General features: G+C 42.1%; 8 protein-coding genes and 1 long non-coding RNA gene across 13 annotated transcripts; 4 read left to right on the top strand and 5 right to left on the bottom strand.

Moving 5' to 3' along the window:
* The first annotated feature begins 9,602 nt into the window (after window positions 1-9,602).
* On the top strand, window positions 9,603-14,265 carry LOC121546716 (transmembrane protein 198). 2 transcript variants are annotated; one of them, XM_041857951.2, is made up of 5 exons: window positions 9,603-9,765; window positions 10,896-11,370; window positions 12,475-13,050; window positions 13,204-13,343; window positions 13,540-14,265. In XM_041857951.2, exons 2-5 carry the CDS (start codon window positions 11,181-11,183, stop codon window positions 13,696-13,698), a joined length of 1,065 nt encoding a protein of 354 aa, XP_041713885.1. In that variant the 5' UTR covers window positions 9,603-9,765; window positions 10,896-11,180; the 3' UTR covers window positions 13,699-14,265. The 2 variants fall into 2 exon arrangements, with proteins under 2 accessions (XP_041713885.1, XP_041713886.1); XM_041857952.2 differs by lacking the exon at window positions 10,896-11,370.
* Window positions 14,266-14,742: 477 nt separating this feature from the next.
* LOC121546717 lies at window positions 14,743-15,791 on the bottom strand. Its single transcript, XR_005996405.2, has 3 exons — window positions 15,702-15,791; window positions 15,357-15,484; window positions 14,743-15,236 (listed from the first exon to the last, which is right to left on the bottom strand). It is a non-coding gene; the product is annotated as an uncharacterized LOC121546717 (long non-coding RNA).
* A 272-nt stretch (window positions 15,792-16,063) lies between these two features.
* Window positions 16,064-21,539, bottom strand: LOC121546484 (matrix metalloproteinase-19-like). Its single transcript, XM_041857750.2, has 6 exons — window positions 21,528-21,539; window positions 21,301-21,392; window positions 17,237-17,367; window positions 16,847-17,065; window positions 16,442-16,682; window positions 16,064-16,106 (listed from the first exon to the last, which is right to left on the bottom strand). The coding sequence occupies exons 1-6, from the start codon at window positions 21,537-21,539 to the stop codon at window positions 16,064-16,066; spliced, it is 738 nt and encodes a 245-aa protein (XP_041713684.2).
* A 1,201-nt stretch (window positions 21,540-22,740) lies between these two features.
* LOC121546718 (partner of Y14 and mago B) lies at window positions 22,741-25,773 on the bottom strand. The gene is made up of 3 exons (XM_041857953.2): window positions 25,675-25,773; window positions 23,887-23,980; window positions 22,741-23,754 (listed from the first exon to the last, which is right to left on the bottom strand). The coding sequence occupies exons 1-3, from the start codon at window positions 25,712-25,714 to the stop codon at window positions 23,268-23,270; spliced, it is 621 nt and encodes a 206-aa protein (XP_041713887.1). The 5' UTR covers window positions 25,715-25,773; the 3' UTR covers window positions 22,741-23,267.
* A 3,626-nt stretch (window positions 25,774-29,399) lies between these two features.
* On the top strand, window positions 29,400-67,383 carry LOC121545706 (spermatogenesis-associated serine-rich protein 2). Its single transcript, XM_041856467.2, has 13 exons — window positions 29,400-29,505; window positions 56,196-56,539; window positions 58,133-58,212; window positions 58,401-58,509; window positions 58,911-58,960; window positions 59,429-59,660; window positions 59,811-59,993; window positions 60,089-60,224; window positions 60,900-60,958; window positions 63,650-63,759; window positions 63,932-64,034; window positions 64,236-64,369; window positions 64,500-67,383. The coding sequence occupies exons 2-13, from the start codon at window positions 56,515-56,517 to the stop codon at window positions 64,788-64,790; spliced, it is 1,512 nt and encodes a 503-aa protein (XP_041712401.1). The 5' UTR covers window positions 29,400-29,505; window positions 56,196-56,514; the 3' UTR covers window positions 64,791-67,383.
* Window positions 67,384-74,424: 7,041 nt separating this feature from the next.
* Window positions 74,425-89,380, bottom strand: LOC121545707 (PAN2-PAN3 deadenylation complex catalytic subunit PAN2). Of its 3 annotated transcripts, none has more exons than XM_041856470.1 (26): window positions 89,315-89,380; window positions 86,844-87,144; window positions 84,846-85,015; window positions 84,473-84,593; window positions 84,249-84,326; window positions 83,857-84,127; window positions 83,414-83,759; window positions 82,947-83,043; window positions 82,649-82,771; window positions 82,367-82,486; window positions 82,053-82,181; window positions 80,180-80,379; window positions 79,827-79,975; window positions 79,599-79,705; window positions 79,421-79,519; window positions 79,077-79,168; window positions 78,729-78,870; window positions 78,319-78,456; window positions 77,599-77,658; window positions 77,397-77,487; window positions 76,675-76,832; window positions 76,253-76,396; window positions 75,918-76,097; window positions 75,531-75,624; window positions 75,200-75,402; window positions 74,425-75,058 (listed from the first exon to the last, which is right to left on the bottom strand). In XM_041856470.1, exons 2-25 carry the CDS (start codon window positions 87,129-87,131, stop codon window positions 75,212-75,214), a joined length of 3,588 nt encoding a protein of 1,195 aa, XP_041712404.1. In that variant the 5' UTR covers window positions 87,132-87,144; window positions 89,315-89,380; the 3' UTR covers window positions 74,425-75,058; window positions 75,200-75,211. The 3 variants fall into 3 exon arrangements, with proteins under 3 accessions (XP_041712404.1, XP_041712402.1, XP_041712403.1); XM_041856468.1 differs by lacking the exon at window positions 89,315-89,380 and adding an exon at window positions 87,366-87,886; XM_041856469.1 differs by lacking the exon at window positions 89,315-89,380 and adding an exon at window positions 87,366-87,886 and having other exon boundaries at window positions 86,844-87,139.
* A 40-nt stretch (window positions 89,381-89,420) lies between these two features.
* On the top strand, window positions 89,421-91,439 carry LOC121545711. Its single transcript, XM_041856471.1, has 4 exons — window positions 89,421-89,624; window positions 90,103-90,207; window positions 90,444-90,581; window positions 90,695-91,439. Exons 1-4 carry the CDS (start codon window positions 89,421-89,423, stop codon window positions 90,848-90,850), a joined length of 603 nt encoding a protein of 200 aa, XP_041712405.1. The 3' UTR covers window positions 90,851-91,439.
* An 8,447-nt stretch (window positions 91,440-99,886) lies between these two features.
* Window positions 99,887-104,256, top strand: LOC121545712 (ORM1-like protein 2). The gene is made up of 4 exons (XM_041856472.1): window positions 99,887-100,135; window positions 101,535-101,709; window positions 103,132-103,283; window positions 103,473-104,256. The coding sequence occupies exons 2-4, from the start codon at window positions 101,536-101,538 to the stop codon at window positions 103,606-103,608; spliced, it is 462 nt and encodes a 153-aa protein (XP_041712406.1). The 5' UTR covers window positions 99,887-100,135; window position 101,535; the 3' UTR covers window positions 103,609-104,256.
* Window positions 104,257-108,272: 4,016 nt separating this feature from the next.
* LOC121546719 (nuclear envelope integral membrane protein 1-like) lies at window positions 108,273-114,219 on the bottom strand. Of its 2 annotated transcripts, none has more exons than XM_041857954.1 (9): window positions 114,040-114,216; window positions 113,366-113,487; window positions 110,419-110,638; window positions 110,249-110,321; window positions 109,847-109,940; window positions 109,531-109,645; window positions 109,154-109,379; window positions 108,891-109,067; window positions 108,273-108,694 (listed from the first exon to the last, which is right to left on the bottom strand). In XM_041857954.1, exons 1-9 carry the CDS (start codon window positions 114,131-114,133, stop codon window positions 108,535-108,537), a joined length of 1,281 nt encoding a protein of 426 aa, XP_041713888.1. In that variant the 5' UTR covers window positions 114,134-114,216; the 3' UTR covers window positions 108,273-108,534. The 2 variants fall into 2 exon arrangements, with proteins under 2 accessions (XP_041713888.1, XP_041713889.1); XM_041857955.2 differs by having other exon boundaries at window positions 108,608-108,694; window positions 108,868-109,067; window positions 114,040-114,219.
* Between the last annotated feature and the right edge of the window lie 10,424 nt (window positions 114,220-124,643).

The raw sequence follows: 124,643 nt of genomic DNA, 5'->3' as shown, positions 1-124,643 counted from the left end.
TTTGTTAGCTTTAATCTATGCTTCTAAGTAATTAAATGGTTTTCAGGGTAGAACAAGATAAAAAGCACTTTAACAACAACAGTCTACCGAACAGGCTTATAATATCAATTCAATCAATTCAATCAATTTTATTTTATATAGCCCTTCTTACATCAGCTAATATCTCGAAGTGCTGTACAGAAACCCAGCCTAAAACCCCAAACAGCTAGTAATGCAGGTGTAGAAGCACGGTGGCTAGGAAAAACTCCCTAGAAAGGCGAAAGCCTAGGAAGAAACCTAGAGAGGAACCAGGCTATGAGGGGTGGCCAGTCCTCTTCTGGCTGTGCCGGGTGGAGATTATAACAGAACCATGCCAAGATGTTCAAAAATGTTCATAAGTGACAAGCATGGTCAAATAATAATCAGGAATAAATCTCAGTTGGCTTTTCATAGCCGATCATTAAGAGTTGAAAACAGCAGGTCTGGGACAGGTAGGGGTTCCATAACCGCAGGCAGAACAGTTGAAACTGGAATAGCAGCAAGGCCAGGCGGACTGGGGACAGCAAGGAGTCACCACGGCCGGTAGTCCCGACGTATGGTCCTAGGGCTCAGGTCTCTCAGTTGGCTTTTCATAGCCGATCATTAAAGAGTTGAAAACAGCAGGTCTGGGACAGGTAGGGGTTTCGTAGCCGCAGGCAGAACAGTTGAAACTGGAATAGCAGCAAGGCCAGGCGGACTGGGGACAGCAAGGTGTCATCATGCCCGGTAGTCCTGACGTATGGTCCTAGGGCTCAGGTTCTCAGAGAGAAAGAGAGAACGAGAGAATTAGAGAGAGCATACTTAAATTCACACAGGACACTGGATAAGACAGGAGAAGTACTCCAGGTATAACCAACTAACCCCAGCCCCCGACACATAAACTACTGCAGCATAAATACTGGAGGCTGAGACAGGAGCGGTCCGGAGACACTGTGGCCCCATCCGAAGAAACCCCGGACAGGGCCAAACAGGAAGGATATAACCCCACCCACTCCGCCAAAGCACAGCCCCCGCACCACTAGAGGGATATCCCCAACCACCAACTTACAATCCTGAGACAAGGCCGAGTATAGCCCACAGAGGTCTCCACCACAGCACAAACCAAGGGGGGGCGCCAACCCAGACAGGAAGATCACGTCAGTAACTCAACCCACTCAAGTGACGCACCCCTCCCAGGGACGGCATGAAAGAGCACCAGCAAGCCAGTGACTCAGCCCCTGCAACAGGGTTAGAGGCAGAGAACCCCAGTGGAGAGGGGAACCGGCCCGGCAGAGACAGCAAGGGCTGTTCGTTGCTCCAGCCTTTCCGTTCACCTTCACACTCCTGGGCCAGACTACACTCAATCATATGACCTACTGAAGAGATAAGTCTTCAGTAAAGACTTAAAGGTTGAGACCGAGTCTGCGTCTCTCACATGGGTAGGCAGACTGTTCCATAAAAATGGAGATCTATAGGAGAAAGCCCTGCCTCCCGCTGTTTGCTTAGAAATTCTAGGGACAATTAGGAGGCCTGCGTCTTGTGACCGTAGCGTACGTATTGGTATGTACGGCAGGACCAACTCGGAAAGATAGGTAGGAGCAAGCCCATGTAACGCTTTATAGGTTAACAGTAAAACCTTGAAATCAGCCCTTGCCTTAACAGGAAGCCAGTGTAGGGAAGCTAGCACTGGAGTAATATGATCAAATTTCTTGGTTCTAGTCAGGATTCTAGCAGCCGTATTTAGCACTAACTGAAGTTTATTTAGTGCTTTATCCGGTAGCCGGAAAATAGAGCATTGCAGTAGTCTAACCTAGAAGTAACAAATGCATGGATTAATTTTTCTGCATCATTTTTGGACAGAAAATTTCTGATTTTTGCAATGTTACGTAGATGGAAAAAAGCTGTCCTTGAAACAGTCTTGATATGTTCGTCAAAAGAGAGATCAGGGTCAAGAGTAACACCGAGGTCCTTCACAGTTTTATTTGAGACGACTTTACAACCATCTAGATGAATTGTCAGATTTAACAGAAGATCTCTTTGTTTCTTGGGACCTAGAACAAGCATCTCTGTTTTGTCCGAGTTTAAAAGTAAAAAGTTTTCAGCCATCCACTTCCTTATGTCTGAAACACAGGCTTCTAGCGAGGGCAATTTTGGGGGCTTCACCATGTTTCATTGAAATGTACAGCTGTGTGTCATCCGCATAGCAGTGAAAGTTAACATTATGTTTTCGAATAACATCCCCAAGAGGTAAAATATATAGTGAAAACAATAGTGGTCCTAAAACGGAACCTTGAGGAACACCGAAATGTACAGTTGATTTGTCGGAGGACAGACCATTCACAGAGACAAACTGATATCTTTCCGACAGGTAGGATCTAAACCAGGCCAGAACTTGTCCGTGTAGACCAATTTGGGTTTCCAGTCTCTCCAAAAGAATGTGGTGATCGATGGTGTCAAAGGCAGCACTAAGGTCTAGTAGCACGAGGACAGATGCAGAGCCTCGGTCTGACGCCATTAAAAGGTCATTTACCACCTTCACAAGTGCAGTCTCAGTGCTATATAATATTTAATGTTGCTCAGAGTTCGGAAGGCATATTCAGGATTGTTTACTGTCAGTTCCAGAACTATAACCAGTCAAGCAGCAGTTTAAATGCAGCCTTCCGAGGCACAAACGTCATTAGCTCAGAGAGAGCTGAAGCGTGTATGTGAGTTTCCTGCAGAAACAAACAGTGACTTGCCTAAGTCGATAGATATTGACCAAGTTGGCCAAATAATTCCTTCCATTCCGTATCGAATAACAGAATGGGTTTTCAGACAAGGCTGGCCAACTGACTGGTACAGGTGACCCATTCAAGCCTACCTGCAGACAAACCTGATTAAGACTGACAAATAATTGGATCCTGAATAGGATACATTGAACAATAAATACCCAATGCTTTAAAGAAAAATAAGAAACATTTCAAATTCATAATCTCCAGCACCACCCCAACATCAACATATGTGCTTCCAATGACATCATCAACCAATTAGTAGACAATTAGGAGGCAATGCCTACTCATAATTGGTTAAAATCACACGATGCACACCGATGATGTCATTGGGAACACTTATCTTCCACTATGTTTTACTACAAAACACTAAAACGCACAATTTTCACATATGTTGATGTTGGGGTCGTGCTGAAGATGAATAAGAAGTTGAATTTTGTATTTATTTGTCCTTCAATAAGTGATATTGCCATGCAACAGCAACTGTAGTTATTTTTTTTTAAACAAGCAAGATCAAGTTCAAGATTAAGTTGATTTGAAAATGTAGGTAGACAATATAGTATGCTCTGGGATGATATCATTGCCAATGGTGTGAGTGTAACAAGTTGTGACATTTATCATTAAGCTCTTGAAAAACCATTAACAATGTTTTATTTCTCTAGTGTCTCAAGGTTGACATCTTTCTATTACCAGGACATTTTATTCTCTAGGGTTTATTAGCATCACAATGCTCATTTGATGTGGGAGTAAAAGGAGTGGTTGCTATGAGACGTTCCAAGGTTGAAGAAGTGCTAGGCCTCTGCTTTTATCCTCTGTCACCCAGTAAAGGAACGGCGTGTGTGGCTTGGGTGATCTGTTTACCCTTTCTCCCTAAGCATGTGGCTCACAGGTTGCCTCTTTCTATCAATCACAGAGCAAATTACACACCAGTCCTGGAGGAAACGATGTGTCAGCCATCTTATTAATATTTCAGCCATGTGGTATCATCGTCACCCAGATTTACTGAGCACCAGTCACATTCTGTCACTGCCAGTGTCGGGATGGTAGTTTGACCATATTAATCTGGACCACAAGTTTCAGTCTGTGCTCAGCCTCTTGGGAGATGAAAGGATTTCAGAAGCGTAACACAATTCAAGTAGTAGGCTACAGTGAACAGCAGAACACATATTTTCATCCAATGCCAGTAGGAAGAACATTTCACTGTGAAGACGGCTATACTGTCCTTATTGTATTTTAATCTGTATCAATTTCTCTCCCACAAAAAAAGATCCCTTGCGATGTTCTGTGGTAAAATAGCAATGCCCACCCATTATGGAGTCAACTTCAAGTGTCTTATAGACCAGCAGCACCTCAGGAATATTGCATTGTAGTGAAGTGCTGCTGAACTACATATCATACCACAGCTGTGAGCCACAATATCATCCTGGGAATGGAGCCTGAAAGAAAGTCTCCTGTAAAAACCATAGTTCCGGTGGACTTCTATTTTTCTATGACTGCCTTGTATGCTACAGTACACATACTAGACTTTGTGAAATTGCCTTTTGCTGCACAGTAATTGTTTTAAGCAGATGCCTCAGCCATATTGGAATATATAAAGTGTCATGTGTCCTCTCTGCTCAGTTTAGCATATGCTTTATTTCCTTTCTTTGTGACTGAGGGGATGGTTTGTTCAGATAAGACCGATGAGACATCTGTCAGAGGAAGCAAAAACAAAAAAAACGTATCATATTGGGGATAACACAAGTGTTGATTTGTTAATCAATCAGCTGATCTTTATGATTGGTAGATGGATAACTATGTTTTTCCCAGTCAGCATTCACATTACGTAAACCCAAGTTAGGACAATTATAGACACTGTCAGTCACCATGTGGAGATGGGATAAAAACATTAATCTTTTCATATGTCCATTCATTTGCAGAAGAGCAAATGCCATAATAGCTGTCTGATGCTTTCAAGTGAAAGTCATAAACCTAGAGCAAACATTTAAGATTCAATTTGTGGCCATCACACTGTTCCCTGACCTTTCCATAGAGGGTTATATGTTTGGTTTTGATGTTAGTGAACATCAGGGCTTTTTCAAATACGTAGATGTTCTATCTATTTCTATTATTCATTTCCTAAAATAATTTATCCTTTTATGTCTCTTTCACAAACTAAAATTGTCATCCCATCAGTTCTGTGGATTTCAAACAATTTCCAGACTGAACTTTCTACCTCTTGGAATCGAACACTACTCAGAGGTTCTGAAGCCTTGTCACCCAAGGCTTACAAAAATAGCTTAGAAGTTGTACTGTATGACTGGAATCTGCACTTTGTTTGACAAAACCCAGGAGAACTTGAAATCCCCAGGGATACAAGAAAATGTAGTCTGTGATATCTTTCTAAGACATCTGAGGTGACTGAATCTCTAGATTGAACATTGTCCCATTGTCTTGTCTCAGCCAAAACTCCCAGTAAACAATGAAAATGATTTGTTAGTGATCAACCACAGTGATATGCATGAGTGATATAAGAGTAATTATGAATCTGTTATGACAAAAGGTCTTAAATACAAGGCTACATTATGTGGTCAAATCTATTGTTGTGTCTTCCGGAGAGGGCCATACTGACTGCTGTCTGCATGTGGACAGAAAGGGATGAATCTTACTTACACTTATTACGGGCAAAGAAGAGCTTCCAGGCAAAGGAATGTGTTAGTGGGTCTACGAAAGTCATTTTTAATACAGCTAAATCAGTCATGCCCACTTTTCCCTTCCTGATTAGAAACCTGACCAGCCATAGCTGCTACACGATTAAAGACATCTTTACCTGGGAGAAAGATCGTCTGCCTGGTGATTTACATTTTGTGATTCTATCCACATTCCAGTCTTATCAAATTAATGCTCTGCATGTATGGGTAAACACTTTGAGATCTCATGAATACAAATATATTCATCTTTCCTGGATACTTAGCGGAGAGTTTTACTGGCTTATGACTACTAAATATTAAAGACATTAGAAGCAAAAGAGTGGAACCAATTCAATTCATAGGCAGTGTTTACACAGGCAGCCCAATTCTGATATGTTATTCACTAATTGAAAAAGATCTGATGTGAAAACACTAATTAGTGGAAAACATTATTGAGCTGTAAACTCAGCCATAGTAACACTGTCCAAACGACACATGGAATAGGAATCAACAAGGTGTCCCGCCAAAATATTTTTAAAAAGTGCAGACTTTGTAGAATTTGTGAAATTGCAATCCATCAAATTCATTTTAGACTTTGAAAAAGGCTTTCAAAGGATGACAGAGGATGTCCTGAAATGGACACTGTAAATCTGAGGCCGCAAAGGCTGTACAGATAAGAAATACACCAAAACACTTCCATTTTACTAGTAATTTCTGTGGCCATTTTCTCAACACAAACCTTTGTTAGATCTTCCCCTGAGAGGGAAAATAAAAAGTATATTCTCTATAACTAAGCCTTGCCTATCGACAGAAAGGCCCACAAGTGTCTTAACAACAGCTTATTAACATGGCGAATTGTTATTTTTAATACAAATGGAGCTTACCGAGAACCCAAGGGTATTGTTGGGTTGGGTTGCTGCTGCATGACAAACAATAGACATCTCAAACTTCTCTAAACTGTTCAGCTATATCATAAATATTTTGGTTCACATGCAGGAATCTTATGGCAGTAGCATGGTGTAGGCCTAGTATATGTTATGGAAAACAATTTGATATATATTGTCACAAAATGGGCCTTGAATTGAACTTTCTACCATCCTCTACAATTCATTCTCATGAAAAACACAATGCCACGATTGAAAAGCTCCTATTGTTTATTTTGGCATTATTGAAACTGCAGTTAAACATGAGTGTCTAGTATATTCTCCAAGTGATGCAACAAGTGGAACTCAACGGATTTTCTCATGGATTTCCCAAGGGTAGAATAAAGAGAAGTGGTTTCTCCAGTGCTCAATATTGGAATGAATGGGAATAAGTGGGAATAAATTACACATTTCAGTGTATATCATAAATACCCAACAAGTTATGATATTCTCTTTGACATACAGTACATTCACAAGAAAACACAAAAATAAAATCTAAATAACATACTGTATCATACGGACACTGTTCACTCCATCTCAGATCTTCCTCATTTTTTCAATTTTTCTTCTTTTTTTATTTTTACTTATCTATCTTTTACTTAACACTTATTTTTCTTAAAACTACATTGTTGGTTAAGGGCTTGTAAGTAAGCATTTCACTGTAAGGTCTACACCTGTTGTATTCGGCGTATGTGACAGATAAACATTTATTTAATTTGAACATGTAAAGTGTTGGTCCCATGTTTCATGAGCTGAAATAAAGATCCCATACATTTTCCATATGCACAAAAGCTTATTTCTCTCACCGTGATGACTAAGGCGTCACTACAGACCTGGGTTCAATCCCAGGCTGTATCACAGCCGGTCGTGACCGGGAAACCCATGAGGCGGCTCACAATTGGCCCAGCGTCATCCGGGCTAGGGGAGGGTTTGGTCGCCGTGATTTCCTTGTCCCATCGAGCTCTAGCGACTCCTTCTGGCGGGCCTGGCGCCTGCAAGCTGACTTCGGTCGCCAGCTGGACGGTGTTTCCTCCGACGCATTGGTGCGGCTGGCTTCTGGGATAAGTGAGCAGTGTGTCAAGAAGCAGTGCGACTTGGCAGGGTCGTGTTTCGGAGGACGCATGGCTCTCGACCTTTGCCTCTCCTGAGTCCATAGGGGAGTTGCAGCGATGGGGCAACACTGTAACTACCAATTGGATAAAAATATATATATATATCCCGTGACGAAGTCCTGAGGCCCATTGTGAGGCCCATTTTTTAAAACATATCTGTGACCAACAGATTCATATCTGTATTCTTAGTCGTGAAATCAATAGATTAGGGCCTAATGAATTTCTTTCAATTGACTGATTCCCTCATATGAACTGTAACTCAGTAAAATCTTAGAAATTGTTGCATGTTGCGTTTATATTTTTGTTCAGTATACTATGCTATACATTGAACATCTATTTATGTTTAGCTGCTTGAAGAGGCCAAGAGTGTGATGGTAACTCTCTACTGAGTTTATGACACCCCTGCACTGTGGTGGGTCTGGTGGCGCTAAATTAAACTACATTCAGTTATAGAACCTTTTTGGAGATTTGAGATGAGCTTAAAAAATAAATAAATAAATAAATACAACAGACAAATAGACCTCGTCAGCACATAGATTCCGGCGTCAGCATAATCTCAAAACCATAGCTTTCTGTATACCCCATAACCCTCACATAACTCCATGATGGGGTTTCACTATATGTGATTTATGATGAGTAGTGAAATATAGGTGGTGCAACAAGGACCGTCAGTGATTCTCCCTTTGCCAGCAGGTTAGAGTTATTCAGTCAGATTAATCTCCACAGTGTCGGTATCAACTCTCTGAGGAGAATTCCCTTTGTTGTCTTTTAAACCCAATATCCTTATGCTGTGCATTCCTTTTGGGGGAAATATATGAGTCTTATATTATACATTTCCTGGTAGCCTTAAACAGTTCTCTTTAAGGAGCATCAAGATTCCTTCTTTTAAAGATTTGTCTAGAATCATAACTTTAGCTTTTTATAACTTTCAAATGGGAGGGGTTGGCTCTATGTTTATTCTGTTACAAATCTTGAACGTATAACTCCCAAAGCTCCTTTGTCCGACTTTTTAAATATTATGTTGTTTATTCAATCTCGCTAGATCTGTTTATTAAATCTGGTCACTAAGAATAATGGTTCAGTGAACAGTGCATCAACATATTGCATAAATGACTCTGTAAAATAAAAACGTCAACATGATTCATCATGCAACATTTTTGAGGACATCCTATTTTGTTTGAGGTGTGGGACAATTGTCTCCATTGATTTACTGCAAACACAGCAAACACATATACTCAGTACACGACTGATGGACAGTTTGTGTAGCAAAAGGATAGCATCTTTATTTGCCTCTCACCAGAAGCGCTTAATGCTGCATGACAGCTCTATTTTACTGCTGATTTCAACATCATTGCAGCTCAGTGCTCCGGCAGTATGAATAAACGCATTGTAATTTTGTATCTGCTCTTTTTACATGATGTTTGGCTTAATAGTGTTCGTGCCAATGCAGTGTTACTGTGAAATCTTGACTGTGATCTTTTGCTGGATATATGTGTAAATGGAAAAATTGGGTATAGACTGAGGCATACCTTCTCATCATCATCCAAACTCAATCCAGTGGCTACTGTAAACTGTGTGTCTGTAAATCTACCTCTGTACATTCTGTGAGAGTTTAGTTTAATAAATAATCTGTAAGTCTTATAAATAAAATGTATAGGTGTACAATCTAAAAATAAACATCAGCGGTTGATAATGTCATCATGAAACACCATTTCATCTATCAAGCTTGTGAGTTAATTTTTCTCTGTTCTGACAAACCATTTATTTGTAATTTGCATATACACTGAGACACAAGACTACATGAGAGCATTTCATTATTCTGTAGTATGGGTGAGCAGTTTACCCATAGCATCCAGAATATCACCTCTTTCCTGGAACACTCACTTTTTCTAGAATGTAAACTTCCATATTCCATCCCTGACGTTCCATCATGCCTGACTCATGATGGAACCTGTCTGGCAACGGATTTAACCAATCTTTCCTCTGTTGTAAATTGTAAATCTGTATGACTGGAGAGACATCATGTGGACAACAATAATATTGCTTCACCTCTGATCTACAGAACAAGCTTGGCACAGATGGTCACTCTCTTTCACTGATGTCAGACACTGTCAGAGGTCCAGTGGCCACAGATGAGAGGGACGCACGCATGAGTAGGTTGTCCTCAACGCAGCAAAGACAGAACAAACTAATGTAACTCCTCCACCTAGAATACCATAGAAATGGTCAAATGAGTAGCAGTCCTATTCCTTCTCATCACAGTTTGTAATTCTGACAAGGATATGCTGCATGTCAGGTAAGATTACTTATTTTCAGACTCTTAAAATGATTCATGAGAACAGTATTTGTAAACTCATGACCTCAAATACTCTCTGGTCTGCATATGTCTGCTAATGTCAGATCCAAATATGTGATCCTATCTATTAATGATCAAACAAGTGGAATTTGCTATACCACTCATGTAATGCCTGTTGAATATGACTATTTTGTAATAAACTGATAATGAGGTGCTCATGTGTCTGACTGTATAAATAAATATTTTTCTTTTTGGCAGATGGCTCAGTTTTAATTCATTATCAAAAATGAAGAGTTTATCATCCTGATATCTAAGTTATATTATAATAGCAAAAGTCACTTGATTGGTGCAATAGAAAGTGATAGTGTTTTCTTTGTGACTTACAAGCAGGTAGCAGGATAGCAGGACATGAGCCTCACTAGACTCTGCTAATAGGCCTCTAATTCAATTATCTGGGGATCTACCTGGAAAGCTTATAAGGTCATTCAACGTAGAGCATACTCTGTTACTAGTCAGACTAAGGCAACACAATTTATCCTTGGGTGCAGAGTTAAGTATGTGATCAACAAGGTGCATGTGGTTTGGATGCTGAGGATATAGCTTTTTTCAACTTTTTGCAGATTATTCTTTTTTTTTAATTGTGTTACATAGTTTCCCCCAAAATGAATCCAGCTTTTGAGGCCACCTGCGACGTCAATGTGTATAAAAAAATACACAATTCCTTTATGGGGTTTTGGAACGGTATGTCCTACTGTTGGGGTGTTTGTTTGCTTAGCATTGTTCTGTGATTGGAGCACTTTACCATATGTTCAAAACAAAGAGGCTCAATGACTCAGTCAGCATCAAGCCACCCCTCGTTTCCTCATCTGCATCCTGCATTTTAACAAAGGGTCAAGAAAAAGATGCGTGACCCAGAGAGGATCTCAGTTTCCTTTTCTGGTTCCTGGGGAGAGGGTTGTGTAGTACAGAGGTTACCGTCTCTATGCAGATTATTTAGACAACACCTTAGATGTATATGTGGAGACTAGATATATAGAGTAATGTCCAGTTTGATTATTTATAGTCTGCCTATTAAAGAGGTCATATCATTTTCTCTGGCTGTATTTGACTCTCCTGTCCTCTTGTTGCAGGTGCAGGACAGGAAAGGGTCTGATTCACACACTTCTCACAGGAGCTTCCTGTTTCCTCAGCTCTTACATTCTACCAACATGAAGCATTCGTCACATTCTTTCATTAAATGAATGTAGCAAAGTCCTGTCCCAATGGAATACTGACAATATCACGGCTTGGCGTTGACTGTTGACATATGCTCCCAAATGAGATTAAGACAGGAAAACATCACAGTTACACAGAGGGCCTAAGTTGCAAAACAAAAGCACAGTCTTTATCCTAACCTGTTGAACGACTGCCCCAAGATGGCAAACCCCAGCTCACTCTTGGTCACTGATGGGGCAGTGCTGAGCCAGGTTGAAGTGGATCAATATATCCTCTCTGGCATGGCTGAAGTGGATACGTGTGAGTTGGGGTTCACTAGGAAGTATGACCTCATCCCATCCATCGTCTGCTCAGTATGCTTTCTGTTTGGCCTCATCTACTGCTTTTTTGGTATGTTCCTGACCTGTAATAGAGGACAGTTGTAACTTTCACATGTGTACTCTCAAGACATACACATTACAAATATGATAGGCATATCTGCAATCTGCTCCAATATAGATACATAATTATTTAATTCCCAGTTGACCTTTAACCTCATCATATTAAGTGAAACTATTTCATCAGCTCACTTTGAGTCGATGGGCTTACCCTACCTATATTGTAATCTTACAGTATACACAAGAGGGCCAGGTGCCTGGGCTGGGCCAGCCCGGGGTATAAAGTGGATAATCTCTAGGGTAGGCTTGGAAAGAGAGACAGATGGGCCACCTGGTTCTGCTGCATTCCTCTGATAGAGAGTTGGAGAATAGCCACCTGGGATGATTCAGGTAGCCTCCTGGCCTGGTCCAAATCCATTAAACCCAACAGATGCACTCGCCGTGAATGTTGTCTGATAATAGACACGTTTAGATTGTCTTAAACAGACTATGCTTCATGTGAAGTCAACTATGTCTCAAATATTCTGTAAACTGTACAGTATACCAAAGACAAACTCTAGTCTAAAAATGACTTTTTCATTAATAAATCCCAACTCTGTCAAACCTATTACACTTAAAGGACAATTCCGCCACTGTTCAACCTCATATTCATCATCTCCAGCACCATACCAGTGTCTACATATGTGAAAATGCCTCGTTTCTATGATCTGTGGTTAAAAAGATAAGAAGAAAGATCCTAAAAAAAAATGCTTCTCTCTGACATCACAGGGTAGGATTCAAAGTTTTTTTTAAACAGTGATTTTCAAAACCTGCAACAAGTTTCTAGCCAGAGGGGGATATTCTCTTGCTCTACATCACCGTGAATCTCATAGAGTTTGAAAATCACTGTTTTTTAAATGTTTTAACTTTCGATGACATCATAGTGTAGAACTTTTTTACTTACTTTTCTTTCCTACAAAACATAGAAATGCACCGTTTTCACATATGTAGACACTGGTATTGTGCTGGAGATAATGAAAATGAGGTTGAAAAGTGGTGGAGTTGCCCTTTAAGTACACTTTTGCTTCCTTCTTAATCTTGTTACTTAACATCCCCCCAATTGTTTCTCTTTCTTTAGGATACCGCTGCTTTAAGATGGTCATGTTCCTGTCAGGCTTCATGTTTGGGTCTGCACTAGTCTGCCTGTTGTACCATAAGGAGCCTGTGCTGGATACTCAGTTGACTATGGAGACCAAAGCAGGCATCCTCCTGGGAGTGGCTGTGCTCTGTGGCCTGGTGACTATGCTAGTACAGACTGTGGGGCTCATCATTACTGGCCTACATCTGGGTAGTCTGCTCACCCTTGCCAACTTGCTGGTTGTCGGACAGTTTTACAGCCTTACCCCACTATGGGCGCCTCTCGGTGCCCTCCTGGCCACGAGCACCTTTTGTGCCATTCTCACACTGCAGTGGCAGAAACTATTCACTGTGCTCTCCACGGCTGCAGTCGGCGCCGCTGTGGTGATGGCGTGCGTGGACTTCTTTGTGGAGACGTCGCTGCTGGCTGGCCATGCGTACGACATCCTGTCTCAGGTTCCCCCTCGCCCCCTCTGCTGGTACAGCTGGGTTATAACAGGCGTATGTCCTCTATTCAGTCTGATGGGGGTAGTGGTGCAATGGATGCTCACTGCCAAAGGAGTGTCCCACACAGAAGGTGAGTGACACAGTTTCATAAAAACATGGAATGCTTACTTCCTCGGTCATCACTACTTCAGTTGAAACTTAGGTTAAACTTAACATGTAAACTGGTTACAACATAATTCTCTCTTTTTCTGTCCCATGCTAAATTACATTGAATGCCCCCAAGTACCTGTCAGTGGCCGACAAAGACAGGTCCAACTGATGCGAATCAGACAGAGAGATGCCCAGAGACGACCCCAGCAGGGCACTTACCGCCATCGCAAGCCTCCAATCCTGAAGCGCTATGCTGGAGACGTCCTGGCCCCAGTGAGTTACTTCACCACTAATGGGCATGAATGAGCTTGATTAAAACACTTATTTCAAAACGTTTATGCACTTAGCTAATATACATCGTTGTGGTTCATGTCTTAAAAAATACAAATAATTGACCAATGTAAATTATTTTCAATCATCCTAGACCTAGAGAATCAATGTAATGTTTTCCTTACCACTTGCCTTCCAGAGTTACATCCAAAGCACTCGTGACCGCCAGATGGGTTCAGGCTCCTCTACCAGCAGCATCATCAGCAACAGCACAGTCAACCACACCATGATAGACTTTGACTTTGAGACAGGCTCCATGGTGCCCCTGACTGCCTCCTCCCTAGTCTATAGGGTCTGAGGGAAGACCACCAAATACTAGGCATCACCTTCCAGTTCCACTGAGGTGCCCAACACTTGTCTCCAGCAGACCATTCATAGACTGTTTTTTGAGACGACAGACTGATTCTAGAGAAGATTCAACAGACTAAATCACCTTGTTTTGTTTATTATTGACAGTCTTAAGGTATCAGACAGTCAATCGTAATATAACACATTGATCCTACTTCCAATAAATAAAATTGCTTTATTTTAGTCAGTTTGCTAATATACATTTTTGTGAAGACATCCATTGTTACAGTTTTATGCACAGTGTACAAGAGGGGGGAATTCTACGTTTAGGGATTTATATACATTTTACATGCCTTGCACAAGAGATACAGTACATAAAACATCTGTGTAACTCTTGTGTTGTCAAAATAAATAAACATACTTAAATGTTACTATATTTCACCTCAGAGGGTTAGGTGATACATTGGCTAGGCTATGCGGTATGAAAGTCCTGTCTACTTCCGATACGTTTTATCTATAATTTCTCTTCATTATTTATCTTCATATGACAAGCATTAAAAAGGATTTGCCAGTAGATTGTTGACTTGATTCATGATGATGACTGCTAGCTAAGATTTTGAAAGTATGATGTTGACATGATCAGTCCAATCAAAGCTACTGTAGATTTGACGTCATTTTATCTGTGGCTAATGACCTTGAGCCTTCTTGGATGGGCACTTCTAATGTAACTCTATGGCAGCACCCAAGGGGCTTGAATTTTCTAGCTCTACCTTTAGATTTGGCAGTGACATAGCGTCCCCATGAGTGACAGAACACTGAGCAAATCACGGCGCATCTAGAGAACATTACCAACCCCTACGCTCCATATTTTCCGCTGGCTGCCCCACCACCACAAAAAGCACTCAGCTAGGCTGAAACACCTGCATTTTGGAGCTGCCTTACTCAAGAAAGCAAAAAAGAGACCATGTTGGTATGGAGGCTTTATTAACTCAATGATTAATATATTTTTTTTTACATTGTTTGCAAACTGATATGTGACACATATTAATGCCTAAATAACATGCAAAACAGACAACCAAAAACAAACGTGTGCCCCACCTGCCCTGAATGACGGGTCGCCACTGCTCCAGAGTTTTATGTTTACTGTTCCGATATTGTATATTCTGTCTATGTGGACTTGTCTGTATTCTGTTTGTATATTATCTATTGCTGGCAGCACCTTCTCACTAAGGCAAATAATTATATGTATGTGTAAATGTACTTGGTGAATAAAGGTGATTCTGAAATAAAACATCACTGACCTCCAATGGCCTAATTATCACATTGCATCCATTTTTCACTTGTTATGAGAGGGTAGCCCTTATCCACAACTTGTTTATTGTTGATGCGCCAGTACTGGTTCCCTTTAAAAATGTATATATGGCCGTTTGTCCATGTGAAGGCTGCATCTGGGCTGTAGGGTACCCCAGAGAAGAGATGTGATATCGGTTTGGGATACGTGCTGGAGTCCGTTGCCCCAGCTTCATCCCACTGCCAATACTGAGAACCCTTTGGGATAGAATAAAGTGTAACTATTATCTGGTCATCACTCATTCTGAAATGGTCTAGACTAGAGGGTATGTTACATGTTCACACATTAGCCAAAACCATTGTTTGTTTGTTCCTTACCTTGAAGAAGATCACTTTGTTGTTCCGGTTGAAGTACAAGGCTGAATCGACATTAGAGGGAATGCTGGCCAAGTGTTTCGGAAAGCCAATGTCGAGTTTGAATCTGGTATACCTCCACACTTTGTCTCCTGAATTAAGAATATGACAGTGACACATGAAAACTACAATACTGACAGAAATTCCAGAACTGAAACAGGGACAGTGTAGCCTGGTCCAAGATCTGTGTGTGATGTCTTGCCGACTCCTATGGTAGGTTTGGTAAATAATGACAATGAAGTTGGCAAGACAGCACAAACTGATATGGGACCAGGCTAGGGACAGTGTGATGCAGGGCAAAAGGTTTACCTTTCAGGAAGTAGGACTTGTTGGTCCTCTGAGAGTACACAGCTGCATTGAGGCTCCCTGGCAGATCCTTCCACAGCACAGAGATCAGGATGGGTGTGTTGTAGCCAGTAGTGTCAGACACTGTCCACACATACTGACCGCTGAAGACATATGTCTTGCGAAAAGGACCTGGGTGGTCGATAAATATCAGACAAACACTTGTAGATACTGTATATATGAATGAAAGTGCTTTTCTAATTTGCAGTAATTACATAGTTTTTTGTAGGGCAAAAATTGGGATTAAATCTTTACAATACCTACCTAACATAATTGCATCTATGATACTCTTGCAAAGATGTGGTGGACCTGCCTCTAGGGATGAATCATTTGGCTTTCTGGATACTGTTGGACGATTGCCTGGCTTCCCTAAAGGCGAACAGAAAAGACAAATGTTTCAAACACATTTTCACATTTCACATTTTAGTCATTTAGCAGACACTCTTATCCAGAGTGACTTACATTAGTGAGGGCATACATTTTTGTACTGGTCCCCTGTGGGAATCAAACCCCCAACCCTGGCATTGCAAGCACCATGCTCTACCAACTGAGCTACACGGGACATAACGGCTTGAAACTGTATTTATCCTCTGCATACAACATCCACAGGAAATCAAAGTCTGACTATGGAATAATTATATGGCTTATCAGATATTGTCTGTCTTAACTCAATAAAATAAATCATAATCCAGCCCCCACCATACAGAGCTTGGATTCCACGGATATCATCAGGATGCAGTTTGAAGTTGGCATGGTAACCAAAGTAGACAGGTCCCATCAGAGCCTTGTGGTGCTGAGAGTGACCCAGGCCAAGCACGTGACCAATCTCATGGGCTGCTACAATCCTCAGGTTACGGCCAGAGGTCGTCCCCTCTGTCCACTGCTCGTCTTCGTCAAAATGCACAATGCCTGATTCAGGGTTATCTGCGTGGGCTAACACTCCCCCTAATGACAGAGGATGTTTTCAGACAGGTAAACATATAGATGCTATCACATTCAGAGGCATATAGATCATCCAGATCAGACTCATGTCACTTCAGCTGAGATCAGAAAAGCCTTCTTTCACACATTCAAACTGCAGTGTGACTATGGAGTACTCTGACTCTCACCTGGTCCATCGAAGGGCACCGGACATGATCTATCCTTCTTATGAAACGAGATCTTGATGTCTGCTCTTCCCGGAAACAGCACCTCCCGGAAACTCAGGGATGACACCTCACTCCAGTACCTAAACGCAGCCTGGATGGCCGCACGTGCTTTTGCCAGGCCCAAATCTGGGGTGTAATTATAGAGGCGGTAGGTCAACATTTTCTTACGCCAAGTAGAACCTGTGGAAATAGGCATTAGTTAAATATACTAGTCGAAAATAGTTGTATAGCTAAAACATTTATGGCAATGTTTTGTTTTTACCCATAGTTGATTGTGTGGCCATATGTTTGACTCATCAAGTCAAGATCATATAACAATGAAGTCAGAGGAGAATAAATCAAATGACCCACCCATGACTCGATATTTGAGGGATTTGTCATTGAAGGAGTCCTCAATACCACACCGAGGTCGTTTCATCATTGCCAATGTGGCCTCGTTGAGTGTCCCTGAGACGGCCAAGTTAGTTGCCTTCTGGAAGGTTCTAAAGTTATAATGGGTAAGATAAATGTTAATGAGACACATACAGTACCAGTCAAAAGTTTGGACACACCTACTTATTCAAGGATTTTTCTTTATTTGTACTATTTTCTACATAGTAGAATAATAGTGATGGCATCAAAACTATGAAATAACACATTTTATTTATTTTATTTTTGATTTCACCTTTATTTAACCAGGTAAGCCAGTTGAGAACAAGTACTCATTTACAACTGCGACCTGGCCAAGATAATGCAAAGCAGTGCGATAAAAACAACAACAACACAGAGTTACACATGGGATAAACAAAACGTACAGTCAAAAACACAATAGAAAATCTATATACAGTGTGTGCAAATGTAGTAAGTTATGGAGGTAAGGCAATAAATAGGCCATAGTGCAAAATAATTAAAATGTTGTATTAACACTGGAGTGATAGATGTGCAAAAGATTATGTGCAAATAGAGATACTGGGGTGCAAATGAGCAAAATAAATAACAATATGGGGATGAGGTAGTTGGGTGGGCTAATTACAGATGGGCTGTGTACAGGTGCAGTGATCGGTATGCTGCTCTGACAACTGATGCTTAAAGTTAGTGAGGGAGAAAAGAGTCTCCAGCTTCAGAGATTTTTGCAGTTCGTTCCAGTCATTGGCAGCAGAGAACTGGAAGGAATGGCGGCCAAAGGAGGTGTTGGCTTTGGGGATGACCAGTGAGATATACCTGCTGGAGTGCATACTATGGGTGGGTGTTGCTATGGTGACCAATGAGCTAAGATAAGGCGGGGATTTGCCTAGCAGTGATTTATAGATGACCTGGAGCCAGTGGGTTTGGCGACGAATATGTAGTGAGGGCCAGCCAACGAGAGCGTACAGGTCACAATGGTGGGTAGTATATGGGGCTTTGGTGACAAAACAGATGGCACTGTGATAGACTACATCCAATTTGCTGAGTAGAGTGTTGGAGGCTATTTTGTAAATGACATCGCCAAAGTCAAGGATCGGTAGGATAGTCAGTTTTACGAGGGCATGTTTGGCAGCATGAGTGAAGGAGGCTTTGTTGCGAAATAGGAAGCCGATTCTAGATTTAACTTTGAATTGGAGATGCTTAATGTGAGTCTGGAAGGAGAGTTTACGGTCTAACCAGACACCTAGGTATTTGTAGTTGTCCACATATTCTAAGTCAGACCCGCCGAGAGTAGTGATTCTAGTCGGGCGGGCGAGTGCAAGCAGCGTTCAAATTGAAGAGCATGCATTTAGTTTTACTAGTGTTTAAGAGCAGTTGGAGGCTACAGAAGGAGTGTTGTATGGCGTTGAAGCTCGTTTGGAGGTTTGTTAACACAGTGTCCAATGAAGGGCCAGATGTATACAAAATGGTGTCGTCCGCATAGAGGTGGAGCGACATCCTTGATATACACAGAGAATAGAGTCGGCCCGAGAATTGAACCCTGTGGCACCCCCATAGAGACTGCCAGAGGTCCAGACAACAGGCCCTCCGATTTGACACATTGAACTCTATCTGAGAAGTAGTTGGTGAACCAGGCGAGGCAGTCATTTGAGAAACCAAGGCTATTTAGTCTGCCAATAAGAATGCGGTGATTGACAGAGTCGAAAGCCTTGGCCAGGTCGATGAAGATGGCTGCACAGTACTGTCTTTTATCGATCGCGGTTATAATATCGTTTAGGACCTTGAGCGTGGCTGAGGTGCACCCATGACCAGCTCGGAAACCAGATTGCATAGCGGAGAAGGTATGGTGGGATTCGAAATGGTCGGTGATCTGTTTGTTAACTTGGCTTTTAAATACTTTCGAAAGGCAGGGCAGGATGGATATAGGTCTGTAACAGTTTGGATTTAGATTGTCACCCCCTTTGAAGAGGGGGATGACCGCGGCAGCTTTCCAATCTCTGGGGATCTCAGACGATACGAGAGGTTGAACAGGCTAGTAATAGGGTTTGCGACAATTTTGGCGGCTAATTTTAGAAAGAAAGGGTCCAGATTGTGGAATCATGTAGTAACCAAAAAGGTGTTAAACAAATCAAAATATATTTCATATTTGAGATTCTTCAAAGTAGCCAACCTTTGCCTTGATGACAGCTTTGCACACTCTTGGCATACTCTCAACCAGCTTCATGAGGTAGTCACCTGGAATGCATTTCAATTAAAAGGTGTGCCTTGTTAAAAGTTAATTTGTGGAATTTCTTTCCTTCTTAATGCATTTGAGCCAATCAGTTGTGTTGTGACAAGGTAGGAGTGGTATACAGAAGATAGCCCTATTTGTTAAAAGAGCAAGTCCATATTATGGCAAGAACAGCTCAAATAAGCAAAGAGAAACGACAGTCCATCATTACTTTAAGACATGAAGGTCAGTCAACACGGAACATTTCAAGAACTTTGAAAGTTTCTTCAAGGTCAGTCACAAAAACCATCAAGCGCTATGATGAAACTGGCTCTCATGAGGACCGCCACAGGAAAGGAAGACCCAGAGTTACCTCTGCTGCAGAGGATAGGTTCATTAGAGTTACCAGCCTCAGAAATTGCAGCCCATATAAATGCTTCACAGAGTTCAAGTAACAGACACATCTCAACATCAACTGTTCAGAGGAGACTGTGTGAATCAGGCCTTCATAGTCGAATTGCTGCAAAGAAACCACTACTAAGGGACACCAATAAGAAGAAGAGACTTGCTTGGGCCAAGAAACATGAGCAATGGACATTAGACCGGTGGAAATCTGTCCTTCGGTCTGATGAGTCCAAATGTGAGTTTTTTTGGTTCCAACCTCCGTGTCTTTGTGAGACGCAGAGTAGGTGAACGGATGATCTCTGCATGTGTGGTTCCCACCGTGAAGCATGGAGGAGGGGGTGTGATGGTGCTTTGCTGGTGACACTGTCTGTGATTTATTTAGAATTCAAGGCACACTTAACCTCTTAAGGATCGGACCCTTTTTTTCCAATTTTCGCCTAAAATGACATACCCAAATCTAACTGCCTGTAGCTCAGGACCTGAAGCAAGGATATGCATATTCTTGATACCATTTGAAAGGAAACACTTTGAAGTTTGTAGAAATGTGAAATTAATGTAGGAGAATATAACACATTAGATATGGTAAAAGATAATACAAACAAAAAAACATGCGTTTTCTAATTATTATTTTTTCCATCATCTTTGAAATGTAAGAGAAAGGCCACAATATAATATTGCAGTTTAGGCGCAATTTAGATTTTGGCCACTAGATGGAAGCAGTGTGTGTGCAAAGTTTCAGATTGATCCAGTGAACCGTCCCATAGAGGTTTTAACCAGCATGGCTACCACAGCATTCTGCAGCGATACGCCATCCCATCTGGTTTGCGCTTAGAGGGACTATCATTTGTTTTTCAACAGGACAATGACCCAACACACTATTTTACCAAGAAGGAGAGTGATGGAGTGCTGCATCAGATGACCTGGCCTCCACAATCACCCGACCTCAACCCAATTGAGATGGTTTGGGATGAGTTGGACCGCAGAGTGAAGGAAAAGCAGCCAACAAGTAAGTGCTCAGCATATGTGGCAACTCCTTCAAGACTGTTGGAAAAGCATTCCTCATGAAGCTGGTTGAGAGAATGCCAAGAGTGTGCAAAGCTGTCATCAAGGCAAAGAGTGGCTACTTTGAAGAATCTAAAATATAACATATATTTTGATTTGTTTAACACTTCTTTGGTTACTACATGATTCCATATGTGTTATTTCATAGTTTTGATGTCTTCACTATTATTCTACAATGTAGAAAATAGTAAAAAATTAAGAAAAACCCTTGAATGAGTAGGTGTGTCCAAACTTTTGACTGGTACTGTATGTAGTCATACAGTAAGTATCGAGTATGAGTAAGCTAGTTGAAAGGCAGCCAAAAGCAGAAGAAAAAAGAGAGAACATACTACGAAGTGTGATGTTTAGTGGTTACCTTAGTGCCTCTGTGATTTCTTCAGTCTGATAAACCTGGCTCTTACTACTGTCCAGTGGGATGTGTAGGTAGCCATAGTTCCTTAAATAGGCCTAAGATGTGACAGTATTAGTACGTACATGTTTGGTATGAAAACAAACAGTTGGCTAAAGCACAAACCAGGCTGTTTAGTAAATAACGAATTGCAGCAGTTCTCATTGGTAATCTACTATACAGTATATTCTTACCATTGCTTCCATGATTTCCTCCCTGTTCAAGGCAATGGACGACACAGTTGTCAGCAAGACAAGAAACAGCATGTACTCCATTTGAAAATCCGTTCTATGATAGTTTAAGTACTATATCTCATTTTCTCTTCAGTAAGCTAGTGTGATGAAAATAGCAAAAAACGTATTTACTATTTCAGGTCTCTATCCAAGAAAATATGATGCAATATTTGAGGTAAAGTTGAACCATTTAGATTATTATTCTAAGCTTAGTCCTTCATTTCCATTCTGTTGGTCCCTGTCTTATAATGTTCCCTGGAAGTCTGTAGTTTATGGTTTAATACCCAGTTTTTATACCATCGTCTGCCCACTAGGACCCGTTTCCAACCACACAATAAACCATTAGAGGAATGCAGTCTGGGATTACTTTAGAGCAAATAAATACTCCAGACACTGACAGCAACTCTTGAAGTACACTGCCCACTTTCACACCAACTATCCAAAAAGCTATCCCCTTTCAACTGATTAAATTGCCTCTAAATACACACTCTTGCGTCAGAGGAACACAAAATCATTAAGTCAATAAAACTACCAATAACTTTTAAAGGTCTATTTTTGGTCCGTTTTAAGGACAACTGAGACAAGGTTACAATACAGATGGTGTCTTCAATACATCTAATATTGCAAAGTTAATGAACAATGAAACATTGTAGTGATTCACTACCAGGGAAAGACCATGTGTGTGAAAGATTTACAAAATGTATCACTTAAGTCTCTCCATAAATACCATGTAGTCTGTGAGACAAAAACCTCTTCCTCCAGTAATGTAAATCATGATTTTTAAAACTGTCCTATGTGAGAAAAACAACTAACCACATTTCCATTCCGAGACAACCGTTAATTCGTATGTTTATATATAAAGATCCATTAACACATCAATGTTACATGTAAGCTTCTCGATGTCACCACAACAATACTCCCTATGCCCTGTCATCAGGGGAGATACAGTTTTAGTCATTTCCACTGAGCCCAGCTTTGCCTGATTTCCCCTGTAGAGGGAGCTATCTATTTAATCTCACAGCAGCATTAAAATAACCTTTCATATGAGTGATGTTTATAATGTTGTAAACCATGAATCGCTTCATTATGTACACAAATTCAAACTATTTCAAGTCATCCAATCATTGGTAAAATGTGTATCACTTCAGTGCACAGATGGGTCAACAAAACGGCATTCTCTTGAATAGGGGATTTCTGTATCTTTAATGCAATAAATAATATTCTATGCTATTCTCTTGACAGATACAGGTAAAAAAAAAAAAAAAAGTTAAGAAACTCACAGTAAAAAGACTGAGCACTAAAATAAATGCTATTACAACTATGAATGGCCAATAAGTTAATAGCCAATACAAGCGTTGGGGATCAGTTCAATTGTTTTAAAAGTACATTTCAAATTAAGAGAAAAACATGGCTGTCTCATTGTCGTTCGTTAATTGGTTTTTGGAGAAAGTGTGGGAAAAGCATGATCAGTTCTTGTCAACAACATAACTTGAGGTGTTGGGTTTATGTACACTTGGTATTCCAAAGCCAAAGTTAATGTTGATTGGCTGTTTGATAACACCAAATCCCCGAAAAATGTTCGCAAGGGAAGCTCATCAATGCAGATGTAAATGTCTATTTCTTTTAGAACTTGGTGTTTGTATTTTCCAACAGTCTAACTTCCACAACTGGTCTACTGCCCTTTTGACAACCTTTTTAATCTCATGAATCCTCTTCAAGCTGCAGCAACTCGTCCTGTATGGCCTTGGCCCTCCCAAGCTTATCCAGCTGCTCTTTTGTAGCTTGCGCAATCTCCCCAGAGTCCAGTTTCTGCTGCAGCTCCTCAACCTGCCTCAGCTTCTTTTTCAGGTTCTTGATCTTCTTGGCCTTTTCTGCTGCTGCTCCTGAAGGGTCATTAGTAGCTTCAGCTGGGTTAGATGCAGCCATCTCACTGTCACCGCCCTCTGCAATCGCCACATTCGCAACAGCATTTATAAGTGCTTCCACATTGCTATCCGGGCCTTGCAGCTTGCGCTTTTCCTTGCGTTTCATGTTTCGCTTGGCTGTCTTGGAAAGCCCAGCTGTCTCACTCTCTGCAATGCCAGGGATCCCCTGCTGCTGCTGCCTTGCCTGGGCCGCATCCCCGGGGCTCATACCTGGTGGCAGGTCGGGCTTGCCCTTGAAGAACTTCACAAATTTATTCTCGTAGCTGAAAACAAAGAGATTCGCAGAGAGGAAATTAGGAAACAACCATTTTATAGCAGAGGCTTCTAACAAAATGAATACAACATTAGTATAAAGGTTGACTTGACAGAGGTCACTTTTAGGTAGCATTACTTACACAGGGACTTCTTCCTGAGGGGTATAACCATCCTTCACTTTCCGAGGCTTTCTCCAGGTTCCATCAGGTCGCTGTGTAGCAGCAATGTATTTCCCTATAACAGGAGGCGCAAACAAATATTACAAATTCACTGAAAACCATGCATTTACATTTGAACCAATTAATGTGTTTTGCTCAGTTGGTAGACTAAGGCTTGCTAAAACATTGATATGTGTGTGTGTTACAACAATATACAGCTGTACTACAGTGCATTAGCTAGCCACATTTGCATCGGCACTAGCAAGAACAGGACCCAGAACAATCCAACATAATTTAAAGTTTTATAGCCGCTAGCTAGCCAAATTGACACTGGATTACTGGCTAGCTAGTTAACGTTACTGTTGTGACTACAGGTAACTTAGAAAGATTTAGCTAGCTAATGCATTTCAAATGAGCCACTTGCTGCTGCTACTATAGCCCATTCGTAGACGGTAATGCTAAACATATACTGTCTAGGAATGTGCAAGTTTCCCTTTCAAGACGATTCGATACATAACCTAGATACATTGGCGCCGATACATTTCAGTTTGATTAGAAGAACGAGTCGATGCGATGCACTAACAGTTGTTGCATAAACAATTATTTTCCATTCCAAATTAAAATCTGCTGCTGATGGAGCTCATGATCTGGACCTTTGAGCCGGATATGTCTGAGCCGACTGTGTGTGTGTGTGAATGATGTATATGTCTATGGTGTATGTACGCGCCTGAGCTGAGCCAGAAGGGAAACTGAGCATCTTCCACCTCACTATTAGTTAGTAATGTTTGATTTTTGTCTCAGCCAGTTCCACTCTCTTTTTTCATTGTTCCCTTCTGATTAGGGACTGATTTAGACCCGGGACACCAGGTGTGTGCAATTAATTATCAGGAAGAAACAGAAAACCATCAGGCTCCGGACCTCGTAGGCTAAGAGTTGAGTACCCCTGGTTTAGACCATTTGGAAGTTGATAATCGGAGTGAGCTCTTCTCCTGTTTCAACCATGCAGTGCTAGTAGCAAAAGTGATTGCTGTCCTCATTATGAAATTATTAACTTTACCCTGCATATCAAAAAACGTGACACGCAGATGTGCCAGATCAGGAATAGGCCTACTTCTCGCTGGTCAGCGCGCAAAACTGCGCACAGCACGCACTTTGACTAAGCCAGGGGTTTTAAAACTTCTCCTCTGGGACTCTTAGCCGTTCCATGTATTATAACTATTGCACAGCTAGCATACCTGATTCAACTTCTCAACTAATATCAATTCCTTTACTATGAATTGTGAAAGGCCTGGAGGTCCTCGAGGAGAGGTTTGAAAACCGCTGGACTACACTCCTTAACAGTAAATTAGTGGGCTACTGTAGTCTGATGAATCAGGCTGTAGTACACAATTAATTGGTATATACAGCCTGAAACATTTGTGCAAAAAGGCTAGCCAACATAATCTAGTTTCCCATATAGCTAACGTAAGATAGTTAAGACATAGCTATTAACTATAAATATTATCTAGTAGTAACGTTGGCTACGCTAGCTATCTGTTAGCTTGAGTTTAGTCAGCTAGCTAACTACGTTAACTGGTGTGTTTGTTAGCTAGCTAACTGGTTAGCCAGCAGCAGCACACTTGGACAATGTGTTCGCGCCACAACGCGAGCGTTGCTGGGTTACTGTTCTGGGGAAGCGATCTAAAGACAAACGGGTTAGTCATTCTAAATTGTATTTATTCTCAAACTCCAACAATATTTAATCAGCGTTCTGACTTAAATCAGCCTTACCAGAGTCATCTTCAACATAGGGAGTTGCCATTTGAGCCATTTTGCTCAGTTAACTATTTCCGTTGGCTGGTAGAAATGACAGGAAGTGATGTCCTCCTTGCTGCCCAGAAAAGATACTAGAAACAATTTAGTCCAATCAATGTAAGCTCAATATGATGTGGCTGTCAATGGTTCTGATTTGTGTATGTGTGTTCCTGCAAGTAGAAAAAACATGTTGACTCACCCTATTTGTAGAGAAATGCCATCCTCCTCTCTTTCATGTTGAAACGGTCTATCACTCTGTCATACAGTACAGCTTTATGTGTTGTTGTCCTAGGCTACCTGGCTAAAATGCTTCCTCTCCAGCCTAACTTCCTGTCATGGGCAACGCCAGCTAGTTAACATTAGCCTTCTACATATTGAACTTCCATCCTCTCTGGGCAGGGGCACAATGTATGAATTAGTGGTTGGATCAGAATCGCCTTTATAATCATTGGCAATATGGAGAATTAAGTAAAACCACAAGTCCAAATCCCTATCTCCATCCATGGCTAATTTAGGAAAGGGCCAATTTTAGCTAGCTAGCCACTGGAGGACACCAACACAACGAGATTCAACAATGAAAGTTGTTTCTGTCAATGAAGTATGCTCTCAATGCAATTTGATAGGAAAGATGCCAAATCCAAATTGGCTTCCTTTGACACTTTTTTGGGTGCTCCAGGACCATTCACAGTTGAGCTCACTCAGTTTAGCTCAAAGCTGATTGGCCATTATGTTATACTTTTAATCAAGGGAGGCCAAATGCTCGCTGGCTTTCAAGTTTCAAGTTTTAATGTCACATGCACAAGCACAGTGGAATGCCTTTCTTGCAAACTCAAAACCAAACAATGCAATAATCAATAACAATGTATTACTAGGAAAAAGCACACGAGAAATAAGAATAAGAAATGAAATTCACAAAGTAAGTAAGCAAACATACTATATACAGGAAATAATAATTTTAAAAAGTCAGTTCCAGTACCATATTTGCATGATACTGGAATCACTACTCTCGGCGGGTCTGACCTAGAGTATGTGGACAACTACAAATGCCTAGGTGTCTGGTTAGACTGTAAACTCTCCTTCCAGACTCACATTAAGCATCTCCAATCAAAAGTTAGATCTAGAATTGGCTTCTTATTTCGCAACAAAGCCTCCTTCACTCATGCTGCCAAACATGCCCTCGTAAAACTGACTATCCTACTGATCCTTGACTTCGGCGATGTCATTTACAAAATAGCCTCCAACACTCTACTCAGCACATCTATCATTCCAGTGGTAATACGAAATTGTAACTATTTTGCACTATGGCCTATTTATTGCCTTACCTCCATAACTTACTACATTCGCACACACTGTATATATATTTTCTGTTTGTATTTTTGACTTTATGTTTTGTTTACCCCATATGTAACTCTGTGTTGTTGTTTTTATCGCACTGCTTTGCTTTATCTTGGCCAGGTCGCAGTTGTAAATGAGAACTTGTTCTCAACTGGATTACCTGGTTAAATAAAGGTGAAAAAATTAATAATAATAACAATGTGCAGGGATACTGGAGTGATAGAGGTAGATATGTATAGGGGTAAGGTGACTAGGCAACAGGATATAAGATAAACAGAGTAGCAGCAGCTTGCATGTGAGTGGGTGTGCGGATGTGTAGAGCTAGTATAAATGTATGTGCATATTATATGTGAGTGAGCTAATGATAGAGTGAGTGTTTGTGTGTGTGTTGGAGTGACAGAGTGTAGTGCCCTGTGAGTGTGCATAGAGTCAGTGCAAATACTGAAATAAAGGGTCAATAAATATACAAGGTAAACTCAGTCTGTGTAGCTTCCCTTGCTTCCATTGTTTTTTTGTTGTTGTTTTTAGTCAAAGAAGGCCAAGAAGATCATCAAGGACCTCAGCCACCCGAGCCACGGCCTCTTCACCCCGCTACCATCTAGAAGGCGGAGAAGGTACAGGTGCACCAAAGCTGGGACAGAGAGACTGAAAAACAGCTTCTATCTACAGACCATCAGACTGTTAAATAGTCACCACTATCCTGCCTCCGCCCAGTACCCTGCCCTGAACTTAGTTACTGTTACTAACCGGCTACCACCCGGTACTCTACCCTGCACCTTAGAAACTGCTATCCTATGTACATAGTCATTGAACACTGGTCACTTTAATAGTGTTTACATACTGTTTTACCCACTTCATATGTATATACTGTATTCTAGTAAAGGCTCATCCTATATAACTACTGCTGTACACACCTTTTCTATTCATATACTGTCCATACACCCCATCATATACATATATATTCATATTCCGAACTCTGACATTGCTCATTCTGATATTTCTTAATTCCTTTCTTTTAATTTTTTTGATTAGTGTGTGAATCTCACTGGAGAAATCATCAGAGGGAGGGAAACACCGCCCCCCTGTCTCAGTATGTGTAGCCCATGTATCTGATGCTGTCTGGACAAAAAGAGTATGGCATGTTGCCGCCGTGGCATTTGATTGATTGATGGCCTCCCTTGATAATTATTTTTTATAAAATAATTAGCCAATCAGCTTTGAGCTGAGCTCAACTGTAGGTAGTCCTGGCGCAGCAAAACCACCCCCGAAGGGAGGCCAGGGCTGCGTTCAGTATGTTGTTACGTTCTGGAATGTTCAATTGAACGGAAATGGTACTGGGGGGTTGGGTTGTGGGTTGGGGAACGCTTTCAGCAAGGCCACTGCCCTTTAATTATGTCACTCATTGCTTCAAGCCACACCTCACCACACCCACCAAACGGGATCAAATGTACCTCAAAGTCTCTTCAAGAACGTACAAGAACGTTTTGGGGAAATGTGTCGTTCATTACACACCGTTCCGCAACGTAGCAAATGTTCAAGCGAACTGAACGCACCTCAGCTTGAAGAGGTTGGAGCAGGAGGCTGGATGGCCCGGTTTGGGGGCCATGGGGTCCAGCAAGAAGGTCGCAGGGAGGGCTGAGGTTTGATGCAGTGAGCGCATCCTGAAGGCGATCAGGGACATCTTTCTGAATGTGGCAGTGGCAGCTTGGACACAGGGAGGTGGAATTACTCTACAGGAGTGCAACAGATGATGGGGTTCAGATGAGTGAGAGTGTGTAGTTTGTGGGTGTGTTTGCCTGTGCCCCTGGTGAGCAGGGTTTGCACATTTGAGAACATTCCATTGGTCCTAAAGGGAAACTCCACCAACCCAGGGCATCGGGCAATGCATAATGAGTGTGCACTTTTATTGTTGTTAATAGAAAAAGTGTGCCCAGTATTTGGGTATGTTCCAGATAGAGTCTCTGCAGATTATCAGATCTTTACAATGCCTGGAGAAAATCAGGCACCTCATCAACGTCAAGATCCCGTAACACTGTGTATTTTAGTGTTAGACTTTTGTGGTCCAGGTCAATGGTCATTAGGCACCCACCGTGCCAATAGACATGACATACCACTGCAGCCAGGTCTGAGCCCCCATAACTAGCTCTCCCTTTGCCTACATATTTTTTACAATCCTATAATTTGCACAGCGCTCCATAGTCACTGTTCAGAATATCAATGGCTCAGAAAAGTTATAATACAGTCAAGAATACCCCTTAAAATGATCAAGAGTATGTGTTGATCATTCTAATTTACATAAATGCACGCCTCTGAACTAATTCGCGTTGTCCAAAGGTTATTTTGGCATGCGTGGCGAGCATTACCGATTTCAGTCTGTTCGGAAGTGACGACGTGGATAGATGAGTGACTGAACCTGAGGGAAAATATTGGAGAGCATAGACGACTGGTAACGTCGCCGAGAAAGACACCCAGGTAAGCGCTGAAGCACTAAAAAATACAGGTTATATAGCTAGTTAACGACATGGCTAGCAATCTTAGTAAGTTAGTAAACAGACCCAGTTAGCTAGCTTGCTCGACGCTTGCTGTGTCACAAACTGGAGAGACAAGTGCGTTAGCTAGCTAACGTTAGCTAGCATTGTCAATTGAACTAGCAGCTAATTAGCTGACGTTAGTAATTTAACTAGCTGATTTGACGAAGAATACAGTGATAAACTACACTGCAGTCTCAGGTGGTTGTGAAAATGTTTACGTGAGTTAGGTAACGTTAATAACGCACTAGCTAACTACCTTCCTTGCGAACCGTTCATTGTGGATTTGGCACGTTATTTTAACAAAGCGAGAAGAGTAACTAGCTAGTTAGTTAACGCGTTGGGTGGTCTCTACCACTAGCTAGCTACATTCCGTAGATTATGATGGTACCCGGCCAGCTAACGGTAGTTAGCTAACTAAATAAATGCACATAAGCCAATGTGCATAGCTAGCAACTAACTAGATATAAAACGAGACATGCAAATTGGGCAAGTTAGGCTAGCCAGGAAAGGCGTTGCTAAGATACAGTCACACACAGATAACAAAAAATGAGTTCTAGCTTGGAACTTCGCTAGCTAATTGGCCAGAAATGTTTGCTTTTTTTAAATAACTAGAAGCAGGTAGCGAGCTAGCTGCTGGTGGTCTTTTCCAGAAGCTCGCACAGACGAACATATTAGGTTGCAAAGTATTTTAAAGGGCTAGTATACCCAAATAATGTTGCCTTACCTTGACTGAGTGGTAACGTTATATTGCGCACAGGAGACAGACAACTAATAGATCAGATTTGTTTACTAGCGAAGTTAAAGCTGCCATGCTGTGGAAGCACACAGCGTAATTAAATTGTTGCCAGCAGCACGGTTACAGTCACCAACGATCTGGATAACATGAAAACAGACTCTACTAGGGTGAATAAAATGGTCAGAGTGAGGTGTTCTCTCATTTGTGTCTGTAAGTAGCTAGCGTGGAACCCCGTATTATCGGCATATTCAACAGCTTTTAAGAAATATATTACCTTCAACAGTGATCAAGCCATCAAAGTTTTGTGATTATTGGTGTCGTAAAAATTTTAGCTAACGGGTTAGCAATTAGCAAGTTTGACATTTCAGTGGAAATGATACTATTATCAGCTTTTTGATAAGTGGTTTAGCAAAAAAAATACGTCCCATATACGTCCTGTATTTTTTCTTTTATTTATTTCACCTTTATTTAACCAGGTAAGCCAGTTGAGAACAAGTTCTCATTTACAACTGCGACCTGGCCAAGATAAAGCAAAGCAGTGCGATTAAAAACAACAACACAGAGTTACATATGGGGTAAAACAAAACATAAAGTCAAAAATACCACAGAAAATATATATCCAGTGTGTGCAAATGTAGAAAGTTATGGAGGTAAGGCAATAAATAGGCCATAGTGCAAAATAATTACAATTAGTATTAACACTGGAATGATAATGTGCAAGAGATGATGTGCAAGTAGAGATACTGGGGTGCAAATGAGGAAAATAAATAACAATATGGGGATGAGGAAGTTGAGTGGGCTAATTTCAGAAGGGCTGTGTACAGGTGCAGTGATCGGTAAGGTGCTCTGACAACTGATGCTTAAAGTTAGTGAAGGAGAAAAGAGTCTCCAGCTTCAGAGATTTTTGCAGTTCGTTCCAGTCATTGGCAGCAGAGAACTGGAAGGAATGGCGGCCAAAGGAGGTGTTGGCTTTGGGGATGACCAGTGAGATATACCTGCTGGAGCGCATACTACAGGTGGGTGTTGCTACAATGAGCTAGGATAAGTCAGAGATTTGCCTAGCAGTGATTTATAGATGGCCTGGAGCCAGTGGGTTTGGCGACAAATACGTAGTGAGTACCAGCCAACAAGAGCGTATAGGTCACAATGGTGGGTAGTATATGGGGCTTTGGAGACAAAACGGATGGCACTGTGATAGACTACATCCAATTTGCTGAGTAGTGTGTTGGAGGCTATTTTGTAAATGACATCGCCGAAGTCAAGGATCGGTAGGATAGTCAGTTTTACGAGGGCATGTTTGGCAGCATGAGTGAAGGAGGCTTTGTTGCGAAATAGGAAGCCGATTCTAGATTTAACTTTGGATTGGAGATGCTTAATGTGAGTCTGGAAGGAGAGTTTACAGTCTAACCAGACACCTAGGTATTTGTAGTTGTCCACATACTCTAGGTCAGACCCGTCGAGAGTAGTGATTCTAGTCGGGTGGGCGGGTGCCAGCAGCGTTCGATTGAAGAGCATGCATTTAGTTTTACTAGTGTTTAAGAGCAGTTGGAGGCTACGGAAGGGTGCATGGGCAAGTTGCAGTGGAGGGTGCAGAGCTGGTGGCCGGGGTAGTGGTAGCCAGGTGGAAAGCATGGCCAGCCGTAGCAAAATGCTTGTTGAAATTCTTGATTATTGTAGATTTATCGGTGGTGATAGTGTTTCCTAGCCTCAGCGCAGTGGGCAGCTGGGAGGAGGTGCTCTTATTCTCCATGGACTTTACAGTGTCCCAAAACTTTTTGGAGTTAGTGCTACAGGATGCAAATTTCTGTTTGAAAAAGCTAGCCTTTGCTTTCCTAACTGCTTGTGTATATTGGTTCCTAACTTCCCTGAAAAGTTTCATATCGCGGGGGCTATTTCATGCTAATGCAGTACGCCACAGGATGTTTTTGTGCTGGTCAAGGGCAGTCAAGTCTGAGGAGAACCAGGGGCTATATCTGTTCTTAGTTCTGAATTTTTTGAATGGGGCATGTTTATTTAAGATTGAGAGGAAAGCACTTTTAAAGAACAACTAGGCATCCTCTACTGACGGAATGAGATCGATATCCATCCAGGATACCAGGGCCAGGTCAATTAGGAAGGCCTGCTCGCTAAAGTGTTTTAGGGAGCGTTTGACAGTGATGAGGGGTGGTCGTTTGACCACGGACCTGTTACGGACGCAGGCAATAAGGCAGTGATCGCTGAGATCCTGGTTGAAGACAGCGGAGGTGTATTTAGAGGTTAAGTTAGTCAGGATGATATCGGCATACGGCCCCCAGTTATTGGTCACCTTACTATTTTGTTCAATTACAAGATATATCTGTTTAATTTTGTTAAAAAAAAGAGACACCAACCATGTACCCGAAGTGTTTACTAGATAGTTGACTAGTTGGCTAGGCTTCCGGAAAAAATAATGACTTGCCTGTCAACTTTTCATCGCGTAGCCTGGTGCGCCCTCCTGTGGAGTCTTAAAAAATGGTTCTTCACCAATGTATTCAATGTTGTAACCAAATAATGTCTCATCATTTGTTTTACAGATTAATCTTATGTTTTGAGAAAGTAGATAACAGTTGAATACTAAAATATGAGTATTAATAATTTACATCAAATAAAACTTTAATTTCAGTTATGTGCATTGACATAAACAGTGAAAACACTGTTGGAGTTTGTGTTGCAGAGGTGCACTTGGAAAGTAAAGGAAGAAATACACAAGATGGGTTCAATAAATATATATATATTATATTTTAGACATTTATTTTTTTGTAAAAATAAATAATTTCATATGAACACAAACAAAACAAACAATTAAATCTCGACCTCCATCTCTATATTGTCACAAAAATCACAATAAAAATACAGCTCCACCGCTACCTCTTGATCCCACTGCACACACCTGCAGTGGAACCAGTGCTGGCAGAAGTCACAGCACACCCATGGCACCTCGGATCTACACTCCTGAGAGGAGCTTGCAGGCGGATCATGCTCCCCGCAGCAAGCACAGCAGGTGGTGTCTTTTATAAAAAATTTAATAATAATAAAAATTGATTAATATGGTTTTGCAAAATGTAGAAGTTCTTCAACAACTATGGTAATTGATACAACTGAGAGAGAGAGAGAAACAGATGATGAAGTACCTGAGAGTGGTGCCATGAATGGCGTGACAGATGTGACCGGTGGAGCTTTTCTCTTCCTTTTCTGTGCTGCAGTTTGAGAAAAAGTAGTGTTAGACAGAGCATGTTTCATGAAAACCCCTTTCAACTTTTTTACATCAATACCTCTGGAGGAAGCTGCAGAGGTTTTGGAGGAGGTGGAGATGACTTGAGGGCTGGTGCTATGTACTGTAAATATGTAAAGAGAGATTTTTTTTTTTACATTGCTGTTTTATAAAACAGATAACAAACAGTAATTTGTTCGTAATTTAACATGTGTTTACCTGTGGAGGAGGCGGTATTCAAATTGCAGGGGGCAGGGACACCAGACGAGGCTGCTATGGTGGTGTGACCAGGGGAGGAGGAGGAGGCAGTTGGTCCAGAGGAGGCCGTGTTGGTGGTGACAGACGGGAGGGGTGTGGTGTGCATTGTGGTGGACAAAACCGCCGACGATGGCTTGGAGGAGCTGGTGTTTGTAATGGTGGGGTTGAGGGGCCGACGATGGTGTGGCCGGGAGAGTAGGCACGTGGCCTTCTTCTACAGCTGGGGACTCCGGCGGCTCCTACAGGTGTTGCACACTGGGAGGCACTGGCAGTGGTGATGCAGCTGTCAGGAGTGGTTCCAGCAGGGGGTCCTGCAGAGGCGACGGCGTCAATGGTCTCATCCATGGCAGCCCTCTCCTGTGCCCTCTGTGTTCTGAGGGCTGCCCGACGCTCTTTCTCCTCTGCCTCTGCCCTCTTTCTCACCCCTCTCCTGCCACTGGCACGTGTATTCCTCCCCGGTGAGGCATGTGGCGACCACAGGGAGTCTTCTGTATCGGTCCAGCCGATACTTCAGGACAGTAAGGATGTGCCCCAGGTCCTTCGCTATCAGCCCCCCTATTAGGGGGTGCTCTTCTAGAGCTAGGCCTGGGACTGGAGCAGGGGCTGAGGGTCCTCCTGTGGTCGCTGGGGAGGAGGTGCTGATGGACGGCACAGTGCTGCTTGTCCCAGGAGAGGTGGTGGTGGGACCCGGTAGGGACTGAGACGGCATTAAACATGACCCTTCAATGGCTGAAGGGTCAAAAGGGAAGAGGCCACACTTCTTAAACCCTTCCACCACATAGCGCATGTCCTTGCATCGCTGGTACGGGTAGCGGAATACTCTGGCAAATTCTGATTTGTTTACCATGTAGGAGTGGTCGAAATGGCTAAGGTCTCCAGCTACCTTGGAGAACTCGGCCTTTAAAGGGCCAAAGGACATGGGTGCAGTGTGGTGGAAGACAAAGAAGTATAACCCCTTCCCTTAGTGCCGCTGCGAGCACGTCCGGGTCCATGTGGTTCTTGTGTCCATCGAAGAGGAGACGGCGCTCTTTCACTGCATGCTTAATGAAGTGCTGAAACCACTTCCTGAACAGGTCCCCATCAATGTAGCAACTGCTTGACCGTTCATACAAGGCTTGGGTGGGGCCTTCCAGTGTGTAGTGGCCACCGGGGAAACACTTGGGGTAGATAATAAACGGGGGGATGTCCTCCCCAGCTGCGTTGAAGCAGGCCAGCACTGTGATGTGCTCCTTGGTCCCCGGAGCCTGCTGGTACACGTGTTTTGCGCCCCGGGGAGCCAGCACTTTGTGCCTGCTCTGGTCGCTATGAAACCCAGACTCATCGCAGTTATAGATTTGTCTGGGTTTCTCCCTCAACCCACTCTCCTCCAAGTGCTTCTCATAAGAAGTGAAGGTGGTGTCCATCGTCGGACGTGTGGCACACTCCGCTCTCCCCCTGTCCAGGGTGTCCGGTCTCCTCATGCTCAGGTTCTTGTGCCTCCTCCTGAACATTTCCCACTACCTCTTCCCCAGTGATGGGATTGTTTCCCCTGGGTGCCGAAACCTACAATAGAATATAATATATAATTGTCCATCCAGGATGAAAATGTTTTTGGCATCACCATACATATCCACATTTACATCACACACATTGAGAACAGTCAGTCCACCAATCTACATGCATAAATACAGAGAACACCAAATACCTGCATATTTTGCCGGCGTATTTCATCAGCCTCTGTCTGGTGAAGGGGAACAGATACAGTACTGCACCAGAGAATTTTCATCCTCTGGTGCAAGCAATGTGGGTGGTCCACTGCGACAACCATGGGTCACCCGGCCGCCCAGCCTGTCCGCCAGGGTCTGCCGAGGTATACCATGCACCTTGGTAGATAAGAAAATAAAACTGTTACTAGCAGATAAAATTCACATACACATGGTAATCTCCTAAAAACAAAAGATTGCTAACCTTGGCAGCCTGGCGGATAGCCATCCCTGCCCCGCAGTCCTCCAAGGCATGGAACATGTCCACCTCACTCCACTGCTTCCTCTTGACTTTCTCCATGCTGTGGTGTTAATACATGTAGCTAAATAATTTGGCATACTATACACATTTTAGAAAGATAACTAAATCTGAATATGTATAAACATTTACAAGGTGATTAAAGTTTTCACAATAGCTGAAAGTGTACCCACGTTTTTTGTTTGATGTTATCTGTAATGAAAATTAGTGTCCCAATTAGTTTAATATTGATGCATACATTGTCAAATTTGACTAAATACTGCCTCTATGTAGCTGTTGTAAGATGAAACATAGCCAACAGTGATAGGTGTCAAAAAGTTAATGGTTCAAAGTTCCAAATACATTTTTGCAGATTGTGCAAAACGTCTCCGTCAGAGGACTCCAATTTTGATACGTTAAAGCTTGACAACATTCAGCTATTTTCGTGACATGTATTATCTAACGCTTACAATTTATTTCCTTTTTGCTGTCTTAGCAGTTCTATCAACATTTAGCAACTAAGCTAGCAACATTAGAAAATCCGTTAGCTATATTTCAGAGGTAAAAAGTTGGATATTAAATGATGTGTGGTCTGTCGCGCAGTCGAATTTTACAATATGCATCGTGTTCCACAAAATGTGTACATATAGGTTTTGAGCGTTTTCAAAAAAGTTAACTTAACTTAACATAAATTGCACTGAAAATCGGTGGTCAGCTAGCTAGAAGGCTGTCGTTAGTTGCAAAACCTACTGTTATTTTCCAGTCCATTTTAAATGTTGAGCTCAAGGTGATTTAGTCCTCCAACCACTAGAGAGTGTCCGAAGTTAGGGGGTGTCCGATGTTGGGGGAAAATTAGCTAGCAGTGTGCGCTCTGAAAGCTCCGACAGCCGAAACGCTCGGAATTTACCAACGGACAATCTGACATGACAATGCTCTGAATTTACGAACCCGCACTCTGAGCACACTCTGGCACTCCAGATTTAATTTATGAACAAACCCTAAGTTTATTGGTCTCGTACACAAATGTGCAGGTGCAGCGAAATGCTTGTTTCTAGCTCCAACAATGCAGTAATACCTAGAAATACAAAACAATATACACATAATCCCAAAAGTTAAAAATTCAGAAATATCAGAATGAGAACGAATAATGTCAGAGTCCGGAATATACACTGCTCAAAAAAATAAAGGGAACACTTAAACAACACAATGTAACTCCAAGTCAATCACACTTCTGTGAAATCAAACTGTCCACTTAGGAAGCAACACTGATTGACAATACATTTCACATGCTGTTGTGCAAATGGAATAGACAACAGGTGTAAATTATAGGCAATTAGCAAGACACCCCCAATAAAGGACTGGTTTTGCAGGTGGTGACCACAGACCACTTCTCAGTTCCTATGCTTCCTGGCTGATGTTTTGGTCACTTTTGAATGCTGGCGGTGCTTTCACTCTAGTGGTAGCATGAGACGGAGTCTACAACCCACACAAGTGGCTCAGGTAGTGCAGCTCATCCAGGATGGCACATCAATGCGAGCTGTGGCAAGAAGGTTTGCTGTGTCTGTCAGCGTAGTGTCCAGAGCATGGAGGCGCTACCAGGAGACAGGCCAGTACATCAGGAGACGTGGAGGAGGCCGTAGGAGGGCAACAACCCAGCAGCAGGACTGCTACCTCCGCCTTTGTGCAAGGAGGAGCAGGAGGAGCACTGCCAGAGCCCTGCAAAATGACCTCCAGCAGGCCACAAATGTGCATGTGTCTGCTCAAACGGTCAGAAACAGACTCCATGAGGGTGGTATGAGGGCCCGACGTCCACAGGTGGGGGTTGTGCTTACAGCCCAACACCGTGCAGGACGTTTGGCATTTGCCAGAGAACACCAAGATTGGCAAATTCGCCACTGGCGCCCTGTGCGCTTCACAGATGAAAGCAGGTTCACACTGAGCACATGTGACAGACGTGACAGAGTCTGGAGACACCGTAGAGAACGTTCTGCTGCCTGCAACATCCTCCAGCATGACCGGTTTGGCGGTGGGTCAGTCATGGTGTGGGGTGGCATTTCTTTGGGGGGGCCGCACAGCCCTCCATGTGCTCGCCAGAGGTAGCCTGACTGCCATTAGGTACCGAGATGAGATCCTCAGACCCCTTGTGAGACCATATGCTGGTGCGGTTGGCCCTGGGTTCCTCCTAATGCAAGACAATGCTAGACCTCATGTGGCTGGAGTGTGTCAGCAGTTCCTGCAAGAGGAAGGCATTGATGCTATGGACTGGCCCGCCCATTCCCCAGACCTGAATCCAATTGAGCACATCTGGGACATCATGTCTCGCTCCATCCACCAACGCCACGTTGCACCACAGACTGTCCAGGAGTTGGCGGATGCTTTAGTCCAGGTCTGGGAGGAGACCTTCCGCCACCTCATCAGGAGCATGCCCAGGCGTTGTAGGGAGGTCATACAGGCACGTGGAGGCCACACACACTACTGAGCCTCATTTTGACTTGTTTTAAGGACATTACATCAAAGTTGGATCAGCCTTTAGTGTGGTTTTCCACTTTAATTTTGAGGGTGACTCCAAATCCAGACCTCCATGGGTTGATAAATTTGATTTCCATTGATCATTTTTGTGTGATTTTGTTGTCAGCACATTCAACTATGTAAAGAAAAAAGATAAGATTAATTAATAAGATTATTTCATTCATTCAGATCTAGGATGTGTTATTTTAGTGTTCCCTTTATTTTTTTGAGCAGGGTATATACTCGCGCACACACACAGTACCAGTCAAAAGTTTGGACACACCTACTCATTCCAGGGTTTTCTTTATTTTTAGTATTTTCTACATTGTGGAATGATAGTGAAGACATCACAGCAATGAAATAACACATATGGAATCATGTAGTACCCCAAAAAGTGTTAAACAAATCAAAATATATTTTATATTTGAGATTCTTCAAACTAGCCACCCTTTGCCTTGATGACAGCTTTGCACACTGTTGGCATTCTCTCAACCATCTTCATGAGGTAGTCACCTGGAATGCATTTCAATTAACAGGTGTGCCTTGTTAAAAGTTAATTTGTGGAATTTCTTACCATAATGTGTTTGAGCCAATCAGTTGTGTTGTTTCAAAGTAGAGGTGGTATATAGAAGATAGCCCTATTTGGTAAAATATAAGGTCCATTTTATGGCAAGAACAGCTCAAATAAGCAAAGAGAAACGACAGTCCATCATTACTTTAAGACATAAAGGTCAGTCAATCTGGAAAATGTCAAGAACTTTGAAAGTTTCTTCAAGTGCAGTTGCAAAAACCATCAAGCGCTATGATGAAACTGGCTCTCATGAGGACCGCCACAGGAAAGGAAGACCCAGAGTTACCTCTGCTGCAGAGGATAAGTTTATTAGCATTAACTGCACCTCAGATTGCAGCCCAAATAAATGTTTTACAGAGTTCAAGTAACAGACACATCTCAACAAGACTGTGTGATCAGGCCTTCATGGTCGAATTGCTGCAAAGAAACTACTACTAAAGGACACCAATAAGAAGAGACTTGCTTGGGCCAAGAAACACGAGCAATGGACATTAGACCGGTGGAAATCTGTCCTTTTGGTCTGATGAGTCCAAATTTGAGATTTGTTGTCTTTGTGAGACGCAGAGTAGGTGAACGGATGATCTCTGCATGTGTGGTTACCACCGTGAAGCATGGAGGAGGTGGTGTGGGGGTGCTTTGCTGGTGACACTGTTGGTGATTTATTTAGAATTCAAGGCACACTTAACCAGCATGGCTACCACAGCATTCTGCTGCGATACACTGATACACTGATACACTGTCCCATCTGGTTTGGGCTTAGTGGGACTATTACTTGTTTTTCAACAGGACAATGACCCAACACACCTCCAGGCTGTGTAAGGGCTATTTGACCAAGAAGGAGAGTGATGGAGTGCTGCATCAGATGACCTGGCCTCCACAATCCCCTGACCTCAACCCAGTTGAGATGGTTTGGGTTGAGTTGGACCGCAGATTGAAGGAAAAGCAGCCAACGTGCTCAGCATACAGTGTGGGAAAAAGTATTTGATCCCCTGCTGATTTTGTACGTTTGCCCACTGACAAAGACATGATCAGTCTATAATTTTAATGGTAGGTTTATTTGTACAGTGAGAGACAGAATAACAACAAAATAATCCAAAAAAAACGCATGTCAAAAATGTTATAAATTGATTTGCATTTTAATGAGGGAAATAAGTATTTGACCCCTCTGCAAAACATGACTTAGTACTTGGTGGCAAAACCCTTGTTGGCAATCACAGAGGTCAGACGTTTCTTGTAGTTGGCCACCAGGTTTGCACACATCTCAGGAGGGATTTTGTCCCACTCCTCTTTGCAGATCTTCTCCAAGTCATTAAGGTTTCGAGGCTGACGTTTGGCAACTCGAACCTTCAGCTCCCTCCACAGATTTTCTATGGGATTAAGGTCTGGAGACTGGCTAGGCCACTCCAGGACCTTAATGTGCTTCTTCTTGAGCCACTCCTTTGTTGCCTTGGCCGTGTGTTTTGGGTCATTGTCATGCTGGAATACCCATCCACAACCCATTTTCAATGCCCTGGCTGAGGGAAGGAGGTTCTCACCCAAGATTTGACGGTACATGGCCCCATCCATCGTCCCTTTGATGCAGTGAAGTTGTCCTGTCCCCTTAGCAGAAAAACACCCCCAAGGCATAATGTTTCCACCTCCATGTTTGACGGTGGGGATGGTGTTCTTGGGGTCTTAGGCAGCATTCCTCCTCCTCCAAACACGGCGAGTTGAGTTGATGCCAAAGAGCTCGATTTTGGTCTCATCTGACCACAACACTTTCCCCCAGCTCTCCTCTGAATCATTCAGATGTTCATTGGCAAACTTCAGACGGCCCTGTATATGTGCTTTCTTGAGCAGGGGGACCTTGCGGGCGCTGCAGGATTTCAGTCCTTCACGGCGTAGTGTGTTACCAATTGTTTTCTTGGTGACTATGGTCCCAGCTGCCTTGATCATTGACAAGATCTTCCCGTGTAGTTCTGGGCTGATTCCTCACCGTTCTCATGATCATTGCAAATCCACGAGGTGAGATCTTGCATGGAGGTAGATTGACAGTTATTTTGTGCTTCTTCCATTTGCGAATAATCACACCAACTGTTGTCACCTTCTCACCAAGCTGCTTGGCGATGGTGTTGTAGCTCATTCCAGCCTTGTGTAGGTCTACAATCTTGTCCCTGACATCCTTGGAGAGCTCTTTGGTCTTGGCCATGGTGGAGAGTTTGGAATCTGATTGATTGATTGCTTCTGTGGACAGGTGTCTTTTATACAGGTAACAAACTGAGATTAGGAGCACTCCCTTTAAGAGTGTGCTCCTAATCTCAGCTCGTTACCTGTATAAAAGACACCTGGGAGCCAGAAATCTTTCTGATTGAGAGGGGGTCAAATACTTATTTCCCTCATTAAAATGCAAATCAATTTATAACATTTTTGTCATGCATTATTCTGGATTTTTTAGTTGTTATTCTGTCTCTCACTGTTCAAATAAACCTACCATTAAAATTATAGACTGATCATTACTTTGTCAGTGGGCAAACGTACAAAATCAGCAGGGGATCAAATACTTTTTTCCCCCTCACTGTAAATTCCACAAATGAATTTTTAAGAAGGCACACCTGTTAATTGAAATGCATTCCAGGTGACTACCTCATGAAGCTGGTTGAGAGAATTCCAAGAGTGTGCAAAGGGTGGCTATTTGATTTGTTTAACACTTTTTTGGTTACTACATGATTCCATGTGTTATTTCATAGTTTTGATGTCTTCTCTATTATTCTACAATGTAGAAAATTGTAAAAATAAAGAAAAACCCTTGAATGAGTAGGTGTGTCCAAACTTTTGACAGGTAGTGTATATGAAAGTGCCAATATTGTACGGTCACCAAGTATGATCATAGTATTCTTATAACTGTAAAATAAATAAGTAGTTTATAATTTGACTGTTAGGGCTGTGACGATCTTGGAATTTCAGGTGTTGGTGATTGGCGTGACATTTATACGAGTCATCGGGAGGGGCCGACGGGGTGCATTCCATGCGTCATCACATTTGCAGAGTTACGTAAGACAGCTGACTATTCCTAATGTGATTAGTAAACTGGATAGTAATCATTTAAACTAATATAACTCAATCACTGTTAGCAAGAAATACTTAAATGCAGCGTGTGGTGGAGTAGGCCTAGGCTAGATCAGATATTCCTCTTTCTTTGCACGGGAAAAATGTGCCCTTTTTATATCATGCAATTCTTTTACACTTGATGACTAGAGAGATTAGCACAATCTTTTTCAATACGAGTTTCAAGGTGGCACTGACCCAATGATAAAAACTGAATATGCTCCGCTAGTGCAAATAATACTGTTCGCCAGCCCAGCACCTCCAGGTGAACGGATGATCTCTGCATGTGTGGTTACCACCGTGAAGCATGGAGGAGGTGGTGTGTGGGTGCTTTGCTGGTGACACTGTTGGTGATTTATTTAGAATTCAAGGCACACTTAACCAGCATGGCTACCACAGCATTCTGCTGCGATACACTGATACATTGTCCCATCTGGTTTGGGCTTGTTGTTATTCTGTCTCTCACTGTTCAAATAAACCTACCATTAAAATGATAGACTGATAATTTCATTGTCAGTGGGCAGACTTACAAAATCAGTAGGGGATCAAATACTTGTTTCCCTCACTGTATGTGGGAACTCCTTCAAGACTGTTGGAAAAGCATTCCAGGTGAAGCTGATTGAGAGAATACCAAGTGTGCGAAAAGATGTGGCGAAGGGTGGCTACTTTGAAAAATCTAAAATATATTTTGATTTGTTTAACACTTTTTTGGTTACTACATGATTCCATATGTGTTATTTCATAGTTTTGTTATCTTCACTACTATTCTACAATGTAGAAAATAGTAAAAATAAAGACAAACCCTTGAATGAGTAGGTGTCCAGTTACAGCTCATATATGGAAATCAGTCAATTGAAATAAATGCATTAGGCCCTAATCTATGGATTTCACATGACTGTGCAGGGGCGCAGCCATCCACTTGGGAGCAAGGCCCAGCCAATCAGAATGACTTTTCCCCCACATAAGGGCTATATTACAGACAGAAATGCTTCTCAATTTCATCAGCTGTCCTGGTGGCTGGTCTCAGACGATCCCGGAAGTGAAGAAGCCAGATGTGGAGGTGCTGGGCTGGCGAACAGTATTATTTGCACTAGCGGAGCATATTCAGTTTTTATCATTGGGTCAGTGCCACCTTGAAACTCGTATTGAAAAAGATTGTGCTAATCTCTCTAGTCATCAAGTGTAAAAGAATTGCATGATATAAAAAGGGCACATTTTTCCCGTGCAAAGAAAGAGGAATATCTGATCTAGCCTAGGCCTACTCTACCACACGCTGCATTTAAGTATTTCTTGCTAACAGTGATTTGAGTTATATTAGTTTAAATGATTACTATCCAGTTTACTAATCACATTAGGAATAGTCAGCTGTCTTACGTAACTCTGCAAATGTGATGACGCATGGAATGCACCCCGTCGGCCCCTCCCGATGACTCGTATAAATGTCACGCCAATCACCAACACCTGAAATTCCAAGATCGTCACAGCCCTAACAGTCAAATTATAAACTACTTATTTATTTTACAGTTATAAGAATACTATGATCATACTTGGTGACCGTACAATATTGGCACTTTCATATACACTACCTGTCAAAAGTTTGGACACACCTACTCATTCAAGGGTTTTTCTTTATTTTTACAATTTTCTACATTGTAGAATAATAGAGAAGACATCAAAACTATGAAATAACACATGGAATCATGTAGTAACCAAAAAAGTGTTAAACAAATCAAATAGCCACCCTTTGCACACTCTTGGAATTCTCTCAACCAGCTTCATGAGGTAGTCACCTGGAATGCATTTCAATTAACAGGTGTGCCTTCTTAAAAGTTCATTTGTGGAATTTACAGTGAGGGGGAAAAAAGTATTTGATCCCCTGCTGATTTTGTACGTTTGCCCACTGACAAAGTAATGATCAGTCTATAATTTTAATGGTAGGTTTATTTGATCAGTGAGAGACACAATAAGAACAAAAAAATCCAGAAAAACGCATATCAAAAATGTTATAAATTGATTTGCATTTTAATGAGGGAAATAAGTATTTGACCGCCTCTCAATCAGAAAGATTTCTGGCTCCCAGGTGTCTTTTTTATACAGGTAATGAGCTGAGATTAGGAGCACACTCTTAAAGGGAGTGCTCCTAATCTCAGTTTGTTACCTGTTTAAAAGACACCTGTCCACAGAAGCAATCAATCAATCAGATTCCAAACTCTCCACAATGGCCAAGACCAAAGAGCTCTCCAAGGATGTCAGGGACAAGATTGTAGACCTACACAAGGCTGGAATGGGCTACAAGACCATCGCCAAGCAGCTTGGTGAGAAGGTGACAACAGTTGGTGCGATTATTCGCAAATGGAAGAAACACAAAATAACTGTCAATCTCCCTCGGCCTGGGGCTCCATGCAAGATCTCACCTCGTGGAGTTGCAATGATCATGAGAAGGGTGAGCAATCAGCCCAGAACTACACAGGATGATCTTGTCAATGATCTCAAGGCAGCTGGGACCATAGTCACCAAGAAAACAATTGGTAACACACTACGCCGTGAAGGACTGAAATCCTGCAGCGCCCGCAAGGTCCCCCTGCTCAAGAAAGCACAAATACAGGCCCGTCTGAAGTTTGCCAATGAACATCTGAATGATTCAGAGGAGAACAGGGTGAAAGTGTTGTGGTCAGATGAGACCAAAATGGAGCTCTTTGGCATCAACTTGACTCGCCGTGTTTGGAGGAGGAGGAATGCTGCCTATGACCCCAAGAACACCATCCCCACCGTCAAACATGGAGGTGGAAACATTAGGGGGACAGAACAACTTCACCGCATCAAAGGGACGATGGACGGCGCCATGTACCGTCAAATCTTGGGTGAGAACCTCCTTCCCTCAGCCAGGGCATTGAAAATGGGTTGTGGATGAGTATTCCAGCATGACAATGACCCAAAACACACGGCCAAGGCAACAAAGGAGTGGCTCAAGAAGAAGCACATTAAGGTCCTGGAGTGGCCTAGCCAGTCTCCAGACCTTAATCCCATAGAAAATCTGTGAAGGGAGCTGAAGGTTCGAGTTGCCAAACGTCAGGCTCGAAACCTTAATGACTTGGAGAAGATCTGCAAAGAGGAGTGGGACAAAATCCCTCCTGAGATGTGTGCAAACCTGGTGGCCAACTACAAAAAACCTCTGACCTCTGTGATTGGCAACAAGGGTTTTTTCACCAAGTTCTAAATCATGTTTTGCAGAGGGGTCAAATACTTATTTCCCTCATTAAAATGCAAATCAATTTATAACATTTTTTACATGTGTTTTTCTGGATTTTTTTGTTGTTATTCTGTCTCTCACTGTTCAAATAAACCTACCATTAAAATTATAGACTGTTCATGTCTTTGTCAGTGGGCAAACGTACAAAATCAGCAGGGGATCAAATACTTTTTTGTATTTCCTTAATGCGTTTCAGCCAATCAGTTGTGTTGTGACAAGGTAGGAGTGGTATACAGAAGATAGCCATATTTGGTAAAAGACCAAGTCGACATTATGGCAAGAACAGCTCAAATATGCAAAGAGAAATGACAGTCCATCATTACTTTAAGACATGAAGGTCAGTCAATATGGAAAATGTCAAGAGCTTTGAAAGTTTCTTCAAGTGCAGTTGCAAAAAGTCTGCCAATAAGAATGCGGTGATTGACAGAGTCGAAAGCCTTGGCCAGGTCGATGAAGATGGCTGCACAGTACTGTCTTTTATCGATCGCGGTTATAATATCGTTTAGGACCTTGAGCGTGGCTGAGGTGCACCCATGACCAGCTCGGAAACCAGATTGCATAGCGGAGAAGGTATGGTGGGATTCTAAATGGTCGGTGATCTGTTTGTTAACTTGGCTTTCAAATACTTTCGAAAGGCAGGGCAGGATGGATATAGGTCTGTAACAGTTTGGATTTAGAGTGTCACCCCCTTTGAAGAGGGGGATGACCGCGGCAGCTTTCCAATCTCTGGGGATCTCAGACGATACGAGAGGTTGAACAGGCTAGTAATAGGGGTTGCGACAATTTTGGCAGCTAATTTTTAGAAAAAAGGGGTCCAGATTGTGGAATCATGTAGTAACCAAAAAGGTGTTAAACAAATCAAAATATATTTGAGATTCTTCAAAGTAGCCAACCTTTGCCTTGATGACAGCTTTGCACACCCTTGGCATACTCTCAACCAGCTTCATGAGGTAGTCACCTGGAATGCATTTCAATTAAAAGGTGTGCCTTGTTAAAAGTTAATTTGTGGAATTTATTTCCTTAATGCATTTGAGCCAATCAGTTGTGTTGTGACAAGGTAGGAGTGGTATACAGAAGATAGCCCTATTTGTTAAAAGAGCAAGTCCATATTATGGCAAGAACAGCTCAAATAAGCAAAGAGAAACGACAGTCCATCATTACTTTAAGACATGAAGGTCAGTCAACACGGAACATTTCAAGAACTTTGAAAGTTTCTTCAAGGGCAGTCACAAAAACCATCAAGCGCTATGATGAAACTGGCTCTCATGAGGACCGCCACAGGAATGGAAGACCCAGAGTTACCTTTGCTGCAGAGGATAGGTTCATTAGAGTTACCAGCCTCATAAATTGCAGCCCAAACAAATGCTTCACAGAGTTCAAGTAATAGACACATCTCAACATCAACTGTTTAGAGGGGACTGTGAATCAGGCCTTCATGGTCGAATTGCTGCAAAGAAACCACTACTAAAGGACACCAAAAAGAAGAGACCTGCTTGGTCCAAGAAACATTAACAATGGACGTTAGACCGGTGGAAATGTGTCCTTTGGTATGGAGTCCAAATTTGAGATTGTTGGTTCAAACTGCCGTGTCTTTGAGACGTGGTGTGGGTGAACAAATTATCTCCATGTGTAGTTCCCACCGTGAAGCATGGAGGAGGAGGTGTTCTGGTGTGGGGGTGCTTTGCTGGTGACACTGTCTGTGATTTATTTTGAATTCAAGGAACACTTAACCATAATGGCTACCACAGCATTCTGCAGCGATACGCCATCCCATCTGGTTTGGGCTTAGTGGGACTATCATTTGTTTTTCATCAGGACAATGACCCAACACACCTCCCAGGCTGTGAAAGGGCTATTTTACCAAGAAGGAGAGGGATGGAGTGCTGCATCAGATGACCTGGCCTCCACAAACCCCGACCTCAACCCAATTGAGATGGTTTGGAATGAGTCGGAAGGCAGGGTGAAGGAAAAGCAGCCAACAAGTGCTCAGCATATGTGGGAACTCCTTCAAGACAGTTGGAAAAACATTCCAGGTGAAGCTGGTTGAGAGAATGCCAAGAGTGTGCGAAGCTGTCATCAAGGCAAAGGGTGGCTACTTTGACGACTATAAAATCTATAATATATTTTGATTTGTTTAACACTTTTTTTGGTTACTACATGATTCCATATGTGTTATTTCATAGTTTTGATGTCTTCACTATTATTCTACAATGTAAAAATAAAGAAAAACCCTTGAATGAGTAGGTGTCCAAACTTTTGACTGGTTGTGTAACTGCCGACAATTATCTCCAAAATGTCAGCTGAGCGGCGCACAGATGCCATTCAAATATGTGTAGACTTCTTACAACTTTAGTTTTTAAGCACAGTTATTTATTCCGTCTGTAACCAAGAAAAAGTGGTATTGTTTCAATTCTATGAAAATATTTCTTATTTTTTCATGAATTGTGGGGTGTGAAACTGGACATTTAAATTCGGCTCCGATAAGAGAGTGAAAGGGAAGAGAACACAGTCAGAACCGCTCAAAGTCCCCCATATGGGAGACATTATATTAACGGTTTTGGTGGCTAACCATAGGATGGATTGCAGTCTGTCCTTGTCTATAATAAACCAAAATGTAAATATGTATTTAATTTAGGTGAACTATCACTTTAAAATAGGACCATAGAAAATCCAGCCTAGAGGTACAGGTAACTGCCAAAATAAAGGAAATGCCAGCAGTGTCTTAATAGGGCGTTTGGCCATCATGAGCCACCAGAACAGGCATAGATTCTACAAGTGTCTGGAACTCTATTGGAGTGATGCGACACCATTCTTCTACGAGAAATTCCATCAGTTGATGTTTTGTTGATGGTGGTGGAAAACACTGTCTCAGGGCCACTCCAGAATCTCCAGTAAGTGTTCAATTGGGTTGAAATTTGGTTACTGAGACACACACACACACACACACACCCTTTTAAGCTCCTTTGAGACCCCTCTTTCAAAGTCACAGATCTCTTCTAACCATGTTAGCCAAAATAATGGGCAACTGGGCATTTTTATAATTGACTCTAAGCATGATGATGTTAATTGCTTAATTAACTCAGGAACCACACCTGTGTGGAAGCGCCTGCTTCCAATATACTTTATCCCTCATTTACTCAAGTGTTTCCATTTTATTTTGGCAGTTCGCTGTTGCTCTCCAAGAGGGTTGGCCGCCCACCCCTGGTCTGTGTTTCCTAAATACTGAGGGTTTGTAAATGGTTGTGACATTTTGATTTCTACAGAATTAGCCCACATTCAAGAAAATATTGATATTCAATTTCAGGTGGTTGAGGCTGATTTTACAAAAACCTTGCCGTCTACGTAGGCAAGCTCTTTTGCATTTATGCCTACCGTTTCTACCTAGAAGCTAAAATGTCAAATCAGGATATTGGAGGCAAGGGGCATTTCAATATAGCCTATTCTCATTTTATGACTTAGCCTATATTCTGTCCATAAATGCTTACAAAAATGCATAGCCCTTTAACTTTTTTTTTTTTTAAGTACATGTATTTTCAGTGACAAATTGGCATATCAGATTTCAAATAGCCTAATTACACCCTCAAAATTGCTAAGAAGTTAAATAGTCAAAGTAGTGGGAATAATGGTAGTGTTATTGCTGAGATAAGCACACTAATTAGTCTATATTTTAGCCCATTGTAGGGGACGGGAACTGTTCTATTGACTTAGGCTTACATAAGCTATTGTGAAAGACCAAATAAATTAAACTGATAAAATCTCCTGAAGACTATATAGCTTAAATCTGCCCCTACACCCAACCCAAATTATCTTTCAATGTATTGTCCACCCAGTAGAATAAGTTACACATTTGGGTTCACAATCTGTTTGGACAAATCAGGTCACTCTACCTAAATTCATTCTGGATGCTGCTTTTTTGTTAAAGCCTAAAGAACCTAGAGCTAAATTGCCAATTACCAAACGAGTCGATTTTAACGTAGCCTATGGATCTGGGCAAATTCAATTGGTGGATATATGCCACATTCACATGCTATAAGAGTTATCAGAAGCTCCTAGTTCCCAGCGGGAAATTTCACTTGAACGGCCCTCCAAGTGGGAAACTGCGAATGTTGCAGTTGCAATGCTCTTGATGTAGAATTGCAGGCAAATATGCTCCAATTTCCAGGCACAGTTGAAAAGTTAAACGCACTGAATATATACACAGGAATAATTAGAAAATAAAAGCAGTACTTTTTTCAATGTGTGAGAAATAAAAGGTGTGGCTTGTAAGCGTGTGAAGAGGGTTAAATGCGTGTCTCATGCCCAATGCGTGGTTTGTTTGGTTGTATCGGTGTGTCATGTCCTGTGATTACACAACAAACTACAAAGTTGTCCAGAAAATGTATTTATCCATTACGAAACACACAGCCTGGTGTTGTTTAGTCTTTCAGGTGGTATAATCTGTCATCTCTGAAGTCCTAACAACTTTGATCAACACGGCTACACTTTTTTTATCTGAGGTCAAAGTTGCAGATTGCGCCTTTATCTGTGAGTTTTCTGAATCTAGGCCCTGCAGGACACATTGTCTGTAAGAGTGACTGATTGAACTAACAATGCTGTTCACATCACAAGACAGTGGGTTGCCAACATCTTGAGTTATGATGACCCTTGTCAATTCGCTTCAAGTGGACATCTTATTTCAGTTTCCTCAATTTGCTACTCTCAAATTCAGTTTTTAGAATGTAGGCCAATTTATATATTTTATATTGCCTGATCCTCTTCAGTGTTTTGCCTAAATCAACACATGATGTGTAACCTTCTTGGGGAATCAAGCACCATCCCTCTTGATAAACACAATGTGTCAATGTCTTGGCTTACTTGAAACATGGTTGTGCGCACACTGGCGTCACTTGTTGAAAGTGTGCATGTTTGTCGTTCAGAGGTGTGGTGTACTGTGGTGGCATGCCATGCAGTAAGTGTGAGTGAAGGGATAATGAAAAGGGTGTGGGTTTGCACAGTACGTTTCCAGGACTGCTGGGTCAGAAAGTGAAACCTTAAGTGGGAAACAGCTGGCCCATAAATGACTCCACAGTTTACTGAGGGTGGTGTTCAAGGTTCTCAAGGATCAAATACCATTTTATGTCACATGTGTCGTAAACAGGTGTAGACTAATAGTGAAATGCTTACTAATGGACCCTTCACAACAATGCAAAGAAAAGAAAACGGTAAAACATTTTAAGTACGGTGCATTCGGGGAAGTGTTCAGACCCCTTCACTTTCTCCGCATTTTGTTATGTTACAGCCTTATTCTAAAATGGATTAAATTGTTTTTTTCCCCTCATCAATCTACACATAATACTCCATAATGACAAAGCAAAAACTGTTTTTTTTAGAAAAATGTGGAAATATATCACATTCACACAAGTATTCAAACCCTTTACTCAGTACTTTGTTGAAGTGCCTTTGGCAGCGATTACAGCCTTAAGTCTTCTTGGGTATGATGCTATAAGCTTGGCACACCTGTATTTGGGGAGTTTTTCCCCATTGTTCTATGCAGATCCTCAAGCTCTGTCAGGTTGGATAGGGAGCGTCGCTGCACAACTATTTTCAGGTCTCCAGAGATGTTAGATTGAATTCAAGTCCGTGCTCTGGCTGGGCCACTCAAGGACATTCAGAGACTTCTCCCGAAGCCACTCCTGGTTTGTCTTTGCTGTTTAGGTCAGGTTTAATTCACCCAGAGGAACTAGGCCTAAACTAAATCATGATTCAAAGGTTTCTTCTCCATGCATTTGAACCAAACCGAAAATATGCTGCTGCCAATTACAATATTGAATGCAGATTGTCTAGAATGTTGTGCCAGACAGTGATTTATTGAAATCTGTTTTTCATGACGTTTTATGACTTATGCGCAAAGGAAATTGGTTTTTTGTGGATGTGCATGACTATTTTCAAAATTCGCGACAATGCACATTAATAGCAGTCTACATTTCTATAAGTTTTCCCTAGAATAGCCTAGTTATAGGCTTGACGTCAAGGCATTTCCATCTAAAAGGATCCATGAGCACCAACGTGAAGTTTATAGGAGCATATCAGATTGGCTGTCAAATGAAAGCTAAGAAGCTATATTTTTGAGAAATTAAGGCATGCATATATATATATATATATATATATATATACACACACACACACACACAGTGGGGAGAACAAGTATTTGATACACTGCTGATTTCGCAGGTTTTCTTACTTACAAAGCATGTAGAGGTCTGTCATTTTTACCATAGGTACACTTAAACTGCGAGAGACGGAATCTAAAACAAAAATCCAGAAAATCACATTGTATGATTTTTAAGTAATTAATTTGCATTTTATTGCATGACATAAGTATTTGATACATCAGAAAAGCAGAACTTAATATTTGTTACAGAAACCTTTGTTTGCAATTACAGAGATCATACGTTTCCTGTAGGTCTTGACCAGGTTTGCACACACTGCAGCAGGGATTTTGGCCCATTCCTCCATACAGACCTTCTCCAGATCCTTCAGGTTTCGGGGCTGTCGCTGGGCAATACGGACTTTCAGCTCCCTCCAAAGATTTTCTATTGGGTTCAGGTCTGGAGACTGGCTAGGCCACTCCAGGACCTTGAGATGCTTCTTATGGAGCCACTCCTTAGTTGCCCTGGCTGTGTGTTTCGGGTCGTTGTCATGCTGGAAGACCCAGCCACGACCCATCTTCAATGCTCTTACTGAGGGAAGGAGGTTGTTGGCCAAGATCTCGCGATACATGGCCCCATCCATCCTCCCCTCAATACGGTGCAGTCGTCCTGTCCCCTTTGCAGAAAAGCATCCCCAAAGAATGATGTTTCCACCTCCATGCTTCACGGTTGGGATGGTGTTCTTGGGGTTGTACTCGTCCTTCTTCTTCCTCCAAACACGGCGAGTGGAGTTTAGACCAAAAAGCTATATTTTTATCTCATCAGACCACATGACCTTCTCCCATTCCTCCTCTGGATCATCCAGATGGTCATTGGCAAACTTCATTCGGGCCTGGACATGCGCTGGCTTGAGCAGGGGGACCTTGCGTGCGCTGCAGGATTTACATCTATGACGGCGTAGTGTGTTACTAATGGTTTTCTTTAAGACTGTGGTCCCAGCTCTCTTCAGGTCATTGACCACGAGGTGAGATCTTGCATGGAGCCCCAGACCGAGGGTGATTGACCGTCATCTTGAACTTCTTCCATTTTCTAATAATTGTGCCAACAGTTGTTGCCTTCTCACCAAGCTGCTTGCCTATTGTCCTGTAGCCCATCCCAGCCTTGTGCAGGTCTACAATTTTATCCCTGATGTCCTTACACAGCTCTCTGGTCTTGGCCATTGTGGAGAGGTTGGAGTCTGTTTGAGTGTGTGGACAGGTGTCTTTTATACAGGTAACAAGTTCAAACAGTTGCAGTTAATACAGGTAATGAGTGGAGAACAGGAGGGCTTCTTAAAGAAAAACTAAGAGGTCTGTGAGAGCCGGAATTCTTACTGGTTGGTAGGTGATCAAATACTTATGTCATGCAATAAAATGCAAATGAATTACTTAAAAATCATACAATGTGATTTTCTGGATTTTTGTTTTAGATTCCGTCTCTCACAGTTGAAGTGTACCTATGATAAAAATGTCAGACCTCTACATGCTTTGTAAGTAGGAAAACCTGCAAAATCGGCAGTGTATCAAATACTTGTTCTCCCCACTGTATATACAGTGGGCTCCAAAATGACTGCCACTCCTGACTGGCAATGCACTAACAATACTTAAAAAAATATAAACAATATAATTATAGAGAAACTCAAAATACCAACATGTGAGAAATACTGTACTATATTAATGTTCCAATGGAACCCACCAAAATTTATTGATTTAATTAAAAATCTATGTACACCAAATCAAGGTCTCACAATTAATGGCACCCTTAAAGATTATTGTAAATAACATCTACCAAAATTAAACCAGGAATTAAATTCCACGTATTTTAAGTTTATCTAAGTCTTAAGGAACTATATTGAGCCATTACATCACTTCCTGTTTCACTAGGGTATAAAAATGAGGTAACATGCATGCAATATCCCTTTGTCATCCAAACACCTTGAAGAAAACAAAAGATCTGGCAGTTCAAAAGAGACAGATTGTCGTAGACCTTCATAAATCTGGTAATGGCTACAAGATCCACAAACAATTGAATATACCACTGAGCACTGTCAGGGCAATTTATAAAAAACAAAAAAAATATATGGAACAGTTTAAATCCTCATGGGTAGAGGATGCAAATGCATTTTGCCCCCCAGGATCGGGAGGAGGATGGTGAGAGAAGCAACAAAATCCCCAAGAATTGTAGGCCTTGGGGTCACCAGGTTTCAAAAAGCACCATCAGATGCCAACTCCACAACCACAGGCTTTTTGGAAGGGTTGCCAGAAGAAAGCTCTTTCTGATCCCAAGACTCAGACGCAAGCGCTTGGAGTTTGCCAAACGTCATTTCAATTATGACTGCAAGAAGGTGCTCTGGTCAGATGAGACCAAAATTTGGTCAGATACAGCATCAGCATGTTTGGCGTCGAAACAGAGATGCGTACAAGGAGAGGCACCTCATACCCATGGTGAAGTACTAAATGAGGAGTGCCAATAATTATGAAACTTTGATTTTGGCGACGTTTATTTTGTATGAAAAAATTGTATGATTTTGGTTGGTTCCATTGAAACATTAATAAAGTGCAGTATTTCTCACGTTGCTATTTTGAGTTTCTCTATAATTATATTGTTTATATTTTTTTAAGTATTGTTTGTGCATTGCCAGTCAGGGGTGCCAATAATGTTGGAGCCCACTGTGTGTGTGTGTGTGTGTGTGTGTGTGTGTGTGTGTGACACACACACACACACACAGTACCAGTCAAAAGTTTGGACACCTACTCATTCTTGAAGGAGTTCCCACATATGCTGAGCACTTGTTGGCTGCTTTTCCTTCACTCTGCGGTCCGACTCATCCCAAACCATCTCAATTGGGTTGAGGTCGGGGGATTGTGGAGGCCAGGTCATCTGATGCAGCACTCAATCACACTCCTTCTTGGTAAAATAGCCCTTACACAGCCTGGAGGTGTGTTGGGTCATTGTCCTGTTGAAAAACAAATGATAGTCCCACTAAGCCCAAACCAGATGGGATGGTGTATCGCTGCAGAATGCTGTGGTAGCCATGCTGGTTAAGTGTGCCTTGAATTCTAAATAAATCAGACAGTGTCACCAGCAAAGGACCCCCACACCATAACACCACCTCCTCCATACTTTATGGTGGGAAATACACATGCGGAGATCATCCATTCACCCACACCGCATCTCACAAAGCCACAGCGGTTGGAACTAAAAATCTCCAGTTTGGACTCCAGACCAAAGGACACATTTCCACCGGTCTAATGTCTATTGCTCGTGTTTCTTGGCCTAAGCAAGTCTCTTCTTATTATTGGTATCCTTTAGTAATGGTTTCTTTGCAGCAATTCGACCATGAAGGCCTGATTCACACAGTCTCCTCTGAACAGTTGATGTTGAGATGTGTCTGTTACTTGAACTCTGTGAAGCATTTATTTGGGCTGCAATTTCTGAGGCTGGTAACTCTAATGAACTTATCCTCTGCAGCAGAGGTAACTCTGGGTTTTTCATTCCTGTTGCGGTCCTCTTGAGAGCCAGTTTCATCATAGCGCTTGATGGTTTTTGCGACTGCACTTGAAGATTGACTGACCTTCATGTCTTAAAGTAATGATGGACTGTCATTTCTCTTTGCTTATTTGAGCTGTTCTTGCCATAATATGGACTTGGTCTTTTACCAAATAGGGCTATCTTCTGTATACCCCCCCTTACCTTGTCACAGCATAACTGATTGGCTCAAATGCATTAAGACGGAAATAAATTCCACAAATTAACTTTTAAGAAGGCACACCTGTTAATTGAAATGCATTCCAGGTGACTACCTCATGAAGCTATTTGAGAGAATGCCAAGAGTTTGCAAAGCTGTCAAGGCAAAGGGTGGCTATTTGAAGAATCTCAAATATAAAATATATTTTTATTTGTTTAACACTTTTTTTTGGTTACTACATGATTCCATATGTGTTATTTCATAGTTTTGATCTCTTCACTATTATTCTACAATGTAGAAAATTGTAAAAATAAAGAAACCCTTGAATGAGAAGGTGAGTCCAAACTTTTGACTGGTAGTGTATGTATTTCAACCATTTCCCATCCTAACATTTGGAATAAGCATAGGCTTAGATTTCTGGTCAAATGGATGGAAATGGTTCTTAGAAAGCATCTGCTAGAAAAAGTCTTACGGTATTCCATATGTCTACCTTTGTGTACCTATTCAGGATGCATCACCTTGAAGAGAATGATATTCATATCCATAATTAGCCTGTACATTTCTGTATAGTACAGATCAGGGACCCATGATGTAAATTCACTTCACTTACTGTGGTTCAATATCCAAAATGTATTTTTAAACTCAAGATATCCTGTCATAGGTGACACCCCATTCTTTCTGCAAACATCTTTGAATCTTAATTCGGAGCAGATATTTATGTTTTTGGAAAATGTGGTTGCATAAATAACTGAGGAAGATCTGACCATAATTCTGTAACCAAATTTAGCATCTGCACAGTTCTTCCAGTAAACGTGTTTTTGTGAATTGTTGTGTACATTTTTCAAAGTAGTCCTTGTGCATAGTTGTATTTTGGTTTTAGTTTGGCATTCGTTTTGCATTCGTTTTAAAGAGAGATCTGAGTCAAAGCGTAATTCCGTTACCATGGAATTGACCGGCACCGATGTAATAGTTATTCTGTCTGAATATGCTAAATGTTACAACCATTTTCCTTTGTGTGCATTTGTTGGAGCAAGATTCATTACGAACTACTAGTGTTTGTCTGTTCCATTGGATCGTCTCATGAAACTCTGTTTTTAATCCTCTGTGCGTATTACATCAACCCTAGAGAGTAACCTTATTTCCCTGTCTCCTTTTTTCAGAATTGGATCAACTTTGTGGAGAACGGAGAAGAAAAGTTGAATCCAAGCCTAAGTGGTGGAGGCCTGATCTGACCCTGCCTACACCAACCCCTTCCACTGCCAGAGTTGTGAGCCTTTGTTGGCTTCCTGTCTGAGAGGGAGAAATCAAGGAGGAACATTTATACACATGAAGAGCTGAAGTCTCCACTTAGGAAACAAGATCAAGCGGAATATCTGGAAAAGCGCATATTGTTTTTGTTTTTATTTGAAGAGCTATACACTGGGACACTTATCAGCTGTGACCTACTTACTATAGCTTTTGGACTAGTGGAGTTACAACATGGCGAAGAAAAACAGCCAGAAGGGTATGTCTTTTTTTATTTATTTAACCTTTATTTAACTAGGCAAGTCAGTTAAGAACAAATTCTTATTTACAATGACGGCCTACACCGGCCAAACCCGGACGACGCTGGGCCAATTGTGCACCGCCCTATGGGACTCCCAATCACGGCCGGTTGTGATACAGCCTGGAATCGAACCAGGGGGTCTGTAGTGACGACTCAAGCACTGAGATGCAGTGCCTTAGACCGCTGCGCCACTCGGGAGCCCACTGCTACTATTAGTCTGCTATGTTTTTAAAAGCAGATTAACTAGCATTGAAAATGCAATAACTAGTGAGAATGCATTTTAGATGTGTAAAGTTGAATCTCAAATACACTCAAGTCAATGTGACTCATTTTTATAGTCCCTCCCTTGGCCTAAGTGATTGACCCTTTGTAAAGTTGTCCTCCTAGATAAGTGTTTGTAAATGGTGGAAGTTTAGTCTGCTGCTCTAACTTGTTGTGTTGCTGTATCTCACTGCAAGAAGCAGTAGCCTGGTCCCAGATCTGTTTGAACTATCATGTCAACTCCTTGTTATGTCAAACATTGGTACATCATGTTTGGTATGACAAGGAGTTGACACGATAGCACAAACATAGCTGGCACCAGGCTAAGGAAGCAGCACTTGACATGCAAATTCATCAAGTGTCTACAAGACCTCTTATTGAGTTAGAATGGATCTTTTCAAACACAATAGCTGGGGATCGCTGAGAGAGATGGACAGCAATATGAAATGACATCCATGCAGTCAATGTTGGATGGGATGCCTTTAGAAGGGTCCCAGCTTTTTTTCTCCGAAATAAGTTTAGGCTATTTTATTAACTTTTTGAAATGAAGCCCTCCATTAGGACTGTCTTTGACTTGCATAGTACAACATTTTCTGTTATAAAGTTTGTCATTGTTAAAAAACTGTCCTCTGGCATTCTTTGGTCATGCCACATGTATTTGGGTCACAGCAACCCAGCTGTTTCTCATCTCATTGAGCTTAGTTTGTTTGGGGCCTTGCTTTGCTGACTCATTCTGTTTCTACAACTGTACATCAGTTATAACCTGTTCAAATTCAATGCAGATCTCGGGTCCTTTACGGCCAGTCCAGATGCTAAGATTTCTTGAGCCAAATCTCATGGCTCTAGGGCCAGTTCATTTTGGTCCTAGCCCATAACCTATATAAAGCCATTAGAGGTGTTGTAAAATCTTTAGGCCTAGGCCTCAAGCAACTTGAAACAGTTGTTAAATGTATACATATTTTGCTTGAGAGGTCATCAAGCATCTTGTCACATTCGCCCATTAAGGGAATATCTGGGTCCTAATAGGTTTTTCATGTAAATCACCTCTTCTGTCTGTTCCACATGATTTATGATCATCCCTGTGTTCCCCGCCATGGTTTACTTTCAACACAAATAGGCCTAACTTTGAATGTCCAGGAATGACTAGGTATGGGGAGAGTTTTGTTTAGCAAATGATGTGCCTATGCATTTACAATTGTTTTGCAAATAGACCTGGGTCCAGCAGAAAACAATGAGAGATTCCAAATCAACTTTATTTTTCAATCAATCTTTTCTCTCTTTTTCCCCCAGATACCTCTGGTATGGTGTTCGACACTAACTTGAAAATGGTTATGTCCCAGGGAGGGACTTTTGAGAGAATGAAGGAGAAGGTAAGGACTGCAAATTATTTATCTCTAGGCATAACAACATTCCAATTGCATTGATTTGAATACAGTAAGTGCTATTCCTCTTTTGCTAGTAGGTTTTATTCGGTGAGAAGGCCCTTGGCCTTGGGATATGTATCACTATGCTAAAGCTTTTCCTTTCTTAATTTCTCTCTTATTTGTTCTCTTCACAGATTAGCGCTGTCAGGGCCGTTGTTCCCAACAAAAGCAACAATGAGATAGTTCTGGTCTTGCAGCACTTTGAGAACTGCGTTGATAAGGCCGTCCAGGCTTTCCTAGAAGGTATGGGAATGCCGTAGTGATAATTCTTGTTGTGATATAGAACAGACACCATAATCAAATGAATGGAAAATACCTTTTTTATTTCAAATCTAAGAATACACTGGTTCAAACTGCATACATTAAGTATAACTTGTGTTTCTTGGATTCAGTCACCATCTAATTACCTGATGTATGACGCAGTCACATCAATCGAGTGGATTTACCTGTTCATTTTTGTACATAGCTCATGTCATTCATAACTTCTAGGTGTAACAGAATGCATTTCAAGAATGAGTCATGACTCCGATTATAGAACAAGGAGTGTTCCTTGTTGTAATGTGAAACGTTGTCTGTGTGTCATGAACAAGGTCAAGGCTGTTATGGAGAGAGCTTTCCTCATAATTACTTCATTTTCCTCTCAGGTAGTGCTGTGGAAATCTTGAAGGAGTGGAATGTAACTGGTAAAAAGAAGGTAACCTTGTTTATGTTGGCCTATACTGCAGGGTATTGCATTCTATATGAAAGGGCAACATGAGTATGAATGAAATGTATTTTCATGCGTCATGACGTTTTAAGTACGGCCTATCCCTCACAGGATTATGAGACAGCATTTTTTAAAAACAAGTTCCAAAGATATTCTTCCAGTGACAGACCCATCCAGATTTTGAGGGGAAAAAACACTAACTTGAAATGTAATTAACTTTTAAACTCTAAATGCTAGTCAAAGGAAATGTGTATTTTTTAAAAATCTATTTTCTCTTTTCACCTATCACCTATTTTGCTTTGAAGTCAGCAGCTCTAGCTGAAAATATGGTGTCTGTGTCATGAGGACCTACAACCTGCTCAACCATTGCTATATATGAATTATATATGAACTTCAAAAGCTGTGTAAGGTTTTATTCTAGTGGTTAAAATCCAACTTTGATTCTTCAACATCCAGCCCAAGAAGAAAAAGAAGCCCAAGCCCCAGCCAGAGCCTCCGGCAGAGGAGCCTGCTCCAGCTGAGACCACACAACCCTCTGAGACGGAGAGTAAGGAAGCTGTGAATGGGTTCCATGCCAATGGCTCCGTGTTGGACGGAGACTCACTAGACTCTCTGAGTGAGCAGTTGGATTCTGCTTCCTTGGACGCAGCTGAGCTGGATTCTGAACCTGCCACGTCGGACATTACAGGTATTGATATGGAGAGGTCTCCGTGGCTTTATCCATCAGCCGACCTTTGGATTGTTGAGACTGTACAAGACTTTTGATAATCCTCCATGTAGTTGAAACCAACCCCTACACATCGGAAAACATCACACTGCAGTGTCTTTCTCCTTACAGTTGCGGAAGCAGACTCTCTTTGTAGTGGCCCAAGCCCTACCCCTCACCATGCTCAAGGAGGAAGGAATCACCAGCCTCCCCGTGGCAACAAGTTCCGTTCCAGAACTAACTCCCAGCAATCAACTTCCGCTGTACTCACCACTGATGAGAACCAACAGGGATCGTCTGGAGCCAAGAAGATTGGTTAGTGCCAAATTTCTTTAAAACAAAAATAGTAATGCTTTGTTTTTCTAAGACAGTAGGTGATGTCTAGTCTATCCCTGTTCTTTGACTCTCAGCGCCCAACATTGACCGCTCTGTGAAGGACCTGCAGAGATGCACAGTGTCGCTCACTCGCTACAGAGTGGTGGTCAAGGATGAGATGGACTCCTCTATCAAGACCATGAAGCAGACGTTTGCTGAGCTCCAGAGCTGGTACATCTACCAACATTACCTCCACTACATTAGTTTGTAAAGTTGTAGTTTATATTTGGAATATTAACTTGAATTGGTGATTAACTTGTTATGGTGGGATATAACATAGCACAAATTCCATTATGTTAAGCAGAATGTTTACCTAAGCAATTTAGGAGCCTTGATTTAAAGGTCCAATGCAGCTGTTTTTAGCCCAATATCAAATCATTTTTGGGTAACAACTAAGGACCTTACTGTAATTTGTTTTTAATTAAAATGATCAAAAAGAAACAAATAGCTTCATAGCCAAGAGCAATTTCACAAGCAATAATTTTGCTAGGACTGTCTGGGAGTGGTCAGGGTGGGAGGGGAAACTTTAAACTAGCTGTTATTGGAAGAGATTTTGGGAATTATTTTTGTAATTGGTCTATTAACTAATTTACCGCCTGGTGCGTTGCTCTAACCTCTGCTCTACAACAACCACCACCAGTATCTATTTCAGCCTATTGCTAATCAGTGTTATTGTAGTATACAAATGGTGAGTGTAGCCTAAATCAAAGTACAGACTATCTTATCTTAGAAATGTAAAGAATCATGATCCCCTTATCGTAGTAAAGAACATGTCATTTAATATCTTGCTCTTTCTCCCCTCCCCACCCCCTCTTCCTCTTTCTCTCCCCCCCCTCGCTCTCTTAGTCTAATGGACAGAGAGGTTACACTGTTGACAGAGATGGACAAAGTCAAAGCAGAGGCCAGTGAGTACGATGCCTTTTAATTAGCATTTGGACTTCAATGTATATTATACTTTGTTTCTATTCTTACTATGTTTCTTTTTTCTGAAAGCCTTTGTCCCAGTTAGGTAGGGCTGTCCCAGTTAGGTAGGGCTGTCCCAGTTAGGTAGGGCTGTCCCAGTTAGGTAGGGCTGTCCCAGTTAGGTAGGGCTGTCCCAGTTAGGTAGGGCTGTCCCAGTTAGGTAGGGCTGTCCCAGTTAGGTAGGGCTGTCCCCGACGAAAAACAATCTTGGTTGATCGAGAGTCGTCCTGTTCTTTCGACCAATCAATTGGTCGAAATGTTTAAACGTATTTTTCCATATATAGACACACACCCTATGTGTTTGAATAAAATCAACTACATATGCACTGAGCTTGTCTGATGCTTTAATCACACTGTTTGATTCAATAATTAAGACACACAAAGTACTCAGCGCTGTGTCTGGCGCTTGTCTCGCTCTCCCTACTGCAGCGAAAAGGCACCACAGCACAGCAAATGTTTATTGCGCTGTTCGTGCTGAAGCTGCAACATTTCAGTCATTTAGTTTCTTAATTGTTTGTGACTGAAAAGTTCTGTTACCGAAATCCCTAATTTGTTTACGAAACTTTCCCTATTCCTCCTTGCTCTCTTTACGTGAAACATGTAAGCATCGCATGCATATGACCAATAGGGCCTGACCTATAGCCTATCATAATCACATCAAGAAATTTGGTTATAACAAACTCTGACAATGTCGACAGCAAAATGGATGCGGAGGACGTGAAAAAGAAAACGGACTGTTTAATGGTTGCTCAGGAGGGAAAGGGGAAGTCAGATCTGTGGAAGACATTTGACTTAGTTGTGGAAACTACTGGAGATCAAGAAAAAAGTAGGGTATAGGAGCAAGCGTTGCGTGAGCATTGTGTGCTGTTAGATTACAATATTATAATTTTTTCTGACCATTTGGAACAGTGTAAACAACACTAAATAAATAAGTGTTAACAGTCTGTTCTAACAACAAAAAATAATATATATATATATATATAAAGCCTTTATTACAGCAGACTAAAAATAGTTGCATGTATTTGTGAATTCCGGTTTATTTATTGTTCAGGCTAATTATTCAAAGCACCCTTTATTTAATTTAAAAACTAAAATGCTTGATTGGATTTCAAAGCATGAATGTCTCATGCTGTGTGATGGCATGAACAAATTAAGGATTGATTGATACAGTAGCCAATATATTGAAATATAGGCCTAAGTAAGTTACGGTATTAAGACTAAACAGTATGCGCTCTTAGGCCTAAAGCTCGATGGTGGTTATACCAAGCCTACTAATGATAACGACGTTACTTATTATTATAATGATGATCATAATAATCATTGTAATAACAATAAGGAGATGAAGATAAAGGAGGGTATAGGAGCGAGAGCTGCATGCATATTATTTGTGACAAACCGGTGTCGTTAGATTACAATATAATTTTTCTGCCTGTTTGGAATAGTGTAAAATACACTAAATAAATTAGAACACACTGGTATTACTTCTAACGAAAACATTTTTGTAAAACCTTTATTACAGCCAAATCTGTGAAATTGCTTTATCTGACATTTTGCCGTTGCATGAGGCATCGCGCTCACAGAATCAGTAGGCTATTAAACAAACACTCACACAGGCAACAGAAGCCAGATCTGTCTTATTTCTGTAGATATACAGTGCATTTGGAAACTATTCAGACACCTTGACTTTTTTCACATGTTGTTACGTTACAGCCTTATTCTTAAATTGATGAAATTGTTTGTTTCTCATCAAAGTACACACAATACCCCATAATGACAAAGCAAAAACTTTTTTGTGCACCATAAAAATAAATAGTGACTGCTCGACTAAAGAAATCTCGGTCGACCAACAACCTATCGACCAAACAATCGACCAGTCGAGTAAATGGGGTTAGCTCTACAATTAGGACATTCCAAATAGACTAACTATAGAGATCTTCAAATGTATTTCCTCAGGGTTATTTTGGATCTTAGGCATACCAGAGTCTTCTATGTAGTGAAACATGACAGCAAGACTGTAGGCCATTCTGCCCTCATTCTTTCCGTCTTCCCAATGCACAGTGTAGTGTTCTGAGCCTGGAAAAAGTGAATAGTGTCAGTTGTCAAGGCAGACTAAATGCTGTCTTTGTGTTGAGGTGTGTGGGGAATTGAGGGAAGAAGAGAGGGAACACTAGAGCAGTTCTTTGACGTTACAAAAACCCAACATTCCTTCTAATTGACCAGTTTCTGCCCTAATATCTTCCCCTCCTTTAGATGTGTGTTACTGTTAATGGATGAGACTTGCTTTCTTCCCTTTTTTCCCTCATGAGGAGAATCTCCTTAGCAACTGATACACAAAGTACTCTTCCGCATGTGGGAGTTTGTGTTTCCGCATGTGTTTATTTTCCCCCCTCCGTCCTGATAATGGTCAGCACCAGGAAAAGCCTGTGGAGTTATTTAGGGATACAGTGTTGTAGCTGATCCATTTTGTAGAAACCGGTCAACTAATAGGCCTACCCTTTACCTTATGATATTGAGGACATACCTAGTCCCAAGTTTCAGTATGATATTGCTTCTGTGTGGATTTCTCTCCGTACAACTGAAGGCCTCTGAATATGGGGTGAGCGGTCAACTAATAATGTGTATCTGTGTTTCAGTGGCCATTTTGGATGGCCGTCAAAAGAGAGCAGAGGAGCTCCGCAGGCTGACTGACCAATCGGCATCCATGTCTGAGGACCAACTGAGTGAGCTGCGCGCTGACATAAAGGTAAGTTGACTACCGTAATAACACTTAAAGTAATATAGTCAAGACAAATGTACAACTGTTAATTAACACTGGCTCAGGGACTGTGTTGTGTGGGAATTGAGCCATGATCTGACCTAAGACAAGTCAGTAACTCCTGGTCAGTGATGATATGTCTTGTCTCCTTTTTTTGCAGCACTTTGTGAGTGAACGTAAATTCGATGAAGACCTGGGAAAAGCTGTGAAGTTCACTTTCGAGCTTGATCCACTGAAGACAAGCATCACAGGATTTGGATCAGGTACAGTCCTTTGTTCTTCTCTAATTGATATCTTCTCACAGAAACTCATTGTGGTAGTACAGTATTGCATTGCTATTTAGAGGGAAATAAATCAATATCCTTGATAGGAATGGCCACAGAATTAAATAGAACACATATTTGTATAATAATAATATGTATCTCTATGGTAACACCTGCCCTCGTGTCACCCTCTCTGATCAGTGTACCACCCTCAGACGGGTTACTCCAGCCGCTCCCGCTGTAGCTCCACCTCCTCCTCCATCACAGGCCCAGGGTCCCTAGAAGCCCCACCTCCCTCCAGCTACGAAGGACGCCCTACTCAGCCAAACAAAACGGTCAGCTCACAAAGCAATCATAAACATGCAACTAAGTTCTCAGTAATGTTGTTTCCTTAGGAGTAATAATTATCAACGTAATATGATTGTTTTATGTGATTTAACAGTGATTTTAAACTTGAACTTTCAGACTTTCCTAGGCAACAGGCGTTACACGGCGGGCCCAGGGTACCACTCTGGTGGGCAGCGGTATAATGGCAGCTCCTATCGTGACAGGAACCCCAATCGTGGAGGCTACCGTTCCCAGGGTTACCAGGGCAACCAGGGCCAAGGCGACAGCTCCAGCCATCCTACCACCACTGCCACACAATCCTCCAACTCCACAAGAGGCCCTTCCAACTCCACTCCATCCTCTTACCGTCAAGACCACCCTTCTCATAACGGTCTGCCCCAAAGGCCTCCGAGGACACACTGCCCCTGACACGGAACTCCCTGGCCCATTTGTCAAAACCCCCTACTAACCCTGCCCCTTCCACCCCACTAACTCCTCTCAATGAAGAATAGAACACAAGTTTACATATTTTGTCAATTGAGCTGTAGTGCCACCCATAGGCAACCATTCATCCTCCTAACTTGAAAATTAGCTACCCATGTTCTGCCATTTTCTCCATCCTTTAGAATGAGCTATTAAGACCTATTTTCTCATGCCTGTTGATATAGCAGCTACCCAGGTCCCCTCATGTGAGTCTGTGATTTAATCTTTGCTATTTCAGAGGCCAGTGTTATCTGGTGAGGAGTTCAGCACAGAGGCTGAAGTGATTTATATGCGTTTTGTAGCGTTTTTATTTGAGCTGTTATGATTTCTTTTAGTTTTTTTTCTCAAGCATCAAATTCATATAATTTTGCTTTAGGTTGCAAGTTTTTTGCAGTCCATCAAACCATTTCAGCTCCGTATTTTAGACGATACATGACACACTTACTATGGTTTCACTAGTATGTATGGGAGATTGTCATCAATGGCATGCAATCAACACTACATAATTGTATCTTATTCGTTTAGAGCTTTCCATATATACTGGTTGCTCCTGTAAATAATATGTACTCATTGAAATGTACAATGAATACGTTGTTAATCAGAACTAGCAGGTGAACTAGAGAGGTAATCATGTTGGATGTTGCCTGATAGCAGTTGTTTATTCCCTCCCTCACATGTAAATTCAGAACTGTTTAGTGGATAGTTTTCCTGTCCTTCTCTCTATTGTTATTGTATAATCCAAGGAGAGGGCTCCTTTTCTTTATTACATACATACTTTATTATGTGGGATTCCACTTCTCAAATCTCAGGTATGAGAAAGGAACCTACACTCCCCTTCACGTATGGTCTGAATTAAGATTTCCCTTTGTTAGTACATCTATTCAGGTGTTATTTGGTCTTCTCATTCTTTACTTATGTTCAGTGTGTCTCAGACAGGACCATAAACAGCACACACTTGACATGCTTGGCTTGTATCACAGTGCAACTTCACCTTTGCCTTTCTAGAAATGCAGAGATGCTTGCATCACAGACAGTGTTAAGCGCACACACTTCTGATCTTTTACATTACTGAAAAGTGAGCTGTAGGAACTTTCTGTCCTTTTTGATATGTTCACTTTCCTCTTAATCATATCCTAGAGAAGGAAAAAATCTGATCAAATTTCTGTATGCTGTTTCGGTCTTATTTCGAACACGTTTTATGGTTGCTGAGTTGGGACAAATTGAAATGGTAATGCATGGATTTCAGATTCTTTGTAATGTCTACAATAACTGAACAAAATCTGGAGAAATAGCTCATTGTTGCCCCTTGTACACTGCCTGGTAGCATAATGTTGCTTTTTGGGCTTTGCTTTTCAGAGGCCTGAATGCTCTTTTGAAATAGGGCTTGGTATGGCTTACCATTTACCGAAAGCAGAGTGGTGTCATGTCAAGCTGCAAGGCATGTGTATAAGATCATACAAACTAGCTGTTTCCTCTGTGTACCAAAGGGTCATACCGATGAGTAGAAGAATTGAGAGAAACTTAGTCTGACTGCCCCCCCCCAGGTACTGAAGTTTCTTTTTATAGGAGTATAGTTTGGTCATGAGGAAAATGTCTTAATTATTGGTTTTGCTATTTTGTTATATTGCACATCAACGTAAAGATTATGTAGTTCTGGTTTGTTTGTTCAGTGGTTTACAAATATTCTGGGGAAGTGCAGTGTATACAGTAGGGCAGATCACTTGGCATGTATCAGCGACTGTGCTTGAGCAGGTAAGGCTTGGTAGCCAACACCAAGATCTTCCAGCCTTCAGCTAATTGTTCCTCATCTCAAATCTGCACTGTAAATATAGTCTCAGTAATCATAATGCACATTAGTGGAGATGCATGCACTACAGTACAGAGCATTTTATCTCCACAACACACTGCTAGTTGTTACCTTTTGGTGCTGGGCCTGTTGAGGTTTGATTTTGTTAATAGCTAGACTGATTCTTCATAGGGAATGAATGATGCCTGTCTCAATTGCTCTTTTACCAAATGTATGTAAAGTCACATTCACAGCATTCCAAACTATCTGGATAGGTTATCGCCAAAGAGATCATGTTGTCCTGTTCGAGTTGCTGCCTTTTTTTCTTACTCTTCCTATAAAAAAAATGATTGATTGTTTTACAATGGGATAATCTATTCTAGGTTGAGTAACATTTTTTTCCTTTTACATAATTTTTTCTTTCTTTCCTGAATATTTACTGTATATATGTAGCTATAATTGTGTTGTGCTCACATGGGGCATTTTGTATGTTATATACATATTGAGCATATGGTTTACCTATGACAACTGTAAACTTAAGTGCCTTCTCTTGTCTCCCTCCAATTCATTCAATACCCCCCTCCCTACCACTATCACCAAGTTTGGACCAAAGACATCTGCCCTCACCATCCATTCCAATACAAGCGCCTCTTGTATACACAGCCCTCCCCATCTATTCCAATACAAGCCCCTCCCCCCAATACATGGCAAGGCACACTTTTCATTTATTATTAAACACAATTGTTTGCAATACATACGTGTCCTTTGTCTTCATATGCTTTTCATGTTGCACAGTCCATTTCAATGTGACTGTATTTTACAGATCCGTAGGTCAAGTTAACTGTAAGCAACAACAAAAATGCGATAAGCTTGGCTATCACCTCTCATTTTATGATTAACTGCACTCCCCTCTTATGTGGACAATGAAGCTTAGTCGTAAATTTGGCTCTATACTACAGCATTTTGGATTGTAAGAATTGTAATTTAATTTGCCATACTGGATTGTGGTGCAGGGGGGATGTTCCCCAATGCTGGAAGGGGGGCCCCGAGTTTTGGAACCCCTGCCTTAGTATACCATCTTCAGCATTGTAGATGTCTTAAGGCGTCCTCATACATAGGTTTGGTTTGCTCCTAGCAGAACTCAGCTAGGCGAAAGTCTGTGCTCACATACTCGCTAAAGACCTTCGCTTCAAAAGCGAGAAGAAAGCAATATTACTGTTTGTCCCTCTTGAGCCACCATAGCAACAACATGGCCATAATACTTTCTCACAATGGTACAAATTAATCTAAGATAAAACTGAAATTAATTTTGAAGTTTTTGCCGAGGTCTTAAGCCGTGCAATGGGTGGCAAGAAATAAGTCTAAAATATTTCAACTATTAAAGCATTGTATGTGGGGCAAATCATTGACTAAACCCTGAACCTCAACAAAATCTTGTAATGAATAATGTGGATATTGAGCAATTTGAGGAGACTAAACAGATTGGTGTAACCCTGGATTGTAAACTGTCATGGTCAAAACATATTGATGAAACGGTAGCTAAGATGGGGATAGGTCTGTCTGTAATAAAGCGCAGCTTTATCAATAACGTGTCTCTCTCCTGGCTCAAAATAGGAGAGATTGACTGCATCACTACTTGTCTTTGTGAGAGGTATTGACATGTTGAAAGCACCGAGCTGTCAGTTGAAGACGAGCACACAGCTCAGACACCCATGTATACCCCGCAAGACGTGCCACTAGAGGTCTGTTCAGTTCCCATGTCCAGAACAGACTATGGGAAACGCACAGTACTACATAGAGCCATGACATGGAACTCTATTCCACATCAAATAACTCATGCAAGCAGTAAAATCAGAAAAATGTATACGCACACACATGCTAACACATGATCTCTACACACGTACATTGTAATAGTGTTATATTGATGTATTATGGATTTTGTGTTGTAGTTACAGTGCCTTCAGAAAGTATTCACACCCCTTGTGTTACAGCCTGAATATAACATTTATAAAATTGAGATTTTTTTGTCACTGGTCTACACACAATAACCCATAATTTCAAACTGGAATTATATTTTAATGCGAAAACATTTTTACAAATGAATAAAAAATGAGAAGCTGAAATGTCTTGAGTAAATAAGTATTCAACCCCTAAGTTCAGGTGTAAAAATGTGCTTAACAAGTCACAATAAGTTGCATGGACTGTGTGCAATAATAGTGTTAAACATTATTATTTTATTTCTGTACCCCACACAGGTCCCTCAGTTGAGCAGTGACGTTCAAACACGGATTCAACCACAAAGACCAGTGAGGTTTTCCAATGCCTCTCAAAACAGGGCACCTATTGGAAGATAGGTAAACATATCCCTTTGAGCACAGTGAAGTTATTAATTACACTTTGGATGGTGTATCAATACACCCAGTCACTACAAAGATACAGGTATCCTTCCTAACTCAGTTCCCGGAGAGGAAGGAAACCGCTCAGGGATTTCACCATGAGGCCAATAGTGACTTCAAAACAGTTACAGAGTTGAATGGCTGTGGAATGAGAGAACTGAGGATGGATCAACAACATTGTATTGACTCCACAATACTAGCCTAATTGACAGAGTGAAAAGAAGGAAGCCTGTACAGAAATTTTAAAATCCAAAACATGAATCCTGTTTGCAACAAGGCACTAAAGTAATACTGCAAAAAAATTGCAAAGCAGTTCACTTTTTGTCCTGAATACAAAGTGTTATGTTTGGGGCAAATCCAATACAAACACATTACTGAGTACCACTCTCCATTCAAGCATAGTGGTGGTTGCATCATGTTATGGGTATGCTTGTAATCGTTAAGGACTGGGGAGTTTTTCAGGATAAAAAAGAAACGGAATGGAGCTAAGCACAGGCAAAATCCTAGAGGAAAACCTGGTTCAATCTGCTTTCCACCAGACACTGGGAGATGAATTCACCTTTCAGCAGGACAATAACCTAAAACACAAGGCCAAATCTACACTGGAGTTGTTTACCAAGAAGACAGTGAATGTTCCTGAGTGGCCAAGTTACAGTTTTGATTTAAATCTACTTGAAAATCTATGGCAAGACCTGAAAATGGTTGTCTAGCAATGATCAACAATCAATCTGACAGAGCTTGAAGAATGTTTAAAAGAATAATGGGCAAATGTTGCACAATTGAGGTGTGGAAGGCTTTTTGAGACTTACCCAGAAAGACTCACAGCTATAATCGTTGCCAAAGGTGCTTCTACAAAGTATTGACTCAGGGGTGTGAATACTTATGTAAATGAGATATTTCTGTATTTCATTTTCAATACATTTGTCATTATGGGGTATTTTGTGTAGATGGGTGAGAACTTATTTTTTTTTAAATTTTGGATTCAGGCTGTAACACAACAAAATGTGGAATATGTCAATGGGTATGAATACTTTCTGAAGGCACTGTAGAGCAGCTGTTGCTTGGCAAGGTATCTCTACCTGAAAATACATTATCTAAGTGATTGATAGTTGGTATTCAGCAGTCATAAAAGTATGCCTTATTTGCTTTTTAGAACTACAAAATAGTGATTTTGTTAGACAGCATAGGCAGCAGCTCTATAGAGATGAGATGATGACTTGGAATGAAATAGTAAAGTCATCAAATAAAACAAATATAATATACACAACAACTGAAATATTTTATTTTATTTAAGTAATGTGAATAAATGATGGTTAATAAGTGATAAGCAGTAATGGGCAGTCACTACCATCATGGTAGTCATGGAAAAAATTATCATCGAAACCGAAATCCGTGATTATTTTTTAATAATCGAACCAACCTCAAAAAGCACTAATCACTCAGCACTAGGACCCGTCGATATACCTACCCTGAACACAAAGGATGTGTAAAGAATACTTGTCAGATAGACCCTTAGTGACATTGAAGACAGCAGGTGTTGGACTGGTTGCTCCGCCAACACTTATTTCCTGTCTTCTGGAACCAAGCCAGCTATGTAAGCCCAAAAATAAAGTTGATTAGATGTCTAATCTTTACATTGTAACAAGTACTTGACAAAGGCTTAACAACGAGCCCAATTATCAAATGTATGTTGTACTTTATCTACCAAACTGCTACTTCAGTATTTCTTTATTGTGCAGAATCTGTTTCATAGTTGTTTGTGACACCCAAACTGAAAAACACCATTCATTGCATTTAACATGTCAAGAACTTCCCTATTTAACAACTTCTAAGTGTTTCAAACCTGTCTTCTGTTGCTTCTCCAGCAATTATCGGTTGTAGGTGCTGTTGCTGATCAATGAGGAGATGTCTCTCCTACTGACAGAGGTCATCTTCACGCTCCCAACGATCACCTCGGGGTAGGTCATCATGGCCTGTGAACATAATTTTATTTCACATACCCTTATTAAATAAAATAATGTGTGTCCCAAATGGCACCCTATTCCCCTTTAGGGCCCTGGTCAAAAGTACTACACTAAATAAGGACTAGGTTGCCATTTGGGATACCTCCCCCTCCAAAAAAAGAGTATTCTTCTGCCATAGATTTAAAAGCATCCTCTATGGAAAATCTTCAGTATAGTTGGGTCTTAGTTGAATATAGGCCTAATGGTATGATGCATTGTTGTAATAAATGTTAACAGACTGCATGGAAAGAATCCTAGCATACAGAAACCACACAAGATCTCACCTGCATCTGCATGGCACGACAGATGCTATGCCTAAACTGCTACGCTGTAGAAGAGAAGAGAGAATGGATGACATAAGTAAAAAGTAATTCTCTATCACTGTTAGGAAAAAGGGTTCCAAAAGGGATCTTCAGCTGTCTCTGTGGGATAACCCTTTGATGAACCCTTTTGGGTTCCATGTAGAACCCTCTCTGGAAGGGTTGTACATGGAACCCAAAATGTTTTTTTACATAGAACGCAAAAGGGTTCTTCAAAGGGTTCTCCCACGGGGACAGCCGAATAATCCTTTTAGGTTCTAGGTAGAACCTTTTTTTCTGAAAGTTTGAGGTTCTTCGAAGTGAACAATGGTTAGCATTATACTCAGATAAGTGTTTTCTTGGAGCCACTTTGATACAACCAGGGGAGAAATGTCTGGGAACTTATTTCACATTTCCTCAAGTTTCAGCATTAATAGCGGTTCCCCTACAGGGACAAATCAAAGGACACTTATGGTTCTTCAAAAATGTGTTCTACATAGCATCAAATTACTGACCGGGGTGGGGCCCATTGATCATCAGTTATCATATTAAAAACTGCAAACATTTGCCTCCATCCTATGGCAAAATGTGTAGAATTGAAGGAAATTAGCTGTAAAACTTCAAAATTCTCTCTCCAACTCATAGCAAAATGAGTAGAATTGCATGAAATGAGTTATAAAATTGCTAAATCTTCTTCCGCCCCATGGCAAAATGTGCAGAATTGCAGCAGACGTGCTTTAAAACTGCAAAATTCTCTAAGCCCCATGGCAAAATGTGCAGAATTGCAGCAGAAGTGCTTTAAAACTGCAACATTTTCTCTAAGCTCCATGGAAAAATGTGCAGAATTGCAGCAGAAGTGCTTTAAAACGGCAACATTTTCTCTAAGCCCCATGGCAAAATGTGCAGAAGTGCTTTAAAACTGCAACATTTTCTCTAAGCCCCATGGCAAAAAATTTAGAATTGCAGGAAATGTACTTTAAAACCAAAATGTTCTCTCTGCTGCTGAAATATTTTCCTCACAAATGTTGCCCATCCCTGCCCTACAGGGGCAGATCAAAGAACCAACCCTCTATGGTTCTTAAAAAATGTGTTCTATGTAGAGCATTATGGTTCTTTGATTTGTCCCTGTAGGGCAATCCTAGAACCCTCTCATGAAGTTAAAACTATGTGTGGATGGTTTTAAATAGAACCTTTATTTAAAAAAAGTGATCCAAGGGTTCCCCTACAGGGACAAATTAAGAACCCTTTTTTGGTGCTAACTAGCATATTTTTTCTAACATAGAACACATTTTAACTTGGAAACCAATGGATGCGGCAGCGTTTTTGCTAGCTGTCTGTACGCGGCTTAATAAAGACATCAACTGCTCAAGCTTATCCTAAAACAGTAATAGCCCTATGGCTCAGGGCCGGCGTTATGGACCTAAGCTTGCCTTCCCGCCTTTGGGACAAAGAATCCCACTGTTACTGTGGAGACATGAGCATCTCGTCCTTATATACAGATCTCTGGTTTCAGCCTCTTGCGAATTGGAAAGGAAAGTTGGCGGGTGCAGAGTGGCTTAAAGTAAATTGATGTTTTGCCAAAATTATATAATTACTCCTGTCTAAATGTCTAAATAATTACAGCGGGGTTACCCAGAGGAATGGCTGCACGACGCAAGGGATCGTTCTACAAAATATGACCCTGGATGACAGCCTCACGCCCAAACCACCCCGCCCTCCTGACCAACGCTTCCATCAGTACTCCCCACTTGGTAAACAGTTCGACCACATCATTAAAAACACTGGCACATCTTGAGCACTGATCCACAACTGGAAAATACGTTTAAAGAACCCCCGCGGGTAGTCTTCAGACGCGTCCCCAACATCAGTCAAATGGTATTGAGTTCTGATCTTCCACCAGTGCCACGTAGTACCTTCCTAGACAATGTGACGAACGGTAATTATAGATGTGGCCGATGTACCCAGTGTAACTTTAAGAACAAATGCACGATGTTCAATCACCCTATGACGGGAAAGGCCATTAAAATTAAAGGGCATCATTACGCGTTCGACAAAAAATGTCATATGTATTTGTGGTCTATGCCAGGGTTCTTCAATTCCGGTCCTGGAGGGCCGAAACACTTCTGTTTTTTATTTCTACCTGGTAGTTAATTGCACTCACCTGGTGTCCCAGGTCTGAATTAGCCCCTGATTAGAAGGAGACTATGAAAAACAGAGGTGTATGTAGGAAAACGAAACGAGCTCTGAAAACAAGGATAGCAGAACACAGGAATAATATCAGGACTCTTGAACAGAGAAACCCTGTGGCTGTGCATTTCATGGAGGCTCGTCACAACATTAGCTCTCTGAGATACATTTGTATCGAACATGTTAAGACTCCCAGGAGGGGGGAGATACTGATCATCTATTATTGAGAAAATAATTGTATTGGATTCACCATTTGTGTACCATGTCTCCTAAAGGTCTGAACCAAGAGTTTGATATCAGACTATTTCTTATATGAATATGTCACTTTGATTTGTCTTGCCTTCCAGATCTTCTACTTGGTCATTTTGTACATATATTATTTTCTGTGACTACTAGGGTACTAGGGGGTAACTACCCCCGTCCCCCCGTCCCGTCCCGTCCCGTCCCCCGTCCCCCCCGTCCCGTCCCCCGTCCCCCCCGTCCCGTCCCCCGTCCCCCCGTCCCGTCCCCGTAATTCACATTAAGACCACAAGATGTCACCAAATTAAATCCCCAACACTTTTCCTGGCTGTCACTGCTCTTGCTCAACAACAAAAAAGTTGTAGATTTATCCCAATGAAGTTAGATCTATAATTGTTTTTTAAATATACAAGTAGTAAAGTCTTAAGATAAATAATCCACTTGTTTAGAGAGAAAAATGTAGGTATTTTTTTTGTAAAGTAGTAATATGTTAGAGGAGTATTACTTACTAAAGAATTTGGCAACATCTTAATGTCACATTAATTTCACACTACAGTAGAATATATGGTATAAATAATCCACAAAGTAAAACATTTCTTTAAGCAAATAGCCCACATCTTCATCATATAAAATATGAATTTGGAGGAATATATTAATATGAATAGACAGTTCAGTGTACTATATTCCGTTTTAATTAAAGGCCTCAAGAAACATCACTACAAAAACTTCAGCACATTTTCAAAATACTATTCTTTGCCCATGTAAGCAGCACAATGTACAGCATAATGACAAACACTCTTCAAATCTAATGAAAAATAGAAAAGGAAAGATTAAATCAGAAATAGTTTTGTTTTGGAGCAGATCAAAACTGTTCAGTCCTTATTCAAATACTGTACAGGCAAGCAAGATTATGTGGAAAGTTGGGACACTGACACAACCTCTGTCAGGATTCTGCTCTTGTCGATGACTTGTCCAGTTTCATACAATATGGGAGTCAATACTTTGTGAGAACTTGTTGTAACTAGGGCTGTGACGTCATGGAATTGTTGATGACGGTTATTGGTCAGCCAAATTGCCGCGGTCATCGTTATAACCGTTCAAATAGCAAATAAAAAACAGTTATGACGGTTATTTTCTTTTCATGAAGGTCTTCATCCATAACTGTTGGTTACACGGTTATACGGTAATTGTGCTAGCCCTAGTTGTAACAATACAAAAGAAAAGGCTGATTGGAATAGAGAGTGAATCAGTTTGTCTTCAGGCACTCTTCACAGTCCCATCACTGAGGGAAAGACAGCTGTACCTGTGGGAGGGGACCACATTCAATCAGTGTGGATTGATTGATACTGTAAACTGCTAATAACAGTAAGTAAAGTTTAGTTAGCCTCAATAATACCCAAACCCCACCAACATTACACTCTCTAATGCAATGTGAGCTTCATACCTTTTGGCTACCTTAACCATCTCCTGTGTCACAGTCCGGGACTTTCCAGTCCATCTTGCGGCCTTTCTCGTAGAGTCCCTTCAGAACTTTGCGTACTTCGTCATTCCCTCCTCCACGACTCAGTTCCAGGTACTTCTTGTACAAAGAAAGTGCGGTGCGTGCATCCTCAATACTGTCATGGGTCTCACCCTGGATGTTAAGGTCTGGAGAAGCAAGTAGCAGTTTTGCCATTTCACACAATTTTGTGTTACATGAAGAAGTTTGGAAAATGGCAGACTAAGTAGTAATTTCTATATGAAAAACACAGTGGTTGAGGAGTATAAACTCTTACCCAGGAAGTACCAGGCGAGAAAGCGCAGAGAGATCATCCTCTTACGAGGCATATGGAACAGGTAGACTGTGTCAACAACCTGATCCTTCAGCACCTGAGCAAGGAAACATAAAAACACGGATTCCCAAATTCCCTCCATTGAAATGACCCTGTCTACTGTTTCTAGCTAACCCACAGGGCTGGATTACTGGACTAAGACTAGTCCTGGACTAAAAAGCAATTTTAAAGGAAATTCTCCATTGAGCATTATTTTTAGTCCAGGACTAGGCTTAATCTGTGTCTGGGAAACCGGCCCATAATCTTTACTAAAACTGCGGCCAGGGGTATAGAGAAACAGGTACATTTGGTTCAATTTAACAATCAGATAAATTAAGTATACAAATTTACCAGCAAATTTATAACCCGGAAGTCCTTTTGTAAACCATGGCCAACAAAGCGCACTCCGGTGTCAATGAGGAAGCGCAGCTTCAGGTAAGTTGACTTCAGAGTGGTCAAGTGCTTGGAGGAAATCTTAGCATCTAGGTCCCCTGGTTTGATGCCTGAGTACTGGGTCAGATAGTCCACCACCTACACCAGCAAAACAGTGAAGTCTTTTTGTTAAGAAGCTGTATTGTTTGTGGTTATACAACATCTGATTTTACTACATAGCAATAATTATCTGAACATCCATCCATCCTGTTAAAGTCCTCATATTATTGCCAGGGCGAGAGGTGCTGCATTACCTGCTCCTGAGTGGAGATGTAGTCATCGATGAATGGTACTCCATCGTTGGGACCCTGACCACGCACACAGGTGATCCGTGCCACAGACATCTGACTGGGCTTAATGGTGGACTTGGTGCCATCGCTGCGTAGCTCTGCCTCCTCCTACATACCCAAAGACATGAATTTGGTCCATAGGGGGGAATTTAAACAATGGATCTCCAAGCAGAGATGTATGACTGTTGTTGTTGATTATTAGCATCATGTTTATACTGCTAGGGTGAAGCTGCCCCTACTATACACCTGTTTAATGATTAAGGTTAGGATCTGGGTAGGAAAAACGGATCCAAAACTGTACCTAAAAGGAACCTTCTAGATACATTGTTGACCTAGCACACTAACTTATATGCCAAATCAAGCAATCACACTTCTGCCAGACTGACCTGGTTGAGGGTGACAAACTCGGCGTCCAGTCCCACGAGGTCTCCGGCCTGGGGCATCTCACTGACCATGAGGGGGATGAACGTGGCGTGGCTCTTCCTCTGCTTCCGCGCCAGTGATGCCTCTGTCAGCAGCACACTGGTCTCGATGGGGTTTTTAACTGGGAAAGACAGACATCAAGTGTTGGGGTGGGGGTGTTCTCAAACAGGTAATAAATACAGTCATACACAGTACCACAAATAACACCCATCTTCACAGAGGTGGTCAGGGTTATGTTGCGTACTGGTTTGGACTGACACCAAGGCAAATATCCTGTACGTATTATCTATACTGAACAAAATTATAAATACAACTTGCAACATTTTAAAATATTTTACTGAGTTACAGTTCATATAAGGAAATCAGTAATTCTGAAATAAATTCAATAAGCCCAAATCTATGGATTTCATATTAATGGGAATACAGATATGCATCTGTTGGTCACAGATACCTTTTTTTAAAAATGGCTCTCACAATGGTCCTCAGGATCTCGTCACGGTATCTCTATGCATTCAAATTGCCATCGATAAAATGCAATTTTGTTCATGCCTGACCATACCCTAACTCCACCGCCACAATGGGGCACTCGGTTCACATCAGCAAACCGCTCGCCCACACAACGCAATACACGTGGTCTGCGGTTGTGAGGCCGGTTGGATGTACTGCCAATGAGAGGATTGCTTACTGCGTAGGTCATATTTGGAGTGGTAGTTTCTCTTGGCGTAATACAGGATGGCAGGCACCTTCCAGTTCACATCAAACTGTGCTGCTTCCGCCTGAAACACACAAACAAAAACAAAATGCAAACACTTATTTTACACTCTTGTTATATTTGAGGAATTAATAAGATATTTGATATGTTGATTCAGTGAGTAAGCAAAGATGACCTTGTCAATTGGCTCAATCAGGAAGTCATTGAATAGATACCACTGCTGGTGTGTTACCCCCTTAAACCACAACATGAACAAAAATAAGTTAGTCAAATATGGTTTTCATAATATTATTATTAGCATATATACACTGAGTGTACAAAACATTAAGAATACCTTCCTAATATTGAGTTGCACCCCCCCCCTTTTGCCCTCAGAACAGACTCAATTCGTCAGGGCATGGACTCTACAAGGAGTCGAAAGCGTTTCACAGGGATGCTGGCCCATGTTGACTCCAATGCTTTCCACAGTTGTGTCAAGTTGGCTGGTCGATGTCCTTTAAGTGGTGGATCATTCTTGATACACATGGGAAACTGTTAAGCGTGAAAAACCCAGCAGTGTTGCAGTTCTTAACACAAACCGGTGCGCCTAGCAATTACTACTATACCCCGTTCAAAGGCACTTAAATATTTTGTCTTGCCCATTCACCCTCTGAATGGCACACATACACAATCAGTCTCAATGCTTAAAAATCCTTCTTTAACGTCTCCTCCTCTTCATCTACACTGATTGAAGTGGATTTAACAAATGACATCAATAAGGGATCATAGCTTTCACCTGGTCAGTCTGTCATGGAAAGGTGTTCTTAATGTTTTGTACATTCAGTGTAGCCTTCCATTCTCCTGAGGTCTGTTGATGTTCCTACTTTGGCTCTAACAGATCTATCCATCCACTCACCTCTTTTCTGACGTGATAGGTCTCTCCCACTTTGATGTGTGCTACCAGGTTTCCTCCGGTGCGAGCGTCCAGTACATGAGGCACAGTAACCACCAAGTCATAGAGAGATGCTCCTTCAGCCTCCTCAGTGGAGCTCAGCTAAAGACATACATACAGTACTAATACAGATCATTCTATTAAACTGAAACCAGTACGGAAAAACAAAAACAAGCTAGAAGGAGGCAAATGGAAAAACCATGGAAGTCTTGAAAAATGATTTGGTGAGTGAGCCTATGAATGTGAAGTAAAAGTAGTTGTTGGCTGTTCTGTGTCTCTCACCTAGGGTTGCAAAATTCCATGAACTTCCCTGGATTTCTTGAAAACCAGGGAATTTATTAAAAGTTCCTGGAATTTTGCAACCCTACTCTCACCTCTTCTTCCTCTGGCCAGCTGCTGATCTCCAGGCCCTGGCTTTTGCTGATGGACATCTTCAGAGTAAGAGGGATCCAGACGTGACGCAGGTCGTCCACTCTGGTGTCAAAGGTCAGGCCCTCCGTATTGACCAGCTCTTCCCTAAACAACATAGAGGTTATCAAAAGTGCATTGAGGAAAATTTGAATTTCAGTTTACTTCCTGAATTGGCCCTAACCCCGACGCAGGGTAACAATTCAAAAACAAAATGTCAGATGATCATAGTTCTAACAAGATATCCCATCAATATTTCCATGAGAGTATGAACTGTCATTAGCCAAATATGTGTAAAGTTTCATCATTCTTACTCTAGGCACCACTCAGTTGGTTGTTGTGGTGGTGGTTCTTTGGGCTTAAGGGGTTCCATTTCCTCTTTCTTCTTGGCCTTGATGAAAGCGTACTGTGGAGAGAGAGGAACAGGTTGATTCATTGTAATAACTTTGTGCCGAAATATTACTGACACTGGAAACACAACCAACATCATCGGTTTAATAGAAGTACTAAATCTCTAATGTGCTCCTGTAGCTAATATCTAAATTAAATATATGACCATCATGTCATTGTAAATATCAATAGCCGTCTGTATTTAGCATTTGCCATTGTAGGAGGAAATACTCAAGTGGGCAATCATGGTTTGGATTTCAAAACTCACCTCTGCCTGAGCCTTCCAGAACTCAGCCTCTTTGACACTGTTCACCTCACAGTTAATGACCAGTACATCAGGAAGGCAGCGGATGTTCCGTGTCTGCACCTAGAGATAGATGGACAGGAAAAACACATTAAAGAATCGACTCAACCAATAAACAAACAACCAAGTAAGTGTCACTTACTGTGGGCTGGTACTTTTCACAGTTCTCACACCATGCCTGTGTGCTCTGCTCCAGACATATACTCTTCTTCAGGATCTCAGCAAAGTCGTACTCCTTTATCATCTTATCTAACAGAATAGGATTTACAGTAAAACACCAATATATGATCAATAAATCCATTGTACTCCCCAAATAACAGTGATACTAGTCAAATGCTTGCAGAGTAAAGATAATTAGGGGAAAACTTACCAAGTGAGTTCTGCTCAGGGTAGTGCATGGTGAAGAGCAAGGTGAGAGAGGAGCGTACTGTCTCCTTTCCACAGCGACACAGGCTGCTGTTCTCAACCTCACACCCAAACTGCCTTCCGATCACAGACTCGCCTGAGGAGCCCAGAGCACTGTCACCAACAAAGCATAAAAAATTATCAAGCCAAAGTCAACACAAATAGCAGATGCTCTAGTATACACTAAATAATTGTTACAAGCTGATTTACTTCCTAACATTGAGAGTGTAAGAAATGAACATCATTTTAACTAGTATCTTTTGTTTTTGTTGATTGCTTGGCTATTAAAAGTGTAAAACAAAAGGAAAAAGGTGTCACCTGCTGCTGGCTCCTCGGTAGGCCTGTGGCCCCTCCTGCTCCTGGGTCTCCTGGTGGAGCTGGGTTAGAATGAAGCGGTTCCAGCTCTGGATGAGATGGCCCAGCCTGGCCTTCCCCGTCTGCTCATCAGAGTCAGCCAGGATAAGGCCCAGGGCAGACGCCTCTGGGATTGTTCGGAAAGCTCTGAGGAAATTACTGGCCTTTGAGAGGGGTTAGAGGGGACAGTGGTTGCAATGAGTGAATGGCAATGGGAGTAGGCAGCAGGATGGTTCAATTATGGTCAGTCAGTTCAGTGCATACATAAACACATTACAGTGCTCTATTACCTCTATACAACTGCATCAAACTCTCTTTATTGCAACTCTATTACATCTACATAAGCACATTACTACAGGGGTCTATTATTTTGTATATACAGATGGACCAGAGTGTGAGATGTGTCATTGCTATCGGTGGCATAGAAATAGAATTAATAGAATGGCTTGAAACCTCTGACCCTACAGGTTGTCACTAGTTACCACAGCCACAAAGTCAGAAGGCCCACCTACTCAACCAATCAAATGAGGGAGTGTGATGATGCGTATGCCGGTTTACCGTTCATGGGAAAAGACCAATCAGATGAGGGAGTGTGTTGACGCGTATGCCGACCGGCTTGCAGGGGCAGATAAGAGACATGCATTTCTTTTATCTATTGATCCATCAAGGATTTGGTTATTTATTAGATATACTAAAACCAACCGTTATAAATGTAAAGTGTTAGTCGGATGTCTTATTCTTACTCAAAGTTACTTGTCTTAACCCAAAATAGGTTTACTCCAATAGCTGCATTGTTTTTAAAACGGCATGTAGACAAATAGATTTACATTTTTGTCATTTAGCAGACGCTCTTATCCAGAGCGACTTACAGGAGCAATTAGGGTTAAGTGCCTTGCTCAAGGGCACATCGACAGATTTTTCACCTAGTCAGCTCGGGGGATTCGAACCAGCAACCTTTCAGATACAGTCTCAACGCTCTTAACCGCTAGGCTACCTGCCACCAATCTTGAGTTTACATTTTTATTAAATAAATCCACAAGTAAAACGTACACAGTTTCACAGAAATGTATATATAAAATGCAAATTAATTACTTAAAAATCATACAATGTGATTTTCTGGATTTTTGTTTTAGATTCCGTCTCTCACAGTTGAAGTGTACCTATGATAAAAATTACAGACCTCTACATGCTTTGTAAGTAGGAAAACTAGCAAAATCGGCAATGTATCAAATACTTGTTCTCCCCACTGTATGTGTATTTCACACTGTTGAGGTAAAAACATTGGAGTATAATGCTTGTATGGATGTGAACCCCAATACATGTTCATGTCATTAACACCAATCAACTGCATTACAGTTAAAAACGACTGACTACCACCACCTATTTCTGTGTGCTAGCTATGCTACCGGCTTATACGAATGGGAGTTAGCATTTAGCAGTCACTTCTAAACCTGAAAAGGGACAACTTCTAAATGTTATGCAGCAAAAATAGCCAAATATATGCAAATCTGACTTAGTAAACACATTGTGGGCCTGTTACAATACATCAATCATGACGGATTTTATGAATATCCACTTTGTTAGATTAGATTTGTTGAATGTGCCCCAATCCGGCGTCCTTCTATCCCCCACAGTCTGCGTTCCATTGATTTATTTACCACATCTATGTCAGTTGAGTTGATTTAACAAATCATAGCACAGATTGAAGGGTATACTTCCTGCTTTTACTTCCTGGCACGGGTACACTCAAAATGGCTGCCAGTCCACCCATCATGCCATCATTGACTTGAATGGAGAAGTCCTTTCTATTCATTCTATTCCTATGATCGGTGGCTACCTGACAGGGGTCTCCTCGTGACAGGTCCAGCATGTGGAAGAGGAAGCCCAGCTCACACGCCAGACAGAACTCCTTCTGACACAGGTGGTTCTGGACCAGGCAGCGGATTGGCTCCAGGAAATACAACACCTAACCAATCAGACACACGGGGAAAACACACAAAACACACACTGAAATAATCCTACAACATGTTTCTTTGTAAATGGGAACAAATAATGAACAAATAATCATGAGCTCGATAAATTAAACAAATATAAATCAACCTGGGTATATTTACAGTATATAAATGAACGCCACTCATTTCCGATTCTCACCTGGATCATGCAGTTGCAGTAAGCATTGGGAATGTGAGGTTCCAGACCAGCAAACAGGGTCCTGTTGTAATGTTTGAAGTCAAAGTCCTCCAGCCCAAGTTTGGAGTATTTGATGGTGACCTGATGGGCACAAAACAATCAAAGATGTTAGGTCTTATCGTTAACAAAACAAGCTAACCTCAACACCCACATTGAACTGTGCTCATAACACATATTCATACTATTAAACCACATATTTCACAATTACAGGTAGATAACAATGTAATTAGTAAAGAGACACACCTTCCTGTATTTCTTGGGCACCATGTAGAGGTGAGGTTCTTCATCTCGACCAATAAGAGACTCAGGAACCCCCTGATTGTAGTTATCATAGTCCAGCTCCACCTCCTTGATCTTGTAAGGAACCTGAAACACAGCAAACAGGACATTGGGTCACCAGGAGAGGATTTATATACAAGCCAAGCCTAGTTCAGTACCCAACTCTTCCTGGATAACACTGCCTGGACAAAAAAATGGATGAAAACCCATTGCTTCTAATGTAAAAAAAAAAATACACTGAATTTGTGGAAGAGTGACGTACCTGGTTCCGGGGACGTGTGCGAGGATTGGGGGCGTAACCAATGAACCCTACAGAGTTCATAGTGCGCAGGATCTCTGGGTCCACTGGGGGTGCTCGTCTGGAGGATAAAAAGGTGAGAAAGTCATTTACATTTTAGTCCTTTAGCAGACACTCTTATCCAGAGTGACTTACAGTTAGTGCATTCATTTTAAGACAGCTAGGTGAGAAAACCACATCATAGTCGTAAGAACATTTTACCTCAATACAGAAGTTATCAGCAGTCAGTGGTAGTAAGAAAATACACATTTTGGGGGGAGGGGCGAAGACAATTGATCCTTCGGGCACAAGAGAATACATCTACGGGAACTTTTGGGAAGAGGTTGGCATAACCCCACCTCGAGGTGCAGTGAATTCACCACATAGCCTACTTCAGCAGATCAAAGTCCCAAAAGGACACAACACTTGTCTTAAAACAATGTGTTACCTACCTAGGGCTGGGAGTGGCCTGTGTGGTGACCCAGTCTGACAGTAGTGGCTCTGAGCTGGTCAAAGGCATTGGGATGAGGGACAAGGGCAACAGGTCATGGCTCCAGTCTAGCTGAGGCAAGGAGTCCACCAGACAGGGCAGAGCAAACTCTGTCTCCCGTGAGTAGCTGTTGTAGGAGACCTCTGGGGCGTCTGACCAAAGGTGCACACCTCCCCCAGAGTCCCCAAAGGCCAAAGCCTGCTTGCTGGAGGACACATCGAAGCTCATGAGCAACTGGCCCACGGTGTTGACATGGAATACGTCAGCCAGGTTGGCTAGTCCAGTGGGCTCACAGAACTGACACTCTCCTGGGGATGGAGGGAAAAGAAGGTCAGTTATTTTCTGCAGGCTGATAAATACAGCTAGCAGGCTGCACAACAAACACATTCCCCATTTGATCAATACCTGTCTGTGAGATGATGGCCAGGCGTGACGTGTATGTAGGGATGAAGCGCAAGAAGAGGGGGTCCACGTGCACTTGGAGTGGTGTCACAGTGCGCATCATGCGCAGGTCAAACACCATGAGGAAGCGGTCACACGCCAGTCTGTTCAGCCCTCGACTGGAGAACCCACATACAGCCAGGAGGTTGCCATGGACATCGAAGTCTGACAGGCTACCGGAGAAGGCATCAAATTCATGTTCTAGCTTGAAAGTGCGCAGGTCACAAAGAGACACCTGGTTTTGTGGAAGGCAAGATGATGAGTAATACGAATTATTAAGTATGTTAAAAGCCCTAGTAGCATCTTCCAAACACTGAGAAACATGGGTGGCCTTGGGCCTCTCTTGTTGTCCTTACCTTCCCAGATGTGTTCCCACAGAATAAGAAACGATTGGACTGCCGCATGATAGCTACCCCTGGAGCCTCGACTGTGAACTAGGCATTGGAAGGAAAGATCCACAATATTTACAATTATTCATCTATTCAATCACTTATTTTCAAGAGCCTATAGGCCAAAAATACAGGCTAAATTATGTATTGCAACTATAGTTATATTTTCACATGCTGATGTTATGCAATACCTTTTGTGTCTGCTGCACAGTATTAAGGTCAAATTCAAGCACATAATTCTGTAGTCCACCCATGAGCATTGTATTGTTTTCTGTCATAAGCAGACTATGCATGTCAGCTCCCTCCTCCATTCTGAAATGCACACAATAATTAAGACAATTACACTATACTGTACAGTATTCAAGATGCACATCCAAACTGAAGCTGTAACTTGATGTTTCAACTGAATGTTGATTCTACAGATACATTTCTGCAAGCATCCTTTCAGCACCCACCTTTGAACCTAAGCAAACATGGCTGTATGGCTCGCATAATAACATAACTGGGTTATCAGTAAGAACTAAAATCAGTAAGAATGTGCATAAGCATTTGCATGCAACTCACGGGTAGTCGAACATGACAAGGCCTCCACGAGTTTGGCACTTGAGATTACTCTTAGAGAGAAACAGAACCCCTGTCTCCATGCTCTGAATCTGACGAATGTCGTCAGTCGAGTGCGCCTGGAAAGATGAGTAGCGGCCCATTGTCGAACCAAAGAAGGACATTGCATGCCCCTATGGAAAAGAGAGTTGGGAAACAAGTTAATATCACAGAAAAATGGTGCCGAATAGCACATATTGCATATTTACACAAAAAGTGCCAACAAAAACGAAAGTGAACAAAACATCTATTGCACTCCTGCAAGCTCTATTGAACTCCACACTGCCCTTTCCCACCTGGACAAGAGGAACACCTACATGAGAATGCTATTCATTGACTACAGCGCAGCGTTCAACACCATAGTGCCCTCAAAGCTCATCACTAAGCTAAGGACCCTGGGACTAAACACCTCCCTCTGCAACTGGATCCTGGTCTTCCTGACGGACCGCCCCCAGGTGGTAAGGGTAGATAACAACACATCTGCCACGCTGATCCTCAACACGGGGGCCCCTCAGGGGTGCTCAGTCCCCTCCTGTACTCCCTGTTCACCCATGACTGCATGGCCAGGCACGACTCCAACACCATCATTAAGTTTGCCGACGACACAACAGTGGTAGGCCTGATCACCGACAACGATGAGACAGCCTATAGGGAGGAGGTCAGAGACCTGGCTGTGTGGTGCCAGGATATCAACCTCTCCCTTAACGTGATCTAGACAAAGGAGATGATTGTGGACTACAGGAAAAAAAAAAAAAGGACTGAGCACGCCCCCATTCTCATCGACGGGGCTGTAGTAGAACAGGTTGAGAATTCAAGTTCCTTGGTGTCCACATCACCAACAAACTATCATGGTCCAAACACACCAAGACAGTCATGAAGAGGGCACGACAAAGCCTATTCCCCCTCAGGTGACTGAAAAGATTTGGCATGGGTCCTCAGATCCTCAAAAAGTTATACAGCTGCACCATCAAGAGCATCCTGACTGGTTGCATCACTGCCTAGTATGGCAACTGTTCGGCCTCTGACCGCAAGGCACTACAGAGGGTAGTGCGTAGAGCCCAGTACATCACTGGGGCCAAGCTTCCTGCCATCCAGGACCTCTATACCAGGTGGTGTCAGAGGAAGGCCCTAGAAATTGTCAAAGACTCCAGCCACCCTAGTCATAGACTGTTCTCTCTGCTACCGCACGGCAAGCGGTACCAGAGCGCCAAGTCTAGGTCCAAAAGGCTTCTTAACAGCTTCTACCCCCAAGACATAAGACTCCTGAACAGCTAATCATGGCTACCCGGACTATTTGGATTGATTTGATTTAATATGACACATGTTCCAAGTACTAGTAATAACCTATTGGGTCGTTCAAAGGTGGAACTGATAAGATTAGTATTCCTGCAACATTATATTGTTGAAATATTATTTGATCTATGAGAAATTAAGCTAATTGATTGCATCCAAATTGGCCATTTTAATTTATAGGAATCATATAATATTCAGTAAATATAGTAACCAACATCTGATTTGGACCAAATTAGTTAGACATGAGGAATCCAAAGACATTGTCAAAAGCCACCCATGGACCCCCCCCCACGGCAATCCCACCCCAACAAAGAGTATATAGTGTCAGTTCTCTATGTCAGATAAGTAGTATGGCGCTGCGGCTCTGAGTATTTTTCTTCATCCTACGTAATGTACTCAGTGAATTTGGTGATTGTTTTTTTTCCCCTGTTCAGAGAAATATCTCATTGAAGTTGTTAGGTTTATGTCCCATCCTACATACTGATATTACCAGGTTCTGACCACTAGACACTAGACCCCCCCCCCCCCCTCAATGTTTAAGGGATAGTTCACCCAAATTACAAAATGATTGATAGGTACCATCTAAGATAATATAATATATTGGGTGTCATGGCTTGCTGAAATTACATGGAACGACCCTATTTTCGCACATAATAATTTGTCTCTTACCCTGTGGTTTCCCATCCAGAGCAGCTCCTCTTGCAGGTCAAAGTGAGTTGCTGTGACAGGAACGCCCACCTCTGCATGCACACTGTGGAGCTCAGAGAACATCCCCTCCATCATGTGCACAGACTCGGGTATGGCCACGGGAAGACCATCTGGACCGAGCTCCACACCTTGCAACAAGCCCGGATTGAGCCGTGGGTCCATTGAGGGCTCCCTACCCGGCTCTAGACTCCCATGGAGGGCGGGTCCGTATTCACCCATTCCTGGGTCCAGACCGTCAAAGTTCATCATGAGGACATCTGTCCTGGAAATAAAATGGGTGCATGTTGTTCAACTAGGCTTGCAAATTGGATTATAGACTGACTGTATTAGCCAGTTAGCTACAGGTTATGAATTATCTTTGGTAGCATCCTCATTACAACACCAATGGCCTCTTGATGTAACATGGGTGTATTCATTCCGCCGATTCTGTTGCAAAGCGTTTCTTAAACGGAAGCAAACGGAATGAGACATGGAGGGACTTACCTGAATTTGTCCAATAGAAACACTCGTTTTAGTTACACGTTTTGCAACTGTTTGGACTAGTGATTACACCCCAGCTAAACTGTCCCTGTCAGCATGTTAAGCATCACTAAGCATAATAGGTAGCCATTAGGGCTATAGTTGTTGGTCTGATGGATTCGTGAGCTAGGTAAGAATTACAATATTGCAATAGTACCGTGTTCATTTTTTTTTAACGCAATTAAAAGAGGACAAACTAGTTAGCTAGCTAGCTGTATCGGCCCAGCAAGTGCGGATTTCATGCAACTGTTTGCTATCTAACTAGCTACGTTAGCAAGCATGAGCTACAGCTTGGATAACACAACTCCTAATAAGAATCCCATGCTCAGAATCAATGGAAACGAAGACATTAATAATTTACTAAATGTATAGCTGTACACTGTGCCCCAAATAATAGCTTCTCAGTTGCTAATTTTGTTACGTAGATTTCTTTGCATCCATGATTGTTACATTCATAATAACAATAAAACCAACGAGGAACCAAGTACTTCCGGAGCAAATAGTGTAGCTACATTCACGAAACGACAAAGTTCAGAACCAACCCTCAATGTTAAAAACGTTGCAGTCTATTGTACGTAAAGTGTTGGTAGCCTAGTGTTAATTTTAAAGTGAAAAGTAAATTAATGTACTCTCTCACCTCTTTGCCTGTGCTGTAGGCCTACACAATTGAATGTTTTTGTTGTTGTTGTTAAGCATATGCGTAGGCCTAATCGAGACCTGGTGAAATGTATGTTTTGAACCTGAGTGGGAATCAGAACATTTACTATTCTAATACAGGCCTGATGGCAAGTGTGTTTTGGGAGTTGCCTGTTCTCAACTGGCGCAATAGGCTTAATTTTTGATCGTGCATATTCATGCATTGGATCCAGTGGATCTGAATACATTTCTGTTCTACATTTCCTTCCCGTTCTCTTTCCTTGTGAAAGCATGTTCTCTAATTTAAACAAAGAACAATAGATGTGTGCTCATACTTATACATAACAATGACATTATTAATTGTGGTATTTGCCTGTGTACTTTTCAGTGTAGGCCTAACCCACATTTTAGTGGTCAACAAAATATTTATTTCATAAAGAGAATTTGTCAGGGGCTCACGAAGCAAGCGGGAAGTTTACACTACTCGCAGCCCACACATTGGAAGGCACTAATGTACATTTCACAGTGGTTCTTTATGTAACAAATGTTGGCTAATTTCACTTCCTTGATAATGGAAGCTGTAGTTTTCTACAGGTGCCAAACTGCAAAATACATTACAAAAGAGGAAATCCACCTGTAAATTATGATGACAGAGCTAGCCAACAGGAATCATTGATGAAATGTCATCAATGAAATGTCATCAATGGAAATTCTTCTTGTATAATTTTGAATCAAAAAGTTTGAAAGAGATTGAATCATTATGCAGAGTTGTTGGCTTAATGTATTTTATCAAATATAAAACATACTTTTATTAAAAAGTGGTTAATTTTGGATGGAATATTCATTTGGCAAGGGTCATTTAAACTTAAATATCTAGGGCTAGGCCTATTAAATAGCCAGTTTAATACCTTTTTTAAATAAGACAAACATTTGAATAAAACATCAATTAGGCTTCAAAACAATTGTATTCACTATGAACCATTTGATGAATAGGCGTGCGTTTGGGTCAATTAGGCTAATTAAGACTTTTAGCTTGCATACTTATTTTCTATAAAAGTTCCAAGCTCTACAAATTTAATAGGGTATAAGTGCATTTATTGTCTGCGCTTATATTGTCAAGCGAACACATACGCTACAATAATTTCAATAATAAATAGACAACATTTGTTCATTTGTCATTGGAAAATAGTAAAATGCTTTGCAAACACATTCTTTACAATATGACGTGGACAACATTAACGAAAACAAAACTCTGTTGGCTATAGGCTGAAACTCACCTGAAGGATGCCCCGGGAAAGTCCTCGCGTGACTCACCGGCCTGTATAACTATATAAGTGGACAGGGACTCCGCTGCAATGTCACCGAGAGTGCGATTATAAACACATGCAATACGGACCTGCAGAACTCCAATCAAGCGTAGAAGAAATCAGAGTCATGCACCTGCCGTTCACAACCGTTGTTAGCCTTCTTGCGGTATTTACTGTTGCATTCGGCGCTCCAGTTAACCAACCAGTTGGAATCATTTGGAATAACGTGACAGAGGGCTCTTTAAAACTAAATGAACTTGCTAAAATACTTTTAACTGAGGTAAGTGGATTATCATCAGTATTCAGTATTGGTAATGGTAGGGTGATGATAAAACTGAATTGAAGTAGGCCTAAACTACCCTGGTTCTTGATGCTTTTGTGGGACAATGGTAGCCATTGGTCAAAAACTGGTTGAATTAACGTTGTTCCACTTCATTTCAACCCCAAAAATCTATGTGATGACGTTGAATCAACGTGTGAAATGTATTGGATTTGAAAAAAGTCATACATTTTAAGAGCATTTCGTCATTTTTTCACCCAGCTTTTAACCTAAATCCAATGACATGGTGATAATTTTGGTTTATTTCAAGTTGAAGTCACATTAGTTGACAACCAAATGTAAATCAAAACTAGATGTTGAACTGACATCTGTGCCCAGTGGGTAGTCAGACCGTTAGAAGTGGAAATTAATAGGTGCCTGCCACAGGTAGGCTACTTGTATTGAATCTGCCTCTGAAACATTTAATAATGTCCTGCAGGAGCTCAGTCATTTGAAAACTGTGGAAAGAGTTGTCAAAGGGCCAAGAGTGCTGGTGGAATCCACAGACAAATGTGATCCAAAAAACCTAAGAGCAGATTCAAAGGTAAGTCACAACTTCCATTCTGATAATGAGTTTACTTGGACCAACAACTTCAATAAGACACATGTGGTCAATGGTTATACAAATGCAATTTTTTTTCAAAATGTTTAAAGCACTAACCAATTCCATCATCCATCAGACACAAATGTTAATTGGTTGAGAAACAAATACACAACACCAAGTGTACAAAACTGAGATGATAAATGACCTTTTGTATTTTTTACCATTATCCACCTAAGCCTTGCCTTGAGAAGATGGTTTCTGCTCTGAAGAACTACTGTACAGTATTTGGGATAATTAGTCAGTTCAAGAATAACTGTGCAGAAGTTGGAAAGAAGGTGAACACAGTAGTGAAAGAACTCCTTTTTGAATTGAAGGTAAGTCCAGTGTATTTGATGTCTGAATCTACTGATGTCTGAATCTACAGACTCATATTTCAATATCATATTGATTGAGGGGCTGCATATCCTTACTCTTAATTGTTTTGTAGGAGCCCCATCCTTATTCAGAAGAGAATTGGCCGGAAGTGGAGCGCTGGGAAGAGCCAGGACTGTGCCGTGACAATATTGAGAAGCTGTTCTCCTTCTCCATCCTCATGGCTCGGGTCTTTGCCCCTGGTGATCCTGCAACACATATAATGGATTAGCCTAAATATGGTATCTAGAGCTGGGAAGCAGGCCACAATTGATTCGTCATCTGTGATTGATTCGTCATCTGTGATCTGTTTCAGTATTAGACAACTTAGTAGTAGATGGACATCTACATTCATTGTAGGATCAATTTGGTCAAAATAGTCAGAAAAGACTAGTAACTTTTGTGGTGTTGTGTGTTATTACAATGTTTCATAAACATTTCATAAACACACTTATGTATCTGCCTGTGTTCCACTATGGAACAGTTTATATTTAGGAATGTATTTATATAATGTATGAAATTGTGAAGTAACTTAACATATTTTTAACTTATTTATTTAACTTATTTAATTAATGTTAACACCTATTTATCTGCCACTGTAATATTTTTTAAACAAAATGTATTTATTCTTGTATATCGTTCTCCGGTGTTAAATTGCTTAAAAAAATTAACAACTTTTAACTTTTAACTCTTGTTGTGATATCTTGTTGTGTCAATAAGGTGTCTATTTACATCTACTGTAGAGGTGGATTGACCATCTGGCAGTTCTGGCAAATGCCATATGGGCTGGACAATTTTTTTAGTTGGCTGGGCTGGTCAAAATTGACACACACTCAATTTTTTGTTGTTGATCAAAATAAAACAATGGAAAATATGTTTTTGGTTAGTTTTTTGTGTGCAATTTCTCTGTTGTACTAATCTACACTGAACAAAAATATAGATGCAACATGTAAAGTGTTTGTCTCATTTTTCATGAGCTGAAAAAAAAATCCCTGACATTTTCCATAAACACAAAAAGAATCTGATTTAAACAGCATGATCATTACACAGGTGCACCTTGTGCTGGGGACAATAAAAGGCCACTTTAAAATGTGCAGTTTTGTCACACCTCACAATGCCACATATGTCTCAAGTTTTGAGGGAGCATGGAATTGGCACGCTGACTGCAAGAATGTCCACCAGAGCTGTTGCCAGAGAATTGAAAGTTCATTTCTCTACCATAAGCTGCCTCCAATGTCGTTTTAGAGAATTTGGCAGTATGTCCAACCGGCCTCACAACCGCAGACCACGCGTAATTACGCCAGCCCAGGACCTCCACATCCGGCTTCTTCACCTGTCTTTGAAATTGTTGCATGTTGCGTTTATATTTTTGTTCAGTATATAATGAGCCTTTGGCTGATCAGTGGGCATAGGCCGGCCCCCCTACCAAGATGGGCCGGCCTGGTTTTCAGATAGGCTGAGCTGAGGTCACGCAAACTCACATTCAAAGTAAAATGCGTCATTAGCAAAGAGACCTGCTCCAACTCTGTCATCAGTTAGACAGTCAAGATCATGGATAGTAAAAAACGGAAAGGGTGCCTACAAACCTAGAAAGAGCACATTCTACATTATCACCTCACTCAAAATGTAAAATTATTTGGGCGGCTAAAACCATAATATGGTCAAACACTATTATTCTCATGAATGGATGGATCCTCATGAATGGATTCCTGTAATGAAAGTGTCTGCCCTGCCCCTGTGCCTGTGCCCTCACTGGGGCCTGCTGCTGTGATGAGCGAGCCACCCTCCTCCCCCCCCATGTGATTAATAGAAAAATGTGTTCTGATCAAACTGTAGCTCAGTTGGTAGAGCATGGCGCTTGCAACGCCAGGGTTGTGGATTCGTTTCCCACGGGGGGGGGGCAGTATGAAAATGTATGCACTCACTAACTGTAAGTCGCTCTGGATAAGAGCGTCTGCTAAATGACTAAAATTTAAATAACATTTCAAAATGCAATTGTGGGAAAAACACAGCTTTGGAAGCTTCGTACCCTTGTCCCTGTCGAAGATTGGAGGGTTTAATCTTTCTGTAGGTATAATTTGTATTTATCAACTCTCAATATTCAGCTCAATAGCAACTACACTACCGGTCAAAAGTTTTAGAACACCTACTCATTCAAGGGTTTTTCTTTATTTTTACTATTTTCTACATTGTAGAATAATAGTGAAGACATCAAAACTATGAAATAACACATATGGAATCATGTAGTAACCAAAAAAGTGTTAAACAAATCAAAATATATCTTATATTTGAGATTCTTCAAATAGCCACCCTTTGCCTTGATGACAGCTTTGCACACTCTTGGCATTCTCTCAACCAGCTTCACCTGGAATGCTTTTCCAACAGTCTTGAAGGAGTTGCCACATATGCTGAGCACTTGTTGGCTGCTTTTCCTTCACTCTGCAGTCCGACTCATCCCAAACCATCTCAATTTGGTTGAGGTCGGGTGATTGTGGAGGCCAGGTCATCTGATGCAGCACTCCATCACTCTTCTTCTTGGTAAAATAGCCCTTACACAGCCTGGAAGTGTGTTGGGTCATTGTCCTTTTGAAAAACAAATGACAGTCCCACTAAGCCCAAATCAGATGGGATGGCGTATCGCTGCAGAATGCTGTGGTAGCCATGCTGGTTAAGTGTGCCTTGAAATCCCAGACAGTGTCACCAGCAAAGCACCCCCACACCAGAACACCTCCTCCTCCATGCTTTACAGTGGGAAATACACATGCGGAGATAATCCGTTCACCTACTCTGCGTGTCACAAAGACACGGCGGTTGGAACCAAAAATCTCCAATTTGGACTCCAGACCAAAGGACAAATTTCCACCGGTCTTATGTCCATTGCTCGTGTTTCTTGGCCCAAGCAAGTCTTTTTTTTTTGCAGCAATTCGACCATGAAGGCCTGATTCACACAGTCTCCTCTGAACAGTTGATGTTGAGATGTGTCTGTTACTTGAACTCTGTGAAGCATTTATTTGGGCTGCAATTTCTGAGGCTGGTAACTCTAATGAACTTATCCTCTGCAGCAGAGGTAACTCTGGGTCTTCCATTCCTGTAGCAGTCCTCATGAGAGCCAGTTTCATCATAGCGCTTGAGGGTTTTTGCGACTGCACTTGAAGAAACTTTCAAAGTTCTTGAAATGTTCCGTCTTGACTGACCTTCATGTCTTAAAGTAATGATGGACTGTCATTTCTCTATGCTTATTTGAGCTGTTCTTGCCATAATATGGACTTGGTCTTTTACCAAATAGGGCTGTCTTCTGTATACCCCCCTCTACCTTGTCACAATAATATAATATGCCATTTAGCAGACGCTTTTATCCAAAGCGACTTACAGTCATGCGTGCATACATTATATATTTTTTTGTGTGTATGGGTGGTCCCGGGGATCGAACCCACTACCTTGGCGTTACAAGCGCCGTGCTCTACCAGCTGAGCTACAGAGGACCACGACCACAACACAACTGATTGGCTCAAACACATTAAGAAGGAAATAAATTCCACAAATTAACTTTCAAGAAGGCACACCTGTTAATTGAAATGCATTCCAGGTGACTACCTCATGAAGCTGGTTGAGAGAATGCCAAGAGTGTGCAAAGCTGTCATCAAGGCAAAGGGTGGCTATTTGAAGAATCTAAAAAATAAAATATATTTTTATTTGTTTAACACTTTTTTGGTTACTACATGATTCCATATGTGTTATTTCATAGTTTTGATGTCTTCACTATTATTCTACAATGTAGAAAATAGTAAAAATAAAGAAAAACCCTTGAATGAGTAGGTGTTCTAAAACTTTTGACTGGTAGTGTATTTTACAACCAAGATATTATATATGACTTTGAGATATGGAGCGGCGCACACGCGAAATGCAAACCATGTGACGAGGTGTGAATGAAGGAGTCAGGCGCAGGAGGTAAAATACCGAAGTCCAGAGATTATTCCGTTTACATAAATCAAACGCCCCAAGCGTCAAACTAAACTATTTCAAGGGAAAACATCCACCTTGGCATAAACACAGTGAATAGTAGCTCAACCGAGCTACACGCTCTCACAACAAACAATCACTCACAAAGACAAGGGGAACAGAGGGAACAGTTATACACATACTATGAGCACCAGGTGTGAGCACCAGGTGTGTGTGATTGACAAGACATGACAAGTGGAGTGATGAGAATGGGATCGGCAGTAGCTAGTACTCCGATGACGACGAACGCCGAAGCCTGCCCGAACCAGGAGGGGGGGCAGCCTCAGCGGAAGTCGTGACAGTACCACTCCCCGACGCACTCCTCCAGCAGTGAGTCGACCCCGGCCTCGGGGACAGCCAGGAGGACGCGGAGCAGGGCGAGTCGGATGGCAACTTGGAAATCCCTCAACAGGGAGGGATCGAGGATGTCCCGCCTTGGGACCCAGCACCGTTTCTCCGGACCGTACCCCTCCCACTCCATGAGATACTGAAGGCCCCCCACCCGATGCCTCGAATCCAGGATGGAACGGACCGAGTACGCCGGGGCCCCCTCAATGTCCAGAGGAGGTGGAGGAACCTCCCGAACCTCAGACTCCTGGAGCGGACCAGCTACCACCGGCCTGAGGAGAGACACATGAAACGAGGGGTTAATACGGTAATCAGGGGGGAGTAACAACCTGTATGTCACCTCGTTTATTCTCCTCAGGACTTTAAACGGCCCCACAAACCGCGGGCTCAGCTTCCAGCAGGGCAGGCGGAGGGGCAGATTCCGGGTCGAGAGCCAGACCCGATCCCCCGGTACGAACACCGGAGCCTCCCTGCGGTGAATTACGCACAGCGCGCTAGAGGCAAACGTGGGCAGTGTCTCAAGTCTGCTCCGCGCGCCGAAACCAGTCATCCACCGCAGGAGCCTTGGTCTGGCTCTGGTGCCACGGTGCCAGGACCGGTTGGTAACCCAAAACACATTGGAAGGGTGTTAGGTTAGTGGAGGAGTGGCGGAGAGAGTTCTGAGCATATTCTGCCCATGGCAGGAACACTGACCACTCCCCCGGCCGGTCCTGACAGTAGGTCCGCAGGAACCTACCCACATCTTGATTCACCCTTTCCACCTGCCCATTACTCTCGGGGTGAAACCCAGAGGTCAGGCTGACCGAGACCCCCAGACGTTCCATGAACGCCTTCCAGACTCTAGACGTGAACTGGGGACCTCAGTCGGACACTATATCCTCTGGTACCCCGTAGTGCCGGAAGACGTGAGTAAACAGAGCCTCCGCAGTTTGTAGGGCCGTGGGGAGACCGGGCAGAGGAAGGAGGCAGCAGGACTTTGAAAAGCGGTCCACAACGACCAGGATAGTGGTGTTACCTTGGGAGGGGGGAAGATCAGCGAGAAAATCAATACTCAGGTGAGACCATGGTTGTTGTCGAATTGGTAAAGGTTGTAGCTTACCCGCTGGGGGGTGCCTAGGTGCCTTACTCTGGGCGCACACTGAGCATGAGGAAACATACACCCACTGGTAGGCCACCAGTACTTCTCGGTCAGGCAGCACATTGTACGACCGATACCTGGATGACCAGAGGAGGGTGACGTGTGTGCCAAGTAGATCAGACGATCACGGATAAGCGCAGGCATGTACTGCAGCCCAGCTGGACACTGCGGTGGATATGGATCTGTGCGTAATGCCTGCGCTATATCTGCGTCCATCGCCCATACTACCGGCGCCACAATGCATGAGGCCGGGAGTATGGGGGTGTTGTCTATGGGCCTCTCCTCTGTGTCATACAGCCGAGACAGTGCGTCTGCCTTTACGTTCTTCGTACCCGGAATGTATGAGAGTGTGAAATCAAACCGGGTGAAGAAGAGGGCCCACCTGGCCTGGCGAGGATTCAGCCTCCTCGCTGCCCGAATGTACTCCAGGTTACGGTGGTCTGTCCAGACGAGGAAAGGGTGTTTTGCCCCTTCGAGCCAATGTCTCCACACCGTCAAAGCTCGGACAACAGCCAGCAGCTTCCGATCACCAACGCCGTAGTTCTGCTCCGCCGAGCTGAGCTTCTTAGAAAAGAAGGCACAGGGGCAGAGCTTGGGTGGCGTGCCCGAGCGTTGGGATAAGACAGCTCCTATCCCTACCTCGGACGCATCCACCTCCACTACGAACGGTAGTGATGGATCGGGGTGAGCCAGTACCGGGGCTGAGGTGAACAGACCCCGCAATCTACTGAAGGCCAAATCAGCCTCAGCAGACCAGCTGAGCCGGGACGGCCCACCCTTCAACAAGGAGGTAATGGGAGCTGCGACCTTGCCAAATCCCTGAATAAACCTTTGATAGTAGTTGGCAAAGCCAAGTGAGCGCTGCACCTCCTTTACCGTGGTTGGAGTCGGCCAATTACGTATGGCTGCAATGCGGTCTCCCTCCATCTCCACACCTGTGGTGGTAATGCGATATCCGAGGAAGGAGATTGACTCGGACCAGTACCTTGCGAACCAGGGACACATGCTCGGCGCGCGTAGCGGAATACACCAGGATGTCATCGATGTAGACCAACACACCAAGCATGTCCCGAAACACCTCGTTCACAAAGGACTGGAAAACGGATGGAGCATTCATCAAACCATAGTGCATCACCAGGTATTCATAATGCCCCGAGGTTGTGCTGAATGCTGTTTTCCACTCATCCCCTTCCCAAATACGCACCAGGTTGTAGGCACTCCTGAGGTCTAATTTGGTGAAAAAGCGGGCCCCATGCATTGACTCAATCACTGAAGGAATGAGGGGAAGAGAATAACTAAATCGTACCATCACATTATTCAGTGGTCGATAATCAATGCACGGGGCGTAAACCGCCATCTTTCTTCTTCAAAAATAAGAAACTCGAGGAGGCAGGTGAAGTGGAGGAACGTATATACCCCTGGTGCAGGGACTCGGTGACGTATGTTTCCATAGCCTCCATTTCAGCCTGCGACAGGGGATACACATGACTCCTGGGAGGTACAGCGTCTACCCGAAGGTTTATCGCGCAATCCCCCTCCCGATGAGGTGGTAATTTAGTCGCTTGCGTCTTGGAAAATGCGAGCGCCAGATCATGGTATTCGGGGGGAATGTGCACGGTGGGAGTACCGTCTGGACTTTCCACCGTGGTCGCACCAATGGAAACACCTAGAGACCTACCCGGACACTCACGCGACCACCCCGTAAGAACCCTCTGCGGCCATGAGAAATTGGGGTTGTGAAGGGCTAACCACGGGATACCCAAGACTACAGGGTAAGCAGGAGACTCAATAATCATAAAGGTGATCTGCTCAACATGCGTCTCCTGCGTAATCATGGTGACTGGTACCGTAACTTCCTTAACCAACCCGGACCCTAATGGTCAACTATCAAGTGCTCTGATGGGGAGTGGAATGGTTAGGGGAACCAATGAAATGCCTTGACGGCGTGCAAATGCCCTGTCCATAAAATTCCCAGCTGCACCTGAATTGACTAGCGCCTTACACTGGGAACCTACCAAGTGATCGGGAAAGGAGATAGATAAAGTACAGTGCACCGCAAAGGGCTCTGAACACGTTTGGGTGTTCGTTACCTGGGGTGATGCGTGAGTACCCTGCCTACCGCCTCCAGAACCAAAAGAACGTTGACTGCGACGTGAGGTGGATTGTCCCTTGGCACTGTCGCTGTCCTCCTGCGCAATCTCGACCGGCTGCTCCCCCCAGCTCCATCTGCTCGGGGTCAGAGTCGTCTGGAGCGGGAACGGGCAGACCCCTACCAGGACGTCCTCTGGCTGCCAGCAGATTGTCCAGCCGGATGGCCATGTCCACCAGTTTGGAGAACGATAGCATGGCATCCCGGCAGGCTAGCTCCTGTCGGACGTCCTCCCTTAGGTGGCACCGGAAATGGTCGATCAGGGCCCACTCCAGCGTGTAGTCTTGAGTGGTCCTCGTCCCCTGCCTCAGATGAACCAGTCGTTCGCCTGCCTCTCGACCCTCAGGCGGGTGATCAAAAACAAGTGAGTGATTCTGTGACGAGGTGTGAATGAAGGAGTCAAGCGCAGGAGGTAAAATACCAAAGTCCAGAGTTTATTCCATTTACATAAATCAAACGCCCCAAGCGTCAAACGAAACTATTTCAAGGGAAAACATCTACCTTGGCATAAACACAGTGAATAGTAGCTCAACCGAGCTACACGCTCTCACAACAAACAATCACTCACAAAGACAAGGGGAACAGAGGGAACAGTTATACACATACTAATTAGGGGAATGAGCACCAGGTGTGTGTGATTGACAAGACATGACAAGTGGAGCGATGAGAATGGGATCAGCAGTAGCTAGAAGTCGTGACAAACCAGCCATTGCGAGGGAATAGGCCTATATGTCTCATGGGTAGTAGTCTACAACTGCAAAGTTTTTTTAGGACATTACATTTACTGTTGTATGAATACATGGCTAATAGCAGTGGGTGTTATATTTAGAGTTAGTGATATAGTTCATGTTTCCACGTCCTCAGGTGTTTAACCCCAATTTAATTAGCCTATGATATTAGTTAGTGCACATAAAGATGTATGTAATTAAACTCTATTGAACGTGGGCTGGTGGTGATAAAATGCCAGGGTCTAATTATTTTCCTAGTCTGCCCCTGATCTACTGTAATAATAAATATCATTCAACAGCTAATAATCTATGCTAGGGAGGTCATCAAGGAATCCCTAATGGCTGTTAAAGGATTTCTCAACCTGCAGTCAAGCACTAGAAGGAAGCTGTGCTTTCCTAAAACATTTATGTTATTCTGCATGGAGGTGCACAGCTTCCTATTGCTGCCCCATACTTCAATATGTCTATTATTGTGGGTAGCTGTGTAATGCTGACTACAATTCCATCAAATAATGATTACGCAATGTTGACAGTAATTCAAACTGTCAAAATTATGTTGTACTCACTATCCCCAAAAAAGGAACTTGCACTCAGTGCACATAAGCTAATGTATACAAGGAAGTTTGGTTTATGACAAATTTCTTCACTGAATGGGCAGAACTCTTTTGAATACATTTCATTAAAAAGCACACTGACATAGTGGTAATACATGAGCAAAAGCTTTAAGATGCCCATTTCATGGTCCAGCAAAAGTATACATTTTTTGCATTACATCTGTAAATTAATATTTAGAGTGCCAGTAGCAAATTGGAGGCCCAATTTACACTCAGGACCACACTTTTAATAGCCTATATATATTTATTTATCAAAAGGACTATGACATGTTTGGTAGGGCAACAGAGGACAGGGGGATTGTTTTATTTCATAATCAACAACCACCATTTGAATACAATTATTTTGTATTTTATTTCTCTCCCCCAAACAATTATGCATATTTTGTATTTTCTGCCCACTCACTCATTATAACTTTATTATAAGGGAAGCTGTTGTTCAGTAAGATCCGAAACTGATAATAACTGACATGCCACCATTACAGCCAATCCTAAACGAACAATGGAATGAGCATGTTTAGGGATTTCCTGGTTACAATAGAAGGTGAGTTTCTAGCTAGATTGTAAGGAAAGTTTGGTCTAACATGCTAAATGTCATACGTTAGCACCTGTTCACATAATCTAAGTAGATGTTGCAAATTAATCTTAGTTTTCACGGCACAAACAGCTGTTGTTATTTAGCTACAGTAGCTAGCTAGCCAGCTTGCTGGTGGAGTTAGCTAGCTAGCTAGATTTTAGGTAAAGCAGCAATCAGCAGTGGAAACAATAACAAAGCGAACTCCCCACCACTGTTTCGGTATAAAGCGGGTGTATGGGGCTGGAGAATTGTAACCACTCGCAAATTCAAAGACAGAGCTATGGATGCAAGGACTGACCATCCATGATATCAAAAGTATACCCTTACGAAAAAAGATTGCAGTATAACTGAAGTACACTGTAGTATATACAGTGTTTTTTACTGCAGTAATTTTGCAGTATAACTGCAATACCACAGTTGACTGCAGTTACTGCACTTTTACTGCAGTTTCAAAACTGCGATCTTTTTTTGTAAGGGTAGTTTTAACCATGTTTATTATGCAATACAGTGTTTGTTTACATTTACTTTGTTTCCAAATATTGGAAGGTTATATTTTGGGTTCTGATGGGGTACGACAGTTGAACTAAGCTCATGAGGCATTTGTAAGTAATATTTTTCAAAGATCAGTGGGTACATATCAGCTAGCTAGCTAACTTCTAAATGACCGACTGTAGTCACCAAATCAGGCCTAAAGTTGCATGAGCTACTCAGTCAGATGAGTTGATGCTAGACCCACTTGCTATATCCACAACAATATATTAGCTAGTTTTGGTAGTAGATAGCCAGTCTGAAGGGAGGGATCATGGCTGTGTGGATCAGTGGCAGAGTTCTCAATTTCTCAAATCCACTTGGATTGGAATAGATTTGTTTATATATATACAAGCCATGAAATATGTACAGTATGTTGATAGCTACCTACCCACTATAATAAGATGCAATAACAGATGGTCACTTTACCTGGCCTAGTGACATACTGGAAGGAGAACTAGGCCACTAGATTTCTACTTCCCACTTGACATCAATGTTCTATACCTCATCTTCTCATGTTGATCTGTGAAATGAGTAATTGAGGGAACTCTGTGAAATATGCAAATTATGTACTCATTCTCCTTTTGTTTAGTAACATTTTCTCAGAATTGAATTCTAGATTTTATGTTATTCATACACCAATAAAATAATCTGCTATTTCAAATGTTCCATTTAACATCAAACTTCAATTCTAGAAATTAATAGGAATTTTCCAAGCCGTAGGCCTAGATCCTGTACATTCCTTTCCTGTATTAAGCTTCAATGTTTCCTGTATCAAGCGTGTCTTAAGCTTCAATGTCCAATGACCATCATTTGTAATCATCCCCTGTTCCCTCAGGATGAATGTGGGCGTGGCTCACAGTGAGGTGAACCCCAACACGCAGGTGATGAACAGCAGAGGGATCTGGTTGGCATACCTACTGCTGGTCACCGTGCTGCACGTCGTCCTGTTGAGCATCCCTGTCCTCACAGTGCCCCTCGTCTGGACCCTCACAAATGTCATCCATAATCTGGTCAGAACAAGTTTTTATAGTTTGTTTTTTGTTTTTCCAATCAAATGTAGGCCTCATTGAAATCAATTTAAGCCCGTCTTTTTGATAGCTATAGCAATTTAAGTTATTGGATCCCCATAATTTTGAACAATAGAGTAATGCAGACTTATGACATTGAAATGACTAACGAGTGTGTCTGTTGATCTAACAGAGGTGTGCTATGATCAAATGTATGTGGACATCTGCTCGTCGACCATCTCATTCCAAAATCATGGGCATTAATATGGAGTTGGTACCCCCTTTGCGATAACAGCCTCCACTCTTCTGGAAAGGCTTTCCACTAGATGTTGGAACATTGCTGTGGGGACTTGCTTCCATTCAGCCACAAAAGCATTAGTGAGGTCGGGGCACTGATGTTTGGCGATTAGGCCTGGCTCTTAGTCAGCATTACAATTCATCCCAAAGATGTTCGTTGGTGTTGAGGTCAGGGCTCTGTGCAGGCCAGTCTTCCACACCGATCTCGACAAACCATTTCTGTATGGACCTCGCTTTTTGCACGGGGGCATTGTCAGGCTGAAACAAGAAAGGGCCTTCCCCAAACTGTTGCCACAAAGTTGGAAGTACAGAATTGTCTAGAATGTAATTGTATGCTGTAGCGATAAGATTTCCCTTCACTGGAACTAAGGGGCCTAACCCGAACCATGAAAAACAGACTCAGACCATTGTTCCTCCTCCACCAAACTTTACAGTTGGCACTATGCATTCGGGCAGGTAGCGTTCTCCTGGCATCTATCAAACCCAGATTCGTCCATCGGACTGCCAGATGGTGAAGCGTGATTCATCACTCCAGAGAATGCGTTTCCACTGCTCCAGAGTCCAATGGCTGCGAGCTTTACACCACTCCAGCCGACGCTTGGCATTGTGCATGGTGATCTTAGGCTTGTGTGCTGCTGCACGGCCATGGAAACCCATTTCATGAATATCCCGACAAACAGTTATTGTGCTGACGTTGCTTCCAGAGGCAGCTTGGAACTCGGTAGTGAGTGTTGCAACCCCGGACAAACAATTGTTACGTGCTTCAGCACTCAGTGGTCCCGTTGTGGGCCTACCTCTTCGCGGCTGAGCCGTTGTTTCTCCTAGATATTTCCACTTCACAATAACAGCACTTACAGTTGACCGGGGAAGCTCTAGCAGGGCAGACATTTTACGAACTGACTTGTTGGAAAGGTGGCATCCTATGACGGTGCCATGTTGAAAGTCACTGAGCTCCTTTGTACAGGCCATTCTACTGCCAATGTTTTGTCTATGGAGATTGCATGGCTGTGTGCTCGATATTATACACCTGTCAGCAACGGGTGTGGCTGAAATAGCCGAATCCACTGATTTGAAGGGGTGTCCACATACGTTTGTATATATAGTGTATGTTTGATCTGTCCACCACAGGTGATGTACTTGTTTCTGCACACGGTGAAAGGAACTCCTTTTGAGACACCGGACCAGGGCAAAGCTCGCTTACTCACACACTGGGAACAGATGGACAACGGCATCCAGTTCACATCCTCACGCAAATTCCTCACCATCTCACCCATTGTACTGTAAGACAGAACATTTGTGCATACTAGTATTATCCATGTGCTTTGGAGCAAAACCTTTGTTTTGTTTTCTTAAGTTTTCCTTATGGCTTGCAATGATAAATTAATGTAGACAAGTAACTATTTAATTATTGCATTCTTGTTTGTTATCAGCATTGAATAAAAACCCTAAACTATCTGTTAATTCTTCAGGTATATTCTTGCCAGTTTCTACACCAAGTACGATGCCACGCATTTCCTGGTCAATACAGGCTCTCTCCTCAGTGTCCTCCTTCCAAAGCTGCCCCTGTTCCATGGAGTACGAATATTTGGGATCAATAAGTACTGACACAACTGGATAATATCGGATTTATATTTATGTGTAGTTCACTTCTAAGGTCGAGAGGCGGAAATGAAGAAGACATGTTTGGTAACTTCATGAGCTGTTTGAAGGAAATTGTTGTTTTTATTGCACAGTTCATGTTACCTCTGTGACCAAAAACAAAGGAACCAAAATGCACTGAATGCCAAGCTATATGATTAACAGTTATTGAGTGGCCTCAGCTTTATTTCACTATATTTGTTTTCATTATTTAACATTCATGATGTATGTATGCAATGTGCATGTATCCTCAAACCATTCTTCTCTCTATGGTCAGATAACATGTATTTGCCATTGTTTTCTAGAAAGAGCTATAATGTGAACTTCATCACCTTGAAAACTAAGTCTTCATAGAATTACCTGTATATGTCCACACATTAGAATGTGTGATTAGAGAGTTTAGGATAGTGGCAGCCATACAAATAGAATGGTGGACGTCATACAAATAGAATGTTGGCAGTCTTTGCGATGCCTTCAAGTTTTCAGTTGGCTGCCACATTTTTTCAATTTAGTTTGGTGACCAATCCATGTGTAGACTTATTGGATATACATTTCCATGTGAGCATTCTCAATAAGTGATAGTGCCTAAAAATAAACATTCAATATTAGGATTGATTCTTCAGCCTACATCTAAATACTTTGTCTTTGTGTGGAAATTTGGGCTACATCCAGGGGCATACATCATTGGCATTTTGTACACAAGTGCACTGTGTAGCAGATTAATAAATACACACAAGACAAAGTTGAATTATTGCATTGATTGCTCTCATCTAATCCCATAATGTTCCTATTGTAATTCCTTGGATGGTGTGGGTTTTGAATGATATAAGAGGGAAACCTAAGGGGAATGTTCAGCAGTGAGGAACAACGACAGTAACACAGTTAGGAGTATAGTAACATTGTACAGTGAGGGGTCGGACGGACCATCATGTAAATTCTCAGATTGCCTGTGTGGGCATGGCTGTGGGGATTCTGGGGAACTCCACGCACTTTACATGAGGCCTGTGTGGGCTGCTATCCCAATTCCTGTGATGTGCTGATAGACCAGTGGGATTTCCGCCTGAGCTATGACCATGTTTGCATTTGAGTTATGAGGTGTCTCCCTTCTGAGGTGGTGTGTTTGCTCTCCTGGGGGAAGTAGCATAGGGGAAATGGTGTCCTGGGTAATGATTTGACTACGCTGTAGAACATGCCAATCTGTTTACCTGGGAAGCACATGCAAATGATCTAGATCTGACAGACTGCAGAAACCCATATGGGGTCGTCGGACTCGCATCCACTGTCTGGATTGTAAACAACATTTGTGTCACCTTTTCAGAGGTAGAAGTGAAAAGCAAAAGTGTTGCACCACCTGGCTTGTGAATTGCAGCTAACAGGATGACAATCTATTCTAAAACCTGGTAATATTGAAGGCTGTCAAGGTGAACATTTGAGTTAGTCAAAGTATGGGGTATTTGTCCCTAAATACCAGAAGATACCCAAACTAGTCATGAATATACAGTATAATAATATACCAATTAGCCATACTGCCTGGATACATGTTGATACCCCCATTTACAACCACATTACCTGATGATGAATATCCAAGTTTACCCTAAAACCAGAATATAGAGCAATACGTCATCGACAATGGTTCTGCTTCCACTTTTTTATTTCAAAACCACAGATTTGATGATGCATGCCTTTGAATTACAACATGCAAAAATTACGAAGACAGTATTTATGACTATGGCCATAAACAGCATTCTGTTAGATACAGGGGTATTGTGTCATTTATTAACTGTATTTCCGAGTATAGGTTGTTGTCTGAAGCATATCAGAAGTACCCTAGAAGTTTAACATAAAGCTGCATATTCCTGGATGATCCTCTCAGGTTTCTAAGAAACCACAACTTCTCATGAAACTATATATTTTTCCCAAATTTGAACAAAAGAAAAATATATACATTATTCAGTTTGTAAATACATTTTCTGAACATTCTCTGCTCTTACTCATCAGTAAAACTTTGGGGATTCTAGGTAACTGTCCCTGAGTAGCTTGAGAACCTCAAATAAAAGTGGGTGGGGAAAGATAAGTCTTCTCTGACTGCAGGTTATTGTGGGAGGCAACCCACCTCTCCAGAGACTACTGTAACTGCACATCAGCATAACGGTATGCTTACTGTGAAATACTGTATATCCACATAAAAGGTGTATTGCACCCCCTGTTGTTCATGTAGAGCAGTTTCAGTACAACTCATACAGACAATGCATCATTCAGTACTACTATCTTTCTAGGGCTTTCTGCTCCTCTCAGTATTCCCCTTCTACAGGCAACAGGTGAGTGGGCTTTCCACTGGTGGAAATTATGTCTCAATATGAAGTGGTATTTTACAATATCATAAATTTATTGACATCCACATGATTATTTACAGTAAACAGTACAAAACTACCTGGCCACCAGATCTGTACAGGTATATGCATAGCCAATACTACAACACAGAATAAATAATTGCGGCCAGAATACATAAGTACAATATCTCACAGTATATAAGTATTATCCATTTTTAAGGCAATGCTTGTGATATGCTGTCGGAGGGTAATTTTGGACGGGCCAGTGGCCCCGAACCCCGTCTCAGTCCCCAGTATCTATGCTGCAATAGTCTATGTACCAGCAGGCTAGGGTCAGTCTGTCCTATCTGGTGTAATTCTCCAGTCTTATCTGGTGTCGTGTGTGATCTTAAGTATGCTCTCTCTAATTCTCCTTTCTCCCCTTCCGGAGGACCTGAGTCCTAGGACCATGCCTCAGGACTACCTGGCCTGATGACTCCTGGCAGTCCCCACCCCCAGTACACCTGGTCGTGCTGCTGATCCAGTTTCTGCTGTTCTGCCTGCGGCTATGGAACCCTGACCTGTTCACCGGACATGCTACCTTGTCCTGGACCTGCTGTCTCGACCTCTGAATGCTCAGATTTGAAAAGCCAACTAACATTTACTTCTGAGGTGCTGACCTGTTGCACCCACTGTAACAGGAGGGTCACACTCATTCCATGGAGGGCCTAGTGTCTGCTGGTTTTTGGTTTTTCCTTTCAATTAAGACCTAGACAATCAGGTGAGGGGAGTTCCTTACTAATCAGTGGGAGCAGCAAAGACCTGCAGACACTCTGCCCTCCATGGAATGAATTTGACACGTGCTCTATAATCACTGATTATTTGACCCTGCTGGTCATCTATGAATGTTTGAACATCTTGAAGAACAATCTGGCTTTAATGGCCATGTACTCTTACTAAGGTAGCTTAGTGGTTAAGAGCGTAGTGCCAGTAACCGAAAGGTCGCTGGTTCTAATCCCTGAGCCGACTAGGTGAAAAATCTGTCAATGTGCCCTTGAGCAAGGCACTTAACCCTAATTGCTCCTGTAAGTCACTCTGGATAAGAGCGTCTGCTAAATGACTAAAATGTAAATGTAATAATCTCTATCCGGCACAGCCAGAAGAGGACTGGCCACCCCTCACAGCCTGGTTCCTCTCTAGGTTTCTTCCTAGGTTCCTGCCTTTCTAGGGAGTTTTTCCTAGCCATTGTGCTTCTACATCTGCATTGCTTGCTCTTTGGGGTTTTAGGCTGGGTTTCTGTAGAAGCACTTTGTGATAACTGCTGAAGTAAAAAGGGCTTTATAAATACATTTGATTGATATGAAATCTATAAATCTCAGTACAAAAAAAAGATGAAAGAAAGTAACTAACCAATGTAGACATGTGTCACATGGTACACCTACACATTACTGTTTTTATTTCCGTACATTTTTTGAATGATACAAATTCAGGCTCAATGGCTGTAAACATCGTGCTTTAATACCGACATTTCTCCCCGTTTACATCAGTACGCGTTTGATGACGCAGAAAATCTGCTATGTAAAATCAACAATAATACCAAAGAAAACATGTTACAATAGAATATCTGTCCAAAAATGACCTTGCAGTTAAGACCAAGATAAAGTTGTGACATTCCTCCAAGAAAATAAAATGCTGCATTCTTAGTGATCATAAACCTTTTCTTACTAACCAATAGGTTTCTCATCTGAATTCAAACACAGGACTCAATCCTAATTTGAGAAATAATACATTCTCATTTCTCAAATCAGAATCTGTCGATAACCAAAACGGGTGGTTGCCATAAGCAATCTACACTGAGTGTACAAAACATTAGGAACCCCTGCTCCCTTTCCATTTCCATGACATAGACTGACCAGGTGAATCCAGACGAAAGCTATGATCCCTTCTTGATGTCATTTGTTCAATCCACTTCAATCAGTGTAGATGAAGGGGAGAAAACAGGTAAAAGAAGGATTTTTAAGTCTTGAGACAATTGAAACATGGATTGTGTGTGTGCCATTCAGAGGGTGAATGAGCAAGACAAAATATTTAAGGGCCTTTGAAAGGGGTATGGTAGTATGTGCCAGGCGCACCGGTTTGAGTGTGTCAAGAACTGCAACGCTGCTGGGTTTTTCAAGCGCAACAGTTTTCCATGTGTATCAAGAATGGTCCACCACCCAAAGGACATCCAGCCCACTTGACACAACTGTGGGAAGCATTGGAGTCAACATGGGCCAGCACCCCTGTCGAACGCTTTCGACACCTTGTAGAGTCCATGCCCGACAAATTGAGGCTGTTCTGGGAGCAACTCAATATTAGGAAGGTGTTACTAATGTTTTGTACACTCAGTGTACAGTATAATGTATGCCGCAACCTGGATGCCAGACATTATCTCACAGGCCTAGCAATGGCCAGATTCCACTATCTCCATGGCGATTCATGAGCACCTGTCTTATGGTTGGAGGAGAGCAGTGAGGGTTGAAAGCCAAGTCAGCACTATGCTCCATTAACCTTGCTACAGGAAAATAACCCCATCTATCCATCTTCACAAGTCTCTGTCATTCCATCCAAGGTCTTCTTTTATCTCATCATTTTCCTCATCCGTGTCAAAGAAATCATCCTCAAAGAAGGATCCATATTCCTGCGCGTGCACAGAAACCTCATTCGATATCAGGTGAGGTGAGCCCTCCGCAAAATCGGCAAACCTGTGGATCACAATAGCTTTGCCTTTAACATCAAGCTTTTGTACAACACTTATCATATGTTTAGTTCAAACCAGGAATGGGAAAGAGACCCAGTTATGTGACTAGTAGTAGACCTAAAAAGACAATATTCACCCTGGGACCGAAATCTAGCTTTTCAGGCTAGCAGTACATACATTTCAATGCCACTGACTGTCACCTTTTTGGGGACGCAAGTCGAGAGACGGTCTTCCATTTGCTGAAGTCTGGACTACTGCAGTACTTCCTCAGCTCCTCCAGGGCATGCTGCGTCTCCTCCTCCCCCTGTTTCTGGTACTCCTCTTCAGTCAGCAGCCGACGAGGCTCTGGCTTCCAGTGCAGAGTTGGCTTGACTTTGCTGCACAATGAGAATTCTAACATTATTAAAAATGCCAATAAACACCAATAAAGGAATCTTTAGAGTTATAAAAAACTAACATCTACCGCCAAGCAAGAAGGATCAATGAAATGGAATACTCCAGGTTCTTAGAGCAGAAGGCAGCCCCGATGATGGCCAACGCCACTTGCTGAACCTGGATCCCACTATAGATCAGTAGCAGGCCAAACAACTGCAGTGTCCAAGACAGGATATTGATACTCCTCTCCTCCACAAGAGGGCCATGACGATAACACACAGCAAAACTGATAAACCCAACCACTGCAGCATAGCCTAAAGTACACAGACAAACAATTAATTAAATTGTTCTTATTATAAACATGGAGCAATGGTTGTGAACTTATCATAACAGATATAAAAAGTTTGAGAGACAAACAAGGTAGTTCCCAGAGTTGTGATTGTGTTTATTACAATTGATATTTACCAAAAGCCATGTGCCAGTGCTCTCTCATAATCAGCTGCAGGTTCCTGAACACAAGCTGGATGATGTAAACGGAGAAGGACCAGCCACCAACTATCACCATGTAAAATGGGCTTTTCTGAGAAAAGAAAATGAAGATATGGGGTATGAAATCTAAACATATATTTTTATGACTTTCGTACATTATAGAAATCAGAAAGGTCACCCAAATATGAACTATCAGGGTACACTCAGACTTTTTGCTTTGTACAAATCAAAATGTGTTAGTAGTGGGTGTGATTAGCGATGAGGCCTTGATATAGAAGAGTTGACTTCTTACCTTGGGCAGAAAGCGTGCCATGATGAAGATGAGGATGATGAGGGAGGCAATCATACCTGTGCTCATGCCAGCAGAGTAATAGAATACCTGACTCCTGTTAGATAGCGACAAAAAACCACATCAATCATCCTAGCCGCGGGAAGTAGGGGTGTTGCAGCACCCCCTGATAAATCAGAATAAAAAAAAATAATAATATACCACTCCCCCCCCACAAAATTAGTGCACTGGGCCTTTATTATTCCTGTATGAGCAGACAAAAATTGTCCTCAGCAGCGCGGGGAGACAAAATTCTCTACAGCCCCAGCCCTAAACATCTTCCTGCAGCCGTCAATCACAAAGGCGAGATTATCAGGATCATGTCATTAAAAGAGGGTAAAATGTGAACACAATCCATTTAGTTACCTGCTGAGTGAGTCTGCAAAGATGAATAACAGCACTCCAGCCAGGAACGTCACAAACATGTAAACGTCAAATTCTGCAGGAGTAAAGCAGAGACAGCAAAGATTCCACATGAAACCAATGTGTAATATGCATGTAACTAACAAAGCAACCCCACCTTTCCCTTTACTTACTTCGTATGGGCATTACGGTGTATTGTGCTCCAAGGTTGATGGGGTCGATCTTGAAGCAGGTCTTTGGGCTGAACAGGCTGATGCTGAGGGTGGTTTCATTGGTCTGCTCAAGCATTAGGTACTGCACCAGACCCCAGACACTGAAGTGTTCTAGCTCCTGCAGCTTCTCCTCATCCTCCACAACAGTCACCTTTAGCTGTTTCGAGCTCCATACTCGAACCTGTCGGCAATAAGACAAGAATTAGCTACACGCAAATACAAAACATATAGGCTCTCTCTTTCAAATAAGAGACTCCTTTTCTCTTAAAGCCAGGTACTACGGGCTGAAATTAAATGTTTGCCTCTACATATCAATTTAGAGATTTGTTGGTATTTTGGTCCATTAATATTAGTATTTTCAAAAAGTAAACAAAAATGTCCTTAGTTTATCATACTACAGTCATCAACATTTTTATGAATTTTAACATCTTTCAAATGGACATACATCAATAATTTCAAAGCTCAGTACATTAAATTACACATAATTTCATAGCCCATTTCATAGTGTTACAAACTGGACTATATTTAGTAACTTAATTTGAAGAGATGGTGATTGTGTCTAAATAGGCGTTTGGCAGTCTAAATTCAGTGTAATTGTCTTTAACTGCCATTTCCCGAAAGTCAGACTCTTGCCACATGCCAACTGATTTTTTCTGTTGTTGCCAAAAATGCATTTTATGTACATGTCTTTAGTATTTATCCACAATCTGCTCTGGACACGTCCACTCCTGGAGTGTCTAAACAAAATTAAACCTAAATATTGCTTTGACTTCATCCAGTGTCCATAAGAATGGATTTGTGCTATATGCAAATATTCACATATTTAATGAGATATCGCCTCATTTGCATATTTTAAAGAGATACTTAGGAATTTTGACAACGAGGCCCATGATCTACTTCCCAAGGGTCAGATGAACTCCTGGATACAATTTTAATGTATCTGTGTCCAGTAGGTAGGAAGTTAGAGGTAGTTTCACGAGCCAATGCTAACTAGTGTTAGCACAATACCCATAGTAGATACCCATAGACTTCCAGTCATTGTGCTAATACTAGTTAGCAACTTCCTTCAAACCGCAAGCAGACATACAGTGGGGAAAAAAAGTATTTAGTCAGAGAGAGAGGCCTGTAATTTTCATCATAGGTACACGTCAACTATGACAGACAAAATGAGAAAAAAAATCCAGAAAATCACATTGTAGGATTTTTTATGAATTTATTTGCAAATTATGGTGGAAAATAAGTATTTGGTCACCTACAAACAAGCAAGATTTCTGGCTCTCACAGACCTGTAACTTCTTCTTTAAGAGGCTCCTCTGTCCTCCACTCGTTACCTGTATTAATGGCACCTGTTTGAACTTGTTATCAGTATAAAAGACACCTGTCCACAACCTCAAACAGTCACGCTCCAAACTCCACTATGGCCAAGACCAAAGAGCTGTCAAAGGACACCAGAAACAAAATTGTAGACCTGCACCAGGCTGGGAAGACTGAATCTGCAATAGCTAAGCAGCTTGGTTTGAAGAAATCAACTGTGGGAGCAATTATTAGGAAATGGAAGACATACAAGACCACTGATAATCTCCCTCGATCTGGGGCTCCACGCAAGATCTCACCCCGTGGGGTCAAAATGATCACAAGAACGGTGAGCAAAAATCCCAGAACCACACGGGGGGACCTAGTGAATGACCTGCAGAGAGCTGGGACCAAAGTAACAAAACCTACCATCAGTAACACACTACGCTGCCAGGGACTCAAATCCTGCAGTGCCAGACGTGTCCCCCTGCTTAAGCCAGTACATGTCCAGGCCCGTCTGAAGTTTGCTAGAGTGCATTTGGATGATCCAGAAGAGGATTGGGAGAATGTAATATGGTCAGATGAAACCAAAATAGAACTTTTTGGTAAAAACTCAACTCGTCGTGTTTGGAGGACAAAGAATGCTGAGTTGCATCCAAAGAACACCATACCTACTGTGAAGCATGGGGGTGGAAACATCATGCTTTGGGGCTGTTTTTCTGCAAAGGGACCAGGACGACTGATCTGTGTAAAGGAAAGAATGAATGGGGCCATGTATCGTGAGATTTTGAGTGAAAACCTCCTTCCATCAGCAAGGGCATTGAAGATGAAACGTGGCTGGGTCTTTCAGCATGACAATGATCCTAAACACACCGCCCGGGCAACGAAGGAGTGGCTTCGTAAGAAGCATTTCAAGGTCCTGGAGTGGCCTACCCAGTCTCCAGATCTCAACCCCATAGAAAATCTTTGGAGGGAGTTGAAAGTCTGTGTTGCCCAGCAACAGCCCCAAAACATCACTGCTCTAGAGGAGATCTGCATGGAGGAATGGGCCAAAATACCAGCAACAGTGTGTGAAAACCTTTTGAAGACTTACAGAAAACGTTTGACCTGTGTCATTGCCAACAAAGGGTATATAACAAAGTATTGAGAAACTTTTGTTATTGACCAAATACTTATTTTCCACCATAATTTGCAAATAAATTCATAAAAACTCCTACAATGTGATTTTCTGGAGAAAGAAATTCTCATTTTGTCTGTCATAGTTGACGTGTACCTATGATGAAAATTACAGGCCTCTCTCATCTTTTTAAGTGGGAGAACTTGCACAATTGGTGGCTGACTCAATACTTTTTTCCCCACTGTAAATGGTTTCCACAAGTTCATCTGACTCTGGGGAGTAGATAAATGGCCTCATTGCCAAAATCTCGAAGTATCCCTTTAATAAAATATTTCAGAAAAATTGTAATACAAAAAAAGTCATTTGTGTCTACATTCAACTGGTAAAATCGGAGAACCAGCCTGTTTGTGCCATCATGCCAACTCCGTGTCACTCACTGGCATGCCAGCAATGTTGGCAAGAGCAAACAGATCTGGGACTATGCTTATTTTCTCTTGCCTGGATGCTTGTCCATGTTTCCTTCCAACCTGGGACAATAGGGTTGAGATAGCAGAAGTGACTCGATCCTGTTCTGTCAGACTCCTGGCCATCTTTGATATTGATTATGTTGATATTACTTCCTGTGAAAATTACAAGATGTGAGGGCACGGACTGTATTCACCAGCAAACTTCTGTATGCTTTACACATCTGCTAGCAAGCCAACTAAAGTCAAGCTCGACATTGACTTTCAGGACAGGGCTTAGCTAGTTATTCAGCTAGTAACGTAAGTGAGACACCAGAAACAGACCACGATTTAAGTATTTGGCTAACGTTAGCTGACTTGGTTATAGCCGAAGATGTATGTTATAGCTAACGTTTGCTATAAGCAAGTAAAGGTTGTGGAATGTGGACTAGGAGGGTTGCACCAGCTGGCCATCTAGTTAGTTTCTGGAACTAGTTTAACTTTCCAATATATATGCCTAATCTCACCTGGATACTGACAGACTAGCTAACGTTAGCTCGCTATTAAGCAGGCTAGCTATAACGTTAGTTCACCTGACCTTAACGTTTGCTAAATTTGCACGTTAGTTAGAAAGCTTGCCTCATCGGAAACGAAAAGTTAGCATCTCACATTTCATATTGGCTATCAATTCCCCCCTCCTCAAATTACCTAGCTAGATATATACTCTACCTGATGTTTGGTGTGTACTTAATATACACAAAAGCACAATTAGCAAAACTATTTTGGAGAGGGGTCCATTTTTCCATTTCATGTATCCCGCCATGACAGAAGTCTACACAGAAACCACGTGGTTCTTGTTACAGAAACAGCTAGCCAATCACATAAGAGGTAAACTGTTACGATACATTCAAGATGTGAATGTTTATGAATTAGTATAAATTATGCGAACATAAGACATTATGGGCACAAATAGAACAAGTCTTAATTATAAATATCTTTGTTATGGGGGTATATCTTTCTACTCATGTCATGATGAGTTTATTTGAAAGATTGCAACGCCAGGGTTGTGGGTTCGTTTCCCACGGGGGGCCAGTATGAAAAACAATATGTGCACTCACTAACTGTAAGTCGCTCTGGATAAGAGCGTCTGCTAAATGACTAAAATGTAAAACATGTAAATAAATAAATCACACCTTGGTGTGTGAAATACAAAAAATCTAATGCGTCACAATCCACTTGAAAAAGTACAATATTTCCTGTTCTGTCTTTCTAGCGCAGGGGGCAGCCATCCGCTTACCTTAAAGGTACAGTAGCTCGATTTTCAATCAATTACTGTAGGTGGTGTTTCTATATCACATATACCACATCACCTTTTGATGTTGTGAATAATTACACTACATAACATGAAGGCCATTCACATGCACTTTATTTTCTGCAATAGTGCTTACAGCTTGGTCCCTCAACGCAGATGGTTAACTACTATAGGAAGCCTAGGCAGAGAGCTCTGTAAATATTGTACATATTGTTGTTATTTTTAAGTGTTGTTTTCCACATTAAAAAAAATATATATATATTTTAATAACAATGAGTTTTTATTGCATATATCTGGTGGTTTTGAGCCACGGATTTGCAGATTGACTGACAGGTTAAATATTTTTGGCTTGGCTAGCTAGTTAATGTTTTTGTTTGAAAAAATGCATCTAGATGGACACATTACCAGCTTTTTGTTTCACCTTGCTGCCAGTTCGTGATCCTTTGAGAACATAATGAATACTGCAGTGCTGAGGCAGAGGGCTTGTAGTGAGGACGACTGGCTACTATTCTGAACTTTGTGTGGTGAGCTTTTTTGGTGCCCAGAGCTGCTGAAGCATCAACCAAGTGGGTGCTTATAAGACTCAGGCTGGTTCCCAGACTTGCCCTCTACAAGATCATCAGCAGACTCCATCACCATCATCTACAATCCTCTGACCAGCTCCCTTCACTCAAGCCATGAACTGACCCTCTCCATCTTCAGAGGATGCAGCATTCAAAGACCTGGCCTCTATTGGTTGACCTGTCATGATACTGTATATTGCTTGTTTGTTTTTTGCTCTTGAAGTGCTGTGAGATTATATGAAAAGCGCTGTAGAAGTTTAATACATTATTATTATTATCACTGATTAGTCCGTTAATGTAGGTCTAAGTGGTCTTCAAAGGAGGAAGGACCATAGCGTGTCGCTCTGTGGTACAGGAAGGCTATAGCTTTCCAGCTGCTGGTATAAAAAAAAGTTGAGAAACACTGAGTAATACATGACTCAGAGTGACTAGTCACCTCCTCTGATATCATCCCATATGTGACAGGGAACAGCACTATCTGTAGTCCTTAACAGAATTAGGTCTTGTTGCTCTTTGGCCTTTTCAAAATAGAAACGCTATAGAACATTGACTACAATATTGGCTGTGAGTAGGCTACTCTTGTTGAGCCTATATAGTTGAATCTGAAATTAAAACAAAATGTTCACACTACAAGGATATCACCATGTGATATTGTGTGAATGCGACCAACTTGTGAATCACCATGTTAACTCTTTTGTGATCATGATAACCTCATCCCCATGCATCACAGCTTTTGAGATCTCCGATCAGCTCACTCCTATTTGTGCCTGCCCTGCCCTATATCTCCTTATAATAATAATAATATGCCATTTAGCAGACGCTTTTATCCAAAGCGACTTACAGTCATGCGTGCATACATTTTTGTGTATGGGTGGTCCCGGGGATCGAACCCACTACCTTGGCGTTACAAGCGCCGTGCTCTACCAGCTGAGCTACAGAGGACCACCTCTTATGTCCCCATTCCTCACCAGCTCTTACTTCTCTCTACTGTTCCTCAAAATATGTAGGCAATTTAGTCCATCTGACATAATAATCATACTGAAATTTGACAGTACAGCTGTACGTAGTAGTTTGTACTAAGAAGGGCCTCTTATGTTCACTGACTAGAAGCTGACACTGGTACACATGTGATGATCCATTGCATCATGTTGTCATAGTAGTTAGCGGATGAGCAAGACATTATCAATGGGAGCTTTGCACTGACGCTCTCAAATAATAGGCTAATACATTTTTTAGGAACTTTCCAGTCACCTGAGGTTACTGAACAAATCATATCAAATTGTATTTATCACATGCATCAAATACAAGTGTGTCGACTGTACAGTGAAATGCTTGCTTACAAACCTTTCCCAACGATGCAGAGTAAAAAATAATTGTAATTTAATTTTAATTAAAAAAATAATAATGAAAAAACAAACATTGTAACTAAGACGAGAGGAATAAAATAAAATACACAAGATTGGAGTGCATTCAGAAAGTATTCAGATCCCTTGACTTTTTACACATTTTGTTACGTTACAGCCTTATTCTAAAATTGATTAAATAAATAAAAATTGTCATCAATCTACACACAATACCCCATAACGACAGTGAAAACAGGTTTTTATAAATTTTTGCAAATGTATTACAAATAAAAAACAGAAATATCTTATTTACATAACTATTCAGACCCTTTGCTATGAGACTCGAAATTGAGCTCAGGTGTATCCTGTTTCCATTGATCATCCTTGAGATGTTTCTACAACTTGATTGGAGTCCACCTGTGGTAAATTCAATTGATTGGACATGATTTGGAAAGGCACACACCTGTCTATATATGGTCCCACAGTTGACAGTGCATGTCAGACCAAAACCAAGCCATAAGGTTGAAAGAATTGTCCATAGAGCTCCGAGACAGGATTGTGTCGAGGCACAGATCTGGGGAAGGGTACCAAAACATTTCTGCAGCATTGAAGGTCCCCAAGAACAAAGTGGCCTCCATCATTCTTAAATGGAAGAAGTTTGGAACCACCAAGACTCTTCCTAGAGCTGGCCGCCCGGCCAAACTGAGCAATCGGGGGAGAAGGGCCTTGGTCAGGGAGGTGACCAAGAACCCGATGGTCACTCTGACAGAGCTCCAGAGTTCCTCTGTGGAGATGGGAGAACCTTCCAGAAGGACAACCATCTCTGCAGCACTCCACCAATCAGGCCTTTATGGTAGAGTGGCCAGACGGAAGCCACTCCTCAGTAAAAGGCACATGACGGCCCACTTGTAGTTTGCCAAAAGGCACCTAAAGACCTTCAGACCATAAGAAACAAGATTCTCTGGTCCGATGAAACCAAGATTGAACTCTTTGGCCTGAATGCCAAGTGTCACGTCTGGAGGAAACCTGGCACCATCCCTACGGTGAAGCATGGTGGTGGAAGCATCATGCTGTGGGGATGTTTTTCAGCAGCAGGGACTGGTAGACTAGTCAGGATCGAGGGAAAGATGAACAGAGCAAAGTACAGAGAGATCCTTGATGAAAACCTGCTCCAGAGCGCTCAGGACCACAGACTGGGGTGAAGGTTCACCTTCCAACAGGACAGCGACCCTAAGCACACAGCCAAGACAACACAGGAGTGGCTTCGGGACAAGTCTCTGAATGTCCTTGAGTGGCCCAGCCAGAGCCCGGACTTGAACCCAATCTAACATCTCTGGAGAGACCTGAAAATAGCTGTGCCACAACGCTCCCCATCCAACCTGACATAGCTTGAGAGGATCTGCAGAGAAGAATATGAGAAACTCCCCAAATACAGGTGTGCCAAGCTTGTAGCATCATACCCAAGAAGACTCGAGGCTGTAATCTCTGCCAAAGGTGCTTCAACAAAGTACTGAGTAAAGGGTCTGCATACTCATGTAAATGTGATATTTCCGTATTTTTTTTAAAATACTGTTTTTGCTTTGTCATTATGGGGTATTGTGTGTAGATTGATGAGGGGGGGAAAACTATTACATCCATTTTAGAATAAGGCTGTAACGTAACAAAATGTGGAAAAAGTCAAGGGGTCTGAATACTTTCCAAATGCACTGTATAGGGTCTACCAGTACCAGATCAATGTGCAGATGTACGACGTACATGACGGTAGGATAAAGTGACTAGACATCCGGATAGATAATAATAAGAGTAAAATAAAGAACAGTAGCAGCAGCAAATGATGAGTGTAAAAGTGAGGGTGAGTGTGTGTATGTATGTTTGTGTTGTGTCGGTATGTGTGTGTGTGTGTTGTGTGTGTGTGTGTGTGTGCATATGTAGTGTTTGAATGTGTGAGGGATTTGTGTGAGAGTGAGTGTAGTGTGTGTGAGTGAGTGAGTGTGATTATGGTGTGTATATAAAGTCTAGTGAGTGAGCGTAGGGTCAGTGCAGATATTTCAGGTACCATTAATTGACTATTTAGCAGTCTGGCTATTTAACAGTTATGGCTTGTGGGTTGAAGCTGTCTCGGAGCCTGTTGGTCCTTGAGCCGATGCTCCAGCACCATTTGCCGGACGGTAGCAGAGTGAGCAGTCTATGGCTTGGGTGGCTGGAGTCTTTGGCAATTTTTCGGGCCTTCCTTTGACACCACCTGGTATAGAGGTCCTGGATGGCAGGGAGCTCAGCCCCAGTGATGTACTAGGCTGTCCGCACCACCCTTTGTTGCGCTTTGCGGTCAAGGGCGGTGCAATTGCAATACCAAGCGGTGATGCAGCCAGCCAAGATGCTCTCGATGGTGCAGCTGTATAACTTTTTGAGGATCTGAGGCCCCATGCCAAATCTTTTCAGCCTCCTGAGGGGGAAAAAGGTCTGCCGTGCCCTCTTCATGACTGTGAGGGTGTGTGTGGACCATGTTAAGTCCTTAGTGATGTGGACGCCAAGGAACTTAAAGCTCTTGACCCGCTCCACAACAGCCCTGTCGATGTGGATGGGGCCATGCTCTCCCCTCTATCTCCTATAGTCCATGATCAGGTCCTTGGTCTTACTGACGTTGAGGGAGAGATTGTTGTCCTGGCACCACACTGCTAAGTCTCTGACCTCCTCCCTGTAGGCTGACTCATCGCTGTCGGTGATCAGGCCTACCACCGTCGTGTCGTCAGCAAACTTGATGGTGTTGGAGTCGCGTGCGGCCACGCAGTCGTAGGTAAACAGGGAGTACAGGAGGGGACTAAGTACACACCTGAGGGGCCCCCGTGTTGACGGTCAGCATGGCGGAGGTGTTGTTGCCTACCCTCACCACCTGGGGCCGACCCATCAGGAAGTCCAGGATCCAGATGCAGAGGTTCAGTCCCAGGGTCCCTAGCTTGGTGATGATCTTGGAGGGGACTATGGTGTTGAACGCTGAACTGTAGCCTATGAACAGCATTCTCACATAGTTATTTCCCCTCTTGTCCAGGTGGGAGAGGGCAGCGGGAAATGCAATTGGCATGCGAATTGAACACACCTGCCAGCTGGTCTGCACATGCTTTGAGAACACGCCCTGGTATTCCGCCTGGCTTGGTGGCCTTGTGATTGTTAACGTTGTCGTGATGTGAATTAACATTAATCTGATGACTGTTATTTTTCTAATTAACTATGTTTAATTGTTACCTGATTAAATTAATCATGTAACAATTAACTCATTAGGATTTGGAGCCCCACGAGTGCGGTTGTTTAAAGAGTTACCATCTCCCAAATTAAACTCTAGAAGGTCTATACCTATCACATCGATAAACAGTCAACTTATTAATCATAACCTCATATCATATCATCATTCTGAATGTTGTATCCTCCTTGCATCTGCAAAAAACCCAGCCATACTTATGATTCAATACTACACAAATTGGTTTAATTCTTTATTTACTAGATAACTAAATGGTAACACAGGATAACATACACACTTAATACATTAACAACAGGTCCCTAGCGGACTGACAACAACATGACCAGCGGTTGGTGTTGGTGTCCGAGGCACAAATGAAAAGGTTGTGCCCTTTGTACGAGTTGTCAGCAGCCGCGTTGTTAGAAGATTGGCTGCATCCTTTCAACCAAATGTCCTGGTGTTTGTGCTTCAAAACGCTCAATGGCTGTCGTGGCCTGCCATTCACCACAGCATCCACGTGTGGCAACCGTTCCTTTACCTGCGAACTGAGACAAAGATATATTTTGGCGATATCGCAGTGTTTCACCAGTTGGAGTCACGGGGTCAGTGGCGGAACTAATGCCGTTAGGTACATTGTAAGGGGTTTCTGTCCCCTCAAAGAGGAAAATGTATAATCGGAAACAGAGTCCACTCTGAACGTTGATGCTTTGTTTCCTGAGACAGCCGCGGTGCTTGCGGAGGTGTCTGAAGGACAAGAGAAGTTCACCTGAGCTACAGTATCGCATTACTCCAAGGAGGAGGGAAGTTGCTCACTCATAGAGACTGCTGGCTCGAAATCATGAAAAGAATAGTCTATCAGGTTTGCTGAACGAAATGTATTTTTCCTAAGGGGTCCTGTCGACAGATACTCCTTGTGGATGACTGTGTTGCAGCCAGCGTTAGGAGAAGACAGTGTGGTCAGTAGAGACGGCACGGCTACTTGTGACCACAATTGGTTGTTTTTCCAATCCATCAGTGGGACCCCTCATACCAAATGATCCATCACGTCTGCTCTGAGTAGCAGGTGTTCAGTGTCGAGGCTGGTTTACATACACAGGGTGAACAAGCAATATGTTTTGGAAGTGTAGTTTCAGCATGAGTCGCAATGTGAGAGGTGAGGTAGTCTGAGTGAAACCTCAAAGTTTAGTGTCGCATAGCTACATTTTTAACCAAAGTTTAGCTGGGTTCACAGCCCTTTTGAGAGATAAGCGATATTGTCGAGCCTGAATCAATTAGCGCATCATGGGTTAAGTAGTCCTCCAGGACTGTTTCCAGGTAGCGACTTTCCGAGTTGCATTTTGTGGTCATATTCCCCACAAAGTGGAGTGATTGATCGCAACGACGTGATGTGTCATTTGTGTTCATGGTGATAACAGATCGACTCATTGGAATTTGAATGGAATTGGCTATTGCGATGTTGTTTACCTCGTATGTTACAACATTTGTATCAGAGTCTATTGTCAAAGCCTGTGGGCTCGTTTCTTGATCGAGCAGGCCCTGGATTGGGTTTCGAGTGAGAGCAGGGTTATTTGATTGTTTACGTCCTCGCTAATGGAGTTAATTTCGGCGGACCCGTTCTCCGGCAATTCCACGGAACGGGGTCAAAGGTGTGGAAGTTTTTGATGATTTTGTCAAGGCGTTCCATGCCAAGTGCGCAGAGAGGGTTGGCTTCATCCTGTGGGGAAGTATGGACCGAAAGGCCAAGAGGAGAAGCCAACCTTTGGCTTTGTTGGCTAGGAGGCTCCATATTACACTGTGCCAAATCGCCAAGAGGAGAAGACTGAGGGACACCTGAGAGAGGCAAAGTCTGAAACCTTCTGTCATCTTCACTCCTTTGTGTACCGAGCTCCGGTTGCAAGCTTGGATGCTTGGTTGGGTAGTCATGCTGAAGCGCGTGACTGTTCTGGAGTTCCTCCAGATGGTACCTAAGGGTGGTATTCTGCTGCATAGCAGAGTCCACTTGGGCGCTAAGTGTACTTATTTTAGACACGTTAGTGTTGCACTTGCTCCGTTCGGCCTCATACTTATTTGTCATGGTTTGCAGGTAGAGGTCTTGAGTGCGGCGCGAGAGATTCAGTGATGAGATTTCCTCCGCTTGCTTGGATATCCATTTTTCCATCTTTCTCACCTGGGTCCTCTCATCATTCATTTGGTCAGCGACTTCAATGAGTTCCGCTGTTTTGTCATCCAACTTGGTCATTGTGTTCATTAACTGATCGTCTTTAGTCTGCAGCATGTAGACTAGAACATGTTATCAAAGTTGCGCGCCCCTGTTTGTAGATAACTCGTCAGATTTATCAAGTTTGGAGTGGACTTCATTCTATTTATTTTTGGCTAAATCAAGTTGTTCCTGTAGAAGACGATTTAGTTCCTGTAGAAGACAATTTTGGTCAAGAGTTTGTGCTTGTACGTCGTCATACTTTTTTGCCATCCTCGGTTAGCAGTATTTTTTATTTTTCGGCTTTTGTCATTAGTTTTCCCGGTTCTCTCCACCTGTCCCTTCATGTCAACCGTTTCTTGCTCGTGCTTCTGCTGTGCACTGCGGTACTGGACCGATGTCAATCTCTGCTGGCGGCCATATATCAGGGCTAAACTGGAGAGAACCTTTACAAGGCCTGTGCCTGATGGTTTATTTTGGAGGGCGTTAATCGCAATTCTGCAATTTTTTCGCTTATGGCATAGTTTGGGTTTATATCACTGCTGAGGTCAGCAATCAATCTTTCTATGGGTGAGGGTTCACTAATTAGCGGGGGAATGGGGGCCACCCCCTCTGATAGCTTGTTCATTATTATTTTTATTTAAAATAATAATAATTTAAGTTTGGGTTTTGAGTCGTTGGAAGCTGCAAAAACGATTTAAATCTATTTATAGACATTATTGAATCATCAATACTGGATCAGTAATGTGGGAGTTGGAGGTGAATGAATTTGCAAAAGCAAATTTAATTGATTAAGCAATGTTAATGATTAATCATACCTGTATAGGCTATCTGGGAATTAAACTTTAATTAACCTGAAAGCATCACTGTATCTTTTTATTTATTTTTATTTAACCTTAATTTAACCAGGTAGGCCAGTTGAGAACAAGTTCTCATTTACAACTGCGACCTGGCCAAGATAAAGCAAAGCCGTGCGATAAAAACAACAACAACACAGAGTTACACATGGGATAAACAAAACATACAGTCAATAACACAATAGAAAATCTATATACAGTGTGTGCAAATGTAGTAAGTTATGGAGGTAAGGCAATAAATAGGCCATAGTGCAAGATAATTACAATTTAGTATTAACACTGGAGTGATAGATGTGCAGAAGATGTGCAAATAGAGATACTGGGGTGCAAATGAGCAAAATAAATAACAATATGGGGATGAGGTAGTTGAGTGGGCTAATTACAGATGGGCTGTGTACAGGTGCAGTGATCGGTAAGCAGCTCTGACAACTGATGCTTAAAGTTAGTGAGGGAGATAAGAGTCTCCAGCTTCAGAGATTTTTGCAGTTCGTTCCAGTCATTAGCAGCAGAGAACTGGAAGGAATGGCGGCCAAAGGAGGTGTTGGCTTTGGGGATGACCAGTGAGATATACCTGCTGGAGCGCATACTATGGGTGGGTGTTGCTATGGTGACCAATGAGCTAAGATAAGGCGGGGATTTGCCTAGCAGTGATTTATAGATGACCTGGAGCCAGTGGGTTTGGCGACGAATATGTAGTGAGGGCCAGCCAACGAGAGCGTACAGGTCACAATGGTGGGTAGTAAATGGGGCTTTGGTGACAAAACGGATGGCACAGTGATAGACTACATTCAATTTGCTGAGTAGAGTGTTGGAGGCTATTTTGTAAATGACATCGCCAAAGTCAAGGATCGGTAGGAGAGTCAGTTTTACGAGGGCATGTTTGGCAGCATGAGTGAAAGAGGCTTTGTTGCGAAATAGGAAGCCGATTCTAGATTTAACTTTGGATTGGAGATGCTTAATGTGAGTCTGGAAGGAGAGTTTACGGTCTAACCAGACACCTAGGTAACCTTAAGTCAGACCCGCCAAGAGTAGTGATTCTAGTCGGGCGGGCGGGTACAAGCGGCGTTCGATTGAAGAGCATGCAATTAGTTTTACTAGCGTTTAAGAGCAGTTGGAGGCTACGGAAGGAGTGTTGTATGGCATTGAAGCTCGTTTGGAGGTTTGTTAACACAATGTCCAATGAAGGGCCAGATGTATACAAAATGGTGTCATCTGCGTAGAGGTGGATCTGAGAGTCACCAGCAGCAAGAGCGATATCATTGATATACACAGAGAATAGAGTCGGCCAGAGAATTTAACCCTGTGGCACCCCCATAGAGACTGCCAGAGGTCCAGACAACAGGCCCTCCGATTTGACACATTGAACTCTATCTGAGAAGTAGTTGGTGAACCAGGCGAGGCAGTCATTTGAGAAACCAAGGCTATTTAGTCTGCCAATAAGAATGCGGTGATTGACAGAGTCGAAAGCCTTGGCCAGGCCGATGAAGACGGCTGCACAGTACTGTCTTTTATCGATCGCGGTTATAATATCGTTTAGGACCTTGAGCGTGGCTGAGGTGCACCCATGACCAGCTCGGAAACCAGATTGCATGGCGGAGAAAGTACAGTGGGATTCGAAATGGTCGTGTTTGTTAACCTGGCAAGGTTAGTCCTAGTTTGTTAACTATCTAGGTTAAGATTGACAAGTTTAAAATGTCTCATTGGTTGGAACAAATTAATTTGGTCCTTATCCGAGTGATCAACCTGGTAAAAAGGTAAAAAGGTTTGTTTGGCAATTTAACTTCCTTGTTTAATCGAATGAGACAATGATATCCAATCAGTTGAGATTT

The sequence above is a fragment of the Coregonus clupeaformis genome, chromosome 30 (assembly GCF_020615455.1).
Source record: "Coregonus clupeaformis isolate EN_2021a chromosome 30, ASM2061545v1, whole genome shotgun sequence".
NCBI lineage: Eukaryota > Metazoa > Chordata > Actinopteri > Salmoniformes > Salmonidae > Coregonus > Coregonus clupeaformis.
Note: the sequence above shows the minus strand (reverse complement) of the source record. Positions and strands in the feature narration are given on the sequence as shown.

Excerpts from the sequence above, each read along its gene's own strand:
- LOC121545706 (XM_041856467.2), top strand. The coding sequence starts at position 56,515 with ATGGCGAAGAAAAACAGCCAGAAGG. Across the intron at positions 58,961-59,428 it reads ATGTAACTGGTAAAAAGAAG|CCCAAGAAGAAAAAGAAGCC; the intron begins GTAACCTTGTTT and ends TTCAACATCCAG. Across the intron at positions 63,760-63,931 it reads AGCTGCGCGCTGACATAAAG|CACTTTGTGAGTGAACGTAA; the intron begins GTAAGTTGACTA and ends CTTTTTTTGCAG.
- LOC121546484 (XM_041857750.2), bottom strand. Across the intron at positions 16,683-16,846 it reads GGTGCCCTTCGATGGACCAG|GGGGAGTGTTAGCCCACGCA; the intron begins GTGAGAGTCAGA and ends CTCTGTCATTAG. Across the intron at positions 16,107-16,441 it reads ATCCGTGGAATCCAAGCTCT|GGAAGCCAGGCAATCGTCCA; the intron begins GTATGGTGGGGG and ends GTTCGCCTTTAG.
- LOC121546718 (XM_041857953.2), bottom strand. The coding sequence starts at position 25,714 with ATGGCTCAAATGGCAACTCCCTATGTTGAAGATGACTCTG. Across the intron at positions 23,981-25,674 it reads CTATGTTGAAGATGACTCTG|GGAAATACATTGCTGCTACA; the intron begins GTAAGGCTGATT and ends CTCCTGTTATAG. Across the intron at positions 23,755-23,886 it reads CCTCAGGAAGAAGTCCCTGT|CTACGAGAATAAATTTGTGA; the intron begins GTAAGTAATGCT and ends CTTTGTTTTCAG.
- LOC121546716 (XM_041857951.2), top strand. The coding sequence starts at position 11,181 with ATGGCAAACCCCAGCTCACTCTTGGTCACTGATGGGGCAGTGCTGAGC. Across the intron at positions 13,051-13,203 it reads AGGAGTGTCCCACACAGAAG|TACCTGTCAGTGGCCGACAA; the intron begins GTGAGTGACACA and ends AATGCCCCCAAG. Across the intron at positions 13,344-13,539 it reads CTGGAGACGTCCTGGCCCCA|AGTTACATCCAAAGCACTCG; the intron begins GTGAGTTACTTC and ends CTTGCCTTCCAG.
- LOC121546719 (XM_041857954.1), bottom strand. The coding sequence starts at position 114,133 with ATGGCGGGATACATGAAATGGAAAAATGGACCCCTCTCCAAAATAGTT. Across the intron at positions 110,639-113,365 it reads AAACATGGACAAGCATCCAG|GTTCGAGTATGGAGCTCGAA; the intron begins GCAAGAGAAAAT and ends TATTGCCGACAG. Across the intron at positions 109,646-109,846 it reads TGGCACGCTTTCTGCCCAAG|AAAAGCCCATTTTACATGGT; the intron begins GTAAGAAGTCAA and ends TTCTTTTCTCAG.
- LOC121545712 (XM_041856472.1), top strand. The coding sequence starts at position 101,536 with ATGAATGTGGGCGTGGCTCACAGTGAGGTGAACCCCAACACGCAGGTG. Across the intron at positions 101,710-103,131 it reads CAAATGTCATCCATAATCTG|GTGATGTACTTGTTTCTGCA; the intron begins GTCAGAACAAGT and ends TGTCCACCACAG. Across the intron at positions 103,284-103,472 it reads ACCATCTCACCCATTGTACT|GTATATTCTTGCCAGTTTCT; the intron begins GTAAGACAGAAC and ends TTAATTCTTCAG.
- LOC121545711 (XM_041856471.1), top strand. The coding sequence starts at position 89,421 with ATGCAATACGGACCTGCAGAACTCCAATCAAGCGTAGAAGAAATCAGA. Across the intron at positions 89,625-90,102 it reads CTAAAATACTTTTAACTGAG|GAGCTCAGTCATTTGAAAAC; the intron begins GTAAGTGGATTA and ends AATGTCCTGCAG. Across the intron at positions 90,582-90,694 it reads AACTCCTTTTTGAATTGAAG|GAGCCCCATCCTTATTCAGA; the intron begins GTAAGTCCAGTG and ends ATTGTTTTGTAG.
- LOC121545707 (XM_041856470.1), bottom strand. The coding sequence starts at position 87,131 with ATGATGAACTTTGACGGTCTGGACCCAGGAATGGGTGAATACGGACCC. Across the intron at positions 84,594-84,845 it reads CTTGTCATGTTCGACTACCC|AATGGAGGAGGGAGCTGACA; the intron begins GTGAGTTGCATG and ends TGTGCATTTCAG. Across the intron at positions 76,833-77,396 it reads CTCCAAATATGACCTACGCA|TTAAAAACCCCATCGAGACC; the intron begins GTAAGCAATCCT and ends TGTCTTTCCCAG.